Source organism: Aethalodelphis obliquidens, unplaced genomic scaffold (assembly GCF_003676395.1).
Source record: "Aethalodelphis obliquidens isolate GAN/ISIS:26980383/991018 unplaced genomic scaffold, ASM367639v1 scaffold12, whole genome shotgun sequence".
Lineage (NCBI taxonomy): Eukaryota > Metazoa > Chordata > Mammalia > Artiodactyla > Delphinidae > Aethalodelphis > Aethalodelphis obliquidens.
In genome coordinates this window covers 389,645-533,823 of record NW_020837956.1, presented here as the reverse complement: position 1 = coordinate 533,823, position 144,179 = coordinate 389,645, and positions in this window count along the sequence as shown.

Genomic DNA, 144,179 nt, shown 5'->3' with positions numbered 1-144,179 from the left:
AAAACTTGAACCAATGAGGAGTTGCTTCTTATGGATGAGCAAACAAAGTGGTTTCCTGAGGTGAAATCTATTCCTGGTGAAGATGCTGTGAAGATTGTTGAAATGACAGCAAAGGATTTAGAATATTACTTAAACTTACTTGATAAACTGTGGTAGAGTTTGAGAATATTGACTCCCAATTTTGAAAGAAGTTCTGTGGGTAAAATGCTATCAAATAGCATTGCCTGCTACAAAGAAATCCACTGTGAAAGGAAGAGTCAATTGATACAGTGAACTTCATTGTTTTATTTTAAGAAAATGCCAGAGTCACCTCAACTGTCAGCAGCCAGCACCCGGATAAGTCAGTAGCCATCGACATCCAGGCAAGACCCTTCACCAGCAAAAAGATTATGACTCACTAATGGCTCAAATGGGGGGTTGACATTTTTTAGTAATAAAATATTTTTAATTAATATATGCAATTTGGAGGATATAATGAGATTGCACACTTAATAGACGACAGTATAGTATAAAAACAACTTTTATATGCACTAGGAAACCAAAAAATTCACATGATGTACTTTATTGCAGTGGTCTGGAACAGAGCCTGCATTTTCTCCTATAAATTTAAGTCTTTATGATGCCATTCTGAAGGAGATTTCCATTTTAAGCTTTACTTTATAATGAAAGGCTTTGCTCACAGTTCAAGGGATTTCAGGCACTGGTGCACAAATGAGGGAGATCTAGGGTCAGAACAGCTATTCTAGTGCCCCAGAAATCTCACTGAATTAGTGACAGACTTTATAGATGGCTACCTACTCCACTTAGGAGGCTGGCACTGAATATTGCCTTGAACAAGGGCAGCCCTAGAATATTAAATCTAGATTAGGTCATTGTACTTGTTTTTTTTTATTACAGTGTAACAAATTAGCACAAATATAGCAGCTTGAAACAACACCCACTTTATTATTTTACTGTTCAGTGGGTGAGAAATCTGTTGTGGATTTGTCTGGGTTCTCTGTTTAGGACCTCACAAGACTGAAGTCAAGATGTCTGCCGGTTTGCACACTTATCTGGAGGATCTAAGAAAGAGTCTCTTTGCAAGCTTGCTGGTTGTAATGAGAATTCATTTCTTTGTTCTCATTTTCTTGCTGGCTGTTACCTGGGGGTATACTCAGCTCCTAGAGGACACTCTTAGGTCTTGCTTTATGGCCCCCTCTGTCTTCAAGACAGTTTTGAATCTCCCTTGTGCTTCAACCTCTGACTTCCTCTTCTGCTACCAGCCTGAGAAAACTCTGCTTTTAAGGGGCTCATATAATGAGATTATGCCCGGTAATGTTCCCAATCAAAGGAATAATTAATCCAAATTAATCAAATAGTTAATCCAAATTACATTTGAAAAATCCTTTTTGCCATGTAAAGTAACATAATCAGAAGAGTAACGTCAGGGGACAGAGATCATGGGGTTGGTGGGGGGCATCTTAGAATTCTCCTCACCACTGTTATCTCTGGCTGACGGCATGTCCATGAAAAAGTAGAATTCTGCCTTATACTTTTTTGGGGGACTCTTGATGTGTAAGGCAGAAGAACTAAAACAGCACTGTACACAGACTTGGCCAACCCAGTGGCTTATCTCAGGAATGAGTCTTTTGAGATAGCCATGCCATATGGAAGAGCAAGGAGGGGAGTTAAAGAACTTTAAACTGTATGAAAATAGAAATGGAACTTTGCTTTCATATTCCCAACGTGTAATCTAGTATGTCATGGAGTAAGCACTCAGTGTGTGTTAAATGAATGAATGATTAGACTGTGTATTAGTCACCTTTTGTTAACAAACACCACCCCCCCCAATCTTTTTCTCTTATGAGAACACAAGTTTTATTTCTCATTTTCTTTTCTCCTGATGGATCATGGTAAAAGAGACCAATACAAAGGACACAATTATGTTAAATCCTCTCAGATGGAGGTAAATCACATTAAGTCACATGGTCAATCCCATAGCCGTAGAATGGAAAAAGTTGATCCATCTACTGAAAGGCACTGTGACATCACACGATAAAGGATAGGATCTATTATCCTAATACAGGGAGAGGGCAGCATATATGGCCTCAATGATGCAATCTGTCACAGTCTATCCACAGTTTACTCGCCAATAATTATCCCTGCTTCTGTGTTAGCAGACTCTAAGGTTTGGCATAGAGGGAGAATATTTAGGTGGGAAGGATAGCTGGGGTTTTTCTACTCTATCACTCTAAGCTTTCTCTCCTTCTGAGTTCTCTTATACTCCTTTGTGGACAACATAATAGGCATCAAACAAAATTCAGTAAGGACACCTGAATGACTCATTTAACCAGCCTCACTGCAACACCTACAGGTCCTCCATTCTAGGACTTTGTCTTAAGAAAACAATTTCACTGATTTTTTTCATATTCTCCAGGGATCCCCAGATTACCTAATCCATGATTTTTACATGGAAGATTTGATTTCTCGCTGTTTAAATGTATTTCAAGCCTAACCCTGTTGGAATAATCACATTCATCTTACCTCAAAGATTTTAAGTATTGTTTTGTAAAGGAAATGTGTATGTGTCTCAATCTCTTTCCTCAAAGAACTGTATATCCTTTCCCTTCCTGTGTTCAGGCAACATTAGTCTTAAATTACAGCAACATACAGTGAAAAAATATTGTTCTCTTTCCTTTAATGGATGTTCATTTCCCAAACTTACAGGAAAAGTTGTGGAAATAACATTTTAGTCAATAAATTTCTAACATTATATTATACGTCTTGCACCTTGGGTAATGTAATGTATGGAAAATTATTTAGCTGGTAGTCTTCTGTGGAAGCCAAATGAATAATGAGAATTGGTAATTAATCTTATTTTCAAGGATTTTCAACACTATCTGTGTCCTTGGGGCCACTTTCGCAGATGTTATACTTTACTGTTTCCTGATCCAAAGCGACAGGAGGCTTTTTTTTAAGTCTAAGATTTAAAAGAGTATTGAGGCTTGTCTGAGCTATGCATCCATAAAGACAGGCAGGCAGAAACATAACCATTTGTTTGTATTTTTTCCCAAACATGCCAACTGGAACAATGGCTGTATTTTCCCCTTCATGTGAAGTTTCCAAAGCACCTGAACAGCTGCAGTCGTTCTATTAAATAAAAAGCTGAATGCCAGACTCACATTTCACTTTTACCCTTGTTCTTGTTGACCACCTCCTGCCATGAAGGGAAAAAGTAAAAATGCTCACCATCCTCCTATTTCTCTGTTGGAAACCAATAGGTTTTCCTGGTAGTTGGTGATACTGAGAGTCTCCTTAAATCCTTATTTGATAAATAAACAACATATTAATGTGATGGATGGGGGAACGTTCATATAAATGTTTATCAGAAGAGAGTCAGAAGCATGTGGTTCTTCTGGCTGTCACACCTATCCTCATGGTGTCACAGTTACTTCCAGAATTTTTTAAAAACTGGTCCCTTGATGTCTCCAGTCAGTTTTTATCTGCCTTTTGGGTTTATGGAAGTTAATGGAATCTTTCTTATTCTTAAAAAGATCAAACCAAAGGGTATAGGGGGACCTGAATTATGCAGTAGAATTGTGTAGCAAAACTAGCTAGCTGCTTACCAAACCTTATTCTGCTTCTTCCTGAGCCCACAAACTACATTTCCCAGACTTGCTTACAATTAGGTGTGAATACTGAGTTGCAGCAGGTGAAATATGAACAAAAATTAAGTGACCCACTTTCCAGGAACATGCCATAAAACTCCCATGAGCGATCCTTCCCTGGTTGGATGCAGATGTTGGTGAAGACAGTTGGTGAAGTTGGATGGCGATCTTGGAAATTATGTGGTGAAAATGGTTATAAGATGAAAGGACTTTGAATACCGGAATCACTTTTGGAGTGGTGTCTTCTGCTGATCAAGAATTCCTATTTTGGACTTTCTTTGAGTGAGAATAAACTTACACTGTTTTGAGCCATTATGTGTTTTGGACTTTGTTATTGCATCTATTATTTTTTAACTAATGCATATACAATTTTGTGTCCTGAAATTTGAGAACAGCGTAAAAAGATGACCTGTTAAATTCTTACATTGTGCCTGGATTTCTTTTATGTCCTTAGTGAATTTTGAAATATACAAATCATTTAATTTGTGCATGTCCTTATAGAATATGGAGAGGGGAACGGGACATATGAAGAAGAGTGAGTGATTGTTATCGAGTATTTGTATTCCTAAATCTGAACTCTAACCAGAGTTATTTAGCATGGTGGAGTCTACATTGCTACCCACTGAGGTCTGGAAATTTTTAGTCAGTAGATTTACTTAATCCTTGAGAGGACTACAAACCTGACCATCTTTGATTGCAAAGGCATTTCACTATCCTGAACACAGATGCTTGATCCACAGAAATTGAGATAATAACTATTGTTGTTTTAAACTACTAATTTTGGGGTAATTTGTTACAATCTGTAGTAGTTTTTAATTACTTTATCTACTAGAGCTAAATGTATATTTCCTAGCCCTCAGAATTTCCACTCATAACCATCAGATATGCATACATGTTCACAAAAGACATGAATAGGAATGTTCACAGGAGCACTATTCGTATAGCCCACACTGGAAACTTGCTGAATGTCCAATACACTAAATGTTCACCAGATGTAATGGATAAGTAAATTGTGGCATATTCACAAAATGGAAAACTACATAGCTTTGAAAATGATTAATTAATCTACAACAATGTAGATTTCACAAAGAAGCTGGGTACAAAAGAGAACCTAACTTGTCACTTAATTTATGTAAAGTATTCTGTTTTCTAATCAGTATAATGTCAGTATAATGATTACCCTTCTGGGGGAGTACGACTGGAAAGGGGATTCAAAATGGGCCTTGTGTTATAGGTAATATTCTGTTTCTTGGAATGGGTGCTATACATGGTGTGCTGTCTTTGTGGAAATTCATCCAGGTTTACACTTTGATATATTTACATTTCTGTATGAGTATTAAATTTAAATTTTTTTTAAAGTTTAAAAAATGTTCATGCCTTTGTGATAGACATCTATCTTAATGATATTGTCAAACACATATAAAAATCTCCATGTGTTTGTGTGTACGTACGTGCTGTGAATTAAAATTTGGAGAGAGCCCTCATATCCATTAAGATGATTGGTTAAATAAATTACGGAGCATTCATCAAACTGTTTGCTGTAGTTCTATTAGGATGAATATGGCAATCTGTTTGATAGAGAAAGATGCTCACTATATGCTTTTCAATAAGAATAATAGGTCATAGGCATGCAAGGGACTGGCAGAAACACAGTGGATTAGACAGATAGAAAGATACTTACCAAAACATTAATAATGAGTTACCTGGGTGGTAATTTCATGGCTGACTGTTTTTTCCTTTTGGCTTATCTATATTTTTAATGTATCAGTGAGTTTGGTATGATTTTATGTTTTTGTATTTAATTTGATTTTAATATCTTAGAAGCCAGAAGTCATGCTTTTTATTCAACAACACTCATTGTACACACATTTATCACATTGAACCATAGACCTTGTAGAAAGTCAGAACTCAGTAAATATTCACTTACTGCCTGACTAAATAATAAGCCATAATAAGAGAGAATCTGTCATCCTCATTCATATATTATGTCTTAAAGAAGGACATCTGTGTTCTAGCAGGTTGTATAGAGACAACTACTAAACATGTGTATTTGTGTGTGTGCACTTTGTGTAAGAGAGTTATATATTAGAGCCTGCCTTAAAGGCATTTTGGACATTAATTTAAATGAGAAGGAGAGATGCAATTGAGAAGGGACAATAAAGGTGATGCCTCCAGTTGGTTAATAGTCTGTGGACATTTCCAGCCTATTGAATAATGTGTTAATTTCATTAGACATTTTATCTTATGTGTAGGCTCCTTGTCTGATTTTGCAAAGGTCGCATAAATCCTGGCTCATTCACAGTGAGGAAACAACCTTCCAGGGCCTTCACAGCCCAGGCAGGTGGTTGTTAATGGGATGCCGAGTGATCTGAAGCCTAGAATTGTAATTGGTTGCTGATTGTGTATGCAAGGCTTAAGTTCTGGATTTTGTATTTCCTGTTGGGAATGACTTTACAAAAAGAAGAAATACTAGAAAACTCCATAGTACTTTTGAGCAATTCTTTCTTTTTCGTTTCATTTGTGCATCTGTATGGTGGTATGCCCTAGACTAAACACCAGCAGCTCTTATTATTTTGTTGCAAAACAAAACTGACAACTATCCACTGAAATGTAATAATACCAACTCAGCTGTCTCAATGGAAACAAAACTGTTCACAAATGGCAAAATGTAAATAGAGATGAGGGAGGGTACAGAGGAGGAAGGGAGCAAAGAGAGGATTAAAAATATTTTTTTCTAAGACATAAAAACAGGACTTTGCCTATCACAAAACTAGCAGTTTGATATTAATTTATATAATAAGAATAATTTAGTTTTGGCACAGGGGCTAGATGGATTGAATAACAAAATGGAAAGACAGTAAATGATTACTCTCTAGAAAATGGATTATCCAGGCTTTTACTTTCTCTTCTCCTTTCTCTGAGTCCTTTGGGCATTCACCACATAACTACAAGAATTTAGACAAAATTTTTAAAAATGATGCTTAAATCGGTTTCATTTATCTGCTTGCTGGAATCTATTTTAGAAAGTGAAGCGAGGGATATCTCAAAGCAGTTGAAATAATTGAAGAATTATCTATAGATCTGTAATTTAGTTTTTTTGCTATTCACAGTCCCATTTACCATAAGTGTAGTTTTAAAAATCATTATATGAAAAAGGTGATCAGTTATTTACCATTTGTTACTCCAAGTTTTATAGCTCAGTGGGGATAAAACGGGCATGGGGTGGATTTAGCTTAATGAAGTAGTCTTAGAAAAGGAAGTGAGTGACATGGAGGTACATTGGTTGAATGAGACAGTAGATGGATTAGGCAATGAGCTTACTGCAAGTTTAGGTAACAGGTGATGCTAGGCCCTAATGCTAGGGTAGAGTGTATTCCACTGGGCACACTCACAGAACTCTGAGGTATATGCTGGTAAGCATTCTAAGGGGCTTATAAATACCTAATTATGATTCAGAAATAACCAACCCACACGATAGATAGTACCATATCTCATCTGGCAGTAGAACTTTGATACAGAGATCCAGGTATACAGGCAATTAAAGTGAGCGCTCTTAGGTTTCTTGTTGCAGACCTAGAGTTTAGGAAAAGGACTGAGGTAGCCATGACAGTCCTGGCATTACATAATATGGCATTATAAAAGATGAAATGCTGGGCTTCCCTGGTGGCGCAGTGGTTGAGAGTCCGCCTGCCGATGCAGGGGACACGGGTTCGTGCTCTGGTCTGGGAAGATCCCACATGCCGCGGAGCGGCTGGGCCCGTGAGCCATGGCCGCTGAGCCTGCGCGTCTGGAGCCTGTGCTCCGCAGCGGGAGAGGCCACAACAGTGAGAGGCCCGCGTACCACAAAAAAAAAAAAAAAAAAAAAAAAGATGAAATGCTGAGTTATAAGTATTTAACATATTACTTTCTCTTCCTACTCCTTATTGTACCCTTTCTTAGACAAAAAATTCTTATTCTTTTTCACCAGGTTAACATTCTGGACTTTTTTCCATGTCATGTAGAATCTGTGTCTTGAAAAATAGGGAAATATAATCTAAAGAGGCTAAATTGATCTAAATAGTGAAAAGCTGAGATGGGAGAGAAGGGGACAGAAGCAGCAAATATCTTTGAAAATTGAGTCTGACAGAAAAGTTAGGAGAGAAGTTTAAAGAACATTGGAATGAAAGAATGTGGATCATGCGTGTCTAAGAACAGTTGAAAATGAGAGAGAGATGGAAAAATGTTTCAGAAGTTTGGAGATTAAAAGAATTATTACATGGTTTTGAACCTGCCGGTAAGGCGATTATTGGGACCCAGATGTATGGAAACTGAATTAGAGGGGGGGTTCAACAAATGACATGTAGGCAAGTAGCTTATACAACCTGACTATATGAAAATTCTGGAATTTGGGGGGGAAAAACATAGAATATTCAATGTACTATAGGGAAAGAAGCATGAAAATGTAGTTTTGAATTGTACATGTGTGCTTATGATCATGTGAAATTAGGGCAATACACTTAACTCCTGCGACTACCAGCTTTCTCATCAGTTAAGTGAGATAACTTGTGCTAACATGAAAACAGGCACACTAGCACAGTGCCTGATATATACTGGTTTAAACAAAAGGAGGAAAAAGAAAAAACTAGAAGCTTGCCCACACATAAGAATTTTGAGATAATTCATCAAATCCTCCTTTATAGGATTGTAAACTTTCATTTTGGTTCAATGACTTCTATAATCTATAGCTAATAGGTAAATATTAAAACATTAAAACAGTGTTGCCTGACACTGTGACATTTATAGAATGTTGTATAGTAATTTTTCGGTCAGAAATAATCTGTACTACATACCAGAGCCTCTGTAAAGCTACCTTTTAATGGTTTACCAGACCATTAAAAGGACCAGGCTTTTAGCAACTGTAGTTTTGCAAATAAAAGACATCATTTGATTCTTTAAATATTTTTGGCCCCATCCCTCTTCCATGTACCTATTTTACCTATTTTCTAATCTGCGTTGATTAGTAACTTAAGTTTTAGAGCTCTTAGTTTTATGAGTCACAGAAAAGCTGGTGTTGGACAATATTCTAGCCCAGAAAGCATTGTCAAAGACCAGTTGTCAGAATTCACAGCCTGAATGTAAGTGTTATGAAGTCAGGGGCATTTTTCTGATTTTTTCCTCCTGATCTTTTTTCAGTGCCTAAAACACAAAGCTTATCCACAACTGGGTAATTGATAAATATTTGTTAAAAGAATTAAAGAATAAATGGATTAATCATGAAATTACCATGGATATTGACCAATTGGGTTATCCTGTAGGTAATCCATATTTTTCAAAAGTTAGCTCTTTGTAGAGCAGCACTGTCTAACAGAAATACAATGTGAGCTATTTACACAATTTAATATTTTCTATAGCCACATTAAAAAATAAAATTAAACTGGTTAAATTAATAGTAATAATATATCTTATTTATTCCAATATATCCAAAGTAACATTTTAACAGGTAATCAATATAATTATTTATTAGGTATCTTACATTTTGTAGTATGTTTTAAATCCTTTTGTTTTACACTTACAACATGGCACGTTCAGATGAGCTTCATCTTAAGCATTCAGTGTGTCACTAGCATATTGGACAGTGCACTTATAGAGCAGTCAAAAGCTGATTTGAATGAGATAAAATTAAACCGAGTCTTAGATTTAAAACAAGATGAGCAGTTTATGGAGAAGAGCATGGAATTCAGTTAGGCAGAGCTAGTTTTGAATCCCATTAACTAGCTGTGAGACTTTGAACAAGACAATCCAATGAGTCTGATTCTTTATGTGTAAAATGTACATAATATCCAGACCTTGATGAATTGTTGGTTATCTTAGAGACAACATTTATAAAAGGTCTTCTATAGGGTCTGACACATATTAGGTGCTCAAAGAAGATTCTGAATAGTTGTCATTATTGTGTTCATTGTAAATATTGAATATATATTTTGTGCTTCTCAGTAGTTTGTGATTAAAAAATGAGATTACACTTCCTTTTTAAATGGAAACAAGTAAGGCATGAACCCCATTACTAGGTTATATACCAGGAATTAGCCCCTGTCAAATTTTCTCCAGTTATTCCTGAGTGTTTGTCACAGGATGAACTCATGTATATTCCATACAAAGTCCTGATATGCTTTACATATCACTGCCATGGGGCTTCTCAATGACTAAGGGGCCCCCTGGGTTTCTTGCTCTCCTGGAACAGTTCTCTGCTAGTGTTTTGCCTCTGTGACTATTCTGATACCTCCATTTCAGAGAAAGGATATGTCTTTAGGACCACAAAAACAATCCAAATATTTTCCACACATGAGAGAAAAAAAATACATTTCTAGTATCTAGAAATTTACTATCCACTAGTTTCTCTGAAAATTGTTACTCATAATGTTCTCCAGCCAAGACTGAGTGATACTTTGAGAAAAACACAATATACAAAAGATGATTAGCAAATTAAAAGGCCATGAAATTAAAGTTCCATTGTTACATAAGGGTTTAAAAATAGACCCATAATTCATAGACAATAGTACAAATTTCTTTTTTAAAAATCAATAAATTATAACTAGCAGGATTGGAGGGTTTGTATAAGAAGAAAATAAGTAAAAGTGAGGTAATGGTCAATCTGTGTCAAAAGAAGAAGGGGCTCTAGATAATGATTACTTTTTGACATTAAATGAAACTGTTCGCAAATGTTAGCTATAAATTTAAATATAAACACTAGTAGAACATAAATAAAAACGAAAACATCCAATATAGCAGATGACAAAACAAATAATACATGATTAACATGGGCAATAATAAATTGAAAAAAAGCAAATTGTAGACATTGAAAAATAAGATGGCTATACTAGAATCTCACCAGAATCCATGTCTTACTCTTCTTCCTGGGCATATCACTGGACCACATTTTCCATATTCCTGTGCAGTTTGATATACTCATGTGATGTCTAAACAGTATAGCATAAGAAAAAGTTGTCACTTCCAGGGCTGGTCTCCGAAGTCCCCTCATGAGGGCTCCTTGGTATGTTTCCTCTGACTGGATGGACATGACTAGGGTAATCAAACTTAGACTTGATTCACTGAAGATGGCAAAACATCTATTCATGTGAGTCCTTCAATGATTGTATGGAGCAGCCTACTGTTCCTTTTCACCTTGGACCAGTCAAGGCTATTACAGGAGAAATCAACTTCTATTACACTTAAGTCATTATACAATGCTTTTATGTCTATTTCATATACAGCTAATATTTACCTCACTAATATTGTGGCTGAAATAAAATCAAATATAGTCATGATTAAAATAAATATGAATGGTTTCAATTTCCCAAATAAGCCAGATTTAGGAAAGTGTTCTGTTGCTTAATATGATTGACTTTCCTGGGTCAGGGAGAGGAGACCACATCTTGAAGATATATTTATGTGTGAGGGAGGGTGGCAGGTTTTCTCTGAAGGAAGTGTATACTTCTATCAATAATCTTGTGGCACAAAGTAATGTAGGACTAGACCTAATGGAAGCCAGGGCTTTTCTCCCTTTTTTCTTCTTGTTTCTATCCTTTTGATTGATATTGGATTGTATTTCTTGAATCTGCATTTCATGTATGTTTTTACATGGAACTTTGGGAATATCTTTTGGTTTCTAGTGCTATCCTTTTATCTTCAGTTGAATCAATTTTACCAATTATTGTTTTGATTTATTATCATTTTTCTGAAGTCATATTTTTAATTTCCAAGAACTCTACTCTTCTCTTACAGCAAGAAGTTATTGTTTTATAGATCTTTCTGAGGATACCAATTTTAATTATCTTAACGTTTATGTTTGTTTCCTACATATATCCTCTCGCCTGGAGAGTCAGCCTTGGTGTTTTTTTTCCATTATGCCTTTCTTTCATGCTATCGTTTTCTTTAAATGTTTTATGGAAAATCTTGGTTATCTGTTCATTGTGTAAGGTTCTTGATAGACTGGTGTATTTTTCTGGCGTGTGTTTTCACATCGCCAGCAAATATCCTCTGTTTCCTTGGCAACAAATTCCGATTCTGATAGAACTTGGGGCTTCTGTGCAAGAACAGGGTGCGAACATGTAATCAGGGTGCCTTTCTTCCTGGGTATGAGGTAAACTTGCCTCCTCAGTTTGAGACATCCTTTAGCTTCGATTTGGCGCCGACATTTGCTTAGGCAATACCCAACGGCAGATTCACTACTTTATTCAGAAATCTATTCTTGCGCATTTAGCTTGGTGGAAAAATCAGAACCAGGATCACTGAGAGTAGGAGACTGTTGCAGTTATTCCACAGACTTTAATGAACTATCTCACTGACCATCCAGCTCTGGCTGCCAGCCTCTGGTGCATCTGATTGGGATAATTTCAGGTTTCTGTTAGGACAACGTTTTTTAAGTGATTCTGTGTTTAATTATTTTGTGTTGAAGTTTTTCACCCCAGTTGGGATTCACTTTTGACATAATTTCCTCTGCTTTATATTATCTATAAAGTCCTCAACATTCTATTCTAATTGTGGCATTGTTCTTTGTTTCCCTGTGAACTTACTTTTATTTTGTATATATTCTATCATTTTAAAATGATTGAGAGGGATGGAAGGTAATCAAAAATGCTCATTTGCCTTTATTTTCACCATAGAATTCAGGTATTTCTTGCATTAAAAGTTAGTTTTCAACTTCAAAGTGCTTAAATTACTTTTTCTTGCAATATATTGTAAGGGGTAAATGACACTTATGCCGGTATTTTTTTTCTTTGAAAAGAGTCATATTGATTTAACTAGTGAATACTGACTGACTACGCTTATATGCCTACTACTGAATTGACATGCAGCTAGCTTATTGACAGATATAGCTCCAATTTTGAAGACATTTAACCCAAATGAAACCTATGTCATTTACTTTAGGAATGCTTTTCTCATTAGATTCTCTGGGAAAAACTACTATCATCAGCTCTAAAATTCTCTAGTTGTCTCCTCCTTGTTCTCCTTCACCTTCTTCTCTTCCTCTTCACCTTTCTCTTTCTCATTTTCTTTCTCCATTTACTTTGTCTTCCTCTTCTAATTCTTGAGGTAGGTAGAAGAAAACATAGGAAAAAAGTTTCTAGATAATGGGTCTTGACAATGATTTTTTGGATATGACACCGAAAGCACAAGCAGCAGACGCAAAAACCAACAAGTGACACTACATCAAACTTAAAAGCTACTGCACAGCAAAAGAAACAATCAACGAAATGAAAAGACAACCTACAGAATGGAGCAAAACATTTGCAAACCATCTATCTGAAGAGGTTAGTATCTAAAATGTATAAGAACTCATAACTCAATAGCAATAATTATAATAATCATCCAATTAAAAATGGGCAAAGGACCTGAAGAGAGATTTTTCCAAGAAAGACATACCAATTGCCAACAGGTACATGAAAAGATGCTCAATATCAGGGAAATGTAAATCAAAACCATAATGAGATACCACCTCACACCTGTTAGAATAGATATTATCAAAGAGACAAGAGCAAGTGTTGGCAAGGATGTGGAGAAAAGAGAACCCTTGTGCATTGTTGGTGGGAATGTATTGGTACAGCCACTATGGAGAATAGTATGGAGGCTCCTCAAAAAAAAAAAAAAAAAAAAGACAATAAAATTACCATATGTTCCAGCATTTTCACTTCTGGGTATATAGCCAAAAGAAATGAAAAATAACTTGAAGGATTTTGAAGAGATATTTGCACCTCCAGGTTCATTACAGCCTTTTAACAAGAGCCAAGGTATGGAAACAACCTAAGTGTCCATCTATGGATGAATAAAGAAGATATGAGATACACACAAACGTATTATTCAGCAATGAGAAAGAAAGGAGGAAGTCCTGCCATTCGTGACAACATGGATAGTACTTGAATGCGTTATGCTAAGTGAAATAAGTCAGGCAAAGACAAATACTGTATGGTATCACTTCTACGTGGAATCCAAAAAAGTCAAACTCATAGAAACAGAGTGGAATGGTGGTTGCCAGAGGCTGAGGAGTGGAAGAGTTTGGGAAGAAGTCGCTCAAAGAGTACAAACTCCTAGTTATAGGATGAATAAGTTCTAGAGATGTAATGTACAGTATGGTAACATTACATAGTTAACAATATAGTGTTATACATTTGAAAGATGCTAAGAGTAGATCTTAAATGTTCTCATTACAAAAAAGAAATGGTATGTGAGGTGATGGAGATATTAACTAACCCTGTTGTGGTGATCATTTCACAATATATAAGTGAAACAATTCATATTGTAAATCTTAAACTTACACAATGTTATATGTCAATTATTTTTCAATAAAGTTGGGGAAAACAAAGTTAAATTTTAAAAAAAACCCTTAAAATTAGCGGTTAGGGCACACTAGCCCTGCCAAATATTAAAACATGTTGTTGTTGGAACGTAAAAAGAATCATGGAACTGAATAGGAAACTCAGACCAAAATGCAAATTGGGATAGAATAAAAATGCATATTAAATCAGTGGGGAAAAATAAAGATTTTAATGATAAAATGAAAAGATAAAATTGAATCCATACTTCTTTCCATATACCACAGTTCTAAACATAAAAAAATGAAAGCAACCTCAGAGCAACTATAAAGTTGAGAAAGGGAAGTTTCTCTTTGTGCTGTATCATTCTATTTTCAACTTGTAAATCTGAGAACTGTGCTTCCAAGAATTCCCTTCCCCAGTTGGCCAAAAAAGGAATTTGCATGTGATATGGGAGATGAAAAACATAAATATAAAATTTCAGACTTCTAGCACTTTCCTTCTTTTGTCTTAATCAATTTCTCTCAGAAATTGTGTTAGTGTTCATATGTTATTGCAATTATTCCCACTTAATTGATGAGAAAACTGTTGGTTACAGAACTTAAATATTTACCTCAATTCACATGGTGAATAATTAGCAGATGCAGAATTCAAAACCACATATTTCATGTTTCTTTCCCTATATCATGCTAAGAATTCCACACACGTGTGTATAACTTTTTTCACATTAATTTAGGCAGTTGCTAGTATCACTACTGAGAATGTTTTTCTAGTTTATGAGTTCCTTGGATAAGGGGATAATTAAATCCTCCATTTTCAGAGGTGTGTGCCTTATCATGTAAGGACTATGAGAATATCTTCCCAGGCATTCACTTTTTAAATTTTGGGGGACTTCCCTGGCAGTCCAGGGGTTAAGACTTCACGCTTCCACTGCAGGGGGCACTAGTTCAGTCCCTGGTCAGGGTGAATTGACCAGTAGACACAGCTCACAGGTTGGTAACTCCTGCAATAAAATAAACTAGTATGTGAATGTAGAAGAAAGTAATTATCCACCCTGTAAGTTGATGACTTGCAGTCATAAAAGTAAGAAATAATAACAGATAGATTTTGACAAATTGATTGAAAATAAATTTCTGTGTGCATAGATACTGTGTGTGACTGATTTCAATCCAGGACAAATCTGTATGGTTGAATTATAACACTTTGGAATTATGAGTTAGTGTGGCTTTTACATTCCCTGGCTTATATCACTATATCTCAGCTGTATAACTATCGAATAGTAAAATATTTATTACAGTATGCCATAATGAAAACTTATTTACATTCTTAACATATGGGTCTATTTCACATTGTGACAGGAGAAGGAGAGTACATAAAGATGTGTTATTTACCCACGTCACTTTTAATCTAAAAGCAAAATAAAGAGGTGAAAAAAATTCATGTAGTTCAAGTAGATGATTAATGATTTTAGTTTTTAAGTAACAATGATAGGTGCCCGATTTTATTAATATAATTTAGATATTTGGCAATTAAAGTAGGTACGTCTATCCCTCCTATGCAAGCATGTGTGTCCTATCAAAGAAAAACATGGATCATCATAGGCAAGTGAATTCTCTGTATTTAGACATGTTATCTTCTCCCTGTTTCACATGTTGTCATAGCAACAATTGACTTCATATGGCCTGACACAGCTACTCAGCAACCAAAGAGAAAAGAAATGTCCTGTTTTCTGTAATCTGCTGTTAGAGGTGATGTCTTTAGATTGTGCAGTAACAAAAGATAATATTTAAACCTACTGGGTTTTCTTTTGTGATTGCAACAAAAGCAATAATTATGTTCTAGATACAGGAAAATTGTCATTTTGCAGTTTGGGTGGTAATTTCTAGGAGAAGAAAAGCATTTTAATATCTCAGGGTTTTTTGAAGAAAATATGAAGCAGGATACCCGTTAAGTAGTTATTTGTCTAAACATCTTAATGTATAACTTAGAAATGAACAAAGACATAGAGAATATGAAGTTTTTAAACAGAACTGTTGTAAGAACACAGAAAACTCAATTCTATTTTTCCGTACCCTTTTGTTTTGCAAAATTTCACAGTCCTGTATTGTATTGAAATAGTTCTTTTCTCTGTGAAATAAATTTATAAAAATTGTTTGCCAAAATACGGGGAAAAGAATACCTATTTCAAACTGAGTGTTGAGTATCCAGTATTAATGCCTTTCAAAATAGCATAGTAATGAAATAGTAAAAATTTGCTAGTCATAGACTTGCACAGTTTTGCATGCGGACTGTGTTGAAAAGATAAAAATTAAGCTGAATGAAATCACAAATAAGACTTCATTTTTTTATGACCTTGGTCAGATTGAAAAACAACAATAACAACAAACAAAGCTTTAAAGAATTGACTTAAATTGTTCTAATTTCAGTTATTCAGTTTCTAATTCCCAAATGAAATGGGTTTAGATGTCTGGTTTTTCAGGTGATTTCCACTTAGTGTACTGCACTGCTGTATATACAGCTTTTTGTCTCTTCAGGGAATGTTAGCAGGGCCTGATGGTGGTGCGTATATGGGAAAACATGGAAAAAGACATCTTTTTTGTTTAATTTTTCATTTCTCTATTATAACTATATTTATTACTTTATCTAGAAAATGTGATGCTTTTGAATATCAAGAGTAGCCCAATAAGGAGTGCAATGATAAATAGAAACAGAAATTGGATTTAATGTATGGGTGACATCTATGTGGCTTATGTATTGCAGTACCTCATCCTCTGCCTGTGGCTGTCCTATCACATACACGAAGGCACCCTTACCTCTGAATGCAGATTTGGCCAAACAATTTCAAAAAGTGGTCCTGGCAACCACTTCGGAGATCTTCCTGCTATATCATATTATTTTTATTTTATTTAGTGAAAAATAGCTAGGGAGAGAAATTAAACACCTAAAAATCTGAAATGTGGTTAACCCCCGCCCTCTACACCATCATCTTGATCATATTTTCAGTCTTCCTCCAGTCATTCACCTCACTCAGGTGATTTGGTTTATCCTTTAGAGATGATCTTAAAGATTTAGCCACTTCACTGTCAACTGTCTCAGTTCTGTCATCTGTGAGTTCTGTGTTTCAAGAATACTGAATCAGATTAGTGTAACGTCAAATGCTTGGACCTTCTTGAAAAATGACCCTACATTAATACAAAGCAATGCTATTCAACTTTTTTTTTTAACATCTTTTTTGGGGTATAATTGCTTTACAATGGTGTGTTAGTTTCTGCTTCATAACAAAGTGAATCAGTTATACATATACATATGTTACCATATCTCTTCCCTCTTGCGTCTCCCTCCCTCCCACCCTCCCTATCCCACCCCTCCAGGTGGTCACAAAGCACCGAGCCGATATCCCTGTGCCATGTGGCTGCTTTCCACTAGCTATCTACCTTACGTTTGTTAGTGTATATATGTCCATGCCTCTCTCTCGCCCTGTCACATCTCACCCTTCCCCCTCCCCATATCCTCAAGTCCGTTCTCCAGTAAGTCTAATGCTATTCAACTTTAAAAAAAAAAAAAAAGACTCAGTCCCTATGGATCTTTGTTACTCCTCTAAAAATTTGGAATGTTGAAAGTCACACTGTTGATCTTGACTTAAAGACTGGCCCTGAATTTATCAAACTGGTTTCGAAGCAAGTTAGGCTGTTAACAGTGCCAAACAAATCTGAAATTAAATATTTTCTTTAACTTCATTGCAGAGTATCCTCAGTATTTCCTCCACTGTTCTGCATCTTTGGATGTTCTACTAATGGTGAAATTCAGAGACATGATTGTAGCATCTGTCATATCACCTTCTAAAGATGAAATGTTCCCAAACTTGTGTCCTTTTTATTTTATTTGGCCTCACATTTTATTGCATCTAGATCATTAGAAGAACTTGTTGCCCGTATCTAGTAGAGCACAAGGTTAAACAATTCTGGGCCTCAGCCCCAATATCGGACTTGCTCTGCCCCTTTCCCCCTCTAGTTCCCCTATCTTCCAATATAGAAAGGATCCTTTTTTTAAAAAAAAATCATAATCTTCTCCCTACCTCCTTGATGTCAGTAATTGCTTTCAATATTAATTTCTTTTAACTAATGAGGGATGGGCCAGTGGCAGTTAGCAGGGAATTCATCTTTGCCTGGGGCTCCACTGCAGTCTCCTGAAATTCTTCTAAGGTAATTGAAGCCACATGGGACTTGCTTCACAAAGAGGATATCTGTTCCCTAGGTTCGTGGAGGGAGAGCACTTTGCTCAGTGGCTCACAGCCGTTGGAGGAAGGGAAGTACTTCCTGTATCTGAGTCAATTCCAAACAGTCTTTCAAACCCCACCAATCCTTTAGTTCACTGAGACCATGTCAGAACGAAGAGGTGGAACTGAATTTTACAAGTATCCTGTGTGACTCTCATGTTCTACCCTTCTATTCCTTGCCACTGAACTAAGAAGGACACTGTGTAGGCCTTTATTAACTAGTTAGCTATTCCTTACTCACCTGTCATGGCAAGTGGATATAGGCTTACATGTGTGTATATGCAACACGAGTGTTTGTCTTAACTTTTTTTTTTTTTTTTTTTTTGCGGTACGCAGTCCTCTCACTGTTGTGGCCTCTCCCGTTGCGGAGCACAAGCTCCGGACGCGCAGGCCCAGCGGCCATGGCTCACAGGCCCAGCCGCTCCGCGGCATGTGGGATCCCCCCGGACCGCGGCACAAACCCGCGTCCCCCGCATCGGCAGGCGGACTCCCAACCACTGCGCCACCAGGGAAGCCCCTGTCTTTCTTTTACTAGAGAGAAATGAAATGGTAAGAGCATCGGCTTTAGAATGTACCAGTTGAGGTTGCAGCTGTGGATAAATAACACATAGTCTTTTCCCCGTTTCACAAATGAAGACAATTTTATGATTGTGGCATTAAACATAGTAGCATACTATTAAATACCTGGAATAGGGCATGACATAGTAAGCAGTCAATAAGTGCTAGGTTCTCCCCTAGCCCCCATATCTGGGAAAGATAACTTTTTGGTAACTTGATCTATGCTTACTGCATTAATTAGCTATTGTTGCATTACAAAGCACTTCAAAGTCTTTAAATAATTAAAATTTTTATTTCTCACGAAGATAGAGCTACGCAAAAAAAAAAAAAAAAAAAAAGCTGGTTCGTTCTGCTAATCTTGGCTAGGCTTAGCTAATCTCACTTGGGCTTAATCATGAGATCAATGATGTGTCTTGGGCAGGGGTAGGGAGTTGGGACAGTTTAAGTTTAGGTTGACCTTGGGTATGATGACTGAGCTTTGCTGGAGGTCTCTCTCCTATCCCTTCAGCAATTTAGCCCGGAGGCAGGGATTCAAGAGCAAGAAAACCCAGTTCTGGAAGGAGGCAAGGAAAAATGAACATGTGCTTTTCAAGTTTGGATCACATTTGCTAATATCTCATTGGTCAATGAAAATCACACAGATGAGCCCAGAATCAGAGTGTGGAGGGACTGTAAAGTTACAGGACAGAGGGTATGAATGCTCAGGGCCATCAGTACAATTCACCTACCACCCCCTACAAAGCTTTTCTTGCAGACCCTTTTAATCAGGCATGGTTTGATCAGAGAAGCAGAACCCTTACAAGTCATCAGCCGTTGTAGAATAAGGGATTTATTTTAGGAGTTAAACTTTACATAATTGTGAGACCTATTGGATCCAGCTCTAGGCTTCTCTGTCTAGTGTGAATTCTGAAGCCGTTTTGGTCAGCCAGACTGGCACTCAGGAAGAAAAACAGGATGCGCAAAAAGTCAGTAACTAGAACTCATGAGTATATCTGGGACCCAGGTGTGTCTCTCATCACCTGTAACCTTGGGTGGTGGATCACCTGGGGGAGAAGGTAGGGCTCTTCACCACAAGGACACACGTGTTGGCTCCAAAATCAAAAGAACTGAAGGGGAGGATGTAGACGGGAGATGGAGGATGCTGGTCTAGTTATTGCCCTAATTCATTCCTGAGCTACTACATGTGCCTGATGCTCTACATCAACCTTCACAGCATAAAAATGGGTGGCTACTGCTTCACATTCATCATCTGAATCTCATAAAAATGTCTCTTGTGGCCAACACCCATCTGGGATTAAACAGGGAGGGGAATTCTGGGAAATGTATTTCTGTTTGGTCTCATCTGCTGTTTTGTTGAAGTCTCCTCTTGTGTCTTATCACTTTATATTTGGTTATGCTGAACTCATCTTTTCAAGTATCCTCACATTCAACCCCTCTCCCTAAAAACATTTAGATTACTAATTCACTCAGTGTGGCAGAAATGATGCCAAAATCCACTTATATGATAGCATCTGAATACTTGGCACTTTTTAGCTAATTTCCAGTCTCATAGTTCTTGATAAAATACTGCTGTGATTTCCACTTTGCTTCCAGATTAGAATACGTTTAGAACATACTTTTCCAACCACAATAGTAGAAGATGTTTTAGGGAATTCCCTGGCGGTCTAGTGGTTATGGCTGTGTGCTTTCACTGCTATGGCCTGGGTTCAATCCCTGGTAGGTGAACTAAAATCTTGCAAGCTGTGTGGCATGGTCACAATTAAAAAAAAAAAATTATAAATGCAAAGATTGAGACTGAGAATTTAATTTCTAAAATAATGATCACAACTCTAAGGAAACAAGGGTACAGATAAACCAACCAAGTATATTAGGGATTTGTTATCATTTAAGAGGAGAAATTACTGCAGTGGCTGATAATTAAGTTCTTTAATTAATGAAAAAATTTAGTGAAGCTCTTTGACTTTGGTGTAAATTCCCATCATCCAGTAAGTAGAACTAGTTCTCAATAGGGAAATCATAGGCTTTCTAACCTCAAAGCAATGAGTAATCTAATAGTACTCCTATTGCTGTTTCTTATTAAAATATTTTATTGTAGAAATAGCCAAGACTAACTAATCAGTTCAAAAACTTCTTTCTCTCTTTCTCTTTCTTTCTCTCTCTTTCTCTCTCTCTCATCTTTTAATGAAAATACCTGGCTTGAGGAAGAGAACAGCCCAGTTTTCACAGGGAAATCTGCCACTATGATACAACTGGGTAATACTGAGAAAAGAGTTCAAATGTAATTGTTAATGAAGGTGAACTTCATGAGCAGTTAATTCTAAAGGTAATAACTTACCTTCAGATAGTTGCTATAGGTGTAATATAGGAAGAGAGAAATAAATTTCTTCTTTTAATCAGGATACATGCTTCATGATGATAAAACAGGATAAAATATAGATGACTTTTTATTTTTAATCGTGGTAAAAAACACATAACAAAATTTACCATTTTTATCATTTTTTAGTGTACAATTTAATAGTGTTAACCATATTCACATTGCAAAACAGATTTCTAGAGCTTTTTCATTTTGTAAAACTGAAACTCTGTACCCATTGAACAACTTATTTCTAACTCATTAGAGCCCCTGACAACCACTAATCCACTTTGTTTCTACTCATCTGACTACTTTAGAATTCTCAAATTAAGTGGAATCATAAAGTATTTGTCCTTATGACCACCTTATATCACTTATAATGTTCTCAAGGTTCATCCATGTTATAGCATGTAACAGAATTTCCTTCTTTTTCATGGCTGAATAATATTTCATTGTGTGTATACACCACACTTTCTTTATCCATACATTTGTCAATGAATGTTTGGGTGGTTCCATATCATGGCTACTGAGAATAGCTGCAATAAGTATGGATATGCATATACCTCTTTCATATCCTGCTTTCATTTCTTTTGGATATATAACCAAAAAAAAGAAGAGGGATTGCTAGATCATATGGTAGTTCTATTTTTACTTTTTTGAGGAAACTCCATATTGTTTTCCGTAGTGGCTGCACCATTTTACATTGCCTCCAACAGTGCACAGGGGTTTGAATTTTCTTCCTATCTTTGCCAACACTTGTCATTTTCTGTGTGTGTGTGTGTGTGTGTGTGTGTGTGTGTGTGAGAGAGAGAGAGAGAGAGAGAGAGAGAGAGAGAGAGAGTTTTAATAGTGGCCATCCTTATAGGTCTGAGGCGATATCTCACTGTGGTTTTGATTTGCATTTCTCTAGTGATCAGTACTATTATCACTAATCAATGATTAGTTAAATATTTTTTAAATGCTTGTTGGATATTTGTATATGTTTTTCCAAGAAATGTCTATTCAAATTCTTTACCCATTTTTAAGTCAGGTTATTTTGTTGTTGTTGAGTTGTACGGGTTTTTGATATATTCTGGATATTAACCCCTTATCAGACACAGGATTTGCAAATGTTTCCTCCCATTCCCTAGGTTGCCTTTTCACTGTGTTGATTGTTTGTTTTGCTGCATAGAAGTTTTAAAGTTGGATGTCATCTCATTTGTCTATTTTTGCTTTTGCTGCCTGTAATTGTGGTGTCATATCTAAGAAATCCTTGCCAAGTCCAATGTTGTGAAGTTTTTTCCCTATATTTTACCAAAGGAATTTTATAGTTTTAGCCCTTATGTTTAGGTCTTTAATTCATTTTGAGTTAATTTTTGTGTATGTATGTTTGTGTATGTTGAGGATCCAACTTAATTCTTGGGCATGTGGATATCCAGTTTTCCCATTACCATTTGTTAGAGCCTATTCTTTCACCATAGCATGGTCTTGGCAACCTTACTGAAGATCAACTGATCATATATGTGAGGATTTATTTCTGAATCTCTAATTTGTTCCCTTGGTGTACATATCTGTTTTTATGCCAGTACTACACTGTTTTGATTACTATAGCTTTGTTATGTGTTTTGAAATCAGGAAATGTTAAGACTTCAGGTTTGTTGTTGTTTTTAAAGATTGTTTTGGCTATTTGGGGTTTCTTGAGATTTCACATGAACTTTAGGATTTTTTTTTTTTCTATTTTTGCCCCTAAATGGTGTTGGAATTTTGATAAGGATTTCATTGAATCTTTAGATTGCTTTGTGTGGTATTGATATCTTAACAATGCTGTCTTCCAATCCATGAACACAAAATGTCTTTCCATTTATTTGTATCTTCTTTAATTTCTTTCAGCAGTTTTTGTAGTTTTCAACATACCAGTCTTTTCTATATTTGGTTAAGTTTATTTCTAAGTGTTTTATTCTTTTTGATGCTATTATACATGGAATTGTTTTCTTAATTTCCTTTTTGGATTGTTCATTTTTACTGTACAGGAATGCAATTAATTTTTGTATGTTGATTTTGTATCCTGTATATCTGCTGAATGCATTTGTTCTAACAGTTTTCATGTGTGTGAAATCTTTAGGGTTTTCTCAAAGAAGATCATATGTAAAATAAATAATTTTACTTCTAAATTTCCAACTTGTATACCTTTTATTTCTTTTTCTTACCTAATGGTTCTGACTAGGACTTCTAATACTGTGTTGAAGAGAAATAGTGAGAGTGGACATTCTTGCCTCATTCCTCATATAAGAGAAATTATAGATGACTATTCTTGAGAAGGAAATGTGTTTAATTCAGACAACAGCTCGGCGGTCATGTTCCTTGTCTGTCATATTCTCTAGTAGAATGTTCTGTGATCTTTGTTTCATTGTTTTGACTGTGTCCCTTAGTATTTTTTGTTGTTGTTTGTTTGTTTTCCAGCACTGCTTTCTGATTTACCGCATTATTTTAGGGTTTTGGGGACATTTTTTTTTTTATATTAAGTTTAAGTTTATTCCTGTTGCTTCTATTTTTTCCTGGCTTCCCCTCATGAATCAATGTACTGCCTTTAGCTCTGTTATTTTGTTAATTATATAATTTGGTTTATGTAGTGCTGTGGTTTAATGAAATATTCTCTCTACTCCCTTTCTCCATATGAACTCATTGGGGAAATATATGTGATAAATTTTTGTCTTAGTCTTAATTTTATTATTATTATTAAATATATAATTTTCCAGAACCGTCAATGTTATTGACTTTACTCAGACTACTTCACAGTATTGCTTTGGACACAAAGTAGTAGATCACTATATTTTCATTGATTGAAAACAGCATGTGTTTGGTGCTTATTATTTGTCTTGTAATGCAGTCATTATTGTGGTAGAGATCATAGCAGACTCTTGAAGATATTTTATACAACATTTAGGAGATTTCCAGTCTCCTCCTTATTTGTCTGCCTCTACTATACACGTTTGGAAAGTGATACATTGACACATTTCTGACTCATGTATATGGGCAAATGATCTTAGTGATGCCTAGACTAGACAATGCAGAAACAGGGGTGCCTAGACCAGACAGTCTCTTCAAAAACTGGTGTTGGGAAAACTGGATATCTATATACAAAAGAATGAAGGGAAAGATTTAGATATTTTGATTAAAAATGGAGAGAGATAATTAATACTGTTTTTCTTCCTTCATTGAATGAAGTTGTAATGGTTGTGTCTATGCTTGTGAGCATGAGGAAAAGGCTAAGAGAACTGAAAAATGTCCCTGACATGGTTAAGAAGATAAACAAATGCCAAATGCCAGTAATCTCCTATCTTCACATATCTGATAAGATGAGAAAATTAAATTCCTATATGATTAAGCCATTTAAATTGTATATTCTGTTACTTGCAGCTAGTTTTTATCCTAAATGATACATAGACATAGACATAAACATTAAATCATACAAAGTAGGAAGTCACATGTGACCAGTGTAAACAAACAAGTTCAAAACAGTTTGGAGTATTTGGAGAAGACATGAAAGAGGAGGTAGGGTTTGAGTTGGCCTTGAAAGAAATAAAAGAACCCCAAGACACTGTGGCTTAAAACAACTACAGTATTCTTTATGATTCTAAGTATCAGACATTTAGATGGGGCTTAGTAGGAATCGCTCATCTCTGCTCCACATGGTGTCACCTAGGATGGCTTTCATTGAGACTAGAGGATCCAAGATGGCCTCATTCTCATGTTTGGTGTCTCATTTGGGAAAGCCCAAAAGGCTGGGAGCTGTCTGGGGTGACTGGGCATCTTTCTTCTTGGGTTACCAGTGGGCTCAATCATGTGGGGCTTTAGTTCACTTCCATGTGGCCTTTTTCCCCTTATTTTCCAGGGCCTTTAGCTAGATAGCCCAAACTTCTTTATATGGCAGCTGTCATCCTAGAAGATAAAATTGGAGCTTCAAGGTCTTTAGTGTCCAAGAATCAGAAATCCTAGAATGTCATTTTTGTCACATTTTTGGGTCAAATAAAGTCAAAGAGCCAGCTCAGATTCAAGGGGAGGGAAGAATGGATGGGAGCAGTAGCCAAGTCACACTGTAAAAAAAAAAAAAAAGGATTGCTGTAATAACTTCTGGAAATAATCTGCTGTCATGACTTTTATCCTGCTTTTAGAGTCCTGCGTTATTCCTGTTGTTCTGGTATAATTATTACAGAGCATCTTTACTCTCCAGAATACACCTATTTGGATGGTCACCTTTATTCTGAGGTATATTACTATAAACATGTATTTTCTTTATAATACACAAATATAATTAGGCAGTATAAACCATTTAAAAGAGGATGGGCTTGAGGCTCCATCAGAACTTGGTAGCTTGTGTGACTTTGGGCAAGTCAAGAAATCTTTCAGTCTATTTCATCAATAGAAGTGGGAAAATAGAAAAGGAATACATAGATCATAGTTGTAGTAAGCACTGATTACAAAACAGAAGTGTAGCCTGTTACTGAAAGGAAGGCTGGCCTGTAGTAGGAGCTCAGTCAAATTACTTTAATCCTGTAAATCATAGACAATGACAAAGCATGGGAATCACAGCAATATATAAATGAAGACAAACAACAGAAAAATGGTATTTTTATGAGTTCTAGCAAATATTTGGATTATCTTTTAAATGGTGTTACATAGTCCTTTTATTTCAATAGTAAACTCGTGTGTGTGTGTGTGTGTGTGTGTGTGTTTGCAGGGCCTAGTTTTTCATTCTATTCAAATCATGTGCTTATCCCCATGTCACAGAGCTCGTACGTACTGATCTTGGTTTCTTTGCACTATATACAAATTATATTTTGCAGTGTGCTTTTACCTCTTACCACGTGCTACATTCTGCTTCTGGGCCCATTCCTCATTACTGGTTCCTGACAATTATCTCCAGCTCATGGTCTCACTCTCTCCACTGGGACCTAATGCTAATTATTAATCTTCACCCATGCCCTTGACTCATTTTCTAAGCATGCTTAAGATTAGTGTTTCTGCTGACCATTCCTTGTTTATTTGGTTAATGAAAATGGGTCTTCCCCATGCAGTGAATTAGAGGACAAAGAGAAAGGATTCTATTTCTTGAGCTGTCCAGGAGCTCATATATTTGTTGTAATAAATCTTAAACACATAGCATGAAGCCACAGGGAGTAGTTTTTTTTTTAAGGAAAGAGAGTTACAATTTATTTTTTTCTGATTTATACTTAGGAATCAGTAAAGAGGCTATACCTAAATAGGTATAAGTATCTCAATATTTGAACAGGAGCTAATTAAGCACTGATTAAAATGATCAATAAATTCCATGTTTTTACAGTAATGGCAAAAATATCAAGTCAGCACTTTATATATTATCATGAATTTTCTCCCATGCCCTTGATTCTTTTTCTAAACATGCTTCCTATTGTTAGTTTTTCTAGCTACTTTAGATATGCTATCATTTAATCCCCATAATAACTCTGATATATGTTCTAATCTGCATTTTATAGGTAATGATTTTTCAACTTGTGGAGTAAAATAACTTGTTTAGGTTTACTTATGTTAAGTCATGGGTGGATTAAAGTTCAACTTTGCTAACTCAAAACCTGTGATTTTTTCCCTGCTTTACTTATTGCTTTGGTTGCCATTATGAGATAACCACACACATATGGGTGGTAAAGAGATTAGATTTCATTTCCTTTTCAAGAGATAGGTATTTATCACATTCCCATTCTAAATTTGAAGAACGGCTAAAGTGGAAGTAAATGTGATATGTCTAATACGTAGCCAGGAGAAAATATCTGTGTTCGTAAATACAAGATTTCTCTTTTACCAGCATTTTTCTTTTAATTTTAGAATTATGTTAGAAAGGAGCTTGTTCTTATTGTTGAAAGGACTGAAAGGAGCACATAGCTTAGTGGGTTTTAGGACTGTCCAGGTAGGGAAAGACTGATGGGTAGGCAGGATAGCGTCTTTGAAAGAGCAAAGAGTTTTGTTTTGTTTTTTTAATTTTTATTGGAGTATAGTTGGTTTACAATGTTGTGTTAGTTTCAGGTGTACAGCAAAGTGAATCAGTTAGACATATACATATATCCACTCTGTTTTAGATTCTTTTCCCATATAGGCCATTACAGAGTATTGAGTAGAGTTTCCTGTGCTACACAGTAGTTCCTTATTAGTTATCTATTTTATATATGGTAGTGTGTATATGTCAGTCCCAATCTTCCAATAAACTGGAAGAACAAAGAGTTTTGAATCAGGCACACTGGCTCTGCCACTTAACTGCCTGAATGACCTGAATTTATTTAAGCTCTCAGAACCTATATTTACTCCTATGTAAGTAAGATAGGGATAAGAACACCTACCTATTAGCATTATTATAAAAGTTACTTGAGATAATCAATGTAAATGCCTAAAATTATATCTCACACACATTAGACACCTAAGTCACTTTAGGTCTCTTTTCTACCTCAGTGCGGGGTGGGGGATCATGGAAGTTCAGCAAGTGGGAGTTGTTGCAGAACACAGCAAGAAGGCGATAGATAACATGCAGCTATCCAGCCAGAGTATGGTCAGCATCAGGGAGGACAGAATGAAGGTTGAAAACCTTAAGAAGAGCTGCTTCTTAGACTGAGATATCGGATTGTTGTTTGGCTTCACAGGGAAAGGACAGAAGTGCATTTATTTTCATTGAAGAGTGAAATCAGTCCAAAACTATAAGCAAACATGCTTTGTTGCTGAGATACCCAAGCACTTAACTCGAAAACTTTTGAGTTAGTCTGAAGTTTTGATTGATTCCAGAGTCTGAAGTAGTATCTCAGAATGTGCTTTGAAAACTATGAATCCTCTGGAGGATTCATTTAAAAATACTGATTCATGGGCCTCAATCCACACCTTCCTTCTTGCCCTTGTTTACATTCTGTGCCTTAGAATACACTGTGATCCCACATCAGCCTGGCAAAATAGATTTATGGATTATACTCTCGGGTTTTAATTAAACTAACTCTCCTAAAATAAGTTTCGGCAAAGAAACTCTTTAAAAAAATGAAAGAACAATGCAAGTATAAGTAAACAAAAGGAAAATCACAGAGATTGCATTTCTACTGTTAGTATAGGAGTTCCTTGAAGCCAAATGATGAGTAAATAAGATGCTACTCTGATCAAGAAGGACACAGTCGTGCTTCCCTGGTGGCGCAGTGGTTGAGAGTCCACCTGCCGGTGCAAGGGACGTGGGTTCGTGCCCCAATCCGGGAGGATCCCACATGTCGCGGAGCAGCTGGGCCCGTGAGCCATGGCTGCTGGGCCTGTGCGTCCGGGGCCTGTGCTCCACAACGGGAGAGGCCACAGCAGTGAGAGGCCTGCGTACCGCAAAAAAAAAAAAGAAAAAAAAGAAAGAAGGACACAGTCAATCACATTGTTCACTCAAGATGTTCTTACCAACTGTAAGGACAAAACAACTTGTACCAATGATATATAAAAATCAAATATATATTTAAAATATTGTTTATTTCATGTTTATCAAATTCTTTAAATTTTTATTCTTGTTCTTTTTATAATGGTATGTTAAGAGTAATAAATGTATACAATTTATAAATAAATATAAACATATGAATTTGTAATTAGAATTGATTAGAGCTAAGGTACAAGAAAGGCCTAAGAGTAGGAAACCAGGCATGTCACTACCAATCATGCTATCAAAATATTTATATGAAAATTCGAATATAGTGTCATGTATTCAAATAATTTCTCTCTATAATGCCCAAGATAAGCATATTAATAAATATTGTAATATTTTGGTGCTATAAGACATGCCAGGGACTTCCCTGGTGTCACTGTGGTTGGGAATCCACCTGCCAATGCAGGGGACATGGGTTCGATCCGTGATCCGGGAAGATCCCACATGCCACAGAGCCATGAAGCCCATGTGCCACAACTACTGAACTTGCATGTCACAACTACTGAAGCTCATGCCTAGAGCCTGTGCCCTGCAACAAGAGAAGCCACCGCAATGAAAAGCCCACGCACCACAACGAAGAGTAGCCAAGTATCCCCCGCTCACCCCAACTAGAGGAAGCCCATGCACAACAGGGAAGACCCAGTGCAGCCAAAAATAAACAAATAAATACATTTTTAAAATGCTTTATTATATTTTTAAAAACGACATACCATAGGCTTGTGCATCTTACATCATTATAATGAAGATAAAGAACCATTCTCTTAGTTTCTGAACTAAAAATCAAGCTATATCTTCACTTCCTTTTGAGAAAATGTGCACTGTTTCTTCTGTCATAGCAGCCAAGTACACCACATGCTAAATAACTTCTAAATGAATTGTACATTTATAGCTCTTCATTGAATAATTAAGAATAAAAGTAATTTTGCTGTTTGAAATAGAGATTTGGATTGTGATAGTTATAACTTTTAATAAGAATATCTAATGTATTTGTAAAACATGTGCAATGCTAACACAAAAAATCTAATAGACTACTGCTGGAATTTTTCCATTGAATTAACATTATGGACTTTTAACAAATGCCCTAATTAAGTAGAATTTCTAATGGGAATGCAGCCTAAATTAAAATCAAGGAGAAATGCTCAATATGTTCAGTAATCCTCCAGGGGGAAGTTTGGAGGTCTCCTACAATCATACTTTCATAAAAACCTCAGTGTTTCTTGGTCTACTTGCACCCAAATTTGTTGCTTTCTTATTAATCACTCTCTACTACTTATTTTTCTCTTGAGTAAAGTGACATGATCCATAGAGATGATAGAGATGTAAAAGAGACATCTTGGAGAGGTAATGATTATACAATGTTTATTATCCTCTAAACTTGATATAACCTCCTTGCAAACAAGCAGTAGGATTTGAACATCCCTGTGTCTTGCATTATGCCTACCATGGAATATGAAGATAAAGTATACAGATGTAAAAAATGGAATTTTTACCTTTCATGAAATAAATTAGTATGTTTGAAAGCTTATTAATATGAATGTAGAAAAATATGCAGTTGTATCAGTTTTGTTTGGCTTTGCTCAGTGATAAATCAGCAAGCAACCAGAGTGGAATGGGACAGGATAAGGAGGGATTAGGGAACTATATTATTTGAGGTTATTTGCGAATGGCTAATGGAGGGGCTGTTTACCTTATAAAAGTAAGGAATTATGAGAACTTTCCAATTATCTTCAAAACTTAGAAATTTGTCAGTGTAGGTGAGGAGTAGTGTTTGTTGTTCTGGTAGGCAAGGACTAATTGATATAAGTCAAAGGAAGACGGGATTTAACACAGCATAAGAAAAAGCTTTCTCACAATTAGCACATAGCTGTGCTTTTTCACAACAGGGCAAGGGCTACCATATGAATAGGGTAAAATTGTCCCTGAAAGTTTAGTATTTAAACAGAGAGCTTGACCATCTGCCTGGGTTCAGGCAGGATTTGTGAACTGTGGGGGAGATTAGATTTGGTAACTTCTAAAGTCTTTTCTAGTCTTAGAATGTTTTTTCAGACATATACATCTTTACAGGGTTTTCATGGAGGAAGCAAATGTCTTTCCAAGAGTATTTTATTTTTCAGTTAGAGCAGTTCTAATGTACACTCTTTTGCCAAATTTTAGCCAAGTCACATCTTCATTTCTGTGTATGTCAACGGGGTGGAATATCCTTATTTTCGTTAACGTATTTAGGTTCAAAGAACAGAGGCTCATTTGGGTTACCTCAAAAAATGTGAATTTTCTCCCATGCTCACCCACTTGGGGGAAGAACAGAAAACCATTCTGTTCTGTTCTGACAACCCCCAAAATTCCATTTGGGGAATTCCATGTATAAAGACTGAGCTGGCAAGGGTGGAGTATAAAAATATTATTTACAAAGAAGAAGAGGAAACCTATTGCGACCTTAACCTTCAGACACCCTATCCCCAGGTCCCTTTTTGCTCTTTTAGAAAAAGCCCCTGAGAATGCATTTGGGTGCAGAACAAACCCTTCCACTGGAGGGGGCAGTCAAAACCCAACACGGAATAGGAAGCTCTAAGATTAACTGAGAAAGAGAGTGAATGGATAGCACCTCAGATCCTAAAGGGGGAGGGTGCTGCCCTCCATTACCCTGGAGTAAGCAGGCTGGCCAGCCAGCCTCTGTTTCCATAGGTCCCATGTAAACATTGACTTTCCTTCTGTATGTCCCTGCTCTTCCTGACTTCCTACAGAGCCTCCCTTGCTTCCATGGGAAGCACTTGGTTCCTCTGTCTTTTCTTCCTTCCCTTCTAATCCTCCTCTGGAAGGAGTGGGGAAAAGATACATGCACCCCCAATGTTCCTAGAAGCATTATTTACAATTGACAAGATACGAAGCAACCTAAGTGTCCATCAACAAATGAATGGATAAAGAAGTTGTGGTGTGTGTGTATATATATATATATATATATATATACCTCCCCACACACACAATGGAATACTGTTCAGCCATAAAAAAGAAGAAAATTTTGCCATTTGCAGCAACACGGATGGACTCGGAGGGCATTATGCTAAGTGAAATAAGTCAGAGAAAGACAAACTCTGTATGACATCACTTATATGTGGAATCTAAAAAAACCAAACTAGTGAATATAACAAAAATGAAACAGATTCACAGATACAGAGAACTAGTGGTTACCAGTGGTGAGGGAGGGGCTGTATATGAGTGGAGGAGTGGGAGGTACAAACTATTGGGTGTAAGATGGGCTATAAGGATGTATTATACAACATGGGGAATATAACCGATATTTTGTAATAACTGTAAATGGAGTGTAACCTTTAAAAATTGTGTAAAAAATGTTTTTAAAATGTGAATTTATTTGGGAGAAAGACAGAAATCCTGTCTATGCAGCAATCCCTTATATAAACCTAAAAATTTCTCCACAGTCTCAGGAATATGAGATGGTCTGAAACTGTGAAGAGAAAGTTATTCTCGTAGTACAAGTATCTGGTTGTCTTCTCAATCCCAGAATCTTTCTGATTCTTAGTCTGTGCTCTCACTGAAAGGTCTTGACTAATCCCTGCAACTCAAGTTCTCTCTGCGTCCTTTGACTACAGCCACCACTCCTTTATGTTACCTGTCTCAAATTCAAAACGATCCAGACATAGGATCTGACTAACCAAGTTAGTCACCATTCCTCCTTTTGCCAGAGCTTTTCCTCAAGACCACTTTATATAGAACTGGCCAAACTATGGTTTAGATAGACTGCCTCTGGACCAAAAGCCAATCCAAACCAGTCGGCTTTGGCCATGTGTATCCTCTAATTCCAATACAGCTACTGATTGAGACACATCTCTTAGAAGCTCTGAAAATGGCAAGCATACTGAAGGGGGCTGCCAAGAGTAATCTGTATCCTGTATTAAAGTATTTGCTTTTATGTCTCATCTTCCTACTGGATATTATGCTCAAACAGGAAGAGAAGGAGGGCTAATTTATTTTATCTCCTCTTCACATGTAACAAGTTATTTTGCAGTTATCATGACATTATATAGGTTTAGACTGAATAAATGGCTATTTAAATTATAAATCCTATAGGGTGTGAAAAAATTAGACACTATTTTTTATTTTAAAATTTTTTTAATTGAAATAAAGTCGATTTAGAATGTTTTTAGTTTCAGGTGTACAGCAAAGTGATCCAGTTTATATATATATATATACTTTTTCAGATTCTTTTCCATTATAGGTTATTATAAGATATTGAATATAGTTCCCTGTACTATATAGTAGGTCCTTGAGTTTATATATTTTATATTATAGTAGAGCGTATCTGTTAAGCCCCAAATTCTAATTTATCCCCTCCCAACTTTCCCCTTTGGTAACTATAAGTTTGTTTTCTATGTCTGTGAGTATGTTTCTGTTTTGTAAAAAAGTTTATTTGTATCATTTTTTTAGATTCCGCATACAAGTGATATTTGATATTTGGCTTTTCCTTTCTGATTTACTTCACTTAGTATGATAATCTCTAGGTCCATCCATGTTACTGCAAATGACATTATTTCATTCTTTTTTATGGCTGAGTAATACTCCATTCTATATACATAGCACATCTTTATACATTCACATGTCGATGGACACTTAGGTTGCATTGATGTCTGGGCTACTATAAATAGTTCTTCTATGAACATTAGGGTGCACGTATCTTTTCAAATTAGAGTTTTCGTCTTTTCTGGATATGTGCTCAGGGGTGGGATTGCTGGATCATATGGTAACTTTATTTTTAGCTTAGGGTTTTTTTTTGTGTGTGTGTGGTACGCGGGCCTCTCACTGTTGTGGCTGCTCCCGTTGCGGAGCACAGGCTCCAGATGCACAGGCTCAGCGGCCATGGCTCACGGGCCCAGCCGCTCTGCGACATGTGGGATCCTCCCGGACTAGGGCACGAACCCCTGGGCATGAACCTGTGTCCCCTGCATCGGCAGGCAGACTCTCAACCACTGCGCCACGAGGGAAGCCCTATTTTTAGTTTTTTAAGGAACCTCCAAACTGGTTTCCATAGTGGCTGCACCAATTTATATTCCCGCCAACAGTGTAGGAGGGTTCCCTTTTCTCCATACCCTCTAGCATTTGTATTTCTAGACTTTTTGATAATGGCCATTCTGAACAGTGTGAGGTGATACTGAAACAGAGCAGGGCCCAATGGTCCTTCCCCACCACATCCTCAACCTGCCTATTTTCTGTGGAAAAAGTTTAGCCAAATAATAAGTTTAATCAGAAGTGAGAAAACACAGAAACAAAGGAAAACAGTCCAACAAGACTAAATAATAATATAGTCATTAAGCAAAGTCAAGGACCTTTAGTTCCTTCTCAAGGGCTGCAGATAATATTCTGAGCCATATCCTATGAGCTGTCTTGTAGGTACTGAAACCCCCACCAGGTGGAAGAAGTTAACTACATGATGACCACGCTGTAGCCATGCCATAAGCTGCCACAATTCCAAGAATTGGCCTCAAGGAAATGGAACTAACCCACCCTGAAATTGAAGACTAATTGTACCTAAAACAATCAAGATGACACTGGTCAGACCACCACATGATCAATTGCAAGATGACTGTCAGAGTTGACTGTGCTGTTTCTGCATGTAGCCCCCTCCCTCCTTCTATAAAAGCTCTTGCCCACTGGTTGTAGGACAGGGGGAGTCGGCCTTTGGACGGGAGTCCACCCTCCATCCAGGCCCTTCCTCCCACACCCACACCAGTTGCCGGCATCCAAAATAAAGCAAACTTTCCTTTCCACCAACCTTGCCTTTTTATTGGCTTTGAAGCATCAAGCAGCCGGACCCCACTTTCAGTTACAATACCTCATTGTAGTTTTGATTTATATTTCTCTAATAATTAGCAATGTTGAACATCTTTTTATGTGCCTGTTGGCCATCTCTCAGTCTTCTTTGAAGAAATGTGTATTTAGGTCTTCTGCCCAGTTTTTGATTAGTTTTTTTTTTTTTTTGATATTGAACTGTATGAGCTGTGTGTATAGTTTGGAAATTAATCCCTTGTCTGTTGCATCGTTTGCAAATATTTCCTCCCATTCCATAGGTTGTCTTCTCATTCTGTTTAAGGTTTCCTTTGCTGTGCAAAAGCTTTAAAGTTTAAATAGGTCCCATTTGAAATAAACACTATTTTGTGTGCCTACTTTGTGTCAGGTGCTGTGATAGATATTCTAATTTGATTTTATGAATTCTTATTATAGTTTTACATTCAAATTCAGATTCAACTTATGTTAACTGAATGTTAACTATTACGACTTTGAATTCCTTTTTTTTCCCCCATTATTCTTCCTCTCTATTCTAGGAATGATTTAGGATAGCTAAAATTTTTCATAAAATATAACAAGATAGTGTAGATTCAAAGTAAGACTACAGAAGAAAAATATGAATTGGTGCAAAGTGGAGACAGGATTGAAATGAAAATGAGAGTGGAAAACGTAGAGCCATAAAATGCTTCTAAACATTCTAGGAAGAATTTGCCAGTCAGACTACACTCAATGCCATGTGATTTAAACAAAACAATTACCAGTATAGAGTAAAACTGTTCTCAGAATTTAGAGCAGAGTTCTCAAAACAAATTCAAATAGTGTTCTCAACAACATCCTTACAACAGACATAACAGTGAGTTTCACATCTTTATTTTGTTCACTCTAGGTAAATTCCTGTTGCGGAGCACAGGCTCCGGATGCGCAGACTCAGCAGCCATGGCTCACGGGCCCAGCCACTCCACGGCATGTGGGATCTTCCCGGACCGGGGCACGAACCCGTGTCCCCTGCATCGGCAGGCGGACTGTCAACCACTGCGCTACCAGGGAAGCCCCACTCTAGGTAAATTTTACAAACATTATCTTTACAGTGGCACTTTGAGTATTCATTGAATGAATATTTGTTCAGCGTGCGTTATGTTTATGCTACTGTTCTAGATTCTGAACAGTGCTAGTTATATAAGATCACTGCTCATAAGGAATTAGATTCTGATGGCTTAAGGCAATCAATACATAGGCAAATAAATAAGTGAATAAGATCATTTCAGATTACAGTAAATTCTATGGAGGAAAAAATACAATGTAACATATTAGGTAACTCCTGGGGTTGAGGGGGGCTAAAGTTGATTGTAGACTAGGTAGTCTGGAAATGCCTATGGAGGAGGTGATATTTTAGCTAAGAAAATCCAGACATGTAAACACTCCAGGAGTACTCCAAACAGAGAGATCATAAAGTGCAGAGGCCTTAAGATGGGAATTAAATTCCAAGAACTGAAAAGACCTGTGGTTGAACCATAGTAATTGATAAAGTCAAAGAGCTAAGTCAGAGTAGGGAGTTTGGATTTTATTCTAAATGCAATGGAAAACATTGAATGGTTTACACAGGGAAGGGAATTGATCCAATTTGTATATTTTTGGAAAGTTCACGTTAACTTCTAAGTGGAAAGTGGAAACTGGGAGAGGGAGTGGGCATAGCAAATATAGAAGCAGGGAAATTAGTTAAGATGCTTTTGTGGGAATCTACACAAAATATAATGGTGGTGTTGACTAGATAAGAGTGGAGGGAGAAAGGGAAGAATCAATGAATTTGGGGTATATATGAAACAGGTTTCTATAATCCTCTTTTTATACATAAGAAAACTAATGTTCAGAGGAGCTAAAAATCTATTTTAAAAAAAATGTAAAGCAAGAGTTTAAACGTAGGTATTCTGATTTGAAGTCTGTTGAACCACTATTTTAAATGGATGATTTTTATAACCTTAAAGAATTCTTTAAATATTGCATTATCATTGATGCTTCCATTAAATAAACATTTCTATTGGCTTAGTTATATCTCCAATCCGTCTTCTCTTTTTTTCTTTTTTTAGTTTTTTTCTGTTTTGCCTATTTATTTTTGAAAGAGAATGTAAATAGCTTAAAGAAAATTGATCATATTGTGCTACCATATCAAAGAAATAACATCTTAGCTCTATAAATTACTTCCTCCTTGGAAGACTGCAGTATTAGACATGGTGTCACTCTTGCTGAATCCTGGAATGCCTCCTTTAAGTATCAGTCTGTTTGTATTTGATGCTCAAAGGTCTTCAATAATAAACATTGAACATCCACTTTCTATCTCTGTATGGATATTTTTCTGTTGATGATTCATAATATTAAAATATTAGGTAATTTGTAGAGCAGCAAGGAGTATGCCTCCCATTCCAGGACTATACCTTAGAAAATCATGTGGACGATTTTCTCTGAAACTGGGTTTGCAATATTTTGAAAGATGATTCTCCTAGCAAATAGTTTCTTTACTTGATGAAAATTGTAACAAAATGTCATTTAGAACATACATGCAATCTACCACGTGGTAGCAATAGGGAAATACAGAAAGGGGGTGGGATTTTTCTTCATTGGGTGGCATAGCCTCTACTGCAGGGGACTTTGTCAAATACCTATCTAAAGCAATATGGGGAGGAAAGAAGGCAGGTGAAGATTTGTGCAGTTTTACCTCTTGATTGACTGTTTCAGTTATGTTTACATCATCATGTGGAAAAAATACTTTGGAAATAAGGATGAGAGATTGAACTTCTGATATATTGTTATGAATTATTCCTTATATCCATAGTTTTAAAGTCACTATAGCCCAATGGGGTTAGTAAAACATCTACCTCAACCCTGCTTCAGAAAAATTTACAGATCATTCAGACTTAACTTATGCAAAATCATTTTTTATAGTTTTATTATCCCCCTTCACTTCTGAAATAAATTCTCTTCTTGACTTTATCCCATTAATGGCAACAAGAATTCTCTTAGTGCCTCAGACTTGAAATCTCAGTGACATTTTTTCATTGTTTTCTTCTTCATGGTTATTATCTGCTATGTATTAATTTTCATAGATTCTGCCCTTCAGCTTGTTAAATTATATCCCTATCTCCATTCCCTGCTTCTTACATTCCCATAGTTCTAGTCCTGACTTTTATCACTTCTTAACTGTGATATTCTCACAGCTTTCTAATTGAAAAAAGATGAAAACATAATCAATTCCAAATTAAGGATATCCAGCCATCTCTGAATTAGGGAGTGGCTTTCACTAAATTCAAAACCAATAGGAGGGATAGAAGCAATCCATTGGTAGGCTCTGCTATGTTTTTACTGAGCCAATCTGCTTTCCAGCAAAATGAGGTCTGTTACAAACAGGAAATTCAGTCATTAGTCCCCTGTTCTCTGAAGGTACTTTTTAGCACATCCAGAATAGCCTTTCTCTATCCTTCAGACCATCTGAATATCAAAAGTCCAGAAAAGAAATGGACAGATAGCTGGAGGGAAGAATTAATCTGACCCATTGCCTGCTAGTATGTGTCATTCTCTCAAGATATTTCATAGCTAGGATAGGAAGAACCTTGGAAGGAGGACATTCTGGGGATTTTAGTTTTAATAAACTTGGCATATTGAGATAGACATTCATTAGGAATAGTAGATGATCCCGTATTGGTCCAGCAAAGCCACACTTTGGTATTAGCAAATTATTCAGGCACATTCAGTACCCACAAACTTGCCATCTTCCTATAGACAATGGATTCGCATTAGCGTCTCACAGGACAGGGCATCTAGACATGCAGAATAGGCTCTTGCCAAACCACAAGCTCCAGCTCTTCCAACTCATTTACCTTATGGCAAATGGTTACCTGATTTTAGTATATTCATCAAAGTGCAGCCTTGTTGCTTAGACAGTGGCTCTCCATAATTACCTGTGCCTCACTGCTCAAAAGTCTGCTGTAGAGTACTCCTTATTTTATTGCAGGTCAGCACCTAGAATACTTGGACTTGGTATAGTGCTGGTGTCTGTACATGAACCTCAGCAGATGGGTAGAAGTCAGGCTAGCCATACTTACCTTTCCTATTCTGCTTCTTAAATTTTAATAATTTCTGCATGTAAGGGAGTAGGTATATTCAATTCTATTGCAGGACTGAAAGTAAATGAAATGAATTACGATACAAGGTGGAGGGAAAAATTCTAAAGTTCTTTGATAATGGAAAGCACAAAATATGTTAAATACAGTATGACAGCACAGCCCTACATAGACACACCCAGGTTTTAGTGTCTGTGCTCAGGTCCCAGAGCACGTCTTTCTTTAAACTTCCTCAGGGCTAATCTTCACTACCTTCTAATACTTGTCCATAGGGCTTAGCTCTATCTATTACCACAAATGCAAAGCCTAAGACACAATTAACACCTGGCAGGTCCTTTTCCAAAATGAGTGTTTGGACTAATAAAAGCTCACAGTAAGTGGAGGAGGAGCATCTGTGAATGTTTCAAGGAGGTTTTGTAGTCCAAAGTCCTTTGAGATTCACAAGTAGTGTGAAGTGCCATACGCTGTTTAGTATGTCATGGCTGCTCATCAGATAACGAATGTCTGAAACTCAGACCTTACTGTAACTGCATGAGTGCAGGCTTTCACACAAAAAACCAAACACACGTACAACAACACACACATGAGCACACGTAGAGATATACACACAAACTTTGCAAAGGACAAATCTTTAAAATGGCACTATCTGGACCAATATTAAGAAAAGGAATTTAGCAACATGTGCCTACACTCCTCACAAAAGTGATAAAGTTTAATGTTGTTATCCTTTTTGGTCATCCTCTGCCTTTATACTATCTCCAGGGGTCTCTGGATGCTGAAATGGGGGCCTTTAACAAGCTTATTTTAAACAACAGCATTTTCTGCATTTGGCTAGGTATCCTCTGGTTATACAGATAAATAGTTGATGCTTTGAAATACTGCTTTTTTCCCCTGCCTTTGGTCGCAATGTAGCCTTAGGTCCAGAATTCCCATATTATCCTCTGTAAGTGGAATAAAGATGATGTAAGAGTTTATTATTCTCATATCCATGTAGTAACACAGGGATCCAGTTACAATGTCTGAATAGACCTATCCCTATCAAAGACAAGCAAAGAGAATTGAACCAGTAAGGCCCATAAAAATATTACACAACAAAGGAAAAGCACCAGCCTGAAGAATTATAAAGACTTTTGAATCCAGAAAACTAAACTTTGAAAAGAATCTATCACAGGAACTAGAAGATTTGTTTAGAAACTTGTATGGAACCCTGACCAGAAAGCAGAGGCATGAGGCTAAAAAACAGTATAAATAACCATAAGGAAAGAAGACATTGAAAAGAAAATGTTGACAATAGAATGAAATAAAAAGTGATAATGTAAATAGAAAAGAAAGTAGGATACACATTTTGAAAGTCCATTGGAAGTAATAATAATAAACTACCATTCTTTACTATTTACTGACACAGTTCAGGTGGAATTTATTCCTATATTTGATGATCATTTAAAAAATAACCAGGGCTGTTCTCTATCACCCCACAAAAAAATAAACCATTTGCACAATAGAAACATAAAATGGAAAAATTGCATCCATTGTATCACAAAATGGACAAACTCATTGTCTCCTTCCGTAAAATTGAACTACATAATGCATATAATGGACATTTTTCTTACCATAATTGATATTAGTTTTGTGCGTTTTTATATCCAGTTTCTTGGTCTGTAAAGACATTTATTATATGATTTATATGAGTTAATGCATGAAAAGCACTTAGAACAGTACCTAACACAAAGTGGGTGTTCAGGAAGTAATATAAATTATAATATTAGAATAATCCAAGTGATTTGCAGATTTCTCATTGGAAGATATTAGCAAGACTTTCAAAATATTCTCTTTTACTAGTAAATGCTTCTTTGTTAATTATATAAATTAGTGTATACACTACAAGATCAAATGCATTAAAAAGATCTAGAATGTGAAAAGGATGACAATGTATACCAAAATACTGAGAGTGTTTTTGTGTGTGGGATTCTGGGTGATCTCTCTTCATTATTTTCAGAATGTTTTACAGTAAGCACACTACACATTAACTTTACTTTCAGAGATTACATAATTATTATTTATGATTAGCAGTATATGCATGCTAATTAGTACTGTACTAATGTAAAAATGATTTTGTATCGAGAAACTAGAGAGAAATTACTATGGAATGAGATTATGGAATGGTTCTTCCTGTTGCTTTTCCAGATTTTCTAATACTAGTATGTAATATTTTTAAATAAATAAAAGGTACACTTTTTAGGACAATCTGAAATATCTCCTTCATTCAATCATTCCTATTCTCTCTAACCCAAAGTTCCCTGCTCCGCTTTTGAACTCTGATAATGTTTTCCACTTCCGTTGATTACTTATGATTACGTTTGTTGTATTATAATAATTTGTATAACTTCCTGATCTTTTGGTATTAGAATATAATTTCAATGGGTTTACGTATATGTATATATATAATTCCATACAATACTTAATTAGAAATGGCATAATTATGGTAGATTCAACACTATTATTTTTTTGTACTGAAAGTCTTGTGACATTTTGTTGACTGCAAGTGTCATGATTTCTAAACTGATACAAATATCCATGAAGATGTAGTTTTTGGCGGGGTTTTTTTTCAGATATTGGAATCTGAATAAAGTTATGGCACAGTAGGATATTTTCCCTTTCTCTGATATAAAATGTTGAGCAATACAGAGCATCTGGTGAATTAATCTAAACACTCAGTTAAGAATAAGGGGACATGTGTACTCAGATTTTACCACTAAAGAGCTTAGCCCTTCTCTGAAGCACTAGTTTTGACTTTTGGAATTTGGGCTGGGTCAATGAGTCTTTAAATATTCCATGTATCAAATAACAGTATATTTTCTTTTTTTGTCTGGTTTCTTTCACTCCATGTTTTTGCATGTCTCAGTAGTTTATTACTTTATATTCTTAAATCGATTCCATTGTATGAGTATGCCACATTTGTCCTTTTAACCTCTTGCTGAGCATTGCATTGTTTCCAGTTTGGGGCAATTAAAAACAAAGCTACAAAAACATACATGTACAAGTCTTTGTAGCTGCATGCTTTGATTCTCTTGGTTAAATACCTATAAGTTGTACAACTGGATCATTTGCTATGTGTATGTTTAACTTACTGAGAAACGGGCAAGCTGTTTTCCAAAGTGGCTGTACTATTTTACATTCTCATAAACACTGTATGGGGGTGACAGATTCTTCACGTTCTCAGCAAACATGCTGTAATTTATTTAATTTTAGTTATTTGAATAGATATGTAGTAATATTGTGGTTTTAATTTTTATTTCTATGATAATTAATATTTAGTATTATTCTATAATAATATTAATATTTTCATATGCATTTTTGCCTTTCATGCACATTCTTTGGAACGTCTGTTCAGATCTTTTGTCCATTCAAAAAAAACTGGTTTGTTTTCTTGTTATTGAATTTTGAGAATTCTTTAGATATTCTTATGAGTCCTTTATCAGATATATACTATGTAAAGATATTTTTCTCCCTTTGTATGGAATATCTTTTCAGTTTTTAAATAGTTTCTTTCAAAGAGAATTTTGCTTTTTATAAAGTCCAATTTATCATTTTTTCTTTTGTGGATTATGTTATACTTAAGATTTTTTCCTAACCTGAAGTCACAAAGATTTTATCTTAATAATTTTTTTAAATCTCAAACTATAATTGTCTATTTTTCCACTTTCCTTACAGTTGTCAGGTTTTGCTTTATAAATCTTGAAGCTTTGTTACTAGATACACAAACATTTGAGGCAGGTATACTAAGTTCTGTCTTTCATAAAATATGAAATCTAACAACCTCTGCATTTTACTTATGGGTTTTTTTTTTTAACATCTTTATTGTGGTTACTTATGGTTTTAAATCTCTTATATTTAATGTGATTATTTATATGGTCAAGATTAAATCTGCATCTTGGAATTAGTATTTCATTTGTCCTATCTGTTCTTTGCTCCCTTTTCCCTCCTTTTCTGCCTCCTTTAAATTAAGTATTTAAATACTTTTTGTTATTCCTTTGTATCTCTTCTGATGGCTTATTAGCTTTTATTTATTTATTTTTACTATTGTCTTTGGGTTTTTACTGTATATATTTAACATAAGGCAATCTACTTTCAAGTGACTTCATAACAATTCATGTGTAGTATAAGAGCCTTACAACAGTGTCTTTCTCTCCTCCGAGCCTTCGTGTTGTTTTTATACATTTAATTTCTGCATATGCTATCAAGCCCATGCTATACTGTTATTCTTTTGTTTAAATAGTATATTGTCCTTTAAAGACATTTAAATAAAAAAAAATCCTGTATATTTACCTGTGCAGTACATTTTCAGTACTTTTTATTCCTTGAGTAGATCCATAATTTCATCTGAATTCATTTTCCTTCCACCTTAATGGCTCTTTATAATATTTCTTCGATCTGCTGGTGATGAATTTTTTCAGCTTCTGTATTTCTGAAAAAAAAATCTTATTTCACCTTGATTTTGAAAAAAAAAGTTTTGTTGCGCATCCAGTTTGAGGTTGAGGTTTTTCCTTTCAGTGCTTTAAAGATGTTTCTTCACTGTAGTCTCACTTGCATTGTTTCCATTAGGAAATAAGCTGTCAGTGTTAAGGTTCAGTGAAATTCTTGGATTTGTGGCTTATAATTTTCATAAATTTGGAAGACTTAGCCATTGTTTCTTCAAATATTTTCTATGCCTCTCTGAGTCCTTGGACAATACTGCTTTATTGGCTTCTTGAATCTTACGTTGCGGCTGAGAAGTCAGACATTAATCTGACTCTCTTCCTTCTAGGTAATCTGTTTATTAATAATTATTAAAAGTTCTAAAATTATTATTTCTTTGATCTGGGTGTTCTGAAATAGCATTACATTGTTTCTAGATGTGATGTTTTTATTCATTTAGTACTTATAATGCTTTAATTTCAGAGGACTCCTGATTTCCCTCAGTTCTGGGAAATTTTATGCTATTATTTATTCAAATATTAGCTCTTTTCCATTCTCACTATTTTCTCCTTCCAAAACTCCTGCTTAACACATGGCAGAAAATCCAGGTTTATTCTCAATTTCTTTTAATGTTTCTTCTAGATCTCCCATCTCTTTTTCCCTTTGTGCTTCATGCTAAGGGAATTTTTTGATGTTCTCTTATAGTTCATGCATTTGTTCTTTTGCTTTGCCCAGTATGCTATCCAGCACATTTACTGGTGTCTTTAGTTTAAAATTTCCACTTCTCTATTCAAAATCTCTCAGTCTTAAAATAATGGCCTCCGTTTGTTACCTGCATGTGATGTTCTTTCTATCCTCTGAATATATTAATTATACCTATTTTATTATAAATTAAGTGATTTGAGTTTGAGTTTGTGTTCTCTGTTATGATGTTGGCCTTCACGTGTGCTTATTTTTGAACTTGTGCTCATCTTTAATGGGTATTTCCTATTAAATTATCTGTTGTAGGTATGCAATTATCTGGGGGAAGAGGCAGGAAGTTTTTCTGTTGCTGTATTGTGAACTGTTTTTGAAAGAGAATGAGAATTAGAGATGAGTGAGCTACTTGGACAGCTATTTCTTTTATTCTTTCTTTTTCTTCTTCTTCTTCTTTTTTGATATGACTGCTCCAGATACTGCCAAGCTCACACCTTCCATGTTTCCCACTTAAGAACATTTAGTCCCATGATTCTTCCTCTACCCAAAAGGAGGAAGGGAGATTGAAAGAGGTTGCCTGAACTTCTTTGCTGGAATTTCTGTGTTTTTTGTTTAATCAAATTACGTTACTATACGACCTTGGGTTCTTGTCTATTTCTAGCATTCACCACTTTTGGGCATGGAACACACCATTGGTGTCATTTCATCCTATATTTTAGGTTATGGTCTCCTTCTTCATGCTCACCCCATCTGCTTTGTGTCTTTTAGGGGTTTCTTTTTTTTTTAAACAACTTTATTGGAGTATAATTGCTTCACAATGGTGTGTTAGTTTCTGCTTTATAACAAAGTGAATTAGCTATACATATACATATAATCCCATATCTCCTCCCTCTTGCGTCTCCCTCCCACCGTCCCTATCCCACCCCTCTAGGTGGTCACAAAGCACCGAGCTGACCTCCCTGTGCTATGTGGCTGCTTCCCACTAGCCATTTTAAAAAATAAATTTATTTATTTTATTTATTTATTTTTGGCAGCATTGGATCTTTGTTGCTGCGCGTGGGCTTTTGTCTAGTTGCAGCAAGTGGGGGCTATTCTTCACTGTGTTGCGTTGGCTTCTCATTGAGGTGGCTTCTCTTGTTGCGGAGCATGGGCTCTAGGTGCATGGGCTTCAGTAGTTGTGGCACGCGGGCTCAGTAGTTGTGGCTCACAAGCTCTAGAGTGCAGGCTCAGCAGTTGTGGCACACGGGCTTAGTAGCTTTGTGGCATGTGGGATCTTCCCGGACCAGGGCTTGAACCCATGTCCCCTGCACTGGCAGGCAGATTCTTAACCACTGTTCCACTGGGGAAGCCCCCTAGCTATCTATTCTATATTTGGTAGTGTATATATATCCGTGACACTCTCTCACTTCATCCCAGCTTACCCTTCCCCCTCCCCGTGTCCTCAAGTCCATTCTCTACATTTGCATCTTTATTCCTGTCCTGCCCGTAGGTTCTTCAGAACAATTTTTTTTTTTTTTTAGATTCCATGTATATGTGTTAGCATACGGTATTTGTCTTTCTCTTTCTGACTTACTTCACTCTGTATGACAGCCTCTAGGTCCATCCACCTCACTACACATAACTCAAATTTGTCTCTTTTTACTGCTGAGTAATATTCCATTGTATATATGTACCACATCTTCTTTATCCATTCATCTGTTGATGGACACTTAGGTTCCTTCCATGTCCTGGCTATTATAAATAGAGCTGCAATGAACGTTGTGGTACATGACTCTTTGAATTATGGTTTTCTCAGGGTATATGCTCAGTAGTGGGATTGCTGGGTCGTATGGTAGTTCTATTTTTAGTTTTTTGAGGAACCTCTGTACTGTTCTCCATAGTGGCTGTATCAATTTACATTCCCGCCAACAGTGCAAGAGGGTTCCCTTTTCTCCACACCCTATCGACCACTTATTGTTTGTAGACTTTTTGATGATGGCCATTCTAACTGATGTGAAGAGATACCTCACTGTAGTTTTGATTTGCATTTCTCTAATGATTAGTGACGTTGAGCATCCTTTCATGTGTTTGTTGGCAATCTGTATGTCTTCTTTGGAGAAATGTCTATTTAGGTCTTCTGCCCATTTTTGGATTGGGTTGTTTGCTTTTTTGATATTGAGCTGCATGAGCTGCTTGTGTATTTTGGAGATTAATCCTTTGTCAGTTGCTTCATTTGCAAATATTTTCTTCCATTCTGAGGGTTGTCTTGTTTATGGTTTCCTTTGCTGTGCAAAAGCTTTTAAATTTCATTAGGTCTCATATGTTTATTTTGGGTTTTATTTCCATTACTATAAGAGATGGGTCAAAAATGATCTTGCTGTGATTTATGCCATAGAGTGTTCTGTCTATGGTTTCCTCTAAGAGTTTTATAGTGTCTGGCCTTACATTTAGGCCTTTAATCCATTTTGAGTTTATTTTTGTGTATGGTGTTAGGGAGTGTTCTAATTTCATTCTTGTACACGTAGTTGTCCAGTTTTCCCTGAACCATTTATTGAAGAGGCTGTCTTTTCTCCATTGTATATTCTTACCTCCTTTGTCAAAGGTAAAGTGACCATACGTGTGTGAGTTTATCTCTGGGCTTTCTGTCCTATTTCATTGATCTGTATTCTGGTTTTGTGCCAGTACCATACTGTCTTGATTACTGTAGCTTTGTAGTATAGTCTTAAGTCAGGGAGCCTGAGTCCCCCAGCTCCATTTTTCTTTCTCAAGAAAGTATTTGCAAATGAAGCAACTGACAAAGGATTAATCTCCAAAATATGCAAGCAGCTCATACAGCTCATTATCAAAAAAACAAACAACCCAACAAGATCATAGGCAGAGGTAACAGTACCTATGAAGGCACAAAGACTAAAAAGATCTTGGCAGATTTTTTTGGTGAACTGTTTGTGTGCAGTTGTAGTAGTGGCTGTGATGGTTAACTTTATGTGTCAACCTGACAGGGCTAAGGCATAGCTGGTAAAATATTATTTCTGGCTGTGTCTGTGAGGGTGTTTCCAGAAGAGATTAGCATTTGAATCCAGTGGACTGAGTAAAAAGATCCACTCTCACCATTGCTGGTGGGCATCATCCGCTCTGTTGAGGGTCTGAATAGAACAAAAAAGGTGGAGGAAAGGCAGATTTGCTCTCTTGCTTGAACTGAGACATCCATCATATGCCCAGGAACATTGGTATTCCTGGTTCTGGGGGCCTTTGGACTTGAACTGTGACTTAAACCATTGGCTTCCTTGGTTCTCAGGTCTTCAGATGCAGACTGAATTACACCAGAGGCTTTCCTCGTTCTTCAGCTTATAGATGGCAGATTGAGACTTTCAAGTCTCCATAGTGATGTGAGCTAATTACTATAATAAGACCCCTCTTGTATCTATATCTGTATCTATTATCTATATCTAAGCTTTCCTATCGGTTCTGTTTCTCCGGGGAACCCTGACTAATATAGTGGCACAATGAGAGAGGGGAAACTGCCGTATAAAATGAAGTTGAGCAGCAAAAGCAAGGGAGCAGATCATTCAGCACCTTTTTTAATCCTTGGAAGGAGGCCAGGTTAAATTAAAAATGCAACAGAAATTTGGAATTTTTCATGTTGGGCAGTAACATGAACTGGATTATAATAGGCCAAGACTAGTGGTAAGAACTGTTAAGAGGTTATTGCAACGAGATACTGATGAATTGGATTGAGAAGTGACAATGGAGATGGAGAGGAGCTAAGGATATTGAGATGCATTTTTGGAATTAGAAGCAGCAGCATTTCATGATGGATCAGATGCAGGGAGTGACTGGAAGCAGAATAAACTTTCTTGTTTGAGCAATAAAATGGTGTTTGTTAGCCTGAGGGACAGAACAAGAGTTCATTTTGTGATCTATGAAATGTGAGACACCCGTGAAACTGTAGTTAGGTATGTGAAGGTGGATCTCAGAGGAGAATTTTGGGCTGTTTTCTTCTCTGATTTTTTGGGAATCTTCTCACTTACACAGGCTTTAATTTTATGTTTTCCCATATTCTTTCTTTGGCCGCCTTCACTTCTCATTTGACAGATTCTACTTGGCTTATAACATTCACTCCTGGGTTTCATCCTTCAGCTGTTTGATAATGACATTTGCTTCTTCATCTTCAATTCAGTCTTCTCTCCTGAATATATATATGTATAATGTCTATATATTCAACTTCCTACTTGACTTTTTCTTGTGAGCATTTTATGTGTCCGCAGAACTCCACATATCTGATAAGACACAGCCACCCATTGAGAAACCTGAGACTATTCCTCAGCTCATCTTTGTTCTCACTCTCCACGTACAAACCTAGTCCTGTTGAATGATGTTTTGTTGTCTTGAGTATTTATAAACATCTGGTTTACTTGGACTTCTTTTAGTCCTAGAGTCCAGGATAGAGCTGGACCTTGAGGTGAAAGTTAAAAGGTGCCTCTGCTGTGAATGTCCATAGGATGGAAAGCCAAACATATTGTGAGGTTAGGCAAAGAGCAGAGAAATGTCAGGATTCAAGTGGTGTGTTAGGGTAATTGTTCTGGCAGCTGTGAGCTAGACAGATGGGAATAAGGAGAGATTAGAAGCAGAGATATTTCAGAATGGGAACTATGACACAAGTTGTTTTTTAAGAAATCCTAAAATGAAATTGCACAAAGTAAAACATGCTATTATGTTTTCCTTTTCAAATGCCTTAAATTTTTTTTCTTTTAAACCTCTCTGAACAATCACTTCAAAGGGGGTGAGAAATGGAAAAGACCACCCTCATCTGGCACAACATGGGTCCCTTAGGACTTTCCCTGGAGTTCAGAGCCCTGCCTCATTTGAAATGTGTGTCATAAGAACACCCCTTATTATGACTCCAGAAAATTAATCTTTCTAACGTGAGAACTATTGTTATAATCTGTTATATAAGGTATGATGTCACTCTCTTCCACACATAAACACGAACTCTCACACCTTTAATTATCTTTTGTTTTTAGCACATTTGTTTCTTAGAACATAGATTGCCCAGACCATTTTCAAAATCATGTATTTGACATTAGAAAATATTTTTTAAAATACTGTGACCCTAACATTTATTTTTAATCCTTGTTATAGTTGATGGAATGCTTAGTGTAGAGCAGGTGTGTCTTTCTGGATTTCTATCATCTGTACCAAGGTGAATAATGGTTTCAAATGGAGCTCATGGGCAACCTTAAAAGGAAAAAAATAGGTCGCCAAAGGAAAACCATTCAAACGAAGATGGAAAGCTGAGAAACCCATGCAGTGGTGGCTGTGAGAAGGATTTGGGCTCAGTGCATCTAAGAGCCCCCAGGAGCAATGACAGGGAGAGTTGTTTTACACTCAGCATTCTCTGAGATACTGTCACGTTGAATCACTAAGAATTAGTTGATGCCATTTGCCTTATTCATAGAATGGATCAAAATACAGTGGAATGCCAAATAGTCAGTGAGGAGTTAGTAAATTTTCATGTTGTTTGAAACTGTGGTGTTTCAAATGAAGGCTGAGAGGTTTGGAGTTTTAAGCATTCCAAAATAAACATTCCAGATATCTGGGCCTTCTGCATGGTGTGTATGTCTTAGGGAAGGTAGTTCCCACTTTAATAGATTAAGAAAAGTGTGAGCATGGGGAGTATAGAGGACAGGTAGAAAAAGCTAGCTTTTTATAAATTCAGTGTATCATAGGTTCCCCACGAGTTCACTTCACGTTGACCCCTCTAATGCTGGTTATCAATAGATATCAAGGCCAGTCACTCTTCTTTTGGAACATCAAAGATGAGAAGTATGGTATGATATGTCTCTAAATACATCCCTTCATCCTTCCTAGATACCTCTGGATCAACGTGTCACAATTTCAGTTAGAACTCCTGCTTTGGCTGGTGGTCTCACACAGGCCATCATGAGACGTCATTTTGCCTTTCTAGCTGTCCATATCATTTCAATTAAAATGGTACCACTATGTGACAATAGTGCCTAGACCCAAGATTATCCTTTATTTGAATGTCACTAGCACTGAATTTATAATTTTATGATTCCTCTGCTGCATGGACCATGATCACCAGAGCAAAACGTGACAATAATACCTGTTCAGCATATCTATTTATTTCTAATTCTTCCTTATGGGTATTTCTTTCAATATATGCAAAAGTAGAATGAAGGGTATGATGATTGACATATCTGTCAATCAGCTTCACCCATTATCAATAGAAAACCAATCCTGTTTCTATTTATTTTGAATTTCTAATTTTGGTCTCCTATCTTTTAACACTTTTCATTTTAAATATGTACTACTAGTTGATATTATAGCCACATCTACTTTTCTTCTCTTCTGTCCAATTAATGAGCAAATTGCTTACTGAGAGCTTACAGTTTGACATTTTCTTTCTCCTGAATTTGTGAAGCAGAATGTTCTTCTGCACGTTACTGGGTAAACATCTTTCTAACCATCTTTCTTTCATTCACTCACTCTGTCAGTCACTTATTTGGTAACTCAATATTAAAGAGCCCCATGTATACTGAATATTCAAGGACAAAAACCACAGTCTCAAAGCAGCTCCTGGTTTAAAGGGGAGATAAATGTTTAACGGAGCATTTTCTGGGGACAGGGTAAGAGATATTTGGCTGCAAAAACAAAGTTATGAATCTCATCTCTTGGTCCTACATTACGAGGACCATTATTGTTATGTGGCTTTTCCATTTATAATAATGGTTGATACAGTTCACATCTACATCTTTACTGTGGTGACAATAATAGAATTTACAAATACAATGCAAGTCTTTAAGATTTTTCCTAACAAAAACACCCCTCCTTTAATATTAAGCAAAATGTTGTAAGCATAATTAGCATTTACAAAGCATTTTAAATGACCCATATATTGAATAAATAAATGAATGAATGAATACATGATTAAAGAGTAGAATAGTAAAATAATTTTAAAGTGTTTATATATACATAAACTTCAAAAATTAATTTATAATATATAATTTGAAATAAATTTCAGATATTAAAATTACATTCTCATATGATTTATCCAATTGGGAGATTCTTAGACTCAGGACACTCGGGACTTGAAAAGCTGATATCAAGCATTTATTCAAATCCTATCTTTTTATAGATGAAAATTAAGTCAAAAAAATAAGGTACCATGACAATAGTCTAGTTCTTATACTTCATAAGAGATAGAACTAGAGCCTGTTTATGTGACTTCTTGACTACTGTTCTTCATAACATACAGGAAAAACTCAGAATTTGATCCAGTTATAAATAAGATAAAATGACTGGCAAAAACCCACATAGTTTCATGAGGTCTTTGTGCATTTGTGCTCTACTTATAGCATTGTGAAAACATGATCTGAATAAGACTTCCATATAACAGAATTTTAAAATGCTCTTGTCTTGATGTTCCGTGTACCACTAGTTCTGTTTAAGGGCAGAGATTGCCTTGGTTATTATTAATCCCTAAAAATATAGGCTTTGGTTGAAACAGTGTCATCTTGTCCTTAGCTGCAGCAATAGAGTCATAGTAATTGGCCTAATAAGAAGAAAAAATAAAAATAATTATAGCCTCAAGGAGCATTTAGGTATGGTTAAATAACAAAGGGGCAAGATGAAATTGCAAATGAGTTCCTCTCTCGGCAGGATTAACAATGGTGGAGCTGCCTTCCTTTTAATCCTGAGAGGGGGTTAACAAAAAGACAGGCATTATGCCTCCATCAAATGGTTAGCCTTAAAGATGCTGGGGTAGGTCTTCCAATTTAGGGGTTTGTCCACCAGTTTGTTTATACCTAATTTCTTTGCCCCTTGTCTTTTCCCTCCGAGAAGGAGCTTTGGACCACAAAATATTCAGAGCCACAGACTTAATGAAAGGCCATTTCTCCTTGGAAGTTTCTGTGTGAATGTCAGCTTGTGAGTAGCACCCCCAAATAAAGGGGGGGTTTGCATTCTTTAATGGTCTTCAGAGCCCCAAAACTTTCTGTCCATTGCTCTCACCTTAATCCCTTGCACCATCCATTTTTACATACAAACTCAAACCCATGATATAGCAAATGCCATCTCAACCAGCATGCCTTCCACACAGCCAGTCGTGCCTGACCTTGTAAGTTCTTGTTTACACTGTAGACCTGACATCAGTGCTGGTCCTTAAGAATGTTTCTCCCAACCCGCATTTGGACCATCTCCTCTGTTTCCAGTGGATACTGTGCCCAATCCAGCCTCCTTTGAGGACACTGCCTCAGCACAGGACCTTAACTGTGAGCCTCGCTCTCACTCTCACACAAGCATACACAAGTTACACTGTTATTTTTTCTGTTTTACACCTCAGGTTCTTGTACTAAATGACATATTCCTTGAGAGCAGAGACCATGTATGTTTATTGTAACATCCCCGAGATCACATATATGCGATAATATCAAAGATAAATAGCAAGTGGAACACCTTCTCTGTGTCGGGCAGGTTTTTGAGTGCTTTTCATACATTCTCTCCTTTAATTCTCATGACAAGTCTTAGGTCACCTGTTAGTACTCCTTTAAGATAGGCTGATGGATTACTGACTGAAACTCAAGAATGATTTTAACAATGCCACCCCCACCATAATTCATTGAGGGGGTCACGGTCTGTCAGAGACCCCGTTAAGTATTTGATATACACTACTTCATTTCGTGTTCACATCCATCTTGTAAAGAATTCCCATGTCTACTTGGCATTTGAGGAAACTGAGATACAGCTGAAGAGAAAGATGCACAGTCATGCCGATAGTAAAGGCAGAGCAAGAATCCAAACCCAAAGCCAGTGCTGCTTTCCCTACAAGATACTGTTTATGTAAGGTCAGAGGGCACTTTCTCTTTTGCCCATCATTGAATCATTAAATGTCTCATCACTATATCCAACTTCAGCATACTCCCTATTCACGTATAAATGAGCAGTTATTAGCTTAGGCTTGGACTAAGCTGTGCTTTTGTATATGATGTCCCCTAACTGGAATGTCCTTTCTTCTGTCCGTTCTCCATCCAAAGCATTCACGTTTTACTTGGCTCATGACCCGAAACCTTTCTTGACTACAGACGGCCCTTCATATTGGTGGGTGGAAGCCACATCTGTGGATTTTTTCCCTAATATTTTTGATCCACATCTGTGGATTCAACCAACAGGGGATCAAAAATATTAGGAAAAAAATTCAAGAAAATTCCAAAAAGCAAAACATGAATTTGCTGCACACTGGCAACTATTTACATAGTGTTCAAATTGTATTAGGTATTACAAGTCATCTAGAGATTATTTTAAGTATACCAGAGTATGTGTGCAGGTTTTATGCAAATACTATGTCACTGTATATCAGGGACTTCAGTATCTGTGGATTTGGTATTCACTGGGAGTCCTAGAACCAATCCCCCACAGATACTGAGGGATGATTGTATTCCCAACTACAATGATTTCCTTCCTTTCAGTCTGCAGTAATGGCCTTTACTGTGTCCTCCATACATTTAGGTGTTTACTGTATCATTTGATCATTTTAATATGAATATATCATATCTGCATAGAAAGACTTATAAGTTCTTGGACCAGGAGTATTGTGGACCATGCTGTTGTGTATGTTCTCAGTTAGAACAATTGGAAAACTTTTCATTAAATTCAAAGGTTTAGACAAATATCTGAATGGTCAGAGATGTATCAGCTACTAAGAGAAATGACCCTCATCACAAGATTGGGTTGAGTTTGGACAGAAGCGACATGCACACTTAGAGGCTTGTCTGTTGAGGCTGCTGTTGGTGACAGAATGCTGGAGGTTTGAACCTGACCACAAGTTGTGTGTTTGTTAGGAGAAATCTAGGAGAACATAATACCTTTTAACTGTTTAAAACAAATATAACTTAATACAGGGGTGTAGTTATACAGGTGACATAAACATGAAGAAACCAAAAGGGAGCCATGAAGCAACCAGAGATGAGCGGCAGCAGGAAAGTGTTACCACAGCCGAGGGGTTGATACCAGGTAAAAGAAGCTGGAATCACGGTCAGTTTTTCCAGTGGGAAATGAGCTGGAACCATGGAGGAGAAATGCTCACTGCCAGAGATGCTGCCCAAGGTAGAGGGAGGGACAGTGAGAGGGCAAGGGACTGGGAGTACAGGAGGTGTTTCTCTTTTGTCCTCTCCTCAGCACGTCCTGTGGTGGGCACTGAACAGCCGTTACGCTGCACCTAGGAAAGAGAGCCTGCAGGGCGCAGCACCTCTGATGTGGAACAGAGCAGGGGGAGTGCGACAATGGCTCTCAGAGCAAATGGGTCACAGTGTGGCACGTGTGGTACTACCTGAATACCTATGGATTGAAGTGATGGGAGTACTTAGGAGACTAAACGTGCCCACCTCAAAGGACTATCAGACTGCTGAGGAGGCCCCCAGAAGATTGTCTTGTAACATATCTCATGATACTCAAGGCTAATTTTTCTGTTTTAGAGGTATTGATGGGAATTGTTGTCCTAGAACTAGTAATTTTGTTCATGGTACTGTAGAGAACAAGGCATTGTGTGATTTAATGATAGAGAACAGGCCTCTGGCATCATTTTATGGTATAACAGTGATCATTTCATTTTATTACTCGAGATATTTCTGTGAAATTCCTTTCCTGAGAGGCATTTGGAAAATCTCCTTTGACATAAATGGATATCATGCTTTTGTAGCAAACTCTGGTTTTATCTTTTCTGTGTGAAATGACAAAACAGGTTGGACATGCACAAAGCTATAGATGGGAAACACCACGCCTGCCATCTAACCCAAAGCCTTCCTTTGTCCAGGACGGAGCTGAGGACCAGGGAGATGAAATGATTCATCTAAAGTCACTATAAAACCTTGTGCAGCCTGGAGGTCACCTACTTTGTGACCATGGGATTATTTTCTAACCTCTTGAATTTCAGTTTCCTCATTTATGGGAGAGTAATAATGATACCTAACTATATCACAGAGTTCTGACAAGAGTTAATTGAGATCATCTGTATCAGTGGTCAGCGACCATTTTCAGTAAAGGGCCAGATAGCAATAGAGACCATATGGTCTCTGTTGCAACTATTCAGCGCTGCCACTGTAGAAGAAAAGCATCCACAGACAGTATATAAGCAAATGAGTGTGGCTCTGCTCCAAGAAAACTTCATTTACAAAATGGGCTGTAGTTTTCCACCTCTTGATCAATGTAATTTGCATAATGCTTGATACAGAGTAAGGATTTTAAAACCTTACCTGGAATTATTATTGTTATGACGATGATGATGTCTATGGAATAAAAGAAATCATTCATATATTTAGCTTTTAAAAAACTAAACTTTCACTGGTTTCCCTAGGGCTCTATCCTGAGATTTCTTTACTACCCTTTGCAAGGTAATTTCCCCCATGTCTGGGCTGTCCCTCTCCTGGACACTGTGAGGCATTCTGGGAAAGGCAGATAGGCCTCCTCCTGGGAGTGAGAGACCCTATAACAGATCTGGAGGCTCTGCAAACCCTAAGAACAGGTTTCAACACTTCAGCTCCTTCTCAAGATCAGAGGGGCTGAGTGTGTAAAATTAAACTGTTGTTTGCTCCCCTCATCCAAACAATACCATAAGGTTGTGCAGCCAGTACAGAGAAATGCCAACCCAGATCTGTCAGTGAGGAGCCAGAACAGCAGAGTAGAAGTGTGTGGGCAGGATTGATGTAGAGATCTCACTCCCCTGAGACCCAAATATAGGGCAGACTAAACAAGTGGGGGTATGGCAGAAAAGAACGTTAGGGCAGTGTCTGAATTATCCTTTAGGACAAATAGAATTTTCTACCCCACCTATTTCATGTTACAGCATTTCTGATGGTACAACTATTACAATAAAAAATTCATAAGATATATCAGGAAGAGATGAAAGTCTGGCCCTAGCCAGAAGAATTTATGTCATGGGGATCCTTGATAAGCTAAAGTTACAGCAAGAAGCAAACCTGTTCTCAGTGGGGGCTCTGAACGGGTAACCCCTTCTGGGTTCTATGTTTGGCTTATTCCTCTGTGTTCTTAGGACAGTAATAATTACTGATAAGACCCCCAGAATAATAGCCAGCTCCCTAATCATGTCCATAAAATGGCTGCAGTATTGACAACAGCACTGAGTAAATTTGTGACCCTTGGTCTGCTGCCACCCTCCAACCAAGGGGTGCTTAGAGAAGGCAGTGAGGAGACCATCCTCACTGGAATTTAGCACCTCAAAACTTGGTGAGGTAATTTATGGACATCGAGTCCTAACATAATAGTTCTTTTTGGGGATGAAAACATTAATTTTTAACGCCACTTGAAAATTCTTGGAGCAATGAGGAAAGGCCCTGCTTACTCTACAGTTTTAGGGAAAAAAAGCATTATTTACATTTAATGGCTCTTCTTTTATAAAGCATAGGTTCTTTCTGCTCATTCAGGAATGTCATACCCAAAAGGGAGCATTTATGTTGTAGTGTTTATATTGTATTCAATTTTGACATATTGAATACAGTTTATAAAAATACATTAACATTTTTTTCTTTTAGTCTGTTTCTGTGATCTGTTTTAGTGTTTCTATGTTGTGAAATGGGTTTCTGGAAATAAAGCTCAATTTGTAGCCTGGGTCCTATAGAAGAAGGGCTGTCAAATTTTGTAAAGGGCCAGGTAGTGAATCTTTTAGGTACTGAAAGCCATACAGTCTTTTTTTTTTTTAATTTGTTTAACATCTTTATTGGTGTAAAGTTGCTTTACAGTGGTGTGTTAGTTTCTGCTTTATAACAAAGTGAATCAGCTATACATATACATATATCCCCAAATCTCCTCCCTCTTGCATCTCCCTCCCACCCTCCCTATCCCACCCCTCTAGGTGGTCACAAAGCAGGGAGCTAATCTCCCTGTGCTATGTGGCTGTTCCCCACTAGCTATCTGTTTTACATTTGGTAGTATATATAAGTCCATGCCACTCTCTCACTTCGTCCCAGCTTATCCTTCCAACTCCCCGTGTCCTCAAGTCCATTCTCTACGTCTATGTCTTTATTCCTGTCCTGCCCCTAGGTTCTTCATAACCAATTTTTTTTTTTTTAGATTCTATATATATGTGTTAGCATACAGTATTTGTTTTTCTCTTTCTGGCTTACTTCACTCTGTAGGACAGATTCTAGGTCCATCTACCTCACTACAAATAACTCAGTTTCACGATTTGTATGGAAACACAAAAGACCCCGAATAGCCAAAGCAATCTTGAGAAAGAAAAACGGAGCTGGAGGAATCAGGCTCCCTGACTTCAGACTGTACTACAAAGCTACAGTAATCAAGACAGTATGGTACTGGCACAAAACCAGAAATATAGATCAATGGAACAGGATAGAAAGCCCAGAGATAAACCCATGCACCTGTGGTCACCTTATTTTTGATAAAGGAGGCAAGAATATACAATGAAGAAAAGACAGCCTCTTCAATAAGAGGTGCTGGGAAAACTGGACAGCTACATGTAAAAGAATGAAATTAGAATACTCCCTAACACCATACACAAAGCCATACAGTCTTTGTCACAACTACTCAGCTCTGCCATCAGGGAAAAAGTGGCCATAAACAATACGTATATGAATGGACATGGATTGTGTTCTAATAAAACTTTATTTACAAAAGCAATCATGGGGCCGCATATGGCGTGTGGGCTGTAGTTTACTCACCCCTACTATAGTTGTTAAGCATTTATTATTTCAAGAGGACTCCAATAGTATCTGTTGTCTAGGAGCCAGTTAGTCATGTAAAAAATAACTGCATTAAATATAGTTATTTCTAAAAGGAGGGCAGAATTGACAAATGCATCCATGAGGGATATTATGCATGTCTATTCTTAAAAATAAATTATGGAGAAATGAAGATAATTCTTAGAATTAGAAATGTTAGGACTTAAAGTGAATTAGAATCACAAACTATAATGCTTTGGGATCTGAATTGTATTGCAGTGCAAGATTTTTGTATTTTTTCACATTACTTCACTTGTGCTTTCCTTTGGTAGTATGTTTCAACAGCATGTCCACTCCCCCAAAGATTTTTAAATGGTTACTAACACTGAGGTTAGCCAATCTCCTGTTCCTGGAGGGATTAAGTGCGTCCTGTGTGACTGTACTGGAAGTAGACTCTTGGAAGCTTGTGCCTGGCTTCCTCCAAACTTTTCCCCTTGTGTCTTTCCCTTTGCTGTTTTTGCTTTGTATGTTTTCACTGTATTAAACCTTAGCCATGAGTATAATTATGTGCTGAGTCACATGAGTCCTTCTAGGATGTCACTGAACCTGGGGGTGGTCTAGGGAACGCCCACCACACCATCCCACCTTGGTATACCATGTTTTCTTTATGTATGAGACTGAACTAGAGGAAGGTCTTGCCATACTGTAATCTTCCTTAGGAAGAGGATTTATGCTCAGGGCAGTGGAAAAATTATACAGGAAGTAAACAGCACTTCAGTACTCTCCAGATACATTACTTTTGGAGTCTTTTTGGCTGTTGAAGTATATCAACTGTCATTAAAAACAATATTTTTTATAGAAAATCAGTGCATGGTATATGTTAGGTTCTCAAAGAAATATTTGTTGAATGAATGAATTATGATCACCCTAGCCTTTGAGTCATTGGTATGTTTTTCCACACTAACATATTGCTTTCTAGAACGTCAACACAGGGTAACCGATAGCAGCCCTGTGCATTCTTTGTTAGACATATGCATTTTGATAAGCACAGCAGCAAAATCTCCCAGAACCAGAACAGGCTGGGTGCATTTAAAATCACTGAAAACTCATTTTGACATTTCTTTTTTGGTATAGTAGTTATTATTCTTCCCAGGCTTCAGGTTTATGTGTCTGCAGCGTTTCCACTTCACAACTACTAGCCCTTCTTTTATGATTACGCCTATGACACATGTCAGTTTAAATAAATGAGTGTTTGCATTTCCACTGGCTCATTCCGTCACGTGTTTATTCAGAACAGGCAGTAAATCTGGCAAGGTGCCAGGCGCTGTGCTAGGTACTGAAGTTTCAAAGACAAAAAGCACATGCTCTTTGTTTAGTTAGGCAGAAGACACTTAGATCATTACATACAGCTAGAACAAACTTATTTACGAGTAGCTTAGGATCATAAGACTCAACAGTTGACCCTGGTGGAATCTTTCAAAGAATGATTTAAGTTCAACAACTCAGTAGCAGAAAGGAAAAGCATTTTAAAGGAAATGGCATGTACAAAGGTCCAGAGGCTGGAGCAAGTGTGACACATTCAGGATGTGTGACACATTCAGGAAGTGTGACACATTCTGTTAAGAAGTAGCGGAAAAATGAGGGTAAAACAGGGCCAATAAAGATATTGTCTATACCAGGCTAAGAAGCAGAAAATCATTGTATAGGCTAAGGCGGGAGTGGGGGTGGGGGAGTCGTTGAATTATTTCAAGGAGGGCAAGTATGTGGTCACATTTGCAGCTCAAAAAGATCACTCTAGGAGAATTGGGAGGGTGAATTAAGAAGGGTAAAGACTGGAGGCGGAAAAACCAAGTGAGAATTGTGGTAATCCAGAGAGAGATTGTGGAGATCTGAACTAAAGCAGTGGCCATGGATACAGAGAGGAGAAGGAGAGAAAATATTAAAACTGTTTTGAAGTGGACCCCAGACTGACTAATTGATTGGATATAATGTAAGAGAAAAGGAGCAGCCACTGATGATTCACAAATATTGGTTACGAGGTATTTTTCTTAAGGGGAAGTGGTTTGGAAAAGAGATAACAGACTCATTTTTGGTCATGTTGCGTTTGAGATATGGTCAAGCAACCAGGTAAGACTGTCCCTTAGGCACTGGGCAGTGACCTATTTGGCAGTAGAAGTGGCAGACACCAAACATAGTGTTAGATATTTTTTATTTGCCTTCTTGTTTAATTCTCCTAAGAACTTTACAAGGCAGGGCTATTATGTCCATTTTTAAATTAAGATAGTTGAGGTTCAGGGAAATTTAAGTAATTTGCCCAGTGTTATAGGAGTAATTGGCAGTCCCAGGATTTTAATCTATATCTCTTTGACTTCATTGTGTCTTATTTACTCACCTATGCTGACTCACCTTTTTGGTAGGAATGAAAAATTTGCGTTAATAAATTTTTTTACAATGTTATTAAATCAGGCTCACCTGACTGATCGGACATAGGTTTAATATCGTTGTATTTTTGCAACAGAAAGCATTAGGTAGTGGTAAGCCTTTTCTCTTTTTAATGGCATTGCCTATTGACCACACATAACATCCTGTGTAATGTAAACGTGCTTAAGGTAGGAGTAGTTTAAATGGAAGATAAAATGCAGAAATAAAAAAGAAAATGGAGAGGGAAATAAATGTGATTTTAAAAAACATTTTTGTGATATTATAACAATATAAATGAAATCATCTCTCCTCTAGGCAGTAGCTGCAGAGTAAGAGGGCACCCTGGATGTACTTTTTCTGGTCCTCCCACGTTGTAATACCAGCCATTAGCTGAATTTTTGTGAATCTAATGGAGGAGATATTCAGGGATTCTGTAATGTTTTATGTTTATTTCTTAATCTTTGCAGTTTGAAGGGGACATACTGTGAAAACAGAAGAGGGAAATGCAACTGACATCCTTCACTATAAAATATATAGTGTGCTACGTCCACTGTTTTTCTCTCTCCTTTTGAATTTAGACTGTGCTATTTGTGAGAGTGATGATTGTCTTGAGATGGTTTTGTGTTCATGTGCATGTGAGGATGTATTCCAACAATTATTTGCTGGATGCTTTGAGAAACAACAAAGTCAACTCCCATTGATATGTCCTCAAAGGAGCCTGGATTTAATACACTAAAATCCATGCTGGACTGCTCAGCACTCTCTTTCTTCTCCATCCTCCAATGATATTTTAATAATATATTAAATAAATCAGACTTGGGAAATGCACAAATAGGTACTACTCTGTTTAGTGAGTATTTCTAGGAGAAGAGAGATGGTCCCTGGAGTGAGACCATCTCCCATGAGAAGCTGGGTGGGGCCTGACATTGTGGAGAGGTCATGGTGCTCTCAGAGCAAGTGTGGAAGGTGGAGGGGACAAGGTTCTGTGCAGAAGCATCTCATTGTGGCAACCTGGTTGGAACAGGAGCCCCTGAGACCTGTCTTAAAGTTGTGTCTGCATTCCATATATGATAACATTTCATATATGGTAGCATTAAGACTGTGTATATATTTAGAATAACTTGATAGGAGTGGCTCATGGAGACCAATCCCATTTCTACTTTCACATGTGCACATACACAGAGCACTGTGTGCAACTCAGGATGGGAGAAATACTAGGAACTGGGGTACATCCATGGGTAGACCCTATAAAAAGTAGAATAGTCTTTTTCTGTTGGACTATAAGAAAAATCATATGTATCAGATTTTGTTTGAAATTCTTTAACTTACTCTTTATAAGTTCCTCCAGTTACTCAATAAAATCTGGAATATGTTAACAGCTCTATGTGGTGGTGGTGTAGGTAGAAGTGAGGAATGGCAGTATAAAGGGAAATCAGTAGGGTGACCATATATTGATACTTTGTTTTTCAAGCAGAGATAATTTTACAGAAAGAGAAGAATTACTATTAATAGCTATGTCAAGGCAACCAGCAAAAACCAGGCCAGCATGTATGGTCATCCTAAAAATGAGGCCTGCCTATCTGGGGATGTCAGCCCTGCAGAGGACTCTGTCTTATTACAGCATTGCATGGAAGCGTTCTGAGTCTGTGAGTCCTAGGCTGTGAGTAGCAGTGAAGAAATTATCTGTGGCTGAGCAGAGAGCAATTGCAGTGATCTGGGATCATGATGGTCAATCCTAACCCCTCTTCTCATTCACTTTCCCTCATCTATTAATATACTAAAGGATCATACAGGATTTGTGTCTGTCTGACTTGTTTCATTTAGCATAACGCCCTCAAGGTCCATCCATATTGTAGCAAAAGGCAGGATTTTCTTCCTTTCCTATGGCTGAATAGTATTCTACTATATATATATATTCTTTTCATATATGTATTTATATGTTTTCTTTATTCATCCGTCAGTGGAAACTTGGGTAGTTTTCCATGTCTTGGCTATTGTAAATAATACTGCAGTGAACATGAGATACAGATATCTTTTGGGATTAGTGGTTTTATTTCCTTTGGTTATATATTGAGAAGTGTAATAGTTGGATCATATGGTAGTTATATTTTTAATTTTTTGAGGAACTTCCATACTGTTTTCCATAGTGGCTGCACCATTTTACATTCCCATCAACTGTTCATGAGTTTTCCTTTTCTCCACATCCTTGAATGCTTTCGTTTTCTCTCCCTTTTTTTTTTTTTTTGATGATAGGCATTCTTACATGTATGAGGTGATATCTCTTTGTGGTTTTGATTTGCACTTATGTTTGATTTGATTTGCATTATGCTAAGTGAAATCAGACAGTGAAAAACAAATACTGTATGATATCACTTATAGGTGGAATCTGAAAAAAAAACTCATAGAGATCCAATTTGTTGTTGCTGGAGGCTGGGGATGAAGGTAGGAAAATTGGGTGAAGGTGGTCAAAGGATAGAAACTTATAAAATAAATACGTTCTGAAGATGTAATATATAGCATGTTGATTATAGTTAGCAATACTATATTGTATATTTGGAAGTTGCTAAGAGTTCTCGTCACAAGAAAGAATAATTTGTGTCTATGTGAGTTGATGGATGTTAACTAAACTTACTATAATTATTTTACAATACATACAAGTATTCAATCATTAGTTTGTACACCTTAAACTTATAAAATGTTATGTATCAATCATACCTCAATAAAACTTGAGAAAAATACACTTAAAGGGAGGTCATCTTTACGTGGATTCCAAAGGGAAGAGCTATGGTGAAAATCTTGAAATAAGTAACCAGGTAGGCCAGGAAGTCAGAAAAAATATCCATAGAGAAACCCTCATTTCACTGCACAGATTCTAAAAATAGAATGAAGGAAAATCATTCCTTACACAAGATTTCTTTTATTACTTGCTCCCCAGAGAGAGAGAATGAGCTGTGGTTTTCGAGAAGTTGGTGATTTAGTGGAGAAGTTGGTAAACCGTGTACAAAGCTCTTCTCCTTTCTCAGTAGGAGCCAAGGGTACTGGAGCATCTGGCAGGGGTGGGTCCTGACATCTAGTGACCCTACTGGAGTGTGATCACCCTCCACTTGCTACTCTGAAGGAAAATACTTGCAACTTTCTCGCTAAAAAAGAATTCCATTCTTGCAGGTATAGTCTGTCTCAGCAAGATAGGATTATTTTGCTTCCTTGAATTTAGATTCCAGAAATGGCTATAAAACTATTATTTATAAGAACATGCCACTACGATTTAAACAGACAGAGGTCATTATAGTGATTCAGTGTTCCAATCATCTTGATAATGGATCCTAATTATTATACTCTTCTAGTACCTAAAAACAATTGCAAACTAGAATGAAACCCATTTGAAGAACAAGAATATTATAATATTTCTATTTTTATCACAACTCTCATTTTTGAAGGAAAAAATAAATTAGAACTGCTAATTATGCAAATCACAGATGACCTTGGGGCTGTAAGATGGACTGCAGAGGCAAGGCTGTTTTTAGCAATTTAAGGTTTATAGCTCTGAGATCTGTAGAAGAATCTATTGGGAGAACAAGTCCCAGTTGCCAAAATCAGAGATTAAGAAGTGATTAGATTTCTTTCTTCTTTGAAAACTGAGACCCAAATTCAGCCTTCTTACTTATTCTTGAGGGAACCTTCACCCATCAGCCCTTGCTTGCTTATTGTCTTTCCAATATCAGTGCTTCTGGTTAGAGACTCAAAGACAAGAACATGTGGAAGGGCTGCTAAGTCCCCTGGCACCTGCTAATAGAGGAGAAGACACTTGTGTTAGGAATGACGGCCTCTCGGCAGGGGGAGAGGGCACATTTCCCATCCTAATCAGAATCCCCTCCAAAAACAAGAAGAGTGATTTCCTACCTGTACTGCCACTTAGCCTCTTCCCTTTCTGTTTTTTCTCCTGCTTCCTTCTAAAATGTTAAGTTTGGGTTTTTTGGGGCTCTCTACCTTCAATCCTTTGGTGCTTTCTCATTGCTCAGTCTACTGATAGCCCATCACTTCTTGCTACTGCTGCTGTTGTTTCTGAACTTCTCTCTTTTTTTCTTTTATTTTTCCTTCCACATCAAGTACTTCCAGGCCTCTTACTACTTCACTGTTAAATCTACTTCTAAAATCACAGGAGTATTTAGGATTGAAGTATAATTCATCAAACACAGAACTTGCAATGTTTGGTGCACCCAGGAATTACTTATTCTTAAGGTCGTCTACAAGACTCTGATGACCTTCTCTGTCCCTATCTCTATCTTAGTCTGTCAATGTCCCCATCCCTGTCTCCATCTCCATTTATCTCGCTTTCAGTATACAGCTTGCCAGGTGTTCATATAAAATGCAGGTTTTAAACTTTTTAGAACTTATTGCACTTTCCTCATAAGAAATCATCCTACTGGATGTTGAAGAAATGTAAACTTTCCAATTAATAATATCCTCATCTCTCTTGATTTATTCTTTTTCTATGAAATTTACAGTCAATTCTAAGTTCACCTCCTTATTAGGGCTGGTTTAAATAGCTGCTGTCTGCATAACTCCAGCCTCTTTTAGAGAAATCTATAGTCTGTCAGAGGTCCTTCCACTCACTTGGCTATTCTCCAAGATGGTGACAACAGTCTTCCTAGCATATTAGAACCACCTGGCTGGGAAGCTTTTAAAAATTCTGATACCTAGGTCACCCCTGACATCATTCATATCAGAATCTCTGAAACTGTGACCACTGGATCAGTTTTTATAAAGCTCCCAAGGTGTCTGCAAAGTGCAACCTATAAGGAGACCCACAGTACCTGGAAAGACCTTACAGCTAGCAGTTGCCTGGGCCACTCAACCTGCCCCTAAACATAGTTGGAGTCTATTAAGTCCACAGAGCCAGGGGTTATCCCAGGCTTGGGATCAATCTTGTCTTAATTCACTGTGATTTGGGCTGATGTAAGGAGCACAAAGACAATACTAATAGAAGTTAATATTATTGTGCACTCAAAATATGCCACTTATATTAAGTGCTTATGTAGCTTCTTCATTGCGACCCCAACACGTATGACTCCATTTACAGATGAAGAAGTTGAAGCTTAGAGAAGTAAAGTAACATGCCCAAGATCATAAAGTTAATACATGAGAGAGCTTAATGTTCTTCTGATGTTAAAACCTCTGCTCTTACAGCCATGATCTGTATTGACTTCCTACATTTATGACACTTAGAATCAAGTCACTCTGCTCAAGTGGCCCAAGACAGCAACTAGTTAGTCATCATAGCTCCCTGGTCCCATATGCCTTTCCCCTGCACATTTCCCACCCCTTTGGACTTGCCTAGTTCAAGGTTTGACCACACCCAGTCCTATTGCTCTACACCTTCCACATCCAGATGCTGCTCAGTCCTTAATCCTGACACCGGATTATTAATAGCCCACCTAGCTTTCATGAGTCAGTCTCCATTCCTTTGGAAGAGTCACTGGGCACTGGACCTACTGCTGATGTTGGCTCACACTCTCACAGGGTCTTTGACATTGCCCTTGTGCAAATATGCTTCATTCACTGAAGTTTGGCAAGATCACACTGTCACATTGGTTTTAGTAACCAACTCCACAGAGAGCAAGCATCTGGTAATTTCTTCTACCTTAGGAACACGATTGTCTCTTCCCTCTGTATTCTTTGTCATTATCCCAAATGAACAATTTCAGAATATCTACATTAGGAACTCTTAAGATTGAGGTGTTCTGTTTATGAGAGAGAATATTTTAAGGCAGTGTTTCCCCTACTTCAAATAAAATGGACTTGAAGGAAAATAAGACCCCATCAAATCATCTGCTCTAAGCCTCTCTGATCTCATGACATTTTAATGCAAATTATAACAATATTTTCTCCAAATTCTTTATGGTTAATGTTATTTAAATTATTCTCCATTATATAGTTTATGGAAATACATTGTCCTGTATAAAAATGGGAGTAATTTTTAGCAGCAGACTGCATTTAATATGTTAGATTTAATAAAGTCACATTTGTATTTGGGACATTTTCCCAGAACATAATCAAGTATGACAGGTTGGTTATGAGGAGCTCAGTTCCTTGATGTATGTATCAGCTTAAGAGCTTGTCACCAGTCTTGACGCATTAATTCTAGTACCTTGTGTAAGTGAAACTTCCTGTTGTCTGTGAAACACTGTGAGTCATTTAACACACAAGCTTTTAGATCACGTTGCTTCTGTGATTGCACGTTCTGAATGCAAATACATGTCTGTAGTGATTGCTGGCATCAGAATATTAACATAAGAAATGTTTCCTGCACTATCATGCCAGGCTGTGTCTAGGAAACGTGTCTGGTGCTCATAATCTCAATTTCTGCTAAGTTTCTAGTGGATTTACTGGATTCCAAGATGATTTTCAGAAAATGACTTCACACCCAAGGTCAGATTGCTTTTTAGCCAATAAATGATGAGTGAACTGGCATTTTGCAAAAACCTGCTCTAGATAATGGGTTCTCTCTGCCCTGCTAACTGTCCTGGTTAGATAATTAGACTTTGTGGTTAAGGTCAGATTCAAGGGAAAGGATTTACATTACATTGGCTGAGTCTGGTCTAAATTGTATGTAATGCTAAAAAATAGTAATTACCCGATGCACCTCTAATGTGCACCCAATGTGGTAGTGACTGTGAAATTTTAAATTAAGGGTAATTTTATCAGGTTAACTTGGAAACAGATTCATGAAGACTCACAGTTCATTTTGCTTTAAATTCAGCAGGCTGTTTCTATAATTTCTTATGGGTCTATTATTTATAAACCTTGCTTGGCGACTTGTCATCTCAGAAAGACCAGGTAGTATATTTCTTCCGAAGGCTCACCCTTACTACTTTGTCCAGTAAGACAAATTTATCTCTGGTGTGTTTTCTTTCACCTTCTTCTTACTGTAACCCTTCCTATAACTCAGAGATCCTCCTTCCATTTCCTTCTGGTGTTTTCTCTCTGCTAATTCCAAGTAAGACTTTAGCTGATTCTAGTTTAGGTTATTCGATCCTGGAAGCAATTGGTTTAAACTCAACAAAAGTTCAAGAATAACCCCAGTTTTCTCAAAATGTTTGTGGAAAATAGATAAATATTTGACAATATCCATGCCCTAAAAACAGATTTACAAACTATTTAGAGAATTAGGACTTGCACATATTAAAAAACTCTTAAGAAAATGCAATAATATAATTGAATATAATAAAATGATGCCACTTAGTTACCTGTGACATAGAATATACTAGTTATTTTACAGTAATTTATACTCTCTTCTTAAATACTCATCAGAACACCCAAACGTCTCTTGAATGGGTAAACCTATTTAGCAGGCTTTGGCGAAAGAAAGTTTTATTAAAACAGAACCTCAGATGATATTAAATCTCTGAAGACACAGTGGTCTAGAGTCCTATGGTGTCTTTCAGTTTCTCACAAAGTCTCTTCTCTGGCATCGTGTACATTCTCTGGATGAAGAATTCTCTACTGATTGGGGTCATTTTCCCTTGCATCACTTGTGGCTGGAGTAGCAACTATTGGCATTGTCTCAGATGACTCATCCCCACTGGTGTCCCGGGTGCTTACAACTCCCTTGGACCTGACACATATTAATAAGAGGTGTCTTCTGACTAGTAACTGGAAATCTTTGAATAGATCCAAAGAACACAGTATCAAAATAGTGTACCGTCCTTTTCAAGCAAGGACAACTGACAAACGTATCACTCAATTGAAAAGGATATACACACAGATATAGAAGTCCTAATGTTTCATTCTTTCTCTGGCCAGTTAAAATTTTATCAGAGATTGGTATTGTTCTAATCATATGTCCTTGAAAAAGGCTATTATGTCACATGCTCAGGGATTTAGCCGTAACTCACAAGTTGGGAGTCATGACATTTTTATATCTGATTTCTGTTTCACGTAAGTATATAAATACATCCAATCCTTGATTTATGAAGACAACTGTGGCAGCAGCTTGCAGCTTGATGGGAATGGGCAGAGAAGAGGAAACCTGGAGGCAGAGTAGAACATTGGGGGTACTAAGCAATGGTCCATTGAAGATTCTGAGCACATCTGGACAATGTCAATTGCAATATAGCAGAGGGTACATATTTAAGAGACATTTTAGAAGTGTAATCTACACAACTGGGTATGTCAGGCTGGATTTGGTAGGTGAAAGAAGTGGAGAAGTCCCAGATGACTACAGCATTTCCAGCTGAGGTCACTAGAAGTTAGGTCATGCTAAAGATATAAGAAACACAGGAGGAAGAGCTTCAAAAAGGACTTCAGCTTACTGTCATAATTGGTATACTCAGAGTCTCGGGTAGATCTTTGTGTCTTTAGAATGGTTGGACACTATCTGTTCTTCGAAGCTCAACATCAAACTAAAAGCCTAGAACTTATTTTTGTTTTCTCATTTTCTTTCATACCCACATCCAACAGATGACAAGGTCCTGTCAATTCTCTCTCTGAAAACATCTTGAATTCATCTATTTCTTTCTACTGTTTTAGACAATGCTGCCATCATCTATCTCTCAGACTACTGCAATAGCTTCTTAACAATAGCTTCCCTACTTCTTCTCTACATCCTTTCTTAAAGTGAAAGTTAAAGTGTTGGAAATAGAAATCAAATCATGTCAAACCTCTGCTGAAATCGTTTAGTGGCTTCCCATTTTAGGGAGGAATATATTCAGACTATTTATCCTAGCCTGCACAGTGTTTCAAAAAAGAAAATTGTTTTGTGTCTTCTCATTTGCCCTTCTCTAGTACTCCTTTCTCCCTCACTCACTGTGATCCAAGCACGTTTCCTTTCTTGCACGTTCTTTCCTGTGCTCCAGCCACACTGCAAGCTCATTCCTTGCCTGTTACCTCTGCCTTGAATGTTCTACATTCATGTTGTCATGTGAATGGCTCTTTGGTATCCATCAGTTCTCAGCTCACATCTGAGCTTCTCACGGTGCTCTTTCTTGACCTAATCTACACAGTCCCTTACCATCCCCACAGTCTTCTTTTTAATTTTAGCTTACTAACTTATAAAAGTACCTTCTAAAAATTTTATGTGTATGTGTAGTCATTTAGAATCTTTTTTTCATGGTCAAAATATTGAGTTCCATAAGAGTATGGATCTTGCCTCTTGGTTGACTGTTGCACCCAGCACATGCAACAGTGTCTGGCATAGAGTCAGCTCTTTATAAATACTTGTTGAATGAATGAGTAATATAATGCATGAGTTAGGACAAATCTAACCCAAAGGAAAGGATGCTGAGAACGTATCCACAGGTTTTTCTAAACTATTTTTCAATAACTTCAGATGCCTGTCTTGACTTATAATCTTGATAAGAGGTCTTTCTGAGCCTGGATGCCATGAGAAACAATAGGAGACGAGAGCAACCAGCCACCTGGTAGAAAGAGGGTAGGGATAAACCTAAACAAGTGCTCGTCACAGACAACATGCTAGACCCATTCTACTCTATGCCTAAATATTATCTAACTTGCCGGTTGACATTCTGGCCAAAGAAACTCAAAACCTTAAATTTCCAGTTTAAGCAGAATAAATTATGCTTAATTTATTAAGCATAATTTCCTCATGGATTCCCACAGCCGGTCTTACCAGCATGCTCAAATCCTTTAGACCAGCAGTCCCCAACATTTTTGGCACCAGGGACCGGTTTTGCGGAAGACAGTTTTTCCATGGATGGGGTGGGGGGATGGTTCAGGCAGTAATGCGAGTGATGGGGAGAGATGGAGAGCAGCAGATGAAGCTTCGCTCTCTGGCCCACCACTCACCTCCTGCTGTGCGGCCAGATTCCTAACAGGCCGCGGACCAGTAGTGGTCTGCAGCCCGGGGGTTGGAGACCCCTGCTTTACACCCTTACCATTTGCCCTACCAAGAACCAGACAAGACAATTTTAAAGCATTGCCAGTTGATATCATTACAGATTTAAGATATCAACCTTTAACTGGGTCCTTATGCTGCTTATAAATTTTTTGCTCCACCTTAGTGTGTTCTCTCACTTGGTTCCATGGTGGTTATTCAGAGGAAGTTCTGGCATTTCTATAGAGGAAGAACATAAGGCTGATAATCTATTTGGGAAGAGAAGTTAGGAGACTTGCCTTGAATTTGCATAATAGTATTCTTTGTTCATTTAGTTTGCATATTACAGATTTAGGAAAACAGCAAAAGTTTCTGAAGATACTTTCAGTACCTTAAGATTGAAAGACAGTTCATAGTCAATACCTGTTATTATTACTATTATTACTTGAACTTTATATGGGTACGGGATAGATATTAGGGAGAGCTAAACTTCATTCCACCCAAGCCTTCACCTGGATGCACAGCTGTAGATTCTCCAAATCTTTATGATTCTCTTAGGTCCTCATACTCCAATAGTGAGCCTCTGTTTCTTAAAATATAGTTAATAATCATTTGGCAAATATTTATTGAACTATTATTATGTTCCAGGCAATGAAACAAACAATAAAGACATAAGGCAGAAGTGCAAAAATGCTCAAAACCCATTTCTTCTACTTGTGACGTTACCTGTTTCTTCCCTTAGTGGTGTACTGCATTACCACTTGTCTAAGAAGTCTCTCTACTCTACAAGAAAAATCTCTCCAAATGTAGTTTGATGCTATTCGTTATCTCCATCGGATTCATTTCCCATCAGTTATCCCATCTGTATTGTATTTTCTATCTTTCTCTTTTTATTAATTTCTTCCTATGTGTCTTACAGATATGGTCAATTTATAAATACTGTATAGGAGATCTCCTGTGGCCACTTCCTCATGACCAATTCACTTCTCAACCCACCTTGATCATTTGAGAAATTATTATTGAAAATATCATTAATAACTTTTACCCTAATTCTCCTTGACCTTTCTGTGTAAAATGACTGTTGACTCAGTCCCTCCATTTTTGAAATTCTCTCTTCTTTGACTCAAATATTAATGTTCACTCATTTGTTCATAAAATAATCCTTTGCTATGGACCAGGAAGAGTTGCTAGCTCTTGGTGAGGTAATAATGAACAGAATGAACTATTTAGCCTAAAAAACTAAAAGGTAAGGAGAGGGAAAAAATATATATATATATATATATATATATATATATATATATATATATATATATATAATCACTGGGATAGATGCTTTCATTGAAGGACATACAGAGTGCTGTAAGTACAGAGAAGAAGAAGAGGCTGTGTGTTTCTATTATTCTAGAAAGCAACCCCGCCCCCAAAGAAGGCCCTCTCCCTGAAAGTACCAGCTTTCAGTGAGACACAGGGGTGAGAGGAGGGTTTCTCGAGTTTAGAGATGCAGCACATGCTGTAGCACAGAAGTATGAAAACATGCTGAATTCAAGGATTGCAAACTAGAGATCCCCTGAAGATGGAACCGGAAAGAGAGCAAGTGCCAGGTCATAGAGGGGGATGTATGACCTGCTAGAACACATGGGCTAGAGCAGTTGGGAGCTACAGAGACACTGAGTGCCATGATCAGGTTTACATCTTACATCACTCTGCCCATGGGGTAAAAAATTGAATTTGGATAAGGGAAAGAAGGAAAAAAGCAAGTGACTAGTATGGAGATAGGAAAACCAGTCTAAATAGGCATCCTGAGAACTAATAATGCTCCCTATGGTTTTGGGAAGGGAATACATAGGTCTGGGATGATTCCAAAAGAACAAGACCAAGAAGAATCTATAATTGGTTTTATTTTTTTATTTTTTGCGGTACGCGGACCTCTCACCGCTGTGGCCTCTCCTGTTGTGGAGCACAGGCTCTGGACACGCAGGCTCAGCGGCCATGGCTCACGGGCCCAGCTGCTTCACGGCATGTGGGATCTTCCCGGACCGGGGCACGAACCCGTGTACCCTGCATCGGCAGGCGGACTGTCAACCACTGTGCCACCAGGGAAGCCCCTATAATTGGTTTTAAAGAGTCCCTGATTCCCTTTCCAGCTTCTATTCTGGCTTTCCCTTTCCTTTAAAGCCCTCTACTTTGGCCACTATTTCCCCAAACAGATCCTGCTCTCCTCTATATCTCTTGTACCCTAAGAGAAATTCACATCTTCTAGCTTGAGGTTAACTACCTCTAGGGAGGCTTCCATGCTTCTGTTTCCCTCAACAGCTATTATAGCACTCATCACTTTGCGGAATATTCTATGATTGGTACATCTATGTGTATTACAGTTGATTGATTTTTTTGAAACCCTGATCCCCTAGGGTAGTTCTTGGGTTATACTAGTGCTGCAATAAACACTTCTTGAATTGAACCTCTGTTATCTTGAATATGATGATATAATATTGGTGAATATTTTAGGAAAATATAAAATTAAAAACCTTGGAAATAATTGAAATAAAGCATAAGGGGGGATATCATAAGGTTACAGGTATATAGCTAATATTGTAAATTATTAGGTAATCAGATGGCAGATCCTTCAGTAATCCATAATTTGGCTAGCCTTCAAACAAAATTTCGATTTCTCCTACAGCCTGGATGGTGATATTATTCAGTCTATGAATAGCTGACTAAGTCACAGGGGGATTAAGAATTGCACTTTGGCTATCATAAAAGCCTTAGAAGGAAATCTGCAATTAGTAGCATGGATGCCTCAGAGTCATATAGTATAAAAACTTAGAGTGATTTATGGGCTGACAATTGGACTTTAATAATCTCTGAAGCTTTCAGAAATGCACATTCAATCAGGTCTTCTAGGGAGATGATAAACACCAAGCCGGGATAGTTAGACAAATGACTGAGAGGCTCAGGAAAACATTACTTTGCAGTTAAAAATCAATCAGCCCTTGCCTATCCTTTTTGAGCATGCCAGGAACAGAAGTCAGGCTACATACTTCTGCATACCTCTGTTTGCCTCTCTATACCCCTCAGTCTCACAGCATATAGTTATCACTCTTGATCTACTGGTTATCAGTATCTCCTTTAGCATAGTTAAAGAAAAGAAAGCATTTGGGTGCCCATATATTTTGAATTCAATAGTTAACAACCAGAACAAACATAGCCCAACTGTTATAATTACCTATGTAGAAAATGCATTCATAGTAAAGCCTTTAAAAGTTCAAACAATATATCAAACTTGAGAAATGGGATGCTTACACCAACATTTAAATTCCATCCCTGGTGCCTAAGCACTGTGTACGAAGATGTGTTAGCTGTCACAGCATATTAGAGTGTACAGTGACCTTATTCCTATTCTGGAATGCTCCTTGAACAGGAACAGGTTTACTGAGATAAATAATTGTCATCTTCATAAATATGTCTGGCACATGGGATAATGAAATGAGCACTGACAGGTATCAGTGATCAAATTGTGTTTTTAATTGCTTTTTGACAAACTTGTGACATTTTGTTGAAAATACAGGAAAGCTAAGGAAAACATTAACTACAGATACATCTGAGTAGGTAGAGTTACCTGTGTTACATAGAAATAGAGCCACCTGAGAACACCTGAAGTTCTACTTAGTTTCACATACAGACCCACTGATGGAGTTTCTCCTTCAGAGCGAATGACTTCACAAATGAACACCCAGTTCATACGTCAGCAAGGAAAACAAATTCACATACATGCTTTTCATTGTATTGGTATTTGTCAAGTTGTCCAAGTGAAGTATAGGGATGAAGACATCCTTATAAATTTTCAGATTATTATAAACTTTATACAGACAGATTCACCAAGGATGGGGAGTGGCTCAGGAAGACACCAGGAAGCAGAAATTGGGTGCTGATACACATACCATCAGTCCATAACCACAGTCTTCCCACCATATATTCCTGTGAAGAATTGTTTGCTAGCTAACTAGCAGAAATACCCACCTACTTCCCTTCATATGTTGAGGAATAGTGATTACTCTCTAGTAACTTCTTTTGTCTTCAAGACTTACTTGGCTTTTTACTTTAACAAAGTTTCATATTAAGGATTATATTGGGGGGATAAAAATGCTTAATGTGAATTTCCTTATCTTGGGGGATCACTTAATGTAAATTAATGAGGAAATTTAGTATAAATAGCTTTTACATGTCCTATTTTCTACCTAAAAAAGAAAATAGGAAAAATGTCAAAGTTTTATCGGGCGAGAGGTTAGTAATGTAGTATTGACTCAACTGTGCATGACTTGAGAGCTTGGGCTATTAAAAGAAATTCAGTTATCCTATTTGTATGGGAAGAGATGGAGGTTCTCCACTGAATCAGAGCTACCAAAAGACATAATGTATTAACTGGCAGTCTACATCGTTTTGTTTACTTATAAAAAAAAAATTCAAAGAATCTATTCCTGTACAATTTACACCCAACTCAAAACAGATGAACTAAAGCTTTAAAGAAAACTTGGGATTTTCCTTAAATGCTGTTGAATTCAAGTTTGTTTCTTTTCAAAGTGCAGGACGACACACATTTTAAGCTGGAAATAAAGACCTTTTGAAAAAATTATAAGCTCTTTTCAGCTCCAACTTGTTGTTTCCTCCATGTTTCTTCAGATAAAATTTCTAAGAATCAAAAATTATTTTTGAGGTAAACTCAAAAAAATACATGTGTTTCTCTTTGAAGTTTATTTACCCTAATGGAATCTATGAATCTACTTAAAGCAGTAAGGCTGTCATTGAAATGACATTCTTTATCTTAGCACCAGAAAGAAAAGAGTTTCTGAGGAATGTTGTCTGGGACCACTGCAAGGCAATAGGTTCAACTGAAGTAATGAGGTAGTTGAGTAGTTTATATATGGGCATCCAGTCTTTGCTAGTCCTTTTAGGATTTCTCTGGTCTCCAGAAAACCAGTGTGTGTTTTGCAATGTCTTTTCTTCTCATGGTCCATGCATAGCACTTACAATGTCAGTTCTACAAGCAGAATAAACCTACAAGAGCCACAAATGTAGATCATTTAAAACCTTACATAGAGAAGCTTATAGACCTTGGATTTAAAATACAAACTTCATCCACAATAAAGATTAACAGTTGTCAGTACTTTCAGGTTTCAGGATGCTAATTGAGAAGGAAACACTCATGCGATCTTGGAATTTAAAGTGACTAGAACTTCTCCAAGAGAAGCATGTTCCTACCCTACAATAAAATGAAATCTGGGGATCTGGAAAACTACACAGCGCAGATTCTCTGGGACTTTCAAAGCTATTTGGATCGATAGTATGGTAATTTGCATTTATTGGTTGGTGCTTTATGTCAGGTTTGCTATATGGACGAAGATTCAGTATATAATAAAATATGTATGCTCTTTGTTAGGATTTGAGAGGAAAGGAAAATTTAAAACAGGTTGGGTTAAGGCAGCTGATACATGTATATGTGTGATGGGAGTGAGTATGATGTGTATTTGCTAACGGCAAACACAATTATTCTGGCAAAGCATGTAACATTTCAACATGTTTCTGAAGTCATGTGGCATAATTTCCCTGCTGTCCAGTACTTATTAAACACCATCTCTATGTATGGGGAGTTTCCCACTGTAAGAGTCATTCTTGTCTAGGGTAAAAGACAGGAACTCGCTCTTGCAGTTAACACATAGGGATGTGACCTAGGCAACACCAATTAGGCGTAATTCAACATTTCAATTTAGAGAAGAATCAGAGGAGGTAGGATGCTACGCACAGAATCCTTCCTGGCGAGGATGGTGGAAGGTGGTTGAGAGACAGGATCTTGCAGAGGTGGCAGTGGTCAGTGTCTATTAGAGGGCTCCACTCCCTGCCTGGGCCATCTGCAGAGCTTCTAGTGCCAGTGGCACTGTGGTCTTCACTGTCTAGTCATAATGGTGAATTTTGGGATTACTCATTGCTCTGCAACCTCCAAACCTGATTTTCTTGCTCCCTGGATTTCCTGTAAGATACCTAGTATTTCTGCATTCCTTTTTGGCTTAAATGAGGTAAGAGGTACTCTGTTGATTACAACCAAGACCCTAATCCCATCTAATAATGTGTGTAGCATTGTTTCACACGCCCTCATGAGATCTCTGTGAACATAGCCTCTTGCAAATGGAAGGCAGTTTAACAGTTACCTGGCTTAGATCCACTCCTCTCATACTTTTTAAGTTTTTTTGTGAAAATTGAGGTTCAGAGAATCTAAGCACAGGGGTAATATAGGAAAAAACAGACTGGATTTGGAGTCAAAAGAACCTGATGACTTTGGGTAAAATGCCTATCTCTCTCAGCCTTGACTTCTCCAAATACAGAATTGTTAGATTAGGCAAAGGAAAATATAGCATGTCCCATACTTGGGACATACTTACACTAAATAATTATTATTATTTATTTTATTTTTTTATTAAAGTATGGTTGATTTACAATGTAGTGTTAGTTTCTGGTGTACAGCAAAGTGCTTCAGTTATATACATATATAGTATTTATATTATATATGTATTCTTTTTCATATTCTTTTCCATTATGGTTTACTACAGGATACTGAATATGGTTCCCTGTGCTATATATATATATAATGATATAATGCCATTTGCAGCAACACGGATGGACCTAGAGATTATCATACTAAGTGAAGTGCCAAAAAGAGAAAGACAAATACCATATGATATCACTTCTATGTGGAATCTAAAATATGACACAAATGAACTTATTTACAAAACAGAAACAGACTCACAGACATAATTATTTTTTTAATGAAATTCCAGTTTAACTGTACATCCTGTATTTCATCTGGCAAAGGCAGATAAAATGTGCAAAGACAAAGATAATGAATGAAAAATTACTTTTATACCATAAAACATGTTGCAGTTGTTAAGTTTATTATTATTGTCAGAGGTCAAGCATCTAGTTAGTAACAGCAATTTTAACTTACCTTTATATTGAGGTTGAAAGAGCCTAAATAACTTACGTGAGGTCACAGATACTTAGCTCAGCAATATAAACTATCTGGTAAATGAATTAATCATTATTCTGAACTTCCAGTTTATTTTAAGTAACTTAATGCTTATAAGACAGGCTGAATTGAAAATTCACTCTTCTTTTAATCGATGCCACCCTGAATATCTTTATCTGTCACTGACACCAATTTTAGACAGTAAATTATGGTATGTATGCTCAGGTTTAAAAAATGATAGTTCTATAGACTATAGGCCAAATGGTCAAACTTTAGGACAGACAAATTTGGTTTGAATCTTTTCTTGGTCATTACCACAGAAATATAAAAAGCCACAGAAAGACTAGGTCATGGGCAGAAGAGGTTTTACATATCATCCAAACCTGCTGAGAAATATTTTTCTTAAGACATAAAATAATAGCAGTGGCTTACAAAATCTGCATGCATGAGTTGTTGGCATTTCTAAAGATATAACAGAAAGAAACAAAGGTAAATAAAAATATGAAGTGTCAGCTCAGTTGAAAAATGAAAAATGTAGATCGTTCTCTCTAAACACCCAATACTCTCCCTCCCATTTCACCTCTGTTTACAGAGACGCCTGATCCCCGTTACAGAATTGAGGGTTTGTGAATAGGGGGTTTTCTTTAAATTCCACCTATTTTTAGGGAAAAGCAGTTCTCTTTAAGTCAACATAAATACGTTTGCAATATTATAGACCCTGCTTTGAAACCTGGAAGGGAAGAAAGAGGGAAGCAAAAAAAGATGACAGATGATGGTGCTTCTTATGTAATGACAGTGTTGCTTGATCCATGTAAACAAGTTTGACGATGACAAATTTCTTTTGAAATTCTTAACAGCCAGTGCTGTCCCAAATTTAAAGGGTAGCACTTAAAAGCATTTTTAAAGGAAATGATAGTCTTACACAAAACAAAAGGACAGGGCTTCCCTGGCGACACAGTGGTTGAGAATCTGCCTGCTAATGCAGGGGACACGGGTTTGAGCCCTGGTCTGGGAGGATCCCACATGCCACGGAGCAACTAGGCCCGTGAGCCACAACTACTGAGCCTGCGTGTCTGGTGCCTGTGCTCCGCAACAAGAGGCCGCGATAGTAAGAGACCCGCGCACCGCGATGAAGAGTGGCCCCTGCTTGCCACAACTAGAGAAAGCCCTCGCACAGAAACGAAGACCCAACACAGCAAAAATAAATAAATTAATTAATAAACTCCTACCCCCAACATCATCTTGAAAAACAAACAAACAAACCAAAAGGACAAAAGATTGTTTAAGGGTGAGGGTTGTGAGCGTGTGTGTTATGTGTGAGTGTGTTTATGGTTTGGAAAGAGAGCAGTATTCTCCTCTCCTGTCTATAGGATCTATTGGGGGTGGGAGGGAGTTGGAACAATCTGTAACAACCTATGAGCAGTCTTGGCTCTTTTCAGAGCTCATCTTTACAGGAAGGCTTACAGCCTTGACTGAGGCTTAGAAAGCGTGTAATTGTGGTTGTCATAATAGAGCCTGAAGGAAACAGCAAGTCTATGAGCCTGCCTGGCTTTTGACATGGTAGCCAACTCTTTCTATCACGTATTCATAGACTTGCTTCATCCTTCTAAGGAGAGCGTTGGATTTTGACAAGCAAAGTCTATTTCCCTTCACGGCTGACATGTATTTAAGCTGTCATTCTTCAACTCTTCATTTTGGTTACATCTTCACTTTAGCAGGGTTACTACCAACAAATGAACAACTCAGAATGTACATTAGAGAGGATTTTTATTTTTAAGTATATGCACAAACCTCCTAGTTTAAAATAAGCTGTTTGCAGCCAGTGATTATATAGATATAGGTATAGACAGATATAGATATAGACAGATGGGAGACTCTGATATAGACCATGACAGTGTCAATGGACGTACAATGGTTGTTGGTGTTCCCAGCACGAGACACAGAAAAAAAGTCAATAGGGTATGAATCTCTTACAAAAACATGAAATCCTGTGGCAGACCTGTCTCCAAAATAGGAAGCCAAAGACAGTCACTTATGGTGTTCAATCAGTAGTTATGTTTATTTGGACCATTCCAAAAGTTTAGATGAGTATCTGAAGCTGGTCTGAGTTAAAATGAAGCTCTGCTCTGATTCCCTCTCTTAGTGTAGGGCAATATTTCTAATGTGTGATCTGATATCCCCTGGGGAGCCTTAAAGCACTTTCAGAGGGTCTATGAAGTCCTTTTTTTCTTTTTCCAGCTACTACTGTGAGTCCAAAATTTTTAACTAAGTGTCAGTCAAGTAACAGATTGAACACAGAGCAGATATGAGAACCTAGCTGCCTAAAGCCAGATTTTAAAGAGATTTGCAAACATTTAAACATGCAACTCTTCTCATTACTTTTGTTTTGGAAAACGTAGTTACTTTTTCTAAGCTGTGTTATTTGCATTAGTGTGAATTTTATTTTTTATTAATTTTAAATATACCAATAATTTATATTTTGTGGTTTCTTAGTTTTAATTTATAGTAAATACAGTGGACCCTCTCTATCCGTGAGTTCTGTATCCGCAAGTTCCACATCCCTGGATTTTGTTCTGCAGTTGGTTGAATCCCTCGATGTGGAATCTGGGGACATGAAAGGGCGACCATACTATGTCTTTTTATATAAGGGATTTGAGCATACCTGGATTTTGGTATCTATAGGGGTCCTGGAAACACCCTGGGAATACCCAGGGACAACTATATTGATAGAGCCCACATAAACAAAAGCTTTATGGAATCCTCAGTAATTTTTGAGTGTAATGGGGTCTAGAGACCAAAAAGTTTGAGAACTGCTATTTGAGGACAGCAGTCTATGGCATAAAGTGAAGATCATCTGTGAAAAGTGTGTATATATGTATTCTTCAGTTTCCCAAGGTCCTATCACTTCCTTCTTCCTTTCTATTGGCATTACCACCCATTTATTTTTAACCATCCACAATTTTTAACTCTATGGCCCCATGGACATTTGAGATACCCTCTGCCTCAATTTCCTAAATAATTTTGGGATAATGATCTCCTAGTGGTCTCATGAGATATTTGGGGGGCTAAAAGCAAATGAAGGATTCCAGAGACATGAATTCATAAAGGAAGCATGATGTCATACTGTCAATAGAAATAAATGATAACAGCCATTCTATCATTACTATCATAATCACATCACTTTAAAATTGGGGCATGCAATTTAAGAGGGCAGAAGTATAAAGAAATTATGTATAATACAGCTGAAAATTTCCAATTTTTTCTTACAGTAGATTTGTTTTCTTACCAATAGAACTAAGTAGAAACTTGTGAACTAAAATGACAACTATATATAAACTAAAATAAGGACCTTTGACGAAGAAAGACTAGAAGAATGGGAGTCATAAGATTGACTTGGTCTTTTGTTACTAACTAGCTATGATAACATGGATAAATTACTCAACTTCCTTTAGCTAGTTGTCTTATTTGTAAAATAACGTTATTGGGCCAGGATGTTTTCTAAAGTTTTTTCCCACTTTATGATTCTGTAAGTATAGGAGGATGTATCTGCTTTCTCAATAGCAAGCTTAGTTCTTGCTTTTCAGAATTGATTTGTATTGTCTGGAAATTTGGGCTGTATCTGGAAATTGCTGTAGATGTAGCAAATTATCATTTCAGATGAGCAAATCTATTAAGAAAGCATCATTATATGATGGATGGCTTCAGTAAACCATCCAGCGAGTACAGCAACACTTCATTTATCCCATGTTGGTAGGAAATGAAGCGTTTCACATACAGGCATTTTCCAAATAATTGACACATACCCCTTTAAGTACCAAAAACCTGTTTTTATCACTTTTTATGGAAATATTTCTCAAAAATATGTTCTGTATTCCCATCTCCTTTAAAGCACAAGTTATAAGGATATGTAAACTTTTCTTCATGATTCAGGTCTGTTGAGAGCTCTTTACCGCCCAAAGGCTTTTTGTGCTTCCAGGAGAACCTTCATAAACACTTTGTATCTTCATTTATGGTCAGTGAATTGAGCTGGTAGATTCAGTAAACAATTGTTTAATCATTAAAGCATGATAATTATGTAGCTAATGAATCAGTTTCTCTTCAGTCTTTAAATTCTGGTTATTAAATTCACTAATTAAACCCTACTGAATGAAAATCACACAGATTCTCTTTAACTCTTAAATCAACTTATAAAACTATCAATTAAAGTTAATTATGAAAAATATATTCCATAAAGTTAATAGGCTGGTCTTATAAAACTAGTAAACTACATTCATTTAAGTATTTCAAATACCTGAAAAGAAAATGTATATAAATCTGAATAATTTCAAAAGCATAATCTAGAACAAAAATACTGCCATCAGATTTTATGTCTGTGTGTGTGTGTGTGTGTAAACTTGGTGTTACAGTAGTCTTATCAGTCCCCAAATAAACTAATTTTCTTTATAAAATAGCTAATGTTAGATCAGGGATGATTTCAAGATGATTATTTGTATATCTGACCTCCTTAGTTACAGCAAGATAAGCTTTTAAAGTGAAACTTTTGAGCTGATGACTCAACTGGGCTTCCCAGTAACAGTCAATCACATAAGTTTCTATTTCTTGAAATGATAAATTTTTAAATTTTACTTCATCAGGGTTACGTAGCCCAGGATCCTATCAGTTATAAATAATGCTGACCTAATAATGTCTAAGGCTTAGTTTAAAGCTTTTACATTGGTTTAACTATGATTACAGACCTAAGTATCAACCAGAAAGTGAACAGTACATATTTATAATTTGAGTTGCGTATCATTCTGTATGCAACTTTTTTCTATATGTATTTTTGAAAATTTTAACCTGCCCTTTCTTTTGTATATATTATTGATCACTTTGACTAACGGTTTGTTGTTTTTTTCTTTTCTTTTTACCGAGATAACTGTTCTAATTAAGTGTATGTTCAAATTGTCAAAAATTGGCCAGTAGGTGCACATTCATTTTCCCTTCTTTCCCCCTTTGGCACCTCTCCAAACATCTTTCAGATTATACTATCCTTACATTATGACAATATTAAGATACTCCAGGACCATCTTGACTTTTCTACTTACCGGGATATATATGGAAAGAACTATTCTCTAAGGATCCCTGATATTTTTTAAGTAGAAAATAGAGTTAAAGACAAAATCTGTGTATGAACATATGTATGAATGCTGGTGCTAGACAAAATACTGTGCTTCTGGGAAAATTCAATGATGGCGTTGTTCAAAAAAAGTCTTTTAGGTCATCATGTACATTGATATTTATTTCTAAATATATTAAGTTCTTGGTATAACATGCAATGTATACCAAGACCATGTTTACATTATTAAAGTTTTTAAAACCTTAATTTTCTAGAGCACAAGTTGATTTGGAACGTACATTTGACCTTCAATACCTCTTCTCCAATTTTACAACTTTACATCTCATAACCCTTATTTAGAAGTCATATTATTGTCAAAGTGTTATTTTGCTGCTGTGATACTGTTAATATCTAAAGATTGTTTTAGTATAGGAGATCTTTCTCTTCTCAGATGAAGTGGTCTAAGGCTGCTTTGCTTTGTGAGCTGATATCTCCCTTCATTTATGTATGAATGTATGTATGTGTGTATGAATGTATGTATATATGCTCACTTTAACTGCAGGATCAGTCTTACTTCTTCCCTGAGTCAGTTCTAACTGGGCAGCATCCATGGAAGGTCTGACACTGATCAAGTGGTCATAAACCTGGAGAGGAATGAGTTTATGGTGAACCACTGGAAACTGATCTGCTCTCTGCTTGTGAATTAGACTACACAGTTCAACTTCTTCCTGAGTTACTTTGCCTTTTATTTTAGTTGCTGATTGGAACTGAAAAGCTGATTTGACCTTCATCACTGCCGTATGCAGGCTTACTGGATCTTGTCACATATAAGTCAATGTTGCTCTGCTAAATAGGAGGAAACTTAAAATAGACAAGGTTTGGCACAAGATGAAAAATCTACTAAATCAGAGTCACTCACTCCATGACACCTGCCTCCTTGAATTTTGACTTCTTGAGGTTTTGTGACACTGTTTTCCTAACTACCATGCTGGCCCCAGGTGGTGAGGTTCTATTTTTGTTGTTGTTTTTATTGTGGTCCTTGGTTCTCTTTGGTGTGTTGAAGACAGGATGAGACTACTAAAATGTAGAGCTTGTTAAATGATAGATTTCTAGGTTCTAATTCCAGAAATCTGGAGTCAGTAGGTCTCAGATGGAGTCTGATGTCAAGTTCCCAGGTGCTGCTGATACTAGTGGGCCAAGAACCACACAGGGAACCACAAAGAGCAATTCATATTTATACTGAGCTCACAGTGAAGCCATCACTGGGGGTTTCTAGCTGTCTTGTGGATTTTGACTGGAAAAAAAAAAAAAAAAAAGAAAGGTTTACTCAGAATACTAAATAGAAGAAATAAAAAGGGAGGATGAATGTCAGGCTATTTGAAAATATTAGTGGAGATAAGTCGCTCTGTTCTGATAGTCTGCCAGCCCTTTTTGTGTTTGCTTAAGGTAAACTGAGCTCCGAGACTATTAGAGTTTTTCTCATTCATTTTACCCATTATTCATAGGGCTGCTGCCAGAGGATAAAAGTATCAGCTCTAATGGTCCATATTAGAATAACTCACATTTAATCAGTTTTATTTGGAAACTGGCAGTTGCTTTTGAAATTTCAAGGAGAGGATATCCAAGAAAATAAGGGACCTGCATGTCTTTTTTTTTTTTTTACTAAGTTGCTATTCCAAAAGGAGCCATTCTATGTCTTAAAAGCCAGTAAATAGGACAATTTGAGGATCTAAAAATCATTACAGACTTATGTTTTGAGAAGGAAGTTGAGAATTGTTCATTTATTGTTTTCACTGATGAGCTTCAGAACCGTGTTTTCCAGATAACGTTTCACAGCCATGCAGTCTCAGGGTCTGGAGGACAGCATGCTTGCCTCTCAGATGTCTGAGAGGAGAGCTCGCCTTCTCTTCTTTTCTCTCTCAGCATGAAGAGTGCACAGCCCAGTTAGCAATCTGTCCCCTGAAAGCCCGCAGCTCCTTTTTATTCACAGAGTAATGCTGATGTCATTACTCTCAGTTTCTGTCTTCTGCGAACACTGGCGATCCTCCAGAAACATGTCATCTCCATCACCATAAGTCAATATTCATATGCTTTCTTCAAGGTCCATAGTCCGGCCTGTAATGCAGCATCAGAGACAGTCTCATTGTCAAAGTGGTTAAGTGGGAAGTATAATTCCTGGTCTAAGAATCATTCCACCTCCAGCCCCCGTGAGCCTACATCCTAAAGAAAATAAATAGCAATTTACCAAATGACTATCTGCCATGTAAACACAATCAGCTATTGCCAATAAACCAATTCAAGACAAGCCAATCTGATATCAGAGACTGCAAGATGATATTAAGAATGAGATTAGGACTCATATGAATTTGTGAAGAATGTTTTTGGTGGCTTGACAACTAATTATAAAGGATTTGGCAGACAGGATAAATTATCTTTGGATTATAACTTTATGATGTGAATTTTTAAAAATCTGATATGGAGTTTATTTTTTTTCTGAATACTCTCATTCTTTAAAATTATTGTTATTAAATAAGTGAAGATCCAAAATCCCTTGCCTGAAACTGTTGAGATCAAATGAGTTGTATTACTTTAAAAACTTTTACATTTTTAGAGCAGTTTAAGGTTCATAAGAAAATTGAGAGGAAGGTACAGAGATTTCCCATGAACCTCCTACTCCCACACATGACTTGTCTCCCTTATTATTAGCATCAATCCCAAATGTGTTTTAAAATTAAGATTTTTTCAGATTTTGGAACATGATTAGGACATAAACCGCATATTATGTAACAACTCCTCTCGGGTCTGGGGCAGCATCCCACAATCAAATATGAATATTTTTACAACTAAATGGATGAATAGTTACTTGAAGTAGGATTTTTAAAGGGGGCTATAAACATTGGCTCAAATTAGCTTCTGCTGCCAAAAGAGTTGTAAAACTCCTGGCTTTCAGAACTTTTGGATTTTATAACTGCAGGTAAATAATTGAGAATCTGGGCTTCCCTGGTGGTGCAGTGGTTGAGAGTCCGCCTGCCGATGCAGGGGACATGGGTTCGTGCCCTGGTCCGGGAAGATACCGCATGCTGCGGAGCGGCTGGGCCCGTGAGCCGTGGCCGCTGGGCCTGTGCGTCCGGAGCCTGTGCTCCGCAATGGGAGAGACCACAACAGTGAGAAGCCCGTGTACCGCAAAAAAAAAAGAAAAAGAAAAAAAAAATTTGAATCTGTACAACAGTCGGAAAGTACTGTCATCAGTTCACTGATGTTGTGCGTGTTCTTATAGATAGTCAGTAAATTGGGAGAATCACTTACTAATTGGTATCAAACTGAAAGTGCATATTTCCCTTAGGACAGAAACATGGCTTTCTGTGTCACACCATTAGCCAGCCCCCTTAAGTGCATGGATTAATGTTAGTTTCTATTTGTTTAATCTTGAAAACATTGTGTGGACAGCAAGAGGATGCAACATGATGCCTTGCAGGCCAGAGATGTTCAGTAAATGGTCATTTCATTTCATTTTCTTATTAGCGATTTTGTTGGTACTAAAAGGTACCAAATTTGGGAGGAGCTTGCCCATATATATATATGATCCTGATGCTCAAAATACACAGACAAACTTAGCACTGCGCCTCAACAACAGTCATTGGGCGGCACATCTTCCCATTTGCACCATTTCTTGCACGGGGGAAGATATTGTGTTAAAAATTCAAAGGCTGTTTCAAGCATTACCCTTTTAGCCTGTTTTTATCTGCTGTATGTGAGGCCGCTTATATATAGACATGGATGAATCTCCACATATCTCTGTATGTGTATGGCTACATAGTCTTCCTATTACTCACCAGTTTTTAGAGTTCTATGACACAAGTCCCATGATGATACATTCATTCATCTTGTTTTTGCAGGTTTTCCAGGGCAGAGTAATTTGGTTGGGTTTTTGAAGCTTTTTTTGTTTGTTTGTAGAGTATAAATAAATAGGTATTTTGATCGTTCAGAGTCTGGTACTTAGGAATTTAGTAATGGGCAGCTTCCAGGGGGCAGACATTAATATCTAGCTCTTGAATTGCTTAGCTGAAAAGAGACCTCAACTTTACTTTTATTTTCCCTCTCCATTTTAACCATTCTTTTGTCCTAAATAAACAATATTCTGCTTTATGGAGCATAAGTATTCATAGCTCAAAGAGGATTACTTTAAGATTAATTACAACAATTTCCTAACACAGCATAGGAAGTATTTATAAATGTATGTTTGTGTGATTGTGAATAAACTGTTACCTAGATGATTTTTTAATTTAGACCTCATTTCTACTTTCTTCCTCTGTAAAGACCTATGGCTTAATTGTGTCTGCAGCCAGAGGCTCTGTGACATTTAACCTCCAAATATAGTTCTTAGCATTAGGTCTAGTAAGAGCTGCAGATGTTTTGTTATCCATGCAAACTACATCAATTGATCTGTATCACACTGCTAGACTAGAATCTCTTTGAATCTGAGAAAGGCACAGATGTTTCTGCTTTGGGTATTCTTCCATGAAGAATAGTTTTGTCTTTGTTAGTATGCGCCAGTTTACTATTCAAGAACACCTGCGTACTTTTGGTTTATTTTTGAGTTCCTCATTCCTTGGTCTGCTTACTTTTATCCATTTCACTAGCTGTTATTGTGTGGCTGGTACATGAAAGATGTTTTTCAAAGGCAATATAGAGAGAAGAGTACAGAGATACATTTATTTTATTAAATAAATTCCTTTGGCTGCATATCAGGTAACTCCTCAAAGGCCCATTTTCTACAAGAAATAGCTATTCTAAGAGGTAGTTTTTTTTTTTTTTTTTTTTTTGCGGTACGCGGGCCTCTCACTGCCGTGGCCTCTCCCGTTGTGGAGCACAGGCTCCGGACGCGCAGGCTCAGCGGCCATGGCTCACGGGCCCAGCCGCTCCACGGCATGTGGGATCTTCCCGGACCGGGGCACGAACCCGCATCCCCTGCATCACCAGGCGGACTCTCTACCACTGTGCCACCAGGGAAGCCCGTAAGAGGTAGTTTTATGAAAATTTGACTATGAGCAAAAAGGAATATTGCAGCTTATCTCATGATACCTCAGTAGCAGTAATTTTCAGCTGTTTCCCACAGCAAGTTGTAAACTTTTGTGGGAAACTTCCCAGCAGTCTTTCCCACAGGTCAGATTTCATGGCTGTAACTACACATCAGCCTTCCTTATCATAAATGAACTTGAGGTATAAGTGATGAAGGTCATTTGTGTCTGAAACAAGAGTCAAGTTTGAAAATAAGAACCAAGACCCTGGTTGTTAAGTGAAAGTCACACTGAAGCCTTGTGGTATTAATCCAACTGAGATTCATACCACATCAGGGTGAGTCCAGAGAGGAAACAACAGAAGGCTGAGAGCCAATATATCTTCATCAAGTAGCCTTGAACCCTCAAAGTTCTTGACTTCCTATATCCTTGTGGGTGTGAAACTCATCACACAGAAGGAAGACAAGGCAAATCCAGGTTGTAGCATGCTACTCACATGTGCTCCTGCATTCACATTCAGCAACCAGGCTGCAGAGGCAGATTCTGGCCTACAGATGCTGGAGTACTAACAAGTAACCAATAGGAAAATAAGCTCAGTTTCCATTCTTCTATCTCAAGTGTTGTGAGATTTAAAACAAATTGCTTAGTCATCCTTGGTCATAAGTTTCCTTATTTGTAAAATAAGGAGATAAAATGTAATTTAACTTCTCTTATAATCTAATAATGGTAATATTGTAAGGGTTGTCCCTAGTGAACATGAAAATACGTTTGGTTCTTTTTGCCTTCGTATTCGTTTCATCTCTATTTTTTAGGCTTAAATTGGTGGTTTTAAGAAATCTTCTGTGTGTTAATATTCAGCTATGAATACCTGCCATTTCATTAAGAGAGGGTCTCATATATGACGATACCAAGGCACATCATAATCAAATTGCTTAAAAACAGTGATGAACAACCTGATAAAAATGAACAATGCATACATAAAACAAAGACACGAATGGCAGTCAACCTCTCAGAAGTAACACAAGCCAGAAAAGACTTTAGCATGAAATCTCTAAAGTACTGAAAGAAAAAAATTGTCAACCTAGAATTCTATGCCCAACTAAATATTTTTCAAAGAGAAAGGTGAAATAAGGTCTTCTTTTTAAAAAAAGAATATTTATGTTATATAATGATAGTAGATTTAAATAAATGTTACAACTATAGTATAAAGAATTCCCATACCCCACACCCAGTTTCCCTTATTATTAATATTTTACATTATTATGGTGCACTTGTCAGAACTAATAAGCTGATACTGATATATTATGAAAAATCCATATTTTATCTATATTGCCTTAGTTTTTACCTAATATCCCCTTTCTGTTCTGGCTGTGACAATTTCTCAGACCTTCCTTGTTTTTGATGACCCTGACAGTGTTGAGGAGTACTGGTCGGGTATAGAATTTCTCTCAAGTAAGGTTTGTTTGATATTTTTTCATGATTAGACTGAATACAATAGACTGAAGAATTGCCTCCCTCCCCCAAATTCATATGTTGAAATCTTATCCCCATTGTGATGGTTTTGGAGGTGGGACCTTTGTGAGGTGATTAGGTCATGAAGGTTAAGTCTTCATGAATAGGATTAGTGCACTTATGAAAGAGACCCAAGAGGGATCCCTCACCCATTCTACCATGTGAGCACACCGTGATGGGCATTTATGAACCAGGAATTGGGCTCTCATCAGACACTGAATTTGCTAGTGCTATGATCTTGGACTTCCAAGCCTCCAGAACTATAAGAAATAAATATCTGTTTTTTATAAACCACCCAGTCTATGGTATTTTTTATAACAGCCCAATCAGACTATGACACATGTTCTGTGTTCTTGGGAGGAAGATCACAGGCAGAAAGTGCCATATTCATCACAGCATATCAAGAGTGTATACTATTAACATAATTCATCGCTGCTGATGTATACCTTGATCACCTGGCTGAGCTAGTGTTTTCAATTTTTTTTTTAACTGTAAAGTTACGTTTTCCCCCTTTCCTTACTGTATTCCTTGGAAGGAATTCACTATGCTCAACCCATATTTAAAAAATGGGGTATTACATGTTAATTCTTTCAGGGAAGAGTATTTACATAAATTATTTGGGATTTTTCTGTATGGAAGAATTATTTGGAATTATTGTGTACTAATACAAACTCATGTATAAAAGAATACTTATATATTCAATCATTTATATCAACATAGAATCATGGATATTAATTTTATACTGTGAATTATAATTCAGTACTTTTTTTGCTTATTAAATTGTTCCAGGTTTGGAACAATTGGGAATATTGGAAGCCTATTAACTGACTCCTGTGTCACTTTGATATAGCCTTGTCATTGCAGGTTCTGTTTGTTTTTTGAGCATTTCCTTATTTTCTGATATCACAAGATGCTCTAGGCTCATAGAGTATATTTCCTGCTCCGGTCCTAGAATTACCCATTTCAACAAAAGTCCTGATTTCTCTTATGATATAATGATATTAGAAATCAAGGTCTGAGCACTAGCTGTGCCCATTGCTACTGGGATGACATTACTTATATTTCTTTGCTGTGTCAGCTGAGAGGATCTATATATGTGTATACTAAAATATGTATATACACATCTCTATAAATATTTCTATATGTAATTAACTGTATCTATAGTAAGGTAAACCTCACTTCATACTAATGTCTTGAACTCCAAGGTACTGCCACATGGATTACTGTAGCCTCCTTCCCTTGCTTATTTGTAACCTCCCACTCTAATAGCAAGAAACCTGGCTCCCACCATCAATCATCTATTTACTTAATTATTCCATTTCAGTGTATGTGTATAGGGGTTTCATAATTGTTAATCCATATACCCATGGGAAGCAACTCTATCTACTATAGTGCAGTGCTTATTACAGTTCTTTTTGCCTTTAGTCTTACTCCATCATTTTTAAAGTTACTTAGGCCAGCACCTTTTTCCTCCCGCCTGCTTCAGGGACATTGTTTCATCCATTTGTAATACAATTACACTCATTTGCCATATTTTGCATTCCACCTTGGGATTCCCTGACTTCTTAAATGATTTTTTTTTTAATTTGCCTTTATCAAGCCCCTTTTCTACTGTAAATTTCTATGGGTTTCAACAAATATATAGTGTCATGAATCCAACATTATAATATCATAGAGAATAGTTTTGCTGTCCTAAAAAAACCCACCAAAATTCCCTTTGCTTCACCTATTACATCCTCTGTTATGAACTCCTAACAACCACTGATCTGTTTACAATCTCTCAGTTTTGTCTTTTCCCAAATGTTATTTAATTGGTATCTTAAAATATGTAGCCTTTTACTGGCTGCTTTCAACTAGTAATGCACTTAAGATTTATTCATGTCTTTTGTGGCTGATAGCTCATTCATTTTCATTACTGAATAGTATTCCATTTTATGGATTTATTACAGTTTTTTTTTTATCCATTCACCTATTGCTGGACATCTTGGTTGTTTCCAGGTATTGATGATTATAAATAAAGCTGCTATAACCATTCATGTGCATGTTCTTAAACAGGCATAAATATACATGTCAGTTGAGTAAATACCTGGAGCACAATTCCCGGATCATAACGATTTTTTGCAAATGTACAACACTGTAAGAATGTATTACCAGCAGACAATAACTATAAGCATCATAAGAAGTACATAACACACAGGGAAAATTATACCAGATGAAAATATGTATCAATTCAAAGAAATAGAGTAACAGAAATGATAAATATGTGGCTAAATATACAAAAACTTTATCACATTTTAAAAATCTCCTTATAATTGTTTAAAATAAAAATAACAGTAACAAATATAAACAGTGGGGTTTATAATATATGTATAAGTTAAATTATGAGTACAGTGGCACAAAGACTAGCATAAGGAAAATGGAAGTATACTCTCAGGCTTATGAAGGTATATAATACTACTTAAAATAGACTTAATTAATTAAAGATGCATAATGTAAGCCAAAAAGTAACCAGTAAAAAGTTAATAAACACAGAGTTAATAAGGCAGTAAAGGAAATATGATAGAATCATAGAAGATACTCAATCCAAAGAAATTCAGAAAAACAGGAAAAATGGGAACAAAGAAATAGCTGAAAAAGGGAACATAAATAACCAAGATGGTAGATTACAACCCAGTCATATCAATAATCATCTTAAATGTAAATTTTCTAAACACCCCACTAAATGTAGAGATAGTAAAAATTGGATTAAAAAGTGGGACCTAACTATGTGCTTTTAACATGACACCTACTTTAAATATGTAGAAAAGTATAGAGTAAAAATTTTAAAATACCCAGGAAAAGATATATTATGCTAATACCAATCAAAAGAAATTGCAATGACTATACTAAAATTAAAATATTAGTATATACTAATTAATACTAGAGCAAGAAATATTATCAGAGATAATGTAATTATTTTTTAATAATAAAGAATTCTAGTAATCAAATGTACATAACAATATTCAATGTTTTTCACCTCAAACAGAACTTTAAATACATGAAGCATACTTTTGGTTTCCAATCTGACATGTAAAATGTTTGGAAGCTGTCACTGTCCCAACAACTAGTAAAAAGCTGAACAAACTGAAAAAAATCAACCTTTCTTCTTAGCTCCGTCAGAGATGTGAGGTCATAGTGCAAACTGCTGCATCCCGAATTGGGGAAGCAGACAGATAAATACAGAGAATCACAACTTGCCAGAGCAGAAACCCCTGAGCAGAAACACGTATGGGAACCAGTGCTGGGCTCCTTTTATACAATACCTCATGTTCAGCTACCAAGAAGAAAATCACAAGGCATACGAAACAGTAAAAACACACTTTGAAGAGACAGCAAGCATCAGAACCAAACTCAAATATGGCAAGGATGTTGGAATTATCAGACTGAAAACTTAAAACAGCTATTATTTTATGTTAACTAGAGTCCATAATTTATTCAAATTTCCTTAGTTTTTACCTAATGTCTTGAGTTCAGAATCCCATCCAAGATAGCACATTGCATGTAGTTTTTATGTCTCTTTGGGGGTCACAGACTTTACTCCTTTTATTTATTTATTTTATTGAAGTAGAGTTGATTTACAATGTTGTGTTAGTTTCTAGTGTACAGCAAACGGATTCAGTTGTACATATTTTTTTTCATATTCTTTTCCATTATGGTTTATTACAAGGTACTGAATACAGTTTCCTGTGCTATACAGTAGGACCTTGTTGTTTATCTCTTTTTTTATATAATGGTTTGTTTCTGCTAATCTCAAACTGTCAAATTGTCCCTTCCCCACCCTCTTTCCATTTTGATAACCATAAGTTTGTTTTCTATGTCTGTGAGTCTGCTTCTGTTTCATAAATAAATTCAGTTCTGTTATATTTTAGATTCACATATAAGTGATAGCGTATGTTATTTGTCTTTCTCTTTCTGACTTACTTAGTATGGTAATCTCTAGGTTCATCCATGTTGCTGCAAATGGCATTATTTCATTCTATCCTATGGCTGAGTAGTGTTCCATTGTGTATATATACCACATCTTCTCTATCCATTCGTCTGTCAATGGACATTTAGGTTGCTTCCATATCTTGGCTACTGTAAATACTGCTGCTATGAACACTGGAGTGCGTGTATCTTTTCAGATTATAATATATGCCCAGGCGTGGAATTTGCTGGATCATATGGCAACTCTATATTTAGTTTTTTGAGGAAATTCCATACTGTTTTCCATAGTGGCTGCACCAATTTACATTCCCACTAACAGTGTAAGAGAGTCCCCTTTTCTCCACACCCTCTCCAGCATTTGTTATTTGTAGATTTTTTAAATGATGACCATTCTGACTGGTGTGAGGTGATACCTCATTGTAGTTTTGATTTGCATCTCTCTAATAATTAGCGATGAAGAGCATATTTCATGTGCCTATTGGCCATCTGTATGTCTTCTCTGGAGAAATGTCTATTTAGGTCTTTGGCCCATTTTGTTGATTGGGTTGTTTGTTTTTTTTGTTATTGAGTTGTATTAGCTGTTTGTATATTTTGGAAATTAAGCCCTTGTCCATCAAATCATTCGCAAATATTTTCTCCCAGTCCCTAGATTATCTTTTTGTTTTCGTTGTTTCCTTTGCTATGCTAAAACACCTATTATTAATATGCTAAGGGCTCTAATGGATAAAGTAGATGGGCCATGTAAGCAGAGAGCTGGAAATACTAAGAAAGAATAAAAAAGAAAAAGAAATGTTAGAGATCAAAGACACTATTTAACAGAAATTAAAAACTCTTTTGAGGGGCTCTTTAGTAGACTGACATGGCTGAGAAAATATCTGAGCTTGAGGATAACTCAATAGAAATTTCCAAAACTGAAAGACAAAGAGAAAAAAGACTGGAAAAAAGAAAAGAGTAAATAAAATACATGAAGCAGAATACAAATTCCAAGCGTATATGAAACTTTCTCTAAGACCATATTCTAAACTAAAACAGTCTTAATAAGAGGAGGATTCAAGTCATGCAAAGTATAATCTCTGATCAGATAAAATTAAATTATAATCAGACACACATAAAAGTATAAAGTTGGATCATTATTGTATGCTATATATAAAAATTAAGTCAAAATGAATCAAAAACCTAAATATAAGAGAAAAGTATAAAATTCTTAGAAGAAAATATAAGGGTAAATCTTAGTGACCTTGAATTTTCCAAAAGATGGTTAGATATGACACCAAAAGCATGAGTAACAAAACAAAAAAATAGATAAATTATGCTTTATCAAATTTAAAACTTTTGTGATTCAAAATCCACCATCAAGAAAGTGAAAAGACAATCCACAGAATGGGAAAAATATTTGGAAATCATATATTTGACAAGGGACTTGTATTTAGAATATATAAAGAGCACTTGCAATAATTAAAAATTCAATGAGAGTTGAACAACAATGTGAATGTAGTTAGTGCCACTGAACTGCACAGTTAAATATGGTTAAAATAGTATGCTTTATATTATGTGACTTTTACCACAATAAAAAAAAATTTTAAATGGCAAAGGATGTGAATAGACTTTGTTCCAAACAAGATACACAAATGACCAATAACCACACAAAAATACACTTGGCTTCGTTAGTCATCAGGGAAATGCAAATTGAAACCTCAATAAGATATCACTTCACACCCATTAAGTTGGCTAGAATCAAAAAGTCACATAACAAGTCTTATAGAAGATGTAGAAAAATCAGAATCCTTGTACACTGTTGATGGGAAGGAATACTGTCTATATTTGTAAATGACATGATCACATAGGCAGAAAAGCATAAGAAATCTACAAAATAGCTAAAACTAATAAGTGAGCTTAGCAAAGTTGCATGTTAAAAGACCAGTGTATAAACATCTCATTACTTACCTGTTACTGTATAATAAATTACTTCAAAATTTAATGACACTAACAATAAACATTTATTACCCGACTGTTCAGTGGGTCAGGAATCTGGGTCAGGCTTAGCTGGGTGCCTCTTCCTCAAGATCTCTCAAAAGGAGGCAATTGAGCTGTTGGCCTAAATTGTGGTCCCTTCTGAAGGCTTTACTAGAAGAGCATCTGCTTCCAAAATTTTTCACATTGTTGTTGACTTCATTCAGATACTTGTGAGCTGGTGTACTGAGGGCTCTAGTTCCTTGCTGAGTGTTGTCTGGAGGCCTACATTTTTTTTTTTTTAATCTTGGTAATTTCTCCATAGTGCAGCTCATAAGACAGCAACTAGTTTCCCTCAGAGTGAGAGCTTCAAGAGAGTGAGAGAGGATGAGTAAGAGGGAAGGTACAGTATTTTTGAAATGTAATCTTGTAAGTGATACCCATCAATTTTTTCACCTTCTGGCATTTCCCTGGTGGCGCAGTGGCTAAGAATCTGCCTGCCAGTGCAGGGGACATGGGTTTGAGCCCTGTCCCAGGAAGATCCCACATGCTGCAGAGCAACTAAGCCTGTGTGCCACAACTGCTGACCCTGCACTCTAGAGCCCGTGCACCGCAACGAAAAGTAGTCCCTCCTTGCAGCAACTAGAGAAAGCCCATACGCAGCAATGAAGACCCAACGCAGCCAATAAATAAATAAATAAATAAATTTTTCCCCCTTCTGTTTATTGGAAGTGAGTCTCTATAACCAGCTAACACAAAATGCCACAAATACCTGGACTTGGCATCATTTGCAGCCATTTTAGAGGCTATCAACCACAAACATCAATTTATTTCTTTACTAAAACAATAAATAATTGGAAATTGAAATTAAAGCAAAACCACCACTAACAATAGCATTAAAATTATTAAATATATAGGAATAAATTGGACAAATGATGTTCAAGATGAGTACACTGAAAGCTAGTAAACATTGCTGAGAGAAATTAACAAAGACCTAAAGAAATGCAGAGGTAACTATGTTCATGGATTGGGAGACTCAATGTTGTTAAAATGTGAATTCTTCACAAAGTGATCTATAGACAAAAGACAATCCCATGCAGGACCTTAGCAGGTATTGTAGTAATTGACAAGCTGACTTTAAAATTATATGGAAATACGAAGGACCTAGAATAACCAAAACAGTTTTAAAATAGAATAGTCACCGAACTTACCTGATTTCAAAACTTAATATAAAGTCACAAAGATCAAGGCAGTGTGGTATTGGTTTAAAGATAAAGTATAGATCAGTAGTCTAGGAAAGAGGACATAGAAAGAAACCTTCATGTATATATGGTCAATTTATTTTCAGTAACACTGCCAAGACAAGTCAATGAGGAAGGTATAGTTTCTTCAAGTGTTGCTGAAACTGTTACATAGCCATAAGAAAAAAAATTCACCCTAACCTTTACTTCATACCATATTCAAATAATTTTAAATGGCTCATAGAACAAGATGTTAGAGGCTTGACCATAAAACTTCTAGAAGAAAATATAGGTGAAAATATTAGTGATATACTATATTAGGCAAAGATTTCTTGAAGAAAACACAAAAGCATAAGTTATAAAGAAAAAAGATGATAAATTGGAGTTCATCAAAATTAATTTTGCTCTTCAAGAAATTCTCATTAATAAAAAAATGCAAATCACAGGATGGGAAAAAAAGTTTGCAAAACATATCAGTAAAAGGACTTGTGCCTAGAATACAGAAAACACCCTTAAAACTCAATGATAGGAAGAAAATAAACTGATTAAAACAAAACAGATTTTAACAAACCCTTCGCCAAAGAAGATGTATGAAAGACAAATAGGCACATGAAAAAATGCTCAATATTTTTAGGCATTAGGGAAATGGAAATTTAGAATGACAACGACAAATCCACTAGAAAGGCTGAAATTAAGGAGTCTAGAATAAGGAAATCCTGTCATTTGTGACAACATGGACGAACCTTGAGGGCATTATGCTAAGTGAAACAAGTCAGACAAAGCATGACAGATACTGTGTGATACCACTTATATGTGGAATCTAAAAAAGGTGAACTCACAAAAACAGTAGAATGATGGGAAGGTGGTGAAGATGGGCAGAAGTTGGTCAAAGGGTACAAACTTCTAGCTATTAGATAAATAAATTCTGAGGATCTAATGTACATCATGGTGATTATAGTTAATTATACTCTAATACATACTCGAAAGTTGCTAAGACAGTAAGATCTTAAATGTTTGCACCACAGGGGAAAAAATGGTAATTATGTGACAAGATGGAGGTGTTAGCTAATGCCCTGATGGTAATCATTTTGGAATATGTAAGTGTATCAAATCAACAAGCTATATACCTTAAACTTATACAATGTTGTTATACACAATAAATCTGGGGAAAAAATTAAATAGACTGAACCTACCAAGTGTTGGCAAAGATATGGAGGAACTGGATCTCCTATACACTGCTGGTTGGAATATAGACTAATGCAACTACTTTGGAATATATTTTGGCAATTTCTTCAAAACTCAATAATACACCTAAAATATAACACAGCTAACCCACCCCTAGGTATTTATGAAAGCATCTATCCATACAAATAATTGCACACAAATATTCACGGTATCTTCAGTAGCCACAAACTGGAAATAACTGAAACGTCGATAAATAAGAGAAAAGATAAACAAAATTTTATATATCCATATAGTGAAATAATAATCAACAATAAAGAAGAACAAGCTATTGATCTATGCATCAATATGGGTGGCTCTCAAAATAATTATACTGAGTGAGAGAAACTAGGCAAAGTAATGTAGATAGCACTTTAGATATGATTAGTTTACTGTATGTCCATTTTACTTCAATAAGGCCGTTTTAAAAATGAGAGTGCATGATTCCATTTAAAGAAAATTCTAGAAAATGCAAACTGTAGTGACAGAAAGTAGATCAGTGATTTCCTAAGGATGGGAAAAAGAGGAATAGAGGGATAGATGGAAGTCAAAGTGATACTTGAAAACTTTGGGGAATTACAGATAAGTTAATTATCTTGATTTTGTTAATGGTAGCACACTTATACACACATGTCAAAAACTTAAACAATTGTACATCTTAAATACGTCTAGGTTATTACATGTCAATCATAATTCTATAAATCTGTAAAAATAAACTATTCTGAATGTTAAAATCAAAGTAGAAGTAATTTTCTTCAGAGAGATTCCCCTACATATAACTCTTTTTCATGATCCTCTGCCCAGTCATCATCAGTATCTAATTGAAATAAGTGATTTGTAATGAAGAATGAAAATATGAGGGGTTGCTCCAGTTTAAGTATTGCTGTAGTCAATTTGGGCTGATATAACAGAATACCACAGACTGGATGGCTTCTAAACGTTAGACACTTATTTCTCACAATTCTGGAGTCTGGAAGTCCAAGATAAAGGTGCTACCACAGTGGAATTCTGGTGAAAGCCTTCTTCTGGGGTACAGATGGCCATTTTCTCAGTTATATCCTTACTTGGTGGATAGAGGGCCAGAGAGCTCTCCAGAGTCCCTTTTATAAGGGCATTAATCTCATCCATGAGGGCTCCACTATCATTACTTAAGTAATTTCCAAAGACCCCACCTCCTAATACTATCACACTGGGGGGTTTAGAATTGAAATATATGAATTTGGGTGGGGTGGATACAAACATTCAGTCCATAACAGGTATCTCATGCCTTCATGAATATTCATGCATTGATTAAATCAATGCCATTTTTTAAGTTACTAAGGCAACTGGTATTAAGAGACTGTAAAATATTTTTAAATGCCCATAAATTAACGGTGCTACTGAAAAAAATTTCTCAGACTGAAGTATATATGATGGTATTTAAACCATTGTTAACATTTCATAATTTTGAGGGAACTGCCATTTCACATTCATGTTTACAAAGATGAAGTATGACCCAATGAGGACCACACAAACCACCCAAGTATAATTTTATCCTACCCCCACTCTGCCTTTCAATCTTTCTTTTTTTCTCTTCCTCCTTTGCTTTCTTCCTCCTTCCTTCATTCCTTCCTTTCTTTCAGAGCTCTTTTCTCCTTTAATATAATATATAAATTGCCTATAATTAACTGTTGCCCTCCAATTGAATGTCAGTGCTCTGAGAATAGAACATTGTATATATTCTCTGCTTGCTTGGCTACCAGTTTTTAGGTTACTTCTTTCTTGGTTTCCTCTAGCAGACTGCAACTATAGATTCTATTCTGGAAGCAACAGAAACCATTTTGAGCCAAATAAGCAGGGGGCTATTTGAGAATAACCTGGAGTCTCCCAGTAGTGACAACTGCCTGACCAGATGTGAACAGCAGGCAGTAGCACAGTGAACTCTAGAGGGTAGGCTGTCAAAATTACTGTCAAGCCCATAGCTCAGCACCAATATGACCTCATGCCCCTCCACACTGACTGTGACAAATCTGATTAATTGTATCATGTGATCAATTTGTGTCACTCGCTCAAGGTTCAAAGTTCTTGCAGTGTCTGGTCAACTATGCTTGTATTTCATGCCTACCTCTGTTTTAATATAGTCTTAGAAGGAGGCATCAGGAGGGCACTGGGACTGGAAGTTTCCCTTTCATCAAGACTATAACGGTAATGTCTCCTAAAAGTAGCATTATCCTATAATTTATTATTCAAATAAGTACACATTTGAGAGTAAAAAGGGCACTATTAGTATTTATTCTAGAACAACTGGTGTAGACAAGATGATCTCTAGATTACAGGGAGGTGTGGTTAACTAACCAAAAAGGGTATTAGGACAGAAATTTTAAAAAGGTATGGTTGGATGTTGGTGGGACAAAAAAAGATCATAGGTTTGGTTTTTTTTGTTTGTTTTTTCATTTGTTTGTTTTCAATAATTCTACTTCCTCTGAATCAGGAAAAGTATCTCAGTGGTTTACCTCCAAGATTCTTTCCATGGGAAAATATGGGAGCCCTTCAGTCTATTTCCCGCTCTTACCTTTCCATTCTCATCCTGGTTCTTGAAGATACCTGTCTCCATAATCCATCGCAGTTTACTCACCTGGAACAGACATAATGAGAAGCCCTATAACACTAGAGTTTTCCCCAACTTGGGCAAGTTTTTGATAGTTTCCTACTTGAAGGCAGGGAACTGGATTGTACAATGCTTTGTATTTCCTGCCAGCTCTCAATCCATTCCTCTAGTAGTGAATCCTATTACTTGTCAGCTCATTGGATTCTTGGATCTCTTTATAGCCTGGCTTTGGGGTCTTTGAAACAAAAGTGTTTCAAACACTTGTTTGAAGTACTTTGGCCTCACTTTAGCTCATTGATCATAAGTACTTGTTTTTCTAATGAGTCATTAAAAGTGAAAGTGATTTATTGTGACAGGATTATGTGGTTCCCAACACTGAGAGGATAATGAATCCAAAGCGTGACACCAAGAATAAAATGCTCACTCTCCTCTTCTTGACCAGTGGCACATTTTCTAACATGGAAGAGTCAAAGGGATAATGTCCTCAGCTGGTAATTAGTCACTTTACTGTAACTTAAAAAAAATCCTGGTAGAATTTCTCAGCTCTAATAAATCAGGAGTTCATAGGATCGCTATTTATGCTAATGGGTAGCTTGACTTTTAATGAGGCTTTATAATTAATTAATCTACTCACTGAAGGTATGTGGACTCCTAGTTTATAATTACAGCCTCTAGTTTTCAAAGGTAAAACCAATATTTACCCCTGTATGCCCCCTGCCAAAGGGCTGCAACAGCCATTGGCTGGTAAATATTCATTTATACTGACAGCAAAAATATTTTACGCGGAGCTCCAAATCTGCAGTCTCCCAGCTGTCAGCTTGGTGGTAAACTGGTAAACTGCTGAGAGCTGCTGGCTGGGGACGGGTGGATTTGAGCTGAATAAAATCATACATCAATATGAAAATAGAAATGATTTTTTCCTTTTTTGATATTTCTCTTTATATCTCTGTCTCTGTGTCTCTCTCTGTATTGGGGGAGGGGGGAAGCTGCTACTCTTTCTTTGGAAAGCTTTGTCATAAGTTTTTACATCAGAATTTTTACCATTTGTTGAGTACTATGTTTCAAGCCTCTACTAAGTGTTTTACATGGATTATCTCTTTAAACCCTCACAAAACACCCATGAGGAACATATTCTTATTATATTCATTATAAAAATAAGGACACTGAGGCTTAGAGAAGTTTAATAATTTGCCCAAGTTTATACTTCTAATAGATAAACTATTTGAAGCAGAAATGTCTGACCCTAGCTAGAGCTTCTTTAAAATATGAAAGAAGCTCAGTTTATTTGGTGGGTGGTTAAAAATATTTAATTTTCTCATAATATCAATAAATTAGCGTAAGGACAGAAAAGACTTCACATTGTAGCTCAAATTCCTTTGGCTACGGCTTCCATCTGTGTAAATGGATCTTAGTTCCAGTCGGATTCCTGCTCAACTGTTTTCAAAGTCTGGGTGATTTGGTGACTCCATTTTCACTGTTTTAGGTGCTACATTCCCTCCTTCACGAGGACAAACACCTCAGTTCCTTTCTGGTCCTTCTGGCAGTTTCATTGTGCAGTTAGTTTAAATGTTTCTGTTGCCTCTGGAAGGCTGCATGGACTGTAAAAGCCTGACAGATCCCAGCAGAGCATGTTTTAAAGATGATCCTGGAAATACTAATGACTGAATGACTTGCAAATGACTGAAATTTGATTATACCAACATTCTTTCTGAAAGCATAACAGGTAGTTTATAGATTTCACAAAGTGCAATTTAATGCACATAATTTTTCTCAAGGGTTTATCAGATAAAGAATTTGTGGTTTGTTCCTGATATGAATGCTCCCTGAAGTTGAATCTTTAAGAATATACTATAGCCAATTAAGATAAACTATCTTAACAATGGTAGCTTAGTCATTATTCCATCCAAGGATTGTTTTATAGGCCAGCTTTGTCATTATTTCTGCTTTACTTGGATCTCTGTGTACCTAATTGGGGTTTCGGTATGTTCATGGACTGGGTCTGCTAACAGGTCCTTGATATATATATTTTTTGTCAATGGAAATGCTCACCTTTAGGAAAAAATGGAGGGGAGCCCAATGTATGAGCCAACTGAGCCCAACTAACTCACCAAAAATGCAAGACATTTTAACTATTTGCCATTATTTAGATGCAAAAAAAATGGAGGTCTTGTCTTTTTTTTTTTTAATAAAGCTTAGTAGACAAGGATTAATTTTACTTAAAGAAAATATTTACTTTATATACCATGTTGTTTTCCCTACCTTGTGAACTTTTTCTCTTTGCCATTCTCACTTGTCACTCATTCACATTTAAAACCTCAGTCAATTTTTACTTGCCTTCACTTTTCTTACCTGTTATGTCTTCCAAAATTTCTTCCTTTTTTCTCCATCTCTAACCTAATTGAAAAGCTCTCAGCTAAGCATAAATTTGTTTAGTAGCTCCTTAATCTGTTAACTGCTCTCTTTCCTGCTCACTACTGAATTTATCTTTCTAAATTACCAGTTTTATCAAATCACTCCTTCAATCAAGAATCATGCATACTTTTCCATTGTGTACAAGTTAATGTTTTATGACAGGCCTGATATTTAAGAACTACTCGATTTTCACTTCTTTTTCCCTCTAGTATAAATTTCTTCTTAATCCTTACATGTAGCCTCTGTTTTACACATGGAACATTTCCCCCCTAACAAATCTTGATCATTGATGAGACTGGACTCATTTTTTGGTTTTGTTATATCAACCTGTCCTAACTTTATTGTTACAATTATTTTATGACATTTTGTCTATTGTGGTAGGCTGAATAATGGCCCTCTTCAAAGATGTCCATGTCCTAATTCCTGAAACCTGTGTGTATGTTACCTGACATGGCAAAAGGCACTTTTGCAAATGTGATTATGTCATGAACCTTGAGATGGTTAGATTAGCCTGGATTATCCAGGCTAATCACATGAGTCCTTAAAAGAGGAGAACCTTTCCCAGCTGAGTTCAAAGTCAGAGAGAGATGCAACCTTGCTGGCTGCAAAGATGGATGAAGGGGGCCACGAGCAAAGGAATGCAGACAGCTTCCAGAAGCTGAAAAGGCAATGAAATGGTTTCTCCTCTAGAGCCTCCAGAAGGATCTCACTGGGCTAAAATAAAGATGTTGGTAAGGCTGTGCCCCATTTTAAACTTCAGTTCTAGAACTATAACATAATAAATTTGTGTTGTTTTAAGTTTGTGGCAATTTGTTACAGTAGCAAAAGGAAATTAATACATCTATTGACTTAGTCTCTTCCCCGAGTGGACTTGGAGCTCCTTGAGTTGGGGACTGAGAAACAGAGTTCCCACATTCATTATCCCCTTTCTTTTAACAGAACCCTGATAATTTTTTCAGGAATGCAGTAGGCCCAGCTTCCTTTGCAGCTGTGTGACCGAGTGTCTAAGTTATAAAAGGGAAGTGCTATGAGAAAACCTTCCAATAAAATTGACTCAGCTAGGAAAATTGACTATCTCCCTCTCCTTTCTGCTGCTCGTCTGAAATGTAGAGAAGGTTACTGGAGCTCCATCAGCCATACTGGACTGTGAGATGACTTAGAATATGAAATAGGGAAGCCAGCTCTGAGGATGGCAGTACCAAGAGACAGGTGTGTGGGTCCCTGATGGAGCTGTGGTGCCACAAAACCTGTCCTGGATAGCCGACCCTTGGACCTTACTTAGGAGAGATAAAACTAAAACAAAACGTCAATCTTATTTAAGCTTCTGTAAATTTGCCCTTTTTCATTTCTATGAAGCCAAGTCTAATAAATACTAATACAAACAGTGTTGACTCTCCATGGAATCCCAGCACAGTGCCTGGCACAGAACATTTGCTCAATAAATCCTTGATGAATGAATATCTTAGCTCTTCTTTGCCTAAAGTCACTCATCTTCCAGGGCCTATATCTCTATGAAAATATTGGGATGGTGTTTGTCCCAATTAGCCTCAGTCTGGGTGGACTGAGTAGTGTCCCTGTGAAATTCATGTCTACCCAGAACCTCAGAATATGACCCTATTTGCAAATAGGATCTTTGCAGGTGTAATTAAGATGAAGTCATACTGGATTAGTGTGGGCCTTAAGTACAATGAAGGTGTCCTTGTAAGAAGAGGAGAGGACACAAATAGACACAGGAAAGAAGGCCATGTGATGACAAAAGCAGAGTGTGGAATGATGCAGCTTTGCCTCAAGAAACGCCAAGGAATGTGGGAGCCATCAGAAGGTAGCAAGAGGCAAGAAAGGATTCTCCCCTCAGGCCTTCAGAAGCATCATGGCCCTGCTGACTCCTTGATTTTGGACATCTACTCTCTAGAAATGTGGGGGAATAAATATCTGTCATTTTAAGTCACCTAGTTTGCTAATTTGTTACAGCAGTCCTAGGAAACTAATACACCCTTCTTTGCAATAATATATTCAAAATGCTTAGAATAGTTGCTGTGTCATAAATGCACAAATGTTAGACTTTGTATTACTATCATCATCATTACTTTCTATGCTATTTCGGTCACTGAATCTCATACTATTAGTTGAAATTGTTTTCAGGTATAAATTTTTTTTTTTTTTGTGGTACGCGGGCCTCTCACTGTTGTGGCCTCTCCCATTGCGGAGCACAGGCTCCGGACGCGCAGGCTCAGTGGCCATGGCTCACAGGCCCAGCCGCTCCGCGGCATGTGGGATCTTCCCGGAACGGGGCACGAACCCGTGTCCCCTGCATCGGCAGGTGGACTCTCAACCACTGCGCCACCAGGGAAGCCCTAGGTATAAATATTTTGCGTCTTCAATTAGACCATCAGGTCCTTGAAGGCAGAGACAGTTGTTTACATTCTTTTATCCCCCGTTTTCATTGCTTGACATATAACATGGTACCAGGTGTGTGAAGGGCAGCAGCCTTTAGAAAAGGAAAACTCCCCATGGATGATGTTCTCAGAATAACTGGAATCCACAAAAAAGTTATAGCCTTGTGGAATTTGACAGACAGTTATCAGGGTCAAAAATCCCTCCTGACTGACAGAAAACTAGATAAGAACAAGACTTGAGTTTCTCTAGACACCAGTCAAGTGAGGAGTCTCAGACCCTGGCAGAGTTCAGTCATCCAGTGATTTTTATCAGCATTTTTGGGGAACTATTAAAGAGTAATTTCCATTTTTCTCTTTAAATAAATGCTTTATCTATTTAGAAAGATGCTGTAGTCAAAGTACAAAGAAGCCCATTAGGATATCCATGTATAGCTCTTATAAGCAAGAACACAGCCTGGGGTAGCAAGTAGTTTTTCTGTAAAGAGGCATATTTTCTATTTTCAAACTCCCTTGTTGCATTCCTCAGCTATATTACTGAGATGCAAACTTTTCAAATTTCCTTGCCTTCTCTTGTTGGAAGATTTTGTGCCTCTCACTTGCTTTCAGGCAGTTCTTTCTCTTAAAGTGGAAACCAAAAAATGTTTTTGAGGTCTTGGTAAACACAGAGCAGTCATTTTAAGAGTCACAGATAAGGAATTCCAGGGTTTTCCCAGAAAGAGACATGGAAAAGAAAAAGAACAGATTTGAATTATCAACATTTTTGATGCTAGCTGCTGTAGGGTCAGTTAGGATATCCTAGTAGGAAGTTTTCATTATTCCCCAAGACCACAAACTAAAAAATAACTAAAATTTGTCTTCTGCTAATTATATTCTGAGTAACTTTCTCATTATTAACATATATTAACTCATTTAATCTTTTTGGTAATGGATAAGGAGGCCCTATTTATTATTCTGATTTCACAGATGAGCTAAGTAAGACATAAATATGACGTATAGCAATTTTCTACTCTCCATTTTGAATCCGGGCTGTTAACACCTGATAGGTGTGCTCAGCTACTTTACTTTCCTGACCTCAATTTCCTCATCTATAAAATGCATCTCAATTTCCAAAAGGTATCTCTGTAAGCAGAAAGAAGAATGTCAGTTTCCACCCTGAAGCTTCTTAGTGTTTTTGTATGATTTAATAGTGGAAACTGAACAGAATATGCAGATTAACTAACACAAACGTAAGTACGGATTAAGTCCTGTAGCAGAGAAAGCAGCCCTGCCTCCCACATTTCCAATGTCTACGCAAAAGTGCAAATGCAGGCCCACAAACCATCTGTCAAGACTCTACATGCTTAAAACGTATAAATCAAGCTAATGAGAATACATTCTAGCCTCTTATCTGGACACGTGTATTTCTATAACGACCTGGAGGACCAGATCCAAAGCTAGAATTCTCTGACTTAGAGCTTTACACCAGAATGTGGACACCCAAGGAGAGCCTGTACTGGACCCCTGACTCCAGCCTTGGCCACTATCTCATAACCTAGTCTACTGCTCTTTCAGCTCCTGTCTCTACCCTCTAATATGAGGGGCCTCAGATGCCCATGATAGACACCTTATCCTACAAAACCATCTTTGTTGACACTCATTCCTAGTAGAGTTGCCAGGTTTAGCAAATAAAAATATACTGTGCCCAGTTAAAGATGAATTTCAAATATGCAAAAACAAAATCTATTTTTAGTACAACTATGTCCTGTACAATATTTTGTTGTTTATCTGAAATTCAAATTTAACCAAGTGTTCCTGCATTTAATCTGTATTTGTCCTTACCTACAAGCATTCACCCACTGGCCAAATTTTGGGCCCACTGATGCACACTCTGTTGTCCATTTCTACCCCTTCATTGGCATGGATCCAGATCAAAGGCATTCATGTCCTGGAATGGTCCTGGGGCTGTTTGGGCAGGTAATTCTGTAGTCCAGGGTACCCAGAGTGTGATTAAGATGAGGGGCATGTGCCCCTTGGGGAGGGACACAGACCGGAAGGAACTAGAAATAGACCCTCTAAAGTGCAAAGCCCAGAAAAGGTGCACTTATTTCTACAAATAGAATAAAAGATGTACAGACAGACTGGTGGGATCTGAAAAGAAATCATGGAAGGAGGGGCATTTGAGTCTTAAAGGATAGGGAGAAATTAGGCAAGTTGAGGAAAGGGCATACAATGTGGAAGTATTTCACTTATGTTTGATTATTCTTTACTTTTTAAACACAGCAAGCCCTCTGTATGTTTTTAATTCTTATGTCTTTAATGTGTACAAATGTTAGGCATAACTCACCTTCTTAAAGATCATGGAGATGACTTGCACATGAAGGAAACTTGTACATACTGAGGAGAGTTCTACATTTTCTCTCATTTTCCCTTTGAGTATTTGTTGATTTGCAGCATGGGCCATAGAGACTGAACAGAATGTAGGGGGCTAGAAATTGCAGCTGTTTCATTAAGTGGGGGAGATGAAAATTGAGTTCAGGGCTACCAGATGGCCAGGATTTAAGAAGACAAGATGCTGGAGAAAAGGGAACAACTGAGAGGTGAACTTGAAGTTCCACATTCAATATCTTCTTAAGGCAGTGGCATACTCCCAGGTTACACCTGCTTGGGATGAGACAGTGAGAAACCAAGCAGGGAGTGACTTCTAAGAGGCTAAACATGGAAGCAGGAAGTTAGCAGTCTCACGGGGTTGGGGAGACAAAATTTGGCGTAGAGGACCTGCCAAGGGAGAGAGCCCTGATACACAGCCGGGCATTCAATTAAAATCTCAGAAGGGTTATCCTCTAGGAGAAAAAGGCAAAGCAGAAACAGACCAACATTCACAGAGTCAAAGTGATCTGCTTATATTCTATCTGATGTTAATATTTTTAAGTTTTGCATTGCTGTATATTCAAAGATTTGTTTTATTAATATGCAATAAAGGCTTAGAAATTATAGTTTTATTCCTTAATTTGTAAATATGGTTAACTATGGAATATATTTACTGCCTCTAGTGAATGTCATTTATATAATGACTAATTTGAGGGTAGCGTGTACTCTGTAAGTCTGTTTTAAATTGCACTGTTGTTTTTTGTTTTTTTTTCTTATTAGTCATCCATTTTATACACGTCAATCCCAATCTCCCAGTTCATCATACCACCACCACCACCACCACCACCCCCACCTCTTTCCCCCCTTGGTGTCCATACGTTTGTTCTCTACTTCTGTGTCTCAATTTCTGCTCCACAAACTGGTTCATCTGTACCATTTTTCTAGGTTCAACATATATGCATTAATATACGATATTTGTTTTACTCTTTCTGACTTATTTCACTCTGTATGACAGGCTGTAGATGCATCCACGTCTCTACAAATGACCCAATTTCGTTCCTTTTTATGGCTGAGTAATATTCCATTGTATATATGTACCACAACTTCTTTATCCATTCGTCTATCGATGGGCATTTAGGTTGCTTCCATGTCCTGGCTATTGTAAATAGAGCTGCAATGAACATTGGGGTGTATGTGTCTTTTTGAATTATGGTTTTCTCTGGGTATATGCCCAGTAGTGGGATTTCTGGATCATATAGTAATTCTATCTTTAGTTCTATAAGGAACCTCCATACTGTTCTCCATAGTGGCTCTATCAATTAACATTCCCACCAGAAGTGCAAGAGGGTTCCCTTTTCCCCACAGCCTCTCCAGCATTTGTTGTTTGTAGATTTTCTGATGATGCCCATTCTAATTGGTGTGAGGTGATACCTCATTGTAGTTTTGATTTGCATTTCTCTAATAATTAGTGAAGTTGAGCAGCTTTTCATGTGTCTCTTGGCCATCTGTATGTCTTCTTTGGAGAAATGTCTCTTTAGGTCTTCTGCCCATTTTGGGATTTTTTTTTTTTTTAATATTGAGCTGCATGAGCTGTTTATATATTTTGGAGATTAATCCCTTGTCTGATGATTCATTTGGAAATATTTTTGCCCATTCTGAGGGCTGTCTTTTCGTCTTCTTTATGGTTTCCTTGGCTGTGCAAAAGCTTTTAAGTTTCATTAGGTCCCATTTGTTTACTTTTGTTTTTATTTCCATTACTCTAGAAGGTGGATCAAAAAAGATCTTGCTGTGATTTATGTCAAAGAGTGTTCTTCCTATGTTTTCCTCTAAGAGTTTTATAGTGTCCAGTCTTACATTTAGGTCTTGAATCCCTTTTGAGTTTATTTTTGTGTATGGTGTTAGGGAGTGTTCTAATTTCATTCTTTTACATGTAGCTGTCCAGTTTTCCCAGCACCACTTATTGAAGAGACTTTCTTTTCTCCATTGTATATCCTTGCCTCCTTTGTCATAGATTAGTTGACCATAGGTGCATGGGTTTATCTCTGGGCTTTCTATCCTGTTCCATTGATCTATACTTCTGTTTTTGTGCCACTACCATATTGTCTTGATGACTGTAGCTTTGTAGTATAGTCTGATGTCAGGGAGACAGATTCCTCCACTCGTTTTTTTTCCTCAAGACTGTTTTGGCTATTCGGGGTCTTTTGTGTCTCCATACAAATTTTAAGAATTTTTATTCTAGTTCTCTAAAAACTGCCATTGGTAATTTGATAGGGATTGCATTGAATCTGTAGATTGCTTTGGGTGGTATAGTCATTTTCACAATATTGATTCTTCCAATCCAAGAGCATGGCATATCTCTCCATCAGTTGGTATCATCTTTTTTTTTTTTTTTTTGTGGTATGCGGGCCTCTCACTGTTGCGGCCACTCCCGTTGCGGAACACAGGCTCCGGATGCGCAGGCTTAGCAGCCATGGCTCACTGGCACAGCCACTCCGTGGCATGTGGGATCTTCCCGGACCGGGGCACGAACCCGTGTCCCCTGCATCGGCAGGCGGACTCTCAACCACTGCGCCACCAGGGAAGCCCAGTTGGTATCATCTTTAATTTCTTTCATCAGTGTCTTACAGTTTTCTGCATACAGGTCTTTTGTCTCCCTAGGTAGGTTTATTCCTAGGTATTTTATTCTTTTTGTTGCAATGGTAAATGGGAGTGTTTCCATAGTTTCTCTTTCAGATTTTTTTATTTTTTTTTTTGTGGTATGCGGGCTTCTCACTGTTGTGGCCTCTCCCGTTGCGGAGCATAGGCTCCGGACACGCAGGCTCCGCGGCCATGGCTCACGGGCCCAGCCGCTCCGCAGCATGTGAAATCTTCCCGGACCAGGGCACGAACCCGTGTCCCCTGCATCAGCAGGCGGACCCTCAACCACTGCACTACCAGGGAAGCCCTCTCTTTCAGATTTTTCATCATTAGTGTATAGGAATGCAAGAGATTTCTGTGCATTAATTTTGTATCCTGGAACTTTACCAAATTCATTGATTAGATCTAGTAGTTTTCTAGTGGCATATTTAGGATTCTCTATGTATAGTATCATGTCATCTGCAAACAGTGACAGTTTTACTTCTTCTTTTCCAATTTGCATTCCTTTTATTTCTTTTTCTCCTGATAACCGTGGCTAGGACTTGCAAAACTATGTTGAATAATAATGGTGAGAATGGACATCCTTGTCTTGTTCCTGATCCTAGAGGAAATGCTTTCAGTTTTTCACTATTTTTTTTTAATTAATTAATTTATTTATATTTATTTTTGGCTGTGTTGGGTCTTCGTTTCTGTGCAAGGGCTTTCTCCAGTGGCGGCGAGCGGGGGCCACTCTTCATCGCGATGCGCGGGCCTCTCACTGTCGCGGCCTCTCCCGTTGTGGAGCACAGGCTCCAGACGCGCAGGCTCAGTAGCTGTGGCTCACGGGCTTAGTTGCTCCGCGGCATGTGGGATCTTCCCAGACCAGGGCTCGAACCCGTGTCCCCTGCATTGGCAGGCAGACTCTCAACCACTGCACCACCAGGGAAGCCCCTCAGTTTTTCACTATTGAGAATGATGTTTGCTGTGGGTTTGTCATATATGGCCTTTATTATGTTGAAGGAGTTTCCCTCTATGCCCACTTTCTGGAGAGTTTTTATCATAAAAGGGTGTTGAATTTTGTCACAAGATTTTTCTGCATCTCTTGAGATGATCATATGGTTTTTCTTCTTCAATTTGTTAATATGGTGTATCACATTGATTGATTTGCATATAGTGAAGAATCCTTTCATCCCTGGGATAAATCCCACTTGCTCATGGTGTATGATCCTTTTAATGTGTTGTTAGATTCTGTTTGCTAGTATTTGGCTGAGGATTTTTGCATCTGTATTCATCAATGATATTGGTCTGTAATTTTCTTTTTTTGTAATATCTTTGTCTGTTTTTGGTATCAGGGTGATGGTGGCCTCATAGAATGAGTTTGGGAGTGTTCCTTCCTCTGCAATTTTTTGGAAGAGTTTGAGAAGGATGGTTGTTAGCTCTTCTCTAAATGCTTGATAGAATTCGCCTGTGAAGCCATCTGGTCCTGGACTTTTGTTTGTTGGAAAATTTTTAATCACAGTTTCAATTTCATTACTTGTGATTGGTCTGTTCATATTTTCTATTTCTTCCTGGTTCAGTTTTGGAATGTTATACCTTTGTAAGAATTTGTCCATTTCTTCCAGGTTGTCCATTTTATTGGCATAGAGTTGCTTGTCATAGTCTCTTACGGTGCTTGGTATTTCTGTGGTGTCTGTTGTAACTTCCCCTTTTTCATTTGTAATTTTACTGATTTTAGTCGTCTCCCTCTTTTTCTTGATGAATCTGGCTAATGGTTTATCAATTTTGTTTACCTTCTCAAAGAACCAGCTTTTAGTTTTGTTGATCTTTGCTATTGTTTTTGTAAGGCCAGACACTATTAAACTCTTAGTGGAAAACATAGGCAGAACACTCCATGACATAAATCGCAGCAAGATCCTTTCTGACCCACCTCCTAGAGAAATGGAAATAAAAACAAAAATAAACAAATGCGACCTAATGAAACTTAAAAGCTTTTTCACAGCAAAGGAAACCTTAAACAAGATGCAAAGATAGCCATCAGAATGGGAGAAAATATTTGCAAATGAAGCAACTGACAGAGGATTAGTCTCCAAAATTTACAAGCAGCTCATGCAGCTTAATATCAAAAAAACACACAACCCAATGCAAAAATGGGCAGAAGACCTAAACAGACATTTCTCCACAGAAGATACACAGATGGCCAACAAACACATGAAAGAATGCTCAACATCATTAATCATTAGAGAAATGCAAATCAAAACTACAGTGAGATATCATCTCACACAGGTCAGAATGGCCATCATCAAAAAATCTACAAACAATAAATGCTGGAGAGGGTGTGGAGAAAAGGGAACCCTCTTGCACTGTTGGTGGGAATGTAAATTGATACAGCCACTATGGAGAACAGTATGGAGCTTCCTTAAAAAACTAAAAATAGAACTTCTGTACGACCCAGCAATCCCACTACTGGACGTATACCCTGAGAAAACCATAATTCAAAAAGAGTCATGTACCACAATGTTCATTGCAGCTCTATTTCCAATAACCAGGACATGGACGCAACCTAAGTGTTTCTATTTCATTTGTTTCTGCTCTGATCTTTATGATTTCTTTCCTTCTGCTAACTTTGGGTTTTGTTTGTTTTTCTTTCTCTAGTTCCTTTAGGGGTAAGGTTAGATTGTTTATTTGAGATTTTTCTTGTTTCTTGATGTAAGCTTGTATAGCTATAAACTTCCCTCTTAGAACTGGTTTTGCTGTATCCCATAATTTTGGATCGACGTGTTTTCATTGTCATTTGTCTCTAGGTATTTTTTGACTTCCTCTTTGATTTCTTCAGTGATCTCTTTATTATTTAGTAACGTATTGTTTACCTCCATATGTTTGTGTTTTTTACATTTTTTTCCCCTGTAATTCATTTCTAATCTCATAGCATTGTTGTCAGAAAAGATGCTTGATATGATTTCAATTTTCTTAAATTTACTGAGGCTTGATTTGTGACCCAAGATGTGATTTATCCTGGAGATTGTTCCATGCACACTTGAGAAGAAAGTGTAATCTGCTGTTTTTGGATGGAATGTCCTATAAATATCAATTAAATGTATCTGGTATATTGTGTCATTTAAAGCTTGTGTTCCCTTATTAATATTCTGTTTGGATGATCTGTCCATTGGTGTAAGTGAGGTGTTAAATTCCCCCACTATTATTGTGTTACTGTCGATTTCCTCTTTTAGAGCTGTTAGCAGTTGCCTTATGTATTGAGGTGCTCCTATGTTGGATGCATATATAATTGTTATATCTTATTCTTGTATTGGTCCCTTGATCATTACATAGTGTCCTTCCTTGTCTCTTCTAACATTCTTTATTTTAAAGTCTATTTTATCTGATATGAGTATTGCTACTCCAGCTTTCTTTTCATTTCCATTTGCATGGAATATCTTTTTCCATCCCCTCACTTTCAGTCTGTATGTGTCCCTAGGTCTGAACTGGATCTCTTGTAGACAGCATATATATGGGTCTTGTTTTTGTATCCATTCAGCAAGGATGTGTCTTTTGGTTGGAGCATTTAATCCATTCAAGTTTAAGGTAATTATCGATATGTATGTTCCTATGACCATTTTCTTAATTGTTTTGGGTTTGTTTTGTAGGTCCTTTTCTTCTCTCGTGTTTCCCACTTAGAGCTAAGTTCCTTTAGCATTTGTTGTGTAGCTGGTTTGGTGATGCTGAATTCTCTTAGCTTTTGCTTGTCTGTAAAGCTTTTGATTTCTCCATTTAATCTGAATGAGATCCTTGCTGGGTAGAGTAATCTTGGTTGTAGATTCTTCCCTTTCATCACTTTAAGTATATCATGCCACTCTCTGTTTTCCATAGTGTTTTCCATAGTGGCTGCCCCATTTTATATTCCCACCAACATCAACATAGTTTAAGCGTTCCAGTTTGTCCATGTTCTGGCCAATAATCATTATCTTTTGTTGATTTTTAATAATACCCATCCTAACAATGGTATCTCATTGCAGAATTGACTTGCATTTCTCTGATTATTAGTGCTTTTGAACATCTTTTCATAAACCTATTGTGTATTTGTATTCTTCTTTGGAGAAATGTCTATTCAAGTTCTTTGCCCATTTTTAATTGGGTTATTTGAGTTTTTTTGCTATTGAGTTATAGGATTTCCTTATCCACTTTGGATATTAACCTCTTATCAGATATATGGTTTCAAATATTTTTTCCCATTCCATAGTTTGTGTTTTCACTCTTTAAATTATGTCCTTTGCTGTGTCTAGTGTGGGATTTTGATAATGAGAGAGATTATTTGTATGAGGTGGGGGTAAAATGGGAAATCTCTGTACCCCCTGTTCAATTTTGCCATGAACCTAAAAGTGCTCTAAAAAATAGTCTGTTGACTTTAGACTTTAGAATGTACAACACCAAGAATGAACTCTAACATAAACTATGGACTTTAGGTGGTAATGTTCACATGTGGGAGCAAGGGGTATAAAGGAACTCTGTACTTTCTTATCAATTTTGCTGTGAACATAAACTGCTCTAAAAGAATCTGTTTCAAAAAATTAGCTGACAGGGCCTTCCCTTGTGGTGCTTGGGAAGGTTAAGAATCCACCTGCCAATGCAGGGGACACAGTTTCAAGCCCTGGTCTGGGAAGATCCCACATGCTGTGGAGCAACTAAGCCTGTGTGCCACAACTACTGAGCCTGTACTCTAGGGCTCACGAGCCACAACTACTGAGCCCATGTGCTACAACTGCTGAAGCCCACGTGCCTGGAGCTGGTGCTCTGCAACAAGAGAAGCCACCACGATGAGAAGCCTGTGCACCGCAACAAAGAGTAGCCCCCACTTGCCACAACTAGAGAAAGCCCACGTGCAGCAATGAAGACCCAATGCAGCCAAAGATAAATAAATAAAATAAATAAATTTTAAAAAATTAGCTCACAATATAAAGTGCTAGTGAGTACATGAAGAGACTGTATCTCACATATATTGCTTGTAGGAGTGTAAGTTGGTACTACAGCTTTGGGAAATGGTTGGCAACATCTCCTAAAGCTCAACATATACATACTGTAATCCAGCAATCCTGGGAATATACCCACCAAAAGGAGGTGCATATGTTCACCAAATGACATGTACAAGAATAGGCATAGCAGTCCTACTTACCGTCATCAAATATTGGTAAAAAACAAAATTTCCATCAAGAATAGAATGGATAAATACACTGTGGCATAATCATGTAGTGGGATTCTCTAGGGCAATGAGAATGATTTAACACAACCCGACTAAATCTCACAAATAAAATATTGAGTGAAGGAAGCCATACATAAAATTACACATGCAATATTATTCCAGTACATAAAATTCAAAATCATGTAAATTAACCTTATGATAGCAAAAGAATATTTACCTTTAGCAGAAAAGACAGGTAGTAAGCATGACATAGACTACTGTGGTGCTGGTAATATTCTATATCCTTCCCTAGGAGCTGAGAATGTGGGTATGTTCACCTTCGGTAATGCATCAAGATGCACAAATTAAGATTTGTGCACTTTTTCTGTATGCATGCTTGATTTCTGTTTTTAAAATGCTTACAAGAAAGAGAAAAGCATGTATCCAGTCCTCAATGGAGCCTTGCTAATGCTGGAATTAATAGTTTTTCAGCACTCATCAATTGAGCTTGCTTTACAAAATAACTGGACTTGAAGTACCATTCCCTACCGCCTCTTTAGTTGGTATCATCAAATTTTTATTCAACACCTACTTTGTTGGCAAAAATGGTGCTAAATCTAGAGTATAAAAAGAACTAAGACACTTGAACTATCCAAATAGCATAAAAACTAGTTTTTGGAGGCATACAGGAACAGATAATTTTGCATTAATACATATCATGTGGAAATAGGAACAAGGTGCCGTGGAATGTAGGAAACTGCAAGATTGGTCTGCTCTGTCAAGTGCATGCAAGTGTGTGTGTATGTGTGTGAATTTCAGAAAGCAATTTCTAAAACAGATGATTCCTGGGCTTAATCTTCAAAATAAAGAATTTAAGCACACAAAGGGGAGGAGTGAGGGAATTGCAAAGAGAGGGAGAGGCATGAGTGAAGATGTGGGACTGTTAAATTGTGGCATTAGAGCTGAATTTATAAGCAGCTCACTGATACTAGAGCATACATGTCAAGGCAGCGGGTGATATGAACAATGGATGGAAAGATAGAGCCCTGGCATGGAAACCTTAGAATCACTCTGTATGGCTGTGGTGGTTGATTGTATGAAGGTGTAAAATTTAAGGGGACACATTCACACAATGGACATATACTAACTGGAAACAGTGGAGGCTAGGCATACAGAAGCTCAGAAAATTATGCAAGGAGTGCACACTGGGACACATAGGTGCATGCTGCTCTGACATTTCTTAATCTCACTGTGGACATCCACTAAGGTTTCTTTCACCCACTGTCACTCTTGGAGGTCTGGTGTCACCCCTGATTTGGCCACCTTGTCTACAAGACAGGGTATAGAGGCGGGCATGCATGGAGTGGTAGGTTCACTGAGGCATACGCATCTTGGCATCCAGGGTGTGGGGGAACAGGCCAGTGTTGTGGGAACACACATGTACATTCATAGAAAGTTCCCCAGACAGTTTCTGGCCTGAGTAAGTGATTCGCATAGCAGTGGTTCCCATTGATTTCTAAGAGTCATAGTATATGATTGACCAGGCTGTGCAATAGAAACATCCTTATTTTTGTGCTTAATTTGAGGAAGGTCAACCTTGTCTGATTTACACAAAAGTGCTCTATGAGCAGTGGCAGCTCTTGTAGGTCATGCCAGGGAATTTGAAATACGGCTTATATGTGTTGTGAAAAATTTTGGAGGATTTTAAGTTTCTAATATGCATGTTTAAATTTTCATTTTATATATCTGTGTCAGTAAGAAGGAGAATGTATAAAATGGAGCAGAGCTGGAGGTGGAGTTTCAGATTAGGAAACTGTATATAATAGTCCGGGTGCGAAATAAAGAGATTTTGACATGTGGAAATCACAGTAAAAATGAAGAGGAAGAGACAGACTTGAGAAATATTTAAGAGGAAACTTTGGTGGGACTTATTTGGCTGTAGATAGTGATGTGAAGAGAGGAATTTAGGATGATTTTGGGGCTTCTCAAACTTTATTAATTAGATAGGAGGTAATAGAGAAAAAACAGGCCTGTGAAGGTGAGCCTGGTTTTAAATCCAGTGGAGTTCAGGTATTTATGAAACATCCAAGTGAATGTGTATATCTCACAATTTAGATCTAGAGTTAATGACCAGGAATGCAGGGAGATAATCTGCTGATGTCATGGAATCCAAGGGAGTTTTGAACAAAAGGTTATGGTCAGTCATGTCAAATATTGAAGGTTGTCAAGGAAGATTAAATTGAGAAGCAATTCACTTTCACTATTTTTAAGTCCTTGGTTACTCTTTGGAGAACTGTTTCAAAGTAGGGGAATGGGTAGAAACCAAATTGCATTGGGTGCAAAATTGAGGAAAAAGAGGAGACAACAACATCTAAAGTTGTTTTGCTCGGGGGTAGAGGATAACTAAGGTCCATTGGGTTGGGTTTTATAGTTTTACTCTGTTTATTCTGTTTTGTATTTAGATTGGAAGTAATGATAGAGCAAGTATGAAGGGGAAATAGTTGGTTTAGAAAGAAGAGGGGATAATTGAGGAAACATTGTCTAGGGGGCTTGGAGAAGATGAAATGATAATCATAATTATGAGAATAATGATAATGGTGATAATGATTATTGTAATGGTATCATCTCTCATTTATGGAATTCTAACACTAGGCAACTTTATAAGGAAGATCCTATCATTCCCAACTTGCAGATGAGAAAGTGAGGCTTAGGCAGGTTAAGTAACTTACCCAGAGTCACACAGCCATAAAGTGCCAAAGTTTGTATTTAAATCCAGATCTCTCTGTTGATGCCCATGACTTAATGACTAATATGCACTGCCTGTCACAAATCAAGCATATAGATAGATGGGGCAGATGGAATTTCACTTCATCCCTGAGAAAGGAACAAACTTACTCCAGTTTCTTTCTCCTATTTTGGTAGTAGGCATATGTTTAGAAGAAACATAATAAATTCTCTGTGGTGTTGCATTTGACTTTGCATTTTTGTTCAGTATTTGCTTCTTTGCCTTAATTGGCAAGGTGATCCACATATTATTTTTAATTGGCATGACCATATACTTTATCTTCCAAAGAAGAACAATTTTTAAAGCAAAAGAGGGCATTGTTAATACAAATTAAACCAAACAGGCATAAATGAGGACTGTCCTAAACACACCTTGTTTTAATTTTAATACCCACTGCTATTATATATACACCGTGTGATAAAGATTGGGTTGGCATTATTGATGTTACGTAGTTCCGAGCTTCAAAGCGTATTTTGTCTAGGAGAACTGGCATTATTTTCATAAAATCTGTGACAGTAGCATCCATCTTTCACATAGCTAATGCCTTTTATTAACCCAAAAAATATTTCTAGAATCATGTGGAGTTGAGAATTAAATGGAACCTCAGACAGAACTCATCTAGGCCGATCTTTTTTCACTTGCTTAACTTAATCTCGTTTCAAGGTCCCCCTTTCCCTGCTATCTGAAGTTACTTTTAAAACAAACAAACAAACAAAACAAAACAAACAACAACCAAAAAAACACTGACCCTTTGAAATAGCTTTAGGGAGGCCAACACATTGAAGGTTCTCTAAGATGTATTTTGACTTACACACTATGTTGGTAGAGCATTTTAAAAAGATCCACCTACTTAAGTATCAAGATCTCTTTTCATAGATTTAATTCAAATGGTTTCATAGGGTTTTTTGTTTTGTTTTTTTTCCTATTTTGAGCCAAAATAAATTAGGTCAGCAAAGTAGTTTTGTGATGTTGAACTCTTTTCCACTAGGCCTTCTTATTGTTATCATCACTGACCACTGCTCATAACCTGCTATTTCCTTAAATATGAGCAACTGCTTTGCTCTCTTCTACCACTATATCTGTTATCATTCTTGGCAATTTAACACGTCGTCTATCCAACATCTCTGCTACTCTGTTTTTGGCCCTCCTCCTCAACCTTTTTTATTTTTCTCCAGTTTTTATTTCAGTTTACAATACCACCATTTACCAAATTGCTCAGACAAAAAACTTAGGAGTCATCTTTGGTTTTCCCTAACACTTTTCACATCACCCCACATGTCTAACCAAATGGCAGGTCAGCTTTATGTTCCCACACATCTTAATACTGTCATTTACACCACTGCCTCTGTCACCTTTTGCTGGTGATGCAATACCTTCATCATTTTCCTGCTTCCACTCTTGTCCCCATAAAGCCCATTTTCCACTCTGTAGTATGAGTGGACATTGAAAAATATAAATGATATTTTATCAAGCACCATATAATTATCTAGAAGTTCCTCCATGATCCAGCTCCTACCTGATTCTCCTGTGTCATTTTTTAATCACTGTGCTCTTTGTTATTTCTTGAACAGAGAGAGCTCATGTCCTCTTCAGGGCCATTACACTTGTCCTCTCAGCCTGGCATACATTTCACCAGTATCTTTTTCTACCCCGCCTCTTCTCATTATTCAGGTGTCTTAAAATGTCTTCTCATTTGAAGAGCCTTTCCTGACTACATTATACCAAAAAAAAAAAAAAAAAACCTCTTAGTGACTATCTCCCAACTGTGCTTTGTTTTCTTAATGCACCTTAAAAATGTGTGTACTTGTTTAAAGTATGTCTTGTCCACATGAATGTAAATATCATGATGGAAATAACATGATATATCTTGTACTTATGCTCCTAGGACAGTGGCAGTATCAGAGGGAAATTTGGCAATATTTGTTCAATAAATGAACAAGGTAATTATAAAGACAAAATGAGGTCTTGTATGTGAAGAGCCTAGAGAAAGCCTGGCATAAAATGAGTCCTCCCGCAATCAGCTTGTTAAAGAGGAAGTTGCGACTCTTACATTAATTTTAGTTGTGTATTTTCATACCACAAGACACCATAATATAGGAAATAAAAATTATCAGTCCAAAGTTATAATGTTTTATTTGCTTCATGTAAAAACGTATAATTTTCAAAGGCTAAAAAGAGTCACTAAGTCACTACTCTTGAGGTTAGGTCCTGAGTATTCTGAGATGACACACGTAAATGAAAACCAACCCAGACATGCTCTTGTGTGCCAATATTTTGATAGATATCACTGAATATGTCTAGTGATAGGCAGTTGAAAAGGCTTGGAATCTGCTACCAAGGAGATCATAGTCTAGAGGAAGAGATAGGCAAAGAAACAACGCATAGTATAATGTGAAAAATACCTCAGCAGAAGGAGTGATTAAATGCCCAAGAGTCCTGGGAAAGACTGATGTAAAATGTGATGAATGATCTGTGTTAAAGAGATGCTAACCAATCATACATAGGAAAGGTAGACTGATAAACTAGTATGTAAAAGTCATAAAGATATGAAGTAGCACAGTGTGTTCAGTGAACCACTGTCAGCATAATATGTCCTGAGTATAATATGAGAAGGATAAACAGTGGAAGATGTGTCTGGAGATACAGGCAGGGGTCTTGGCCCCATTACTGGTTCACAATTGCTATTCAGTCATTGTTCCTATTTTTCCTCTTCTTCCATTTAAGGTGTCTAATCAGGGAGGTATATTTTCACTGAAGCATTTTTCAAATTAAAGCACATTAAGTTCTTGAGTGAAGAAATTAGCCTCTTGAATATGGGATTTCCTTTCATCTTATTGTTATATTACTTTAAACACTTTATTTCCTGTTGTTTTATGTTTAAAATTCATTCTTTAAAAAGGATTTTTATGTCACGTGTTTTTAGAGAGCACATGTTTTTCAACACGTGTGGGTTGGCTTTCACTGTGGAGAAATATCTAAAGAAAATACTGTTTTGCTTTTGCATAGCCATTCCTTTATTTTTTATACTTAATACGAACTTATCCTATATTATGAATGATGGATTATTTCTAAAAAGCTCCACTGATATTTCACTATAAGTTCCAAATTCATTGTTTATTATACAAACCTGTCTTAACCAATAATCTTAAATTTGCCACAGGAATCATTCTTTATTTCCACTGTAGGTGCTTTAATTGCCTTTAATTTGTGCTTATGTTTCTTTTGGGGGACAAATTTTAATCTTTTTTTTTCAGTTTTTTTATGTCAGTGACTTATGCTTTCCAAATAGTTTTGAATGCTAAATTATGCAAATCTCAGGAATATTGGGAGTCCCAAATTAAAAGCCATAAATTTGTGATGAAGAAACGAACTAGTGAGTTTCTTAATTCAAATATGAGATGTAGCTTGATAATTGGATTGTGAGTATGTAGCCAGAATAACAGAATGATCAGTAAGTCAAGATTTCCTAAGTACTGATTAAGTTATCAACTGAATAGATGAATGGTAAGTATTCAGTTATATGATTCCCTAGAATTAGTCAAAACTTTTCAGCAATGAGTTGTAGGAGGTAAAAGGAGAGAGATAAGCATCATTTCATTTAACAGCATGAAAGATTCCTCTCTCTCGAAATCTGACAGCATATCCATGTCTGTGTTTTTATCTCTATAATGGTTTTTGGAACTTCAGTGCCACATTAACTTTGATTTAAAAATGAGGCAATAGTCAAAGAAAACAAATCAACAGCAAGAGACAGGAAACCAAAGTGGCATGTATGTGTGCATGTGTGTGAAATAGAGAGAGTGCACGCAAGTTAGTGTAATAGAAAAGTCTGCAATCTGCCTAGAATACAAGGGTGTTCAGCCTGGCCAAACAGTTTTGAGTCATTCTTGACCGAAAGTAATTCTCCAAAGGAAAGTATTAGATCATTTTATGAAATTTTGATGATTCAAGGGCTAGAATCTCTGTTGATTTCCGTCAATTATTAGAAACCTGTGGTTTACTTTTTTCTCAGATTGCTCACAAATGGGGTTTCAGCATCTGTGGTTAACCTCTCAAGGATTTCACATATTCTCTTTGATTCCTAACATATTTGTCTTTAAAGCACAAGTACTTTATTTCCTGCATCTCTTGTATATCTCTTTAAAAGTTTTTCCTCCTAAGCATAAAAATTTTGAGAATAATCATTTGCAGTAATTTTTCCCAAGATACTTCTCTTTTGACCATCAATTTCTACCTGCTTTTAATTTCAGCTATTAAAATCCTTTTGTAAAATGCTATCCATAGCTGAGGTGACACTGGAAGGATCTGAAAACTACCCACTGCAGCACCAATGAAAACCTCTCATTACTTTGCAACTTTTTTCCAGAGTCCAATTTTCTTTGTGCAAAATAGAAATACTCCATTTTCCCTAGTGACCTGTACTTTAAAGTCATTAGTTATATAGAGAATTGAGAGTTTCATAAAAGTACAGTCTCGAAATCATAGTCTCTGAAAGTTAGTTCTGATGTTTCTCATGGGTTAAACACTAATGCAAGAAGATACAGGCACCCCAATATTCATAGCAGCATTATTTATAATTGCAAACATATGGAAGCAATGTAAGGGTCCATCAGCATATTAATGGATAAAGACGCTGTGGTATATACATGTACAATGGAACATTACTCTGCCATAAAAAAGAATGAAATTTTTCCCTTTGCAGCAACATGGATGCGTTTGGAGGATGTTAGGCTAAGTGAAGTAAGTCAGACAGAGAAAGACAAATACAATATGGTATCACTTATATGTGGAATCTAAAAAATAAAACAAACTAGTGAATATAACAAAACAGAAACAGACTCACAGATATAGAGAACAATCTAGTGGTTATCAGTGGAGAGAGGGATGAGGGAGGTGCAAGATGGAGGTTTATACTACTCTGTATAAAATAAGCTATGAGGATAATATAGTACAACACAGGAAATATAGCCAATATTTTATAATAACTATAAATGAAATATAACCTTTAAAAATTGTGAATAACTATGTTGTACACCTGAAACTTATATAATATTGTACATCAACTATACCTCAATTGAAAAAGAAAAGATGAATGAAATTCTGTGTCTTTCCTTAATGAGCTCATAGTTTACATGGGAGACAGACATAAGGAAAATAATTATAAGGTACCATACCATAGGGAGTACTGTAATAAAGAGGAGATGTGTGTGACCAGTTAGTGCTGGCAGCTAACTTATTCTCAGAGAGTTGGAAAAGGATTCAGAGGAAAGGTGATATTGAGCTGACATTAGAGGGAAGAAAATGAGCTTCACAGGAAGAGACAGGAGTTGGGGCACAGCATTTCAGGCCCATGAAACAGGCTGTGCAAAAGCATGGAGTTGTCACATTCTTAGTGTTTAGGAACCAGCGAGAAGTTCATTGATTAGCTATTGTCCCCAATACTACAATGGAAAAAAAAAATTGCCCAGAGGATTTTTCAGCGCCCTAAAATGGTAAAGGCATTGCTAAAAAATGCAGTAAATTGTATGCTAGAGGATTTGCTGTTTATTACCTGGAAATTCAAAATGACCTAGTAAAAAGCTGGGAATTAAAATATTTGTTTACAAATGCACATTTATAATTTTCAAGCACATAGAACATATATATTGTATACTAATAAGTGAGATAAGTTAAAGAGAAAATAGCAATTTGAAATAGACCTCCTTTACATAATAATAGATTCAAAATATAAAATCATGTTAAGGCTGGAGAACTAATTGCTGGATAAAGAAAATGTAAAAGGACTTTTAATGTCTTTAGTGATTTTGAAAATCATTTTAATGATTTTGAAAAGGCTCTTTAATTTAAAGTGATTCTGTTTCCTAAAGAATTGGAGTCTAAAGTTCACCCACTGTCAAACTGATGAGAAAAAAATATTAGAGTCTAAAAAATTCAGAACTTCATATACTTAGAGACATGTCTTTCTCTATGCTAGGGTTATTTCAAATCAAAATTAGTGAAATCCTAATTACTGTATTTTACTCTTAAGTCCAATTTAGAGAGCATAAAGATAAGTATGCTCTGAAAAGCCTCATAATTTTATGATATTAAGCACAAGGCAGAACTTGAAATAGAAGATTATGAGGAGGGGGGATGCATAGACATTCTTCTCTCTCTCCTATAATCCTGGGATATAGCCCATCAGGTTCTCTCTCAGCTTCTTCCCCTCTGAACAAGAAGATTTGAAATAGGGAGGAGAGAGACTGTAAAGGAGCCAGAATTTGTTCTTGGCAGATTGTTCTTTCTGTCTGTGATGCCACCCTACTTTAAGCTCCTTGCCTCCTCTCTGTTTCCTACACCAAATGGAGGCATCTACATTTTCTCAATGGCCACCCTTAACCTGAAGAGAGAGGGGATACTGACCGTGAAGTTCAAGGTGGCAGCAGACAGTTGGGCAAAATGTGCTGTGAGACCTCATCTTTTTTCAATCAAACATGTAAACAACTATCACATTACAGCCATCCTAGGGTCTCCACAGGGGGATTGGTCTGGGGACACTGGGGGTACCAAAATATGTAGATGTTCATGTCTCTTATATAAAATGGCTTAGTACAGTTAGCCTCCATATCTGTGGGTTCTGCATCCACAGATTCAACCAAAATCTATCCATGGAACCCGTGGATACAAAGGGCCAACTGTACTTCAGACCAGGCTTATTTGTAGAATACAGTGATTTGTTATAGTCCTCTAACCAGAGGCCAAAAAGCTTATTTTCTGAGTTCAGGCATACATAATAAATAAGTGAAGCTGGAAAATAGTAAGATAGTACCAAATGGATGGACAGATACCTGCTTAAAAGTATTCACATTCTAAGTATTTTTGAAATTCTCATCTCCATACTAAATCCTGCCACTCGGGGAGACCAAGATGGCAGAATAGAAGGATGTGAGCTCACCTCCTCCCACAAATACACCAAAAATACATCTACATGAGGAAAAATTCTCACAGAATACCTACTGAACTCTGGCAGGAAATCTCGTACAACCAAAGCTGCAAGAAAGATCACCACATAACTGTGTAGGATAAAAGGAAAGTAAGAAAATCAATATGGGACCTGCGCCCCTGGGTGGCAGCAGTGAAAAGGAAAAGGTTCTCCCTCACCCTGGGAACCTCCTTCACCAGCTAGGAGATCAGCTTGGACAGTTAGGGAAACATAGAGGCTAAGAGGAGAGTGCAGCAGCGGCTTGCAGCAGGCAGGACAGAGAGAGAACAGCAGAGAGGGTCCTTGCCACCTCGCTGCACTTCTTAGACCAAAATACACACCTGCTGGTGTGCCCAGCAGCTGGGTGCTAAAACTTGGGCTTCAGTGAACAGACCAGGGAAGCGGACTTGGTTTGGTGTTCATTGACAGAAGAATTGATAAAGAAGATGTGGGGTGTCTGTGTGTGTGTATATATATATGTATATGTGTGTGTGTGTGTGTGTGTGTGTATACATATACATGTATACACACACACACACACACAATGGAATATTACCCAGCTATAAAAAAGAATGAAATAGTGCCATTTGCAGCAACATGGGTGGACCTAGAGATTATCATACTAAGTAAAGTAAGACAGAGAAAGACAAATATCATGGTATCACTTATATGAGGAATCCAAAAAAATAATACAAATGAAATTATTTACAAAACAGAAACAGACTCACAGGCATAGAAAACAAACTTATGGTTATCAAAGGGGAAAGAAAGGGCGATAAATTAGAAGCTTGAGATTAACAGATACATGCAATGGTATATAATATAGTTAAACAACAAGGTCCTACTGTACAGCATAGGGAACTATATTCAATATTTTATAATAACCTATAAGGGAAAGAATCTGAGATGACTTTTTCAGGACACAGGAGGAGATGGAGAAAAGATGACAGAGTAGAAAGATATGAGCTCACAGCTTCTTATGAAAACACCAAATTCACAACTAACTGCTAAACAACCATTAACAAAAACAAAAACACTAGAACCTACCAAAAAAGATACCCTACATATGAAGACAAAGAAGACGCCACAATGAGATGGTGGTGGGGGGAGTGCAATTGCGATAAAAACAAATTCCATACCTGCTAGGTGGGCAACCCAGAAACTGGAAAATAATTATACCACAGAGGTTCTCCCACAGGAGTGAAAGTTCTCAGCACCACATCAGGCTTCCCAGCCTGGGGGTCTGGCAATGGGAGGAGGAGCCCCCAGAAAATCTGGCTTTGAAGGCCAGCAGGGTTTGATCATAGGAATTCCACAGGACTGGGGGAAACAGAAACTCCACTCTTAGAGGGGGCACATAAGATCTCCTGAGTACCAGAACCCAGGGAAAAAAGTGGTGACCTGATAAGAGACTGGGCCAGACCTACCTGATAGTATTGGAGGATCTCCTGCAGAGGTGCGGGGCTCATTGTGGGGACAAAGACACTGGTGGCAACAGTTCTGGGGAATACTCACTGGCGTGAGCCCTCCTAGAGGCTGCCGTTTTCTTACCAAGACCTGGCCCCACTCAACAGCCTGCAGGCCCCAGTGCTGGGATGCCTCAGGCCAAACAACCAACAGGGTGGGAACACAGCCATACCCATTAACAGACAGGCTGCTTAAAGTCTTCCTGAGACCACAGCCCTCCAGACACGCCCCTTGGCACAGCCTTGCCCAAAAGAGGGGCAAGGCCCAGCTCCACCCACCAGTGAGCAGGAACCAGTCCCTCCCACCAGGAAGCCTGCACAAGCCTCTTAGACAGTCTCATCCATCAGGGAGCAGACAGCAGAAACAAGAAAAATTACAACCTTGCAGCCTGCAGAACGGAAACCGCAATCAAAGAAATTTAGACAACATGAGATGGCAGAGGAATAGGTTCCAGATGAAGGAACAAGATAAAACCCCAGAAGAACAACTAAGTGAAATGGAGATAGGCAATCTACCAGAAAAAGAATTCAGAGTAATGATAGTGAAGATGATCCAAGAATTCAGAAAAAGAATGGAGGCACAGATCAAGAAGATACAAGAGCTGTTTTACAAAGACCTAGAAGAACTAAAGTACAAATAAACAGAGATGAACAATACAATAACTAAAATAAAAAATGTACTAGAAAGAAACAATAGCAGAATAAGTGAGTGAGAAGAATGGATAAGTGAGCTGGAAGACAGAATGGTGGAAACCACTGCCATGGAACAGAATAAAGAAAAAAGTATGAAGAGAAATGAGGACAGTCTCAGAGACTTCTGGGACAACATTAAACACATCAACATTCATATTAGAGGGGTGCCAGAAGGAGAAGAGAGAAAGGACATGAGAAAATATTTGAAGAGATAATAACTGAAAACTTCCCTACCATGGGAAAGGAAAGAGTCACCCAAGTTCGGGAAGTTCAGAGAGTCCCAGGCAGGATAAACCCAAAGAAGAACATGCCAAGACACATAGTAATCAAATTGACAAAAGTTAAAGACAAAGAAAAAATACTAAAAGCAACAAGGGAAAAGAAACAACATAAAAGGGAATTCCCATGAGGTTAGAAGCTGATTTCTCAGCAGAAATTCTGCAGGCCAGATGGGAGTGGCACCATATATTTAAAGTGATGAAAGGGAAGAAACTACAATCAAGAAGCATCTACCCATCAAGGCTCACATTCAGATTCAACAAAGAAACCAAAAGCTTTGCAGACAAGCATAAGGTAAGAGAATTCAGCACCACCAGACCAGCTTTGCAACAAATGCTAAAGGAACTTCTCTAGGCGGAAAAGAAAAGGTCACAACTAGAAACAAGAAAATTACAAATGGAAAAACTCTCCAGTAAATGCAAGCATACAGTAAAGGTAGTAAATCATCCACGCACAAATATGATATCAAAACCAGCAAGCATGAGAAGAGGAGAGCACAAATGCAGGATATTGGAAATGTATTTGAAATTAAAAGACCAGCAACTTAAAACAATCTTGTTTACATATAGAATACTGTATCAAAACCTCATGGTAACTGCAAATCAAAAATCTACAGTAGATTCACACAAAAAAGAAAGGGGAATCCAAACACAGCATTAGAGTCAGTCATCAAATCAAAAGAGAGGAGGACATAAGAGGAAGGGAAGAAAACAGCCATACAAAACTAAATCCAAAACAATTAACAAAATGGCAATAAGAAATAAATATCAATAATAACCTTAAACATAAACGGATTAAATGCCCTACCAACAGACATAGACTGGCTGAATGGATACCAAAACAAGACCCGTATATATGCTGTCTGCAGGAGACCCACTTCAGACCAAGGGACACATATAGACTGAAAATGAGGGGATGGAAAAAGATATTCCATGTGAGTGGAAATCAAAAGAAATCTGGAGTAACTATTCTCATATCAGACAAAATAGACTTTAAAATAAAGACTGTTACAAGAGACAAAGAATGATACTGCATAATGATCAAGGGATCAATCCAAGAAGAAGATATAACAATTGTAAATGTTTATACACCCAACATAGGAGCACCTCAATACATTAGGCAAATGCTAACAGCCATAAAAGGGGAAATTGACAGAAACACAATCATAGTAGGGGACTTTAACACCCCACTTTCACCAATAGACAGATCATCCAGACAGGAAATCAATAAGGAAACACAGACCTGAAATGATACATTAGATCAAATGTACTTAATTGATATTTACAGAGCATTCCCAGCAGAATACAAATTCTTCTCAAGTGCCCATGGAACATTCTCCATGATTGATCACATGCTGGGCCACAAAGCAAGCCTCAGTATATTTAAGAAAATTGGAATCATATCAAGCATCTTTTCTGACCACAATGCTATGAGATTAGAAATCAACCACAAGAAAAAAAACTGTAAAAAACATAAAAACATGGAGGCTAAACATTATGCTACTAAACATCCAATGGATCACTGAAGAAATCAAAGAGGAAATCAAAATATACTTAGAGACAAATGAAAATGAAAACATGATGACCATAAACCTATGTGATGCAGAAAAAACATTTTTAAAAGGGAAGTTTATAGCAATACAATCTTACCTCAGGAAATAGGAAAAATCACAAATAACCTAACCTTACACCTAAAGCAATGAGAGAATAAAGAACAAAAAAAGCCAAAGTTAGTAGAAAGAAAGAAATAATAAACATCAGAGCAGAAAGAAATGAAATAGAGATGAAGAAAACAATAGGAAATATCAATGAAACTAAAAGCTGTTTCTTTGAAAAGATAAAAAAATTGAAAAACCTTTAGCCAGACTCATCAAGAAAAAAAAGAGAGGGCTCAAATCAATAAAACTAGAAATGAAATAGGAGAAGTTACAACGGACACCACAGAAATACAAAGGATCATAAGAGACTGCTACAAGCAACTATATGCCAATAAAATGGACAAGCTAGAGGAAATGGACAAATTCTTAGAAAGCTACAACTTTCCAAGACAGAACCAGGAAGAAATAGAAACTATGAACAGACAAGTCACAAGTAATGAAATTGAAACTGTAATTTAAAAACTCCTAACCGGGGGACCTTCAAGATGGTGGAGGAGTCAGATGTGGAGATCACCTTTCTCCCCACAAATACATCAAAAATACATCTACATGTGGAACCACTCCTACAGAACACCTACTGAATGCTGGCAGAAGACCCTTCCCAAAAGGGTCGTAGTGCTCCAGCTGGGCATCAGGCCTGAGCCTCTGAGGTGGGAGAGCCAAGTTCAGGACATTGCTCCACCAGAGATGTCCCAGCTCCACATAATATCAAACAGCGAATGCTCTCCCAGAGATCTCCATCTCAGTGCTAAGACCCAGCTCCACTCAATGACCAGCAAGCTACGATGCTGTACACCCTATGCCAAACAACTAGGAAGACAGGAACACAGACCCACACATTAGCAGAGAGGCTGCCTAAAATCATAATAAGTTCACAGACACCCCAAAACACACCACTGGACATGGTCCTGCCCACCAGAAAGACAAGATCCAGCCTCATCCATGAGAACACAGGCATCAGTCTCCTCCACCAGGAAGTCTCCACAACCCACTGAACCAACCTTACCCACGGGGGAAGATACCAAAAACAATGGGAACTACGAACCTGCAGCCTGCAAAAAGGAGACCCCAAACACAGTAAGTTACACAAAAATGAGAAGACAGAGAATACACAGCAGATGAAGGAGCAAGGTAAAAACCCACCAGACGAAACAAATGAAGAAGAAATAGGCAGTCTACCTGAAAAAGAATTCAGAGTAATGATAGTAAAGATGATCCAAAATCTTAGAAATAGAATGGAGAAAATACAAGAAACTTTTAACAAGTACCTAGAAGAACTAAAGAGCAAAGAAACAATGATGAACAATGCAGTAATTGAATAAAAAATTCTCTACAAGGAATCAGTGGAATAACTGAGGCAAAAGAATGGACAAGTGACCTGGAAGATAAAATAATGGAACTAACTACTGCAGAGCAGAATAAAGAAAAAAGAAAAGAATTGAGGACAATCTCAGAGATCTCTGGGACAATATTAAACCCAACACCATTTGAATTATAGGGGTCCCAGAAGAAGAGAAAAAGAAAGGGACTGAGAAAATATTTGAAAAGATTATACTTGAAAACTTCCCTAATATGGGAAAGGAAATAATCAAGTGCAGGAAGCACAAAGAGTCCCATACAGGATAAATCCAAGGAGAAACATGCCAAGACATATATTAATCAAACTATCAAAAATTAAATACAAAGAAAAAATATTAACAGCAGCAAAGGAAAAGCAACAAATAACATACAAAGGAATCCCCATAAGGTTAACAGCTGACCTTTCAGCAGAAACTCTGCAAGCCAGAAGGGAGTGGCAGGACATATTTAAAGTGATGAAAAAGAAAAACCTACAACCAAGATTACTCAAACCAGCAATTATCTCATTCATATTCAATGGAGAAATTAAAACTTTAACAGACAAGCAAAAGTTAAGAGAATTCAGCACCACCAAACCAGATTTACAACAAATGCTAAAGGAACATCTCTGGGCAGGAAACACAAGAGAAGGAAAAGACCTACAATAACAAACCCAAAAAATTAAGAAAATGCTAATAGGAGCATACATATTGATAACTACCTTAAATGTGAATGGACTAAATGCTCCAACCCAAAGACATGAACTGGCTGAATGGATAAAAAAACGAGACCCGTATATATGCTGTCTACAAGAGATCCACTTCAGACCTAGGGTCAAATACAAACTGAAAGTGAGAGGATGGAAAAAGATATTTCAAATAGATGTCCCTATTACAAGAGACAAAGAAGGATACTACATAATCAAGGGATCAATTACAAGAGACAAAGAAGGACACTACATGATCAAGGGATCAATCCAAAAAGAAGACATAACAATTGTAAATATATATGCACCCAACATAGGAGAACCTCAATACATAAGGCAAATGCTAACACCCATAAAAGAGGAAATTGACAGAAACAAAATCATAGTAGGGGTCTTTAACACCCCACTTTCAACAATGGACAGATCATCCAGACAAAAAATTAATAAGGAAACACAAGCTTTAAATGACATATTAAACAAGATGGATTTATATTGACATTCCATCCAAAAACAATAGAATACACTTTCTTCTCATGTGCTCATGGTACATTCTCCAGGATAGATCATATCCTGGGTCACAAATCAAGCCTTGGTAAATTTAAGAAGTTGAAATGGTATCAAATGTCTTTTCCGACCACAAGTCTATGAGACTAGATATCAATTACAGGAAGCAAACCTGTAAAAAGTACAAACACATGGAGACTAAACAACACACAACTAAATAAGCAAGAGATCACTGAAGAAATCAAAGAGGAAATCAAAAAATACCTAGAAACAAATAACAATGGAGCCACGATGACCCAAAACCTATGGGATGCAGCAAAAGCAGTTTTAAGAGGGAAGTTTATAGCAATACAATCCTACCTCAAGAAACAAGGAACATCTCAAATAAACAACCTAAACTTACACCTAAAGCAATTAGAGGAAGAAGAACAAAAAACCCCAAAGTTAGCAGAAGGAGAGAAATCATAAAGATCAGATCAGAAATAAATGAAAAAGAAATGATAGAAAAGATCAATAAAATTAAAACTTGTTTCTTTGAGAAGATAAAATTGATAAACCATTAGCCAGACTCATCAAGGAAAAAAGGGAGAAGACTCAGATCAACAGAATTACAAATGAAAAAGGAGATGTAACAACTGACACTGCAGAATACAAAGGATCGTGAGAGATTACTACAAGAAATTAAATGCCAATAAAATGGACAACCTGGAAGAAATGGACAAATTCTTAGAAAAGCACAGCTTCCAAGGCTAAACCAGGAAGAAATAGGAAATATAAACAGACCAATCAAAAGCACTGAAATTGAAACTGTGATTAAAAATGTTCCAACAAACAAAAGCCTGGGGCCTGATGGCTTCACAGGTGAATTTGATCGAATATTTAGAGAAGAGCTAACACCTATCCTTCTCAAACTCTCCCAAAATGTAGCAGAGGGAGGAACACTCCCAATCTCATTCTACAAGGCCACCATTACCCTGATACCAAAACCAGACAAAAATACTACAAAAAAAGAAAATTACAGACCAATATCACTGATGAACATAGAAGCAAAAATCCTCAACAAAATACCAGCAAACAGAATCCAACAGCACATTAAAGGATCATACACCATGATCCAGTGGGGTTTATCCCAGGAATGCAAGGATTCTTCAATATATGCAAATCAATCAATGTGATAAACCATATTAAGAAATTGAAGGAGAAAAACCAAATGATCATCTCAATAGATGCAGAAAAAGCTTTTGACAAAATTCAACACCTATTTATGATTAAAAAAAAAACAACCCCAGAAAGTAGGCATAGAGGGAACTTACATCAATGTAATAAAGGCTGTATATGACAAACCCACAGCCACCATTGTTCTCAATGTTGAAAAACTGAAACCATTTCCACTAAGATCAGGAACAACACAAGGTTGTGCACTCTCACTACTATTATTCAACATAGTTTTGGAAGTTTTAGCCACAGCAATCAGAGAAGAAAAAGAAATAAAAGGAATCCAAATTGGAACAGAAGAAATAAAGCTGTCACTGTGTTTGCAGATGACATGATACTATACATAGAGAATCCTAAGGATGCTACCAGAAAACTACTAGAGCTAATCAATTAATTTCGTAAAGTAGCAGGATATAAAATTAATGTGCAGAAGTCTGTTGCATTCCTATACACTAATGATGAAAAACATGACAGTGAAATTAAGGAAACATTCCCATTTACCAGTGCAACAAAAAGAATAATATACCTAGGAGTAAACCTACCTAAGGAGGCAAACACCTGTATGCAGAAAACTATAAGACACTGATGAAAGAAATTAAAGATGATATAAACAGATGGAGAGAATTACCATGTTCTTAGATTGGAAGAGTCAACATTGTGGTAATGACTATACTACCCAAAGCAGTCTACAGATTCAATGCAATCCCTATCAAACTACCACTGGCATTTTTCACAGAACTTGAATAAAAAATTGCACAATTTGTGTGGAAACACAAAAGACCCCGAATAGCCAAAGCAATCTTGAGAAAGAAAAACGGGGCTGGAGGAATCAGGCTCCCTGACTTCAGACTATACTACAAAGCTACAGTAATCAAGATAGTATGGGACTGGCACAAAAAGAGAAATATAGATCAGTGGAGCAGGACAGAAAGCCCAGAGATAAACCCACACACATATCATCACCTTATCTTTGATAAAGGAGGCAAGAATATACAATGGAGAAAAGACAGCCTCTTCAATAAGTGGTGCTAGGAAAACTGGACAGCTACATGTAAAAGAATGAAATTAGAACACTCCCTAACACCATACACAAAAATAAACACAAAATGGATCGAAGACCTAAATGTAAGGCCAGACACTATCAAACTCTTAGAGGAAAACATAGGCAGAACACTCTATGACATAAATCACAGCAAGATCCTTTTTGATCCACCTCCTAGAGAAATGGAAATAAAAACAAAAATAAACCAATGAGACCTAATGAAACTTAAAAGCTTTCCCCCAGAAAGGAACCATAAACAAGACAAAAAGACAACTGTCAGAATGGGAGAAAATATTTGCAAACAAAGCAACTGAAAAATGATTAATCTCCAAAATGGACAATCAGCTCATGCAGCTCAATATCAATAAAACAACCCAATCCAAAAATGGGCAGAAGACCTAAATAGACATTTCTCTAAAGAAGGCATACAGATGGCCAAGAGGCACATGAAAAGATGCTGAACTTCTCTAATTATTAGAGAAGTGCAAATCAAAACTACAATGAGATATCACCTCACACCGGTCAGAATGGCCATCAACAAAAGTCTATAAATAACAAATGCTGGAGAGGATGTGGAGAAAAGGAAACCCTCCCACACTCTTGGTGGGAGTGTTAATCGGTACAGCCACTATGGAGAACTGTATGGAGGTTCCTTAAAAAAGTAAAAATAGAGGTACCATATGATCCAGCAATTCTCACTCCCTGGAGAAAACCATGGTTTGAATGGCTACATGCAGCCCAGTGTTCATTGCAGGGCTGTTTACAATAGCCAAGACATTAAAGCAACATAACTGTCCATCAACAGATGAATAGATAAAAAAGATGTGGTACATATATACAGTATATACATATATACAGCCATTAAAAAGAATGCCATGTGCAGCAACATGAACAGACCTGGAGATTATCATACAAAGTAAGTCAGACAGAGAAAGACAAATATATCACTCATTTGCAGAATCTAAAAAATAGATACAAATGAACTTATTTACCAAACAGGAACACACAGACTTAGAGAACGAACTTATGGTTACCAGTTGAAAAGGGTGGGAGGGAGGGATAGAGTGGGAGTTTGGGATTGACATGTATACACTGCTATATTTAAGACAGATAACCAACTAGGACCTACTGTTTAGCACAGGGAAGTCTGCTCAGTATTCTGTAACAACCTAAGTGGGAAAAAAATTTGAAAAGCATAAATACTGGTGTATGTATAACTGAATCACTTTGCTTTACACCTGAAACTAACACAACATTGTTAATTAACTATACTCCAGTAGAAAATAAAAATTTATGAAAGACATTATTTAGTAAAAAAAAAAAAATCTGCCATGCGTGTGTGCATATATATATAACTGAATCACTTTGCTGTACAATAGAAACTAAGACAACATTGTAAATCAGCTATACTTTAATTAAAAACAATAATAAACTCAAAAGTTCTACCACTGTCTTTCAGTTTATATCTCCTTCTAAGTGAATCAGAATTCTTCAAACTCACTTATTGAGTCCCTTCCAGGGAGGGCTTCATGATGGCTTAGCTTCTAGGGCTATCTCTTCTTCTCAAGCTCCCTCTGTAGTCCTGCATACTCCAGGATATCTTGATAAAATTGCCTCCTCCTTATTTTTACATTCACATATTCATTTGTATATTTATGTATGTATTCATTAGCATGATTTTGGACCCACATAGATTGTGGAATTGGAATCCAGCCTCAGGATAGTTTGAATGGGATAAAGATTAAAAGTTAGACTATGTATGTTTATGGTGCTTTATAAAAGACATAGGCCACTTTTACCACTTTGTCACATTCGATTCTTACAGAATCCTAGAAAGTAGGTCAGACAGATATTATTATCTCTATATAATACATGAGGAAATGGCGATTAAATGATTTTCTAAAATTGCCTAAAAAGTAAGGAGCAGAAAGTCTGTGGTTCAATCTAAATTATTCTCATCCAAATTACAGTATTTTTTTCTTGCTGTTGTATACCAACCTTCTTTATTTTAACTGAAGTATAGTTGATTTACAATGCGTTCGTTTCAGGTGACTATATATATTCTTTTTCAGATTCTTTTCCCTTTTGCTACAAAATACTGGATATAGTTCCCTGTGCTATATAGTAGGTCTTTGTTGGTTATCTATTTTATATATAGTAAAGTGTATATTAACCACAAACTCCTAATTTATTATCCCTCACCCCCAGTTTGCCCTTTGGTAGCCGTAAGTTTTATAACAAACTTCTTAATTTTCTTCTTTCTTTTCCTTTTCTGTATTCACATTTTCCTTTGCCACACTTCTGTATTCTTCACCCCACTTCTTATTTTCACTCCTAACTTTGTCACAGTCTGCACTTTTAGCCTATAAATTCAACACATTATCCTATGGGGGTACAGCATATCCATGGCAGTGGGTCACAGGAATGGCAGGCCAAGGGAAATCAAGTCCTCAGTTGAACTTAAAGTCAGTGTCAGGTCTTCAAGGAGACCTGGCTAGGCATTAGGAAGGCAGATAGATTGTTGGGAGTTGAATGCAAACTTTTTAAAGAACTCAATACTAACTTAGTTTGATGTTTAGAATAGCATATTAATCCAGGTACTGGAGCTTTTCTGAAGTTAGGAAATCCTTATTTTTTTCTCCATGAGAGTCTCATTTCATCCCTCCACGTTGTCCTATGAGGGCATTCCATGCTTCAGAGTACCCTAACAAGTATTAGGAGAGAATTAAAGTATTGGTCATCCATGTGCAGAAAAAGTGTGATGGAGTCTTAATTTTCTGCACTAGTTCATCTGTCATTAGATAATTGAATGCTCTCTTTTGATACATTGCAAATTAGCAAAAGTATCTCCACTTTACACAGGGAAATCCACAGCAAGGGGCAACTCCTCAATAAAAAGAGGTGTGAAGTAAAGTGTAAGACAGCTTCTCAAGATTACAAACATACTAATCAGCTTGCCTTCTATGACTTTCCTTCAACCTTTTACCCAGTTGGGGGTCCAAGTTCTCAGATGGAGACTAATCTAATTTCATTCTCACCAACAAAAGGCTGTAATCAATCTCCCTGCTTCTGGCTAACTGTTCACAGTATCTTCATTTTACTCAAAATGGAATAAGATAGGAAACTCTTAATTTCTCTTATTCTGAGAAGCTGAACACCATGGTTTAGTTTAGCTCAACCAGGCTAGATGGGATTTTCAACACAATAAGAGGAATTATGAAATTTTCAAACCAAAAGTTAAGTGGCCTCATGATTTGTTTTTATAATACAGTAGGCAACTATGGCTGGTTTTATAGACAGAATTCAAGTGGAATGACAATGGCGTTGATTAGCACCAGCATCTCAATAAGGAATGGGAATCAATTGTGTAATGTCCAAAAGGAAGAGAACAAAGAAGGACTATGGCATGTGTATTTCAGCCAGGACTTCTAGCCACAGTGCCTTATTTCCTTTGCTATCGTTAATCTACACTTCAAGACTAAACTTATTTCTACCTGTGTTCCCTTGCTTGGCTAAAAAAAAAAAAAAAAGGCCTATTTAACACATAGTTTATCAATTTCAGGCTTTCAATGGCAATTCTTAAAAATCCCTGTCATTGAGGCTATGTGTAATTGTACTCTGTATACTCTAAAAATGGCATTTTCCCAAATTCTTTGCTCATTTTTCTTTCTCTTAATGTCATCCTTGAAAACTTTTTCTGTTATTTTTTCCCTCTTATGGGAAATTCAGATTTATGTTTTGCTATGGAGCTATGCTTTGCTCTTCACTGCTCTATTCCAAACGTGAAGAGAACTCATTTTCTTCTTTGTGACTATGTACATTCATATGGTCAGCCATCTGAAAATTGAAGTGGTGGATGGGCTTGGCCATTCAGACACACTGTTCTTTTGGGGGAATCCTCCTTCTCATGAAGGGTGAGCCCATTAAAAGCTTTTTTTTGTTGTTTTTTTACTACTTTTGGAAGTAATGAGACACATTACTCTGTGCAACTCAGCTCACATTTCTCCTTAGCTTCAAGATTGGTTCATGCCTAGAGACAGCTCTTCTGACAGTGAGTGACAGTTAAAGTCAGAAGTTCAGGAGGAGGTACAGTAAGATAACTTAGAAAAGAAAATTGTACTGCAGTTCAACCTTTACAGAGCAAAAAGTAACACCTCATGTCCAGAAAAGAGAGAGGCTTAGTTTTGTAATAAATCCAACATTTTTTCTAATAAACATGTTAGAATTTGTGAAATATCATTTAACACTTAATCAATATGCAATTTTTGAGTAATTGCTTTTCCCTCACATTATGCCTGGTATTATAAGGATACAAAAGAATTCTTATTACCTGACCTCAAGGGAAAGAAAAATGACTAATACACTTAATATTAAACCATAACAGAAAAGAATAAATCACTGACATCCTGAATAGTATGGAAGATGTCATTGATCAATTAATTCAGTACATATTATTGAGCATATTGGTGTGGTAGTCAATGTGCTTTAATCCTGAACAATAGAATCTTATTCTGGCCTTCATGAGCATTCAATTTTTTTTTTCTTTTTCTTTTTTTTTTTTTTTTGTTTTTTTTTTTTAATTTTTGTTTCTTATTTTATTTATTTAAATTTATTTATTTATTTATTTATTTAATCTATTTTTGGCTGCGTTGGGTCTTCGTTGCTGCATGAGGGCTTCCTCTAGTTGCAAGCAAGCAGGGGCTACTCTTGCAGTGCACGTGCTTCTCATTGCGGTGGCTTCTCTTGTTGCAGAGCAAGGGCTCTAGGTGCGTGGGCTTCAGTAGCTGTGGCACCGGGGCTTAGTTGCTCCTCGGCATGTGGGATCTTCCCAGACCAGGGCTCGAACCCGTGTCCCCTGCACTGGCAGGCGGATTCTTAACCACTGCGCCACCAGGGAAGCCCGAGCATTCAATTTTAATTTAAACTTTCACGTGGAAGATGAACTTTACCTGGATCTACGTAGCTAAGAGTTGGATGAGATGGATGAATGTGAACTAACAATTGTGGGGAACTTAAAATGTGTTCAGTACAATAATGATCACTTTCCATAGATGATATCATTTTATCATAATAATCCTACAAAATAGGTTTATTCTTTCCTTCTTACACGTGAAAAAATAGTTCGTATCAAAAGTGTATAGAGAAATATTTACAGAACCCAAGGAGAAATATTTACAGGGCCCATCTCTGTTATCACAGAGCAGGCAATGAAAAATGGATTAGAAGCTGAGAGGCAATAAATTGATAAAAGCACAACAGGTAACTAAATAAATGATAGACTGACTTTCTTTGGGTCGTGGGGATCCTTGGCCAGAGAATATTTAAAGAGGTGTTTGGAGAGATAGGCAGTATTGGGACTGATTTTGTATAGCCTTTATATGGTAGAAATGAAAAGGTTTTTGTTGTTGTTGTTTTTTGGCGGTACGCGGGCCTCTCACTGTTGTGGCCTCTCTCGTTGTGGAGCACAGGCTCCGGACGCGCAGGCTCAGCGGCCATGGCTCATGGGCCCAGCCGCTCCGCGGCATGTGGGATCCTCCCGGACCGGGGCACGAACCCGCGTCCCATGCATCGGCAGGCGGACTCTCAACCACTGCGCCACCAAGGAAGCCCGAAAAGTATTTTTAAGCCTTTATGGAAACATGTTAGTTTTGCTGGTAGTTTTTTGTACCATTGCATAAAGTGCCCTGTTCTCTCAGGAGTCTGTAGGTTAAATATATTTTGCATCCTGTAGGGTGATAGTTTGAAACATTGGCTCCATCCAAATAGCTTGAGGTCATAATTTGACCAGCTGGCCATTGTTTCTAATGTGGTTGTTATATACGAATTCATATATAACCCATGAATTAAAGGTTTTATCTCCTGTTCCCTTTATCTCACTTTTACCTGTCTAATAAAGCAGTCTCATTGTAGGTATCTCCTAAAGCCTGCTTCAGGGAGAATTTTCTACATATGCAGTTTTCTACAGAAGAATGTGTTTGGTATTAACAGATTAACTTTCTTCCGTGTAACAATAATCAAGTTAATAACAATAAAAACCACCTAAAAATCTCTATGGTGTTTACAGTTTGCCAACTACTTTCATGTATGTTACACCATTAGTAAGTCCACAATAAAAAAATAATTAGAATTGGAATCAAGAACTTATTTTTGAGTTCTTTCTGTCACATACTTCTTGTTTGAAGTCATTCAAATTGTTTATGCAATCATTCTGTTTTGTCATGTATAAAATAACTATAATAACAGATACCTGCCTATGATAAGGATAAATAGGATAAAATTTTTAAATGCTTTGTAAATTTTAAAGTGTTTTATGTATGTGACTTATGATTGTCATTGTTTTATGAATGAATATTAACTAAATGGCATATTGAAGTATTTTTATATAAGTAATTTAGGAAAAACTCACAAGAGACCAGCTACTGAGAAGAGGGAGAATAAGAGGGAGGGAGGGAGGGAGGGAGAGAGAGAAAATATTCAAATAATTAACAAGAGATACCAAGATTGGTTGACATTGCTGGACAGTCTTTTGAAATTTCTGTTTAACCAGTTCATGAAATCAGGGAGACATAAACATGACACCCTCTAAAAGTCCCACAGACCAGCATATTCCCTATGTCTTCTGAGAAAGTAGTTCTACAAAGTACTAGTTTATCCTTGTTGACTTTGCTGTTTCTTTACATTAAGGGGAAAGCTATTTAACCATAATACTTTAGAAAAATATGTATGTGTAACATAATAATAAAACAAAGTTGAAAGGCTGTATAGCAGGTATACCAGAATTACGAAGATGTGGTAATCAAGACAGTGTTGTACTGGTGTAAAGAGAGATGTATAGATCAGTAGAATAAATTGAGTCCAGAAGTATAGCCATAAATCTGTGGTCAATTTATTTTTGAAAAAATTGATATTGACAAAATTTTTGATGAAATTCATGGTAATGTAAAAGAATTAAATCCTCCTTTTCCAGTAATGTTTAATTTCATGATTAATATATGATTATATTATACTTACAAAAAGTATACACACTAGAGAGAAGGCTCTTTTACCATGAACATCAGTCCTCTCCCTGTTTCCCTAGAGGGAAACATTAATTTGGTCCTGAATATTCTAGATCCTTTGAAATTTATTTATACACACACACACACACACACACACACAAGTACACATACTATCATGCTACTTACATTGTTCTGTATGTTAAATGAACAACAGATCTTGCATATTTGTACAAATTAGCACAGCGAATTTACTTCATTCTTTTCTACATAGTATTCCATAGTACAGGTGTAGTACCGTTTATTACATGATTCTTCTATTCATGAACATCAGTTTTTCTCCCACAAATGTATCTTGATTACATATAATGCTTCAGGAGTGCTCTTGAATAAGTTTCCTTATGAGTTGGAAAGTGTTTTTTTCTGGTAAAAATACAGATAAATGGAATTTCTAGGGGGTGTACTATGTGCAGTTTAATTTTAGAAAGCTATTTCGAAATTCTCCTCCAAAGTAGCTAAGCTAATATCAGCAATGTGTGAGAGATGTCTGTCCCTTTAGTATCACTAAAACTTAATATTATCAAAATTTAAATTGTTTACAGTCTGATGGGTAAGAACCTATTTTATTGTTATTTATTTGCTTTCTCTGATTACTAATGAGGCTGAGTATTTTTCACGTGCTTCTTGTTTGGTAATTGCATATTCATAGCCTTTGTTAATATTTTTATGGGGACATTTTATTTTTTCTTAAGGATTGTAAAACTTTTTCATATGACCTATATTATTACATGAGAGCCCTGACCATAATGAGCATTGCAACAAATAATTTCATAGCTGAAAGATGCTGAAGCCATAGAGTTCTAGTCCAATTCTTTTGCCTTTATATTTGAGGAAATTAAGATGACGAGAAGAAAGAGGGGTTCCCACATGTCACACAGTGAGTTTAGTGACAGCATCTGGTATTCAAGCTGGATTTCTTAATGCCCAGCACACTACATTATACAGACAATTTTGAATCAGTGTTAGATATAAACTTATTCCTATATTACATTTAGTAACCTAATATCTAAACAGTGGAATGTTGTCCCACAAAAATGTTGAAGTTCAAAAATTACCTGATTTGGTAGACAGGGCATTTAAAATACTTGAAATTAAAATAAACTACAATAGAGGCAAAATCAAATGACTTGACAGAGTCTATTTCCAATAGTTCAAAGTATATTATCAAGTTCTAACCTAATGTCTTATCCATTTAAAGGATCAATTTTATTCTATTATTTTAAAAGCAGGGAAGAGTAATTTGAAAAAAAGACTAGGGCATCTAAATTTTCTCGTACTCTGTAGAGGTTAGTATAACCCTTAACCTAGCAGGATAAAGCATGGAATTAAAAGTAGTTTTTACAAAGGATAAATATTCTCTATAGACGCTAATTTCTTTTGAAAGTTGCCAACTTACACTGGAATTTCTAACAGCATTGTTGCTACATACTTCAAAATAACTTTGGGGAGAGAGTAGAAGGAAAGTTGCTTAACATTCACATGACTGGCTCAGTGCCATAAGTTGCACATTGTTTTTGTCTCATTTATTGAAGTTAAGGTGTAGTTTGAAATTTAAGGTAGTTTTGAAGTTGAAAGACAGCCAAGTAAATGAATGCATCCCATGGCTAATTTTAAAGTTACTGTATATCTTTCACAAAAAGTAAATTAGAGAACATAGTTATCCTCCTAAGTCACTTCAGTGATTCACAGCAGTGTCTTTACCAAAGATATTTTGACATTTCAGAACCATTATTATTATTAGAAGATTATAATAATAATGAAAACAGCAGTTCTCATTTATTGAGGGCTGTCAATATTCATGACATTGCGCATGGGATTGGAAACTCAATCAATGAGCTGTGTACTGTCATTAGTACCATCTACAAATAAAGCAGCCAAACTTAGAAAAAAGCTAATAAATAGGAAACGTTTCTCCATTGCTCCTTTTGAATTCTGTAACTTGTCTGATTCACTATTTCAAATATCAAATATTAAAGTATTTGGTGTTTCCTACCTTGCAAAATTCTCTATTCTTCTACTTTTCCCTAATCTCTCATTACACAAAAAGCCACAAATAAAATAAATGCATATTTAACAAGTTAAACTCCTTATATTTAAGAAACCAAACTCCTGCCACGAAGATAATGCTAAAGAAAAATAATGGCTTTATGGTAAATATAAATAGGGTAAGTTAAAAATTTTTCAGTATTGAGAGTCATTTAGAGTGTCATAAAAACTATAATATATCCTTATGGGATGTTGGTATATTTTGATAAAGATTATACTCAAAAAAAATAATTTCGGAATGATAGTTTCCTTGGTTAGAATCATTTTCAGCTCTAAATAACAGAAAAGCTAACACACTAATGCATCCACATATACAGAAGTTTTTGTCATACAAGATGTTTTTGAGAGGTGAGCTATTACATAAAGTTGATTTACTCCTCTCTGCAATGGTTTTGGCTATTCTTTCATGGTTACAAAATGAGTGGGGAAGCCCCCATCATCCTATCCATATTTAAGCAGAAAAAGGGGGATCATCTGCTTCTGTTCCCTTCACAAGGGAAGAAATCTTTCTCAGAACCTCTCCAGATGATCTTTGCTACTTGCACAGCAGGAGAGTGTGGGAACTGAGGAATCTTTTGTCCTAACTTGCTTAGGTCAAGTGTAATCTATCACCTGGGGCTGCACCAATACAATCATGCTTCTGTTAGCCAGGAAGAAGTGAGGGGATCGATGTCTGTTAAGAGGTTCTCTTGTTCAAAATAGTGTGAATATATTTCAGCAAAGAAAATACTGTGATCTGTAGGGCTTAAGCTCAAAAACAAGATGCATACGATAGACACCATATTGTAGTAACACTGTATAACTGTCAGAGTCAGACACTCTGGAATTGTATAACCTTCAACAAGTTGATCAGTCTCAATGAACCATAGTTTTTACAGAGATAAAAGTACTTGCCTCAAAGAATGCAGTATGAATCATCTGAGAAAATGCATGTGTCATTTCTGGCCTCTATTATATGCCTGCGTTAGTTACAGGAAAGCCAGCTGTTGCAACAGACTTTAAAATTGAATGAAGACTCAAACTTTGTAGATGACTATTTGGTACTTACTTAATAATCAGATGTGAATATTCCCAGTGGCTCATGACTTCCCTCTATGAAGGACCCATTAAAAAACCATCATCCATTTATCATTTAGCTTGACCATATAATGAGCCTTATACTCTTCCACATCTGGCTGGTAGAAGAGAAAACACGGGACAAAGAAGACTGTTAATTCCTTAAAAATTTTTGCCCCCAAAGTGATACAAATCAATTTTGCTCACAGCCCACTGATGAGAACTAGTAATATGGCTTCACCTGGATGTAGGGAGCACCCCAGAAATACAATCCCTGCTAGATAACTCCCTCCCAGGAAGAGACACACATTTAGGAAGAGGGAATATACATTTTGATGGCAACTAGTCATGTCTTCTACAATGCCCCGTAATTATTAGATGTATATTCCTTTCTAAAAGATGTAGATTCTAAGTGAGGGAAGCAATATGAACTATCTGGGATGAGTGCAGTGTGAGCCATATGGGTGACTGATGAATGTTCACAGGAAGGAAGCACAGTATAGTAGCTTCATGGATTCTGAAGTCAGATCGCCTGCCTTCCAACTCCACCAATTCCTTGTTGTGTGATTTTCGGTAATTTAGAAATTTCTTTATAAAAATGGGGTTAGTAAAATTACCTAATCCTATACAGGTTATTTTGAGGATTAAATACTAATATATTTAATTAAAGCTCTTAGAACAATAGTTACTGGTATACCATATACTGTATAAGTACTGTACAGTATTTATAATGGATTTTGTTTGATTTCTGGAATATACATATACACACACATACATATAAAAACATATATATACACACACAGATAGGCACACACCATCAAGTATATAATAAACATTAACAAAGTGTAAGAGATAATGAGAAGCATGTTAAATAGTATTTGCCTGTCTTAGACTATGGGGCACACCAAATCCTCAGACGTGTAGAGTTACACTCAGAATGATAAGGAATGGTGCCTGCTAGACTGGAAGGGTCAGGAAAGTGTGTGTAGAGAAGGTGATTTGTGACAGAGCACTATGTAGCAACCAAGCATGGAGAGCTGCTTAGGGGTGGGATATCATTCCAACAATGTCTTGAAGAAGAAAGGAGACTGGAGATAGAATTTGAAGGAGAAGATATTGTTGGATATGAATTGAATCATATATGAAAGGAAGTTAAATGCCAAAGGAATTTTCCCAAGAGAATTTTCATTTTTTACTGGACTCATCTAGGAAAGGATAGTATGAGAGGATATAGGAAAATGATAATGGTGATATTGACGCTGATAACTTT